The sequence below is a fragment of the Podarcis melisellensis genome (assembly GCF_964234715.1).
Source record: "Podarcis melisellensis genome assembly, chromosome: 1".
In the NCBI taxonomy this organism is placed as follows: domain Eukaryota; kingdom Metazoa; phylum Chordata; class Lepidosauria; order Squamata; family Lacertidae; genus Podarcis; species Podarcis melisellensis.
In genome coordinates, this window is record NC_138528.1 from 90,001,076 (window position 1) to 90,145,254 (window position 144,179).

Genomic DNA, 144,179 nt, shown 5'->3' on the forward strand with positions numbered 1-144,179 from the left:
GGATGTCCAAAATATAAGATAAAAAACAAATAAAATAAAACCTACACACAGTTAGAGCTTAATAATTATTTCACTATTAATATACTTCTTCTTAATTGTATTTCAGTTCAACAATTACTTTGATAAAATACATATTTTGTTATGTGCAAATGGCTTTAGATACCTATTAGGTCCATAAATTTACATATAGTATATATTCAACACAAAAAAGCGACAATTTGTGGTTGACAAAGGACAGCTGGACATACTGTATAAAGGGCCCCATTACCTTCAGTAGCTTAGGGCCTCATCAAACCTAAATCTGGCCCTGATTCTGACCAGCATACAAAAAGAAGAGGAAATTCCCATTGTTTGCTTATTCGTCCCATGTCCGGAACAGAAATCAATCCAGCAAATGGGTGTTTGCATTGAAATGAATGCAGAGGCTTGACAACCATATGTCAGGAGTGCTCTGATGGTGTTTCCTGCTTGGCAGGGGGTTGGACTCGATGGCCCTTGTGGTCTCTTCCAACTCTATGATTCTATGATTCTATGATTCTATGAATGGGGTAGAAAAACATAAAGACAATGTAATTAGGTAAATTATGTAATGTCAAAGCAGCAGACAGCAAGATGAGTAACGCAGTTTTGGTGGAAGATGAACTGCAGTAGAATAGAAACAGTGCTGTATGCGACAAATACAGGGGGAAATGGAAACAGTGCCTTCTTGCATCCCTTCTTATGACAAACATTCAGACCTGCTTCAGTCATGAGCCAGAGCTTCTTCCATTCCACTCCACAGGTTCTGGGGTGATCACCTTCAGCAAGCACACAGATTTACCCTAAAAATCAAGCTTAGTAAACATAGATGTTTGCAGCTTGTTGTTAGCCTGGCATCTTTTTTTTCTTATGTGTCAGCTGCCATATCTAAGCCTTGCACGTAGTAGTCATCTCTGGTTTTCTCCATTGTGCAAATGTTCCCACATGGCCAAAAATATTTCTTCAGGGACCAGCTTGCCAAGTCTCTGTAAATGAAATTTTCTTAAGCTAGTTAATAGTGTTCTGTAACGGAAGGTTGGCGTGAGCACCACTGTTCTCTATAAAATTTGATTGTGTGAACTCAGCGACAGACATAGATGGCTACATCACAAAGCCAATTTCTGTGATCACTGAGTGTGGAATGCTTTTTAGGAATACATTGGTTTGAGGTTCTCCTCGCAAAGCCTCACTGTGTGCAGCCTCTCTGAGAACAACAATTTCACTTCCGTGAACATTTGCACTGTTGTGTGAAAGAGTGGAAACTAGAGTCTATTTTGCCTGTGTGAACATTTTCACATTCCCTAAAATGGTTCCCCAGTGAATATCAAATCACACAAAAATGCAGTGCAGCACCAAGGGCAAGACATATATATTACGGTACAAAAACAATAGTGGATCATTTCAGCGCATTTTCTGGCTGCTTCCTAATATATTTGCAAAACAGACATGAGGAAATGAAGCACTCCTCAGAAAATACAGGACTAAGCTTTCTCCCCAATACTCCCTTGATCCTTGCCAGACGTCCTTGCCCAGCAGGCATCCTTCCTTCCTTTCGCTGTAAGGAATAGCATACAGTGGTACCTCGGGTTGAGAACTTAATGCATTCTGAAACTGTTCTTAACCTGAGGTACCACTTTAGCTAATGGGGCCTCCCTCTGCCACCGCCACACGATTTCTGTTCTCACCCTGAAACAAAGTTCTTAACCCGAGGTACTATTTCTGGGTTAGCGGAGTCTGTAACCTGAAGTGTCTGTAACCCGAGGTACCACTGTACAGTGGTACCTCGGGTTAATAACTTAATTCATTCTGGAGGTCCGTTCTTAACCCAAAAATGTTCTTAACCTGAGGTACTACTTTAGCTAATGGGGCCTCCCGCTGCTGCTGTGCAGCTGGAGCACGATTTCTGTTCTCATCCTGAAGCAAAGTTCTTAACCCGAGGTACTATTTCTGGAGTTTGTAACCTGAAGCGTCTGTAACCCAAGGTACCACTGTAGTTGTCTTCTTGCTGCTAGATCACAGATCTCAGCAGCCAGACTACCTCACCTGCCCTTTAAAACACACACACACACACACACACCTTCCAACTGCACAATTCTAAGAGACTATGGGCATTATTTGATTTTAGGGTGCCACTGTATCCCTGGAAGTATTTTATCAGTAGCTGAAAATTCAACAGGTGCAGTTTCCCCCACTGCTGCCTCTTCAATAAGCCACACTTGTTGAATTTCTGGCAGCCCTATTAGTTTCGCTTCCTAGATAGACTTCTTATTTCCTTCCCTTTCATCTTTCAAAGGAACTGCAGGACCCTTTTTTTATTCATTAAATGCATTCATGTTACAAAATGATGAATGATTAATTTGCCCCCAAACCCTTCCCATTTCCACCTCTTCCCATTATCTGTCTATTCTCATCCTATATAGCTCTGTACAGCCTTGGCTATCTAAGAGTTCCTCCTGCATCCAAATCGCCTTTTTCTTTTCCCCTGTCCCATTACTTCATACATTCTGCCATTTCATTAAATGCTGCTGATGTTTCTCTTTCATTTTAATGCCACATTTTTTATTTGCACTCTTGTCTATTGAGAACCACATTGCAGAGAGCTGTTTTCGAAAAACTAAAAGTCCTTCCTTAAAACCTAATACTCAATATTTTTTTCTGCCCATTTAATAATCTTTCTAATTCACTTTCCCTTGGTTTTATGGATCTCTAAAGCTGCTCTCTGGATGGTTTATATTTTTAATGCAATTCCTTTTATTGCTCATATTCCTCCTTACCTTTTGGCTTAAGCACCTCAGCTTTGAATGTTTTTAGGTCCCAGGCTGGTGAGTCTCATATAATGGAAGAATGTGCTCCAGGCAGCATACACGGCGGATGAACAAATGACAATTCTGAGGTGTACATTAGGGAATCTAACATACCAGCATCCAAGATTTTTTCCACTCCTCAAACCCAAGTCTCCTAGGAGCCTGAGAGAGAAGAGAGTATTGTCTCTCTTGAATTACTAGTACAATCCACAACCTGCACTACACAATTTATTCCTGTAAACAAAATCTATGACTATACAAAATGGCCCACTCTCTATGAGATGATTTTATATAGCCTGTCACTTGCTGGTGAACACTAAGGTTCTGATTAACGACATTTAATGGCTGGTAGTGGCTGTTTAAACCTACTGACATTTTTGACGCATCCATCTGCCTGGAGATTGAGGACCAAACTTACACATGAGATCTGTGGCCACTGGGTGAGATCTATCATTCATCATATCCAGAAGACACCCACAGAAACCAAGTCCCTAGATTTCAATAGCCTAAGTATGACAAATGTTGGATATGATGCTATAGCTCTCAAAATTTCTTTTTAGATCTAAAAGCTTTTTTAAAAGCAAAGAAACAAATGTCAAGAAATCTGATTATGTGTTTCCTGCACCACATGTCATTTGGCATATGAGCAATTTTTCGAACTTGAATGTGAGCAAGTATGGTGCTTGGTGAAAAAGGCTCCTAAGAGACTTCTGGCTGGAGAAAGCAGCTTCTTAGGTTTTGTGATGCTTGTTGAGTAGCATCTCTAGTGGATATGCTTGCTACCCATCTGCTCAACCTGTACTTTTCTCTGTAAAAAAAAAAAGATACTGAACAAGTGTTCGCTTCTCACAAGGAAACTGTTCCTGAAGCAAGCTTCCCTCTAGTTTGTACCAGTCAGGGAACTGGGTAGTATAAAATCGTATTAACAAATGGTGCCACTGCTTTCTAATACCATGTTTACAGTGGCGGAGAGAGCAAATGGCTGCTTGGCTGCTGCATGTCCTGGGGAACGTGTCCCGGGGGCATGGCGTGTTGCCTACAGGGGCATGGCGCTTGTCCCAGGGGCATGGCACACATCCTGGGGGTGTGGCGCCCAGCGTGGAAGGGCAGCCATGATGGCACCCCACTGGGATCACAGTGTCAGGGGCGGTGCGCTCCCTCCGCCCCCCTCTTCCTCCGCCAGTGCATGTTTACCTGTGGAAGGCAGGGAGGGAAGACCCAGCCAGAAGAAATTACTGTTCAACTGCCTGTGCTGATCTATATAAATTCCTGTGCTAATCTATATAAATTCTGCATAGTCACTTAAGTTAACACAGGGCTAATTGTTGTGCAATAACAGCCTAGTCCTATGGAAATGGAATACAGATGAATATGTGACACTGTCTTTTCCTTTGGCCTATGTAGGTCAGTATTGTCACACTCACAGCAGCACTCTCAAGATTTTTGGACCAGAGATCTTTCCCAGTGTTGCCTGGAGATGCTGGAGATTAAACCTGAGATCTTCTGCGCTGAAAGCATGTCCTCTACCACTGAGCCCCTGCCTCTCCTCCACTGCGGTATCCAGAGCCACTTTGGGGAGGAGCTCAGAAAAACGATGAATTATTATTTTTTTGTTCAAGGTGCACAGCTTCTACAACAGTGAGCCTGCATTCTCATCTTTACCTCCCCCCCCCCCACCATCCAGCATGTTCCTTGCCGTGCTGCATAATGCAATTAAATCTGGCACTAGCCGAGGGGGGTCGCTGCACAACCGGATCATCCAACACCCTTAAAGATGAAAACTCAGTACTCCATCTTGCTCGAGCTTATGAAGTAAAAGCAAACTTTAGAGCAGGATGTTTGAACTGTAATCCAATTTCATTTCTTGTAGCTTCATTAGTCCTGGTGATAAAAGTTACAAGTCGGTCTGATTAAATTTTCTCCTAAGACTACGGAGGTACTGAGATGGCTAAGGTAGGTATAATACAGATTTGAAAAATCTGAACTCCTGGGGAAATGTCCCTGCCTCTGTTTATTTATTTATATCTGGGCTCCACATAAATCCCCAGGGATGGCAAATAGGGATGCATCCGTAATCCATTTGCTTTGCAGTACTAGAAAGATACAGATGTCCTAGAAAGGGTTGTTTTGATTGGTGCATGGAAAACTACTGTGCTTTGTTGCTGTACTTTGAAAAGCCAAGAACCAAAGATGGCTTTGATGCTCTGTTACATCATGGAAAATGTTGCAGAAATATCACTCTCTGCTCTTTGGATTGGTACCTTCCATTTATTAACACTAAGGATTGGGTGTTTTATTAACACTAACAATTTAACACCACCTCTCTAATCATGTGGTCTATCATTGGCTGAGCTCAGCTTTGCCTGGGGAGGGCGGGATATAAATAAAAAAATATTATTATTATTACTACTACTATGTGGTTCATCTGGAAAACGTTGGCTCATCTAGGAAGCCCTGCCCCCACTCTCAGTTTTCTGATTTGACCTCACTGAGCCAAATCTGATTGGCTACTTGCTTCATGATGTCATCCTATCCATTATATAAGTCACCAGTATGACTGATCCAGGAAGGAGGGGCAAAGCAGCTGCTGAGCTGGGGATGGTACCTAAACAGCAGCAACTAGAAGAAACTATGGGTCTGATGTGGGTCAAAAGAGTGAATATTCATGCAAAGGTTGTGGGGGGATAAATATTTCTACCCTACCAAAATTGGTCTTTCCAACCTACTGGAGACTATTCAGCATAGCTCTGAAAAAGACACATAATATTCCACACAAGAGTCAGCTTCTGAAATACATTAGAACATCAATTTAAGACAATAGATAAGCTGAAGGGTATCCCCCCCATCAAAAATGCACTTGTACCACCCTTCATGTATTTTCTGACATGTATGAATGCTATCAACATGGGACAGCGACCAGAAATAAGACTGAATGCACATTGCCTTCCATGTCGGTTTTGCATTCGTGTCAGGAGTTCGTTCGTGTCAGGAGCGGATTCAACAGAAAGCTGATTTAAGCTTCAAAGCTCCTTTGGGCTGATAATGACAAAACCTTTATTGTTCTCCATCCTCTATATAGTACGCACACTGGAATAGCCTTTTAAGGCGCAGATTGCATGTAAAACCTGCACAGCAATCCACTTTACAAGCCACATTTTTACAAGTCATAGCTCATTATCCACACAACAGCCCTATGAGGAAGGTGATTATTTCTCCCGTGTTACCTACAGGGAATTCTAGAGTCCATTTTGAATTTGAATACGATGCTAAATCCAAGTCTCTTGTATTTAATTTCAGCAGGCTAGCTGTGGGATTTGAAGGGGGGGGAGAGGACCCTGACTACGCTAAATTTGAAAATAAATATATCTAGCTGAAGACTAGACAGACAACTATTATCCAAAAAGTATAATGCCATTAGAATCCATAGTGCCGAGCACTGCAGCTAAAGTGGCGAAGCTACATTAATAAATAATAACTCATAAACGCTGCGGTGTAATGTTCTCTCTATTTAATAAGGTTCTACATTGATCTACAGCTGCAAATTATACTTTTTTGATTGTTTAAGTAATACCGTGCTTTCACTCGGCTTCCATTTTATGAGGTAATTTAAACTTCCACAGTCTCGCTAATGCTGACTGAACAGAAGCGGCCCAAAGTTATAGCTATTTTACATATCAGATGGGAACAAGTTCTTCCTTCACTGTTCTCTCCCCGGTGTGCCTTCTCCCTTTTGTTTCACACCACACCATCAACCAGTGTGCAAACACAGATCTTGATTAACAAACCCAAAATTATTATTTTAAATTAACGCTCAGCTAACATGGATCCATTATTTGCTCAATCTGATGAGGACCAAAAAAAAAAATGGGGGGGGGGAGAGAAATTAGAGGAAAAGAAGGTACTTTCTAAAAGCTGATTACTCTAATTGCTCGTTGTTTTTGATCCACCGCCTAGAACCACTTTCCAAAAGTTTCATTAATGAATGTAAATGTATGGTTGACTTTTTGATTCACACAGATATGAACTCCAGACAACAGTGATAGGGTGGGAATCAAATAATGAGTCCCGCCAGTGGAAATCGGGACATCCCATTTTTTTCACGCAAGAGCACGATACCCAAAGCCACACATTCTTGGGTGCTGTGAAGGCACAACCCCCCAAAGATGCTTTTTTTCATGGCCATGATCTTGCATGCATCATGTGACTTGCACGAGAGTGTAGCCCCATAGGACGCACATCTTGGTTTTTACTTCGAAATGTTGGAGGGTATAGGTAATTAGGCTTAGGACTGCAGCTTTAGTTAGTGTCTTTCCCCATACAAGCCCACATATCCATTAAAGTCTGGGGGATGGGGCCTTTTCCATGGTGGCCCTGAAGCTTTGGAATTCCTGCCCATATTATAAGATACTATGCTTCAAGGTCTCCAAAAGGCCTTAAAGAAACATCTGATCCAACTGGCTTTCCAGAGCTGATGTCTTTATTGCCTGGACTGTGGTTATTACATAGTTTTGCTGTGGCGTTTTTTTCCCTGTTTGATGTGAATGAATATGTTTTATTGGTCTTGTTCTTTCAGAAGATTTGAAGGATTTTTGTATTATTGATCTTCTATGTTGTTGTTTTTTTATTGTTGTGAGCAAATAAATACTTGAGATTCTTTCTACTATGAGTACTAAATTAGTGGTACCTCGGGTTAAGAACTTAATTCATTCTGGAGGTCCGTCCTTAACCTGAAACTGTTCTTAACCTGAGGTACCACTTTAGCTAATGGGGCCTCCCGCTGCTGCTGTGCCACCGCCACACGATTTCTGTACTCATCCTGAAGCAAAGTTCTTAACCTGAGGTACTATTTCTGGGTTAGCAGAGTCTGTAACCTGAAGCATCTGTAACCTGAAGTGCCTGTAATCTGAGGTACCACTGTACTGGATCACCCTACTCAGAAAGGTTTACTTCAGTCTCCATGTTTTCCATGTTTTCTGAAAGAAAAGTAAAACTTCTGGTAGGTAGGTGTTTAACTTATGTTAATGGCTCTATTTATTGAATATAAGTTTTTCTTTTGGACAGTCTTTAGTGATATTTGTTTCAATACAGTGTCATTTTGTAGTTTGGGAACTGGTTTTAGCCACCTTGAGGAGATTGCCAGTTCTTGGGCAGCTGTGGTATAAATTAAATTAATAAGATTGTCATAGTTTTTAAAAAATCTGGTTTTCCAAAACATTTCTTTAAGGGTGCAAGATTCCAATCCTCATTTGCACAATATTTGTAATTAAACTACAATATCCTCTAGATGGCAGCACCTTTATATGAATTTTGAATTTTACAGAATAAAGGAAAACAAAGCTGCTTCATGAAGCTGTTCTGCGGAGATTTGATCATGTTTTGTTTTGAATGGAGGGGTGCCTGCCTTTGCTCTTTGATGATCCCTAGAGCAGGATAGGAAACGACTAAGGAAGAGAAGCAGTGCCAACTTTGAGGCAGATGTCCAGGGACCCCCAAAGCTCCTGTGAAGCAGTGGCAAGTTTCGGTGAGATCTCGTAAAGCATACAAGACCTCTTAAGATTTCAGCAAGATCTCATAAGATCTCACTGGAAGCTCCTCCCATTGCTTCTCCACCACTTGCAGGGGCAGCAGGCAAGGTGTCAGTGGGGGCCCACCTCTTAGGTTTCTGCCACCTGAGGCAGCTGCCTCAGTCCACCTCATGGGTAGGACAACCCTGCTTTGTCTTGGGTGCCATCTTAGGACCCTGTTTACTTATTTTTTGATATGTCTATTAATTAGGTATAGCCTGGGGGGGATGCAAGGGGATGCATATTCCTAAACATTTTGTGAACCTTTGTACTTTTGTCCATTTCCTGTATTTATTTTCCCCGATTTGAACTAGAAAATGGTGATTTTCTTGAGTCAAATCGAGAGTACCCCTAAACATTTTTATTTTATTTTTAGAAAAAAAGCACCAGGTATAGCGGCATACCTAATTAATATTTATATCTGTCCGTCTTCTTTATTTTTATCTGTCTTCTAATATAGGTATAGCATCACAATGCTATACTGCTATCACATTCTGCATATGTTTCCCCCAGGTGAGCTGCCTCTCAAAAGACTAGTAAAGAAAATGGTAATATGAACTGGCTCTTTTTCTCACTTCTCAGAAGGTACAGTCTGTAAACATCACTTTCTGTTGAACTTGATGTTGGAATATCCAGATGGATTTATACCCTCCTCCTCTCCAGCACTTTCCCCTCCCTATTGGGATGAAAATGGTTGTGATGAGACCTCCGGGTATAGGGCGGTATATAATTCTAATTCTAATAATAATAATAATAATAATAATCGTTTTAGAGCTGAACAGCCACGGCAATATTGTAACCTCCATGATCTGCACCAAATGAATTGGCATTCTACTTGCGTTTAAAAACCTTTTGTGCAGAACAGTCTAATTTTGTCTTATCAGCACTTTGTTTTTTTGTCACTTCAGTTAGTACTTAATTCAATAGGCCACTTGTAGTCTAATGCTTCAGGCTGCACAGAATGGATTTAAGGGCTTAAGAATGCATTTATCACATTTGTACACCAAGGATGTCAGAGGTTATCCCCATTCTGTCTTCAGATCAATGTGGTGTGGTAGGTTGGGCTGGTAGAGTGATGCTTTTTCAAAGAGTTTCATTGGCTAGGTGAGGATTTGAATTCAGGTCTCCCTGGTCCAAGACCAATGTCTTGTCCACTACTGGTATTGCTGAATCTGTGAGAAGGCTGGTGCTGCTCAGTGATCATATTTGGCCCTTCTTGCATGCACTAAATCCCTTCAGAAGGAAGAAAAGACAGAAACTTCTCTTCGTCTTATTGACTGTTTATTCACTTCTTCAAAAGCAATTAGGAATTTAATCACAGTTTCTATGGATTTCTGGGGAAAATCTGTAATTAAATCTGCACAGTGCCCTTGCATGATAGGTTTAACTTTTCCACAGCAGTGCGGGAATACTTTTAGTATTCTCGTATCTTTGCATTAAAATTGGCCAGGCATGCCACAAACCCAGGACCCCACATTGCTTTCCTACATAGCTAAAAACCCATTCTAATAAGCCAGAATTGGAGGTTAGCCCTCTTGATCTAATCAAAGTTGTTCTCATAATGGACAGAGATGTTCCTTTCCATCATTATTTTACAGCACAGAGAGGAAAGGAAGAAAGCTCTCCCTCTCCTTGTGTGGGAAATGAGGCTGGCTTCCCTCCCAATAAAGCTGGCTTAAATCTGCCGTTAATTGAAAGCTTATCTTCTCTCTGAAAAAGGGAATGATGTTCATATAAAAACGCAATGTAATAACTTAATAGCTCTGCTGGAGGTGACTTGTACGTGTGTGGGACAGATCGAGAAGGTTAAGAATTGTGGATGCTTAATTCCTGTTGGTTCACATGTACGTCTAGGAACGAGAAGCGAAGAAAGAACATGGTCTTGCTGTCTTATTCCTGCTTGCATGGATGAGAAGAACTGTCACAATTGATCCAATGTCACTGACCCTCTCTTGGCTGTTACTGTATCAGCAGTCAAATGATGCATGAGGCAGACATTCTCTGCTGGGCAGTGGAAGGAGGCTGGGTGCAAACGAGGCACATTGCAAAATGAGAACACGGCTTCTGTAAGATTGCCAAACACCCCTTTTCAAGACAAGTCCTCTTCAAAATGGCACCATTATTATGCCACAGACCACCTGCATTTTCTGTCCACAGGAGTTTTTCCTTGTGACACTTTCGCATGTGGCTAAGGGACAGGCAGAAGTATAGCTAAAACGACCCCAAAGAATTTAAGGAGCAACATTTTCCTTGCATAGAACTTACACTGAAGTAACTCCTGCCTTTTAAGCCCAGTCTCCTTGCACCCAAAGAAAAGAGATGCATTGTTCCTGCCTGATGAATTGGATTGATACTTCCTTATCATGCCATTGGACTGTAAAATGTAAAACCTGGATCCATTCCAAAGTTCTTTCTCTTTGCTTTAGCATTTTAGGGAGCCTGAAGACAGATGGACTTGTTCATCCTACTTCTAATTCAGCAATGAAGCTGAATTCTGCATGAGAAACAGTGCTTCTTCTGCAGGTAGGGATGGTGGTGGTGGTGGGGGAATTAAATTCAGTTTGCATTTAAAGGTGAACTGACTTAATTTCTGAAACAATGCATGAACTGGAACACAGCCATCCTTCGACATTCACACTTCTCCAAATTTTGCAATGCTGTTCTCCAGCCTAGTAATGCGTACAAAAATGCACGTATATTATAGTAATTGTATCAATGTAGCAATTCTAGATGAGACCCATGACAGGAAATGGGTCAGATAAGCACATTCTGGTCCATTTAGGATGCTGTGTCGTGCTGAGGATTGCAGCCCCATGACATCCAAGAATGAACCTCTCCAATCAAGACAGCACATGTTCTGTGGGTTGGGATGAGTAAAGCTGTCGATTTCAATTTCAATTTTAGTGTGCATTTCTCATTTTATACACACATTTGTATGCAATTTTCCACGATACACACATTTTTGCAAAGCAATTTTCCCCAATAGAATGCATTTTTGTATGTTACTTGCATATATATATATGAATTTTTTAATGTATGTTTTACTGCAGTATGTGCATTTTTGTACACAATATTTGACTGGAGAACTGAATTGCCGAATTTTGAAAAGTGGGGATTTCAATGGGGGCTGTGTGTTTTTTCAGAAAGTGCAAATCAGGGAGGTTTGCCTTTAAATGCCAGTTGAACAAAATTCTCTCCCATCCTTATTCATACCTAGCTTCTGTTGTAAGCGCACAAAGCCAGTTTCCCCTACGCTTGGTCTGGGAAAGGTTATACATCTGCACAAAAAGTGGGGGCTGTAAAATGAGCTCACCATTCAAATTAAGTACCTCTGTATACCTTATAGTGAGAAAGAGCCTTAAGACTGACATTTCTGAGGCAAACTCATTTCCACAACACAGCCGATTAGAATGGCAGTGAATCATGCTAGCTGATAGGGCAGCCTGACAGAGCTGTTATGATTTCAAATCCAGGACTGTGGATCTTTCTTTTTCCATTCTGCCCTTTACATTTTGTTTACACTCCTTCACTTTGCAAGATAATTCTGTTCCCTCCTTGGGTATTTATATCTCAGCACTGCGTGGGCTGCTATCTTCTCCCAATCTAATAATCTCCCTGATGAGCTCTACAGCAATATTTATCTCTCCTGATCTTCTCATCATAAATCAATTGCACTTGCCTTTTTAAATCTTTTTGGTGTATGGTGCTCCATTTGTTAGCTTCCACCAGCCTTTGATTGCGGAAGCACACCTATGAAATTGCAGATCCACAGATCTCACCAACACCCCTCCTTAGCTGTTTGGCACTTCCGCTGGCAGCTTGTTTACCTCACTGCTGCCTGGCCTTGTGATAAGGATGGGAACACAGGTGGTGCTGTGGTCTAAACGACTGAGCCTCTTGGGCTTGCTGATCAGAAGGTCAGCGGTTCGAATCCCCACAACAAGGTGAGCTCCTGTTGCTCTGTCCCAACTCCTGACAACCTAGCAGTTTGAAAGCATGCCAGTACAAGTAGATAAATAGGTACCACTGCAGCAGGAAGGTAAATGGTGTTTCCATGCACTCTGGCTTCCGTCACGGTGTCCCATTGTGCCAGAAGCAGTTTAGTCATGCTGACCACATGACCTGGAAAGCTGTCTGTGGACAAACGCCGGCTCCCTCGGCCTGAAGCGAGATGAACACTGCAACCCCATAGTTGTCTTTGACTGGACTTAGCCATTCAGGGGTCCTTTACCTTTTTTACCTAGTGATAAGGCTGTCAAGGCAGCAAGGATCAAGCTAGCTGGGCAAGTGCTGGGCTAGCTTTAAAAAAAGAGCAAGGAGGGTACCATGAAGGGGCAAGGGGTTGTTGAACCCCCCCCATTTCTCTTCCAGCTTCCTCCAGCTGTTGCCCCCTAGATGGGATGCACTGATGTGTGTTTGCAACAAGCAACAGGCTGCAGGGGAAAACTGCTGCTTGACCATTGTCTCTTGCAAGTTACTCTACCCCCCATGTTGCTTAGTAGTGAGCAGTTTCCAGGCCAGGCCTGCATCTGCCCCTGAATACCTGGATTTGCACATTAGAGATTAGGTTGAGAAGATGGGTCTACCTTTTGTTGCTCTTAGAACACTGCCTGCAAGGGATTGGTTTGAAGGAGTGTGGTTCCATTGCCTGTGTGTGACATCACTTCTCCTGTTCTTCTGGTGGAATTCTGACTTATCTTAGCAGAAGCTTTCGTTCCACGGACTGTTGGAGAACAATAACCTCCACTGCCTCCAACTTCTGTGCCCTCCTCTGACACCCAGCAAGCTAAAATACCTTTAAAAAACATTGGTTTGGTTTTGGAGAAAGAGATTCCCACCCCTGCCCCTCACATCTCTCAGCAGAACAATTTGGCTTAATAATTAATAGATTGATCACTCTTGGCAGCAAAGGTAACAACCATGGTCAAACTATATGGATAATGTAATAAAAACGTGTTGTTGTTTTTCAATGGTAATCGGCTTTAACAAGAAACTGAAAAGACTACGCTGTTGATGCTGAGGCAAATCCCTTAAACAGTGACGCAGCTAGTTAATGTTATAGCACATGATTGTCTTTACTTTCTGCAATCAGCGTTTTATTCACAATTTTACAATAGGTGTAAATTTTTATCACTCGTTAGGCAAGCAGAAGAATGAACTGAACCTCAAGAAAAATCACTTAAGAATTGGCTACAGTGATATAACAGAGCAATAACTGATCCAAGACCAACCATCTAGTGGGAGAAGAAAAAGTAAGTGACATATAAAATGCTAAAAGGTCAGATTTCTTCTTCTTCTTTTTTTAAAGAAAGAAAGGAATCCACAAACAGGAACATATTGTACCATGTCAACAGAATGGCTGTGAGCTGAGCTTTAGAAAAATGAAGGTTCATTATAAAAGCTTTAGAAGTGAAAAATAAAATGTTACATTCTGGATCTTCTTTGTAGGCTGTGAGGGGGGTGGGAAGAAGCCCATGACAGGAGCAACAGGAAATAAGAAGTCTAATTAAGCATCATTCTTGCTATGTGCATGATAGAAGCAGAGGGAATTAGGCCTGGAATTTTGCTATGATGGACAGATTATGTGACCAGGAAAATGAAATAGTAAACATATTGAATCAACTGGACAGATTATAATAAATTTAAGCATGCTTTACTTGAGAATTAGCACTATTAAGCTCAGCTGGAATTACATTCAACTAAACCTAATATGCAGGCGATAGTTGCAGATTAGCTGACATTTCTTTTCTTAATTAAACATGGTTGATTACCTGCAGGATATGACATTGTTTTAGTGGGGACTTGAGGCTGTAGCAGGAGTTTCATTGTGGTGTGAGAACCCCCACCCACAATGTTTCATATAAAATGTGATTACGTCTTAGGAGCACCTATATTTACAGCTCATATTCAATGCACTGAAAGACAGATGGACATATGCATTCAACGCAAAACACATCAACTTGGTTACTTTTTTTAAAAAGGGAGAGGGAGCTGCTCTCTGATTGGGGGCTGCATAATGACGCCATGTTGTGCAGTGGTGTGGAGTCGCAATTCATGAAGGATGGGGAAGCGCAACTGGGAGAGCTGGTGGAACTGGGAGTCATGGCATCAACACCAAATTGGAATGTGGGATCTTCTGCCCTGGAACACATTCTGCCTCTGCATACCTCAAGGCAACCCAAGGCTTCTGTACTCCCATTGTATTTTCAGAAAGAGAAATCACCCTCACATCTGGCTGCTCTTCTTCCTCAGCTTCCCAGCTGGCCTTTGCATTGGATGGATGGACACCATGGTGGATTACTACAAAATCCTGGATGTTCCCCAAAGTGCCTCTATGAGTGATATTAAAAGAGCGTAAGAGAAATCTTTCCTTGGAGTGCCCCTTTTCCTAGGTAAAGGTAAAGGGGACCCCTGACCATTAGGTCCAGTCGTGACCGACTCTGGGGTTGCGGCGCTCATCTTGCTTTACTGGCCGAGGGAGCCGGCGTACAGCTTCCAGGTCATGTGGCCAGCATGACTAAGCCGCTTCTGGCGAACCAGAGCAGCACACGGAAACACTGTTTACCTTCCCGCCAGAGCGGTACCTATTTATCTACTTGCACTTTGACGTGCTTTCGAACTGCTAGGTTGGCAGGAGCAGGGACCGAGCAACGGGAGCTCACCCCGTCGCGGGGATTCGAACCGCCGACCTTCTGATCGGCAAGTCCTAGGCTTTGTGGTTTAACCCACAGCGCCACCCTTGTCCCTCAACCCTTTTCCTACAACCCTGTAATCTTAATCGTTCCTCATGTTGCTTCTCTGTCAACATTTACCAGCAGGGCTTGATATTAGTAAGTGACTTAATATCAGGAAAGGTGCCATAGTTCAGAAGCAGAGCACCTGCCTTGCATTTAGAAGGCCCCATGTTTAATTCCTGGCATCTCCAGGTAGGGCTGGGCAAGAACCCTCAAGAGTTTCTGTAGATAAGTACTGAGCCAGATGATCTGACTCAGTATAAGGCAGGTTCCTATGTTGTTAACTTGGCTTCCTCCGTGGACAATTGAGGCAGAAATCCAGTTGCAAGCTATTGCCTCATCATCACCATGATAAGTCATGGTCTGAGAAACTGTCCAGAATAATGGGACTGGAAGGTGGTCACTAGCCTATTTGGGTGGTTCTCACCATTATCATGGAGGATAGCATAGGTGGATAGTTCTAGGATGGATAGCCACTAATGTTTGTTGCATCTTGTGAACTGTGCAGGTACAGGAGTAAAGTGCTCAGATGGCACCCAGATAAAAATCCAGATAACAGGGCAGAAGCTGAACAGAAGTTCAAGGAGGTTGTGGAAGCCTACAAAGTCCTTTCAGACAGTAAGGCACCCAGTTTCTCTTCAGTGCTCCTTTTCTTCCTCTCTCCAATAGAACATTCACAGTCACAACAGCTAATTTATTTTTGACTGATTAATCCCAAATAAAAACATAATGAACATGGATTAAACTTTGTCAACTGCTCTAGAATGCAAATAAATTAACAAATAAAAATATTAACACTCCATTCTTTAGGCAGCGACACAAGGTTGCATAAGTAATTCCAAACTTACTTCCTTCATCTTTTTGTTTGCACAGTCGGAATTGTTAACATATTTTCTCCCAATCCTTCAATGCACATACGAGACCATTCCCACATTTGACCTTTGTTTTCTTCCACTCCAGTTTAAGCTGCTTAATCTAATCTCCATTTACAATTATCTTTGGAAGGATGGAAGTTCAACCTTCTACCTTGCTGACAGAATGATATTTTTTTTTCTAAAAAAAGGCTTGAATATGGAGAAACTAACTATGATTGGAGCTAAACTTTACAAGAAATATGGATCTGCCACAACTCTGTTCTCCTTTATCTCCAATTCCTAGTAAGATATAGCATAATAATACAGTTTAGATTGTGGGTCAAATTAGACTCAGCAGGAGTCTCAATTTGGGCTGCAAGGCTGTTTTCCCCAAACAACACCCACCTGCTCTGCACCCGACATCATTTGGAACATCAGGTGTGGGGCACGTAAATATGTGGTTGTACACTCTTGATTGTTCCTTGGCAAGCGGAGCTCACTAACAGCAAGGCCTTTTGAAGCTGGTGTGGTTTGGAGTCAAACTGCACTTGTAACTGAACATTTTTATTTTGTAGACCAGCTTTGTAAAGAGCTGCAGAGAAACAATATCCTTTTGCAGGCATGGTTTGCATCCAAACCATGCCTGCAAAAGGCCAACGTGGGGCTCACCGTCAATATAAATCAGTTGATCAGCACTAATAGCAGGCCCCTCTGAAGTTGCCACCTGCCATCATAATAAGACAATTAACAATTGGGCGGCTCTGCCCACCTGTCAAAGTGGCCTGAAGGTGGCAGTGGAAGTCATGTTCTGGCCCAGCAGTTGGAAAAGATACCACACCCCATCATGCACTGTGCATCTCCCCACTGTCAAACTGATATTACATTCTTCACATACACTTCCCAGCCATGCTTCCCCCAGGGCGGCTCACCTGGCGCCTTCATCGTATCTTTTGGCAACAGGCAAAAACATTCCTCTTCTCCCAGGTCTTTGTTTAATTCGCCAGTTATGGCCTTTTAAACTGTTTTTGTTTCTTACTGTGTTATGTATTTTTGTGTTTTTATAATGGAAACTGCCCTGTGAGTCTCGGATGAAGGGTTGCATAGAAATGGAGAGAACTGAAGTCCAGAGACAGCGGCTTGTCTAATAGTCACTGAGCTGGATTTATGGATGTGGTGTGGTTTGAACCAGGGACTTCTTGGTCTCTTTAACATGATGCAGAACAGCAGCAATAAAACTGGAAAACTCAAAGCTAGAGATGAAGAGGCAGCTTGAAATTTCCTTCCACTTTTACTTCTATTTCAGGAAGCACGCGTAACCAGTATGATGGGAGCAGCACAGAGACGTTCAAAGAAACAAGTGAGTAGTCCAGAGAAGAGGCCAAAGGCCTCGTCCCAACCTCTGATTAAGCCTATTAACATCTCTAAGGCTTAGTGGGACTTACCAACCTGTCCACTTCAGTTCTTCTTGGATTCACATTTTTCCAGCCTTTCACCACATTTCCACATCAGTTTGCATTTTTTTCTTGAAGCCCACATATTTTTGCATTCATTTCCACTAAAGTGCATGATTTTTGCATGTGACATTGCATCCACTCTATCCAGTTTTTCAACCAGTTTCCTCTAGCCTGATGCATTTTGCAACATGATTTTCATGAATATATGTACACTTTTTTTGTACACTTATTTTGCTGGAAAATGGTGTTGCAAAATTCAGAGAGGTCTGACTTTTGAAAGATAGCTGTGTTTTGTTTTGTGTATTGGATATGCGAATTGGGTAGGTTTGCATTAAAATGCTAAGAAAACAAATTTCTCACTCCGTTCCTAACAGGACATTAATCGTTCTGTTTAGCACTGGGCTCAGGAAAGCAACTGAACACTCTTTGCAGCTGTTTCACCCACTTTTAAAAAAGATTGCTCCAGCAATCTTTAAAAGGGTGAGAGAAACTGCTGCAAAGAGCATTCAGCCCTATCCTGTGCTCAGAGAGGATTGTGGGGACCACAAAGGATTTCAATGGGTGTGTGGAGCAACCCACCTGTCAAACATGTGATGCCCATAGTGGTGTTGTGACTGCCAGATGGATCATCTCACTACCTGCAGAGCCCAAAATGTTCCCCACCCCTATTTTATACATACCTCAAGAGCTATGAATGGTTTTCAAAAATCTTATTCATCCATATGTGTTTAAAGAGATCCAGAATCTAATTCTGTTTCCTTACGCACAAAGAAGCATGCCACCGGTTGAAAATAGCTACTATAATACATGTAGGTTGACTGTATCTAGGGGTTCCATGACTGCTGAAGCCGGTAGATTGGAAAGCAACTTGGAGCAAATAGCTAGTTCTGCCTCCAAGGAAAGATTCTTTTGCCTTCTTTCCTTAATCCTCCCATACATCCTGGAAGGAGAAGATGCAACAACTTTGGTGATGTTGTAACAGCTTATTTTTATTTTTCAAAACCATGCTATTTACATATCCCTTTCAAACAGCACAGCATTTGGAATTGTTTCCCTTTCTCTCTCCTTAGAGAGATCTGAGGATGAGAAGCACCTGTCTGTGTTTGATCACGATGGCATCAAAATATTCTTCACAAAACAACGTTCTTCTTCAGGTAATCTTTACATCCTTTCTGGAAAACTGCTTTGCTGTGAAGCCTGTTGGTTGCCACAGCTGTTAGCTTAGGACCGCTAATTCAAGTACCCAGGGCTTTTTTCCAGCCGGAACTTGCCGGAACTTGCTGGAACTCAGTTCTGGCACGTCTCAGGTGGGCTCCATTACCATGATAAGAGAACAAGGGAGGGGATCATGGTGAGTTCTGGCACTTCTTTTTCTTGAGAAATAGCACTGCAGGTACCTATATTACATACCTGTGGTGAGGCTTCTGTTTGTGGCACAGTATTCTGATAGAAAGAGAGAGAAAGTAATAGCCAGGTTTTAAGGATTTAACCAAGCTGAGAATACATACAGGCCAGGCATAAAGCTATGCTGTAGAAAGAGAGCAGAAGAGCAATGCCTAAGGAAAAGATTATTTGGAAGGGTGTGTTGATCATCATCATCTCTCTCTCTTTCTCTCTGTCCCTCGGCCTATTTCTGGTTTCAATATTTCAGTCCCACTTCCAGTAGCACCTTAAAGACCAACTATGTTAGTTCTTGGTATGAGCTTTCGTGTGCATGCACACTTCTTCAGATACACATGTGAAGAAGTGTGCATGCACACGAAAGCTCATACCAAGAACTAACATAGTTGGTCTTTAAGATGCTACTGGAAGGAATTTTTTTTGTTTTGACTATGGCAGACCAACACGGCTACCTATCTGTAATCAGTCCCACTTGTCCTTCTGGTGCTTTGTGCCAAAGTGGTGACTAAACAGCAGCATAAGACTTCTGCTGTTGTTACCAGGAACCCTTCCTCCCATTGCCAGTGTTATCAGAAAAATCACTAAAGCTGATGTAAAAATCTGCTGGGGCGGAAGCTGCTGTGGAGGTGATTTGATCCTTAGGGAGCAAGTTCAATAGCTCCAGAGGTCCTTTTCAGTCTTATAACTAGTATCGCTGAGGTAATTGACAAGAGCAAGTGTAGCCAATATGATAACCTCCTGATGTTTTGGGAATCAAACCTGCATCACACCCAGGCAGCATTGCTATGATTAGAGCAACTTCTGGAGGGCACTGAGTTAGCTACCCCTGACCAGAGCATCTTATCTTACAAGAGAGGATGAAAGATGAATTACAGTGTGCTTGTTTTGTGTGTGTGTGTAATTTGTGGCCTGGATGCACTTCATAATGAGTATGTGGCAACCTGTGTGTTTCAGATTTTTCTGTATCCTTCTTCAGCGCTCCTAAAAGGTTCCATCACTTTTCCATCGTGACTGCCTTCATGAATGGCAAAAAAATCACAACCAAAAGGTAAGGGGGGGGGGACATCTTTGTAGAAATCTTCTCCTTAAGTCTTGATTCTCCTGGCTGCATAACTCTGTGTGTGTTTGCAATGTGCAAGCATGTCCAAAAGCAAAATGTCTCTGAAATACCAGTTGCTGGGAATTACAGGTGTGCACTCATGTCCAGCTTGCAGGCTTCCCATGTCACATGGACATTTGTTTGACCACTGTGAGAACAGGATGCTGGACAAGATGGGCCATTGGCTTGTTTTATGTTCCTAACTCCTGGGTCCAGGATAATGTAACGTATCTGTGTTTATACTTTGTATGTTGCTTGGAGTCCGGAGGGTAGCAAGCAAGTAATGTGTCTGACTCTCTCAGGTGTACAGGATGTGAGAGGGTATCTGTACGTCTTTAGAGGGAAGAGGTATGTGAGTGAGTTTAACAGTCATATGTCTGCCTTACAGAATTTGTGAGGAAACTTTTATTAGATGAATATTTGAGACAAAAGTGACTTGATGGGCAGATTCCTACACACATATACAGTGGTACCTCAGGTTACATACGCTTCAGGTTACAGACTCCGCTAGCCCAGAAATATTACCTCGGGTTAAGAATTTTGCTTCAGGATGAGAACAGAAATCGTGCAGCGGCGGCACAGTGGCAGCAGGAGGCCCCATTAGCTAAAGTGGTGCTTCAGGTTAAGAACAGTTTCAGGTTAAGAACAGACCTCCAGAATGAATTAAGTTCTTAACCCGAAGTACCGTTGTAGGAGCAAATAAAGTTCTCACATGCACATAGGGATCTATCCAAATGAGTGTTTGAACAAGGAGGCTATAATATGGAGGCTTCTCCTGTTCCTAAAGCATCTGTCCCTTGTTTGGTCAGGTAACTATGTGAAATTTTCCCTTTCAGACATCTCGAGAATGAAAGCAAGTACTTGGAAGTAGAAGAGGACGGGAAGACGGTATCTATCCATGTTAATGGTAAATTTGAGTGGGCTGTATTATGCCTTGTGACAGGTGTTAAATGCTTATCTCAGTGTGTATAGGGCACCTCTGAGGAGCCTGATTTTCAGAAAGCATGCTTTCTCTCTTGAAAATTGAGACACCCAGAAAATTCTGACTCAGAGGGTTTTTTGTTTCCTTTTGTTTGAAAACCACCTTATTCTCTCACAGCTCATTAGGCAAGCAAAAAACAAAACAACAGCCCAATAAGAAAACATGTTCTTTGCCCTGTGAATTGTAGGTAAGGATGATTAGCTTTGCAAGCAAACAAATGACTGAGCAAATGAATGAATGAATAAAGGTTCAGGATATATGCCAAATAAACTCACATCTGGAATAAAGAATGGAAAAGACAGAACGATTTCATTGATTAGCATATGTTGTATTGGTGTAATCTAGGGAATCTACAATAGTCACACTATATTAATGCCTGGAATGGCAGGCAGGGGGAAGAGGGTAACATCCAGCTATTGCCAACAAAGTTCTACGTAGAGTAGACCTATTGAAATTAATGAGCCTAAGTTATGCATTTTCAATAATTTCAATGTGGCTACTCTGAGTATGACTGACACTGAATAAAACCCATTAGGTCATGATGTTGATGACAGCAGCATTTATATGTTGCCCATCTGACCAAGTCCTCTGGGCACTTTACAAAGACAATAAAATACAAAAACAGAACAGAACAAAACAAAACACCTAAACCTAAAAACCAAAAAATAAAAGCCCAGCAATGCCATCCCCAAAGCAGCACAAGACACAGCTGATAAAAGAATTATAATCAGCACAACCAGCATAAACCAGGGGATGCTGGTTGCAAAAAATGAACCTTCTCTGGTTTATTCTAGTATTGTTCTCATTTACTTGGCAAAATTATGCACCTTAGTCAATCCAGGCACTGTTCTCCATTGCCTATCTTATATTTCCTTCAATGTCTGCTTCTCTCTCCCCTGTTGAATGTGTGTGGTGCATTATTATCCTAACTTCCATGGGACATGATAATGAGTGGCATGCAGTGCCTCTGTTCCATTCACATAACATGCTTCTGCTTGGCACAAAGGAGCTTCCTCCCCTGTATAGCTTTTACACACCCTTACAATTTGCCCCAGGGAATCTCTGGAAAGTCCTGTTGCATGAATGGAATTTTGCTTACACAGCATTGAATACAACCCAAGCTGTTTACTCTTTTTCTTGGGTATTTCCTTTGTGTGAGTATGATTAGCGTTCTTACTAAAGCCACCAAATGCAGACCACTGACCAAATTCTGGTGGGCCATCTGGTGGATGGTGGGATACTCAAGATCCCTTGCTGTTGCCTCAGACAACATAGGGACTTAGAGACCATATGGGGACCATAGGGACTGAGAGAGAACATGTGTGGCTGAATTCAGCATACCCTTAGTGCAAATAGGATATAAGGGTGACAAAAAGGATTGGATCTAGACTTAGTTATGCTTAGAGCAGACCCACAGAAATCTTGTTGATTGTGACTATCTTAAGTTGCATTGATTTCTGTGGGTCTACTCTAAGCATGACTAAGTCTGAATGCAACAGAATAGTTAACATTATTGTCAGCGAGTCATAAGAATTCTGGATGTTTACATGCTCTACAAATTTCATTCTATGGGAGAAACATAAACCATGCCCTGAAATTGTGTGATAATTTTTAATCATGCTAGACACGGAAAAGGTGTGTAAATGCAGATCCTAGGCTTATTTCTGTAGCTCCATCACTGGAACAGACCTCCAGTTGACCAATATATTCTGGCTCTTGCAGGCATACCTGTTTACGATAGAGAAATTAACGCAAACAACTGGGATTACAGGTTGGACAGGGGCTACTATTATCCAGAAAAGAATCGGTTTTGGACATGTGAAAGGCGTCGGTGGGCAGAAGACTGGCGGCGCTGGGCAAGCCAATGGCGAGACTGGGCAGAAGAGTGTCGAGACTGGGCTGAAGGAAAGCAACATGAGAAAGACAAGTGCTTTTCTGGGGCTAATGCTGGTCATCGCTGGGCAAAAGCAGCACATGGTCCAAAGGCTAGTGAGGAACATCTCAGGTCAGACAGTGGTTGTCCTAGGCCAGGGGAAGGGAAATGTGATCTGAAAGAAGGACATAAGACTAATAAGGGACTATCTCGCCCAGAAGTGGAACACTCCAAGTCAGATAAAGGGTATTTTGTGTTTCCCAAGCCAGGTGAGAATTCTGGACCAGACGAAGGGCATCTCAAGGCAAACAAGAGGCAACAGAGAGTGGACGAGGGGCATTCCCCATCAGATAAGAACAACCCTGGAGTTGTTAGGCTGGGGGAGGGACATACGGATCAGGACAAGGGGCATGTCACAAGGAAAAAAGAGCAGCCTAGGCAGGATGAGGGGCAGCCCAGGCCAGATAAGGGGTCCCTCAGTTACAAGAAACCAGACCCTGTGTGTAATGAATCCACTATGAAGCACAAGGTGGTTTCTGAACACAACCCTCAGGCTGGGAATAGGGAGCCTCATGCTGGGAAACAGAAGCAACAGGCAGAAAGATGCAACCCACGTGCTGTGAAAAGCGAAAAACTGCTCAGAAAAAATGAGCCGAAGGATGACAAGCCAGAGTCCAAAGGTGAGAAGAACAGGCTTACGTTAGAGTCTGAACCTGGGAAGGGAACAGAATTCAGTGGTATGAAGGGAAAGGCTTGCGCTGATACTAAAGTGGCTCCTCAAACACATCTGACTTCCTCTGGTGGCAAAGTGCTGCCACTGAAAAGGAAAGAGCCCCAGATTCGGGTAAGAAAGCTGTATGGCAAGAGGAGCAAGTCTCAAGCTGGAAGGAGGTCGTCGCACGGTGGTAGGAGCAAGTCCCGGGCAGGGAAGAATAGGGTGCCTGATGGGCAAAGTAAGGCAGAGCCTGGGGGGAGCAGCTCATCTAAAGGACTTGATGAAGAACAGCCTGAGGGGAATGACTTAGCTAAAGGAAAGCCTGAGAGGAATGACTCAGTTGAAGGATGCAGTTTAGGAGAGCCTGAGGGGAATGGCTCAGCTAATGGAAGCAGGGAGGCGCCACCTGAGGGGAAGCAGACACAGGCAGATTCTAAGGGTGCACTGCAAGGTCGGAAAAAGGGACCTCTGTCAGCCCTCCTGGGGGGTGACATTTCTCTCCCAACAAAACACAGACTGCTCAGAAGAACAGCACAATCTTGCCTCTTATCTGAAGTCCAGGGTGAAAAGCATCAGTACATATCTGAAACGAGCCAGGTCATCAGCATGAATGACCAACGGAGAAGGAGACTGACTAAACTCCCTCAGTCTGGTACACAGCTTCCAAGTATTGAAGGCCAGAAACTTGGAGCGAATCAGTTCCCAAATGTGACTCATTGACCAGGGGTATGTTCAAGCTAGCTGGCTCACATTTAAGCTCACCGTCTTGCTCACTGATTTGTGATCACCTCTGACTTCTGTGTTCACACCAGGCAGTGCAGGACCCCACATTTGCTGGGCTGCAATAGGAAGGAGAGTTTCCAGAAATTGTGGTCGGTAAGGGAGGTGTGTTTTTCAATAAAGGCAGTAATGTAACTCTCACAATTTCTTGGTATGTGCTTATTATTTGAGAAGAAACAGGATATATATTCAGGAGATGCTGAGCTAGCTCTAGATCTCTACATTCCACATGAACCTGATTTTCCCCATTATCAGGATAGATTTGGGTTTGCTGAGCATCTGCTCACTTTTAATTCACCAGAGTGTTTTCATCAATGCTTGTAGATTACAGGATAGGTACGTACACACAGATGGGCCTTGCAAGTTGCAATTTGGGACCGGATATTGCCTAGGCTTTCTTAACCATGGAGGAAATACGCAGCATTTCCAGCCCTAACCCATAAAGGGGGGGGTTTGAGGTCCAGCTCCCTCACTGCGAAGGCACAGGGCCTTCTCAGTAGTGGTGCCCGCCCTGTGGAACGCCCTCTCGCCAGATGTCAAAAAGATAAAAAACTATATGACTTTTGGAATACGTCTGAAGGCAGTCCTCTATAGGGAAGTTTTTTTAATGTTTGATGTTTTATTGTGTTTTTATATTTTGCTGGAAGCCGCCCAGAGTGGCTGGGGCAACCCAGTCAGATGGCCAGCATATAAGTACTACTACTAGTAGTGCTATTAATTATGTTGAGGGCCATGTTTTGGAGACCACATGCAGCCAGTGGACCATCGTCAAAGGGAGCCACTGTAACAATTTCTCTGCTACATTTGTATTAGGCAGAGCCCAAAGTGTGCATGTACGCTGCCTTGGTTGGGTTCCATGAAAGAAGAAGGGTGGTGGAGGAAGAAAAAGAAATAAAATGAAGAAAGTGGGCAAAGGAAGAACCAAATCTCTCTCTTTCTCTCTCTCCATTAACATAGGCCAGAACGGATTGCTTGTAAATGGTTCCTTCCCTTCCATTGCTTCATCCCTTTTGACTCTGTGGAATTTTCTTCTCCCTTAGCTGCCCTTCTTTGCTTTCTCTGGGCCCCACAATGCTCCATGGCTTTCAGCAACACATGAGACAGCAGTGCTAGCATTATAACCAGTAAAACTAACACAATAAACCCCACATCTCAGTACAGCCTTTACCTGATGCAATATTAGCATCTCGGGGGAAATATACAAAGGTAGCCATTGTAACAATTTCTCTGTGACATCTGTGTTAGGCAAATGTGAATGCGATTCCTCTGGTATTGTTGTTCCCATGTCATGTTATATTAAATTTGACATGGCGCAGATCCTTAAAACATTAATTCCCATCTTCCGGTGATAAGATACACTGTAGCAATCCTATCATGTTCTATAATTTATTTTGAGGCAGTTCACAAGCATCTTTTAATGATTTGTTTATCTCCTCTGAAATGATTAACACATCACTCTTCAAAGGTCCTTATTAGATAAGTAACATGCCACCGGGGGCTTAATAACTGAGCTATTGGGCATGAAATTAGGAGATGGACAAAACTCAGGTTCTGGATGAAGCTGAAAATGTATTTTTACGCTGTCAATTATGAAGTGATTCTGGGCTTCAGCATCTGCAGCATCACTTTGAGAAATAACTGGGCTATTGTTGTGGGGAATCTAAATATCATTCCTCAAAAGCACTTACACTGTGGATACATTTTTATTTCACAGAACCCAAATTACAATATTTTGTTTCTGCAAACATGGTAATTTCTCCTGTGGGTAGGACACTTACCACGATAGTTTGCATAGTCTGGACTAGTTGTACAAATGTCAAGACAAAGGATAGGCTTGACTTCATGACTATTATAGTACTGTGACAAACAGTATAACTTCCTTTCTATGTCCAGTGACTCCACCATTTTGTAACCTTAAAATGTGTGCATATGCATGCATGGATCAAACAACTGATCTAGTTTATTCAGATGGGAGCCTCATTTTGTCCAATAGGACTTTCTTCCCAGTGTGTTGTGGAGTGCAGTCTTTCAGTGCAATCCCATACAGTACATGTCTTTTACTTCAATAGGGCAGATCTGTGTGCATATGATTGCTGCCTTTGTTCATACTGTAACCTCTTAAAAATTGCAGTTCTCATTTTTTTCCATGGATGGTGAAATTCTTCATGAATAGTGTTATTGACCTTCCTTGGAAATGTAAATCATCATAGTGCAGTTGTTTATTGATTGTACCAAGGTGTGTTTTATTTTAAAATGCCTTGCGCTCCAAAATGGTTTAAAATGTGTGCAGTATTACTAAATCAAAGAGCAGATAAAAGGGAAAACAAATTGAGAAGATGGAAACATGTGCTGTTCTAATACGTGAACTTTCAAGAAATATTCAAAGGACAATAGTTTGAACACTCCAAATTGATTTTGTGTTTTAAGGTCAGAAGCAGGCCTGACTGTTTTGTAAATCACATGGCTTGTGGGGGAGTCTTTTTGAACTTACAGTTTTATTGATTTTTTTCCCCGGGGGTGGGGAGCATGTTTACCAATAGGAAAGGAATGTTATGACCATAATAATGATAATGGATTGTATCCAGCTAAGTCAGACTCAGTGGAAACGCACTGGCATGTCCTACTTAATTGCATTAATTTCAATGGGTCTGCTCTATAACTTAGCGGAATACAAACCCCAGTGCAGTTAAAGGTTTAGTATCTTCTGTCAGTGATTATTACAGACCCTTAGTTTAACATCTGAAACCCTAACCTTCATGCTTTATGCGGTGTTATTAGTTGATGCTGTCGAGATTTGTCTGTGTGGGCATGTGACAGGGAGCTACAGTGATGGTGCTTCAGTGTTGCTGGTTCTGGGCAGGGGAAAGTAGAGCATGAGTGAAAGGGCTAGCGATAATTTGGGCCAGAGGCCTAGATGTGTGGTCCCATCCCCTAACTGTAGAGGAACATGGTGGGCTCCCCCCCCCGCAAAAAAGGAGTGGTGGCAAAACTAGGCCTTCTGGAGTTGGGGCCCTGATGGAATTGTTATGGGAGAGTGGTTCCTGTGTGCAATAAATTGGTCACTTGCATGCCTTGGATGGAGATATACTCTCTGAAGGAGCAGATTCACAGTTTGGGCATGCTTTGGGATCCAGCTTTGTCACCAGAGGCTCAGATGGCCTCAGTGGCTAGGACCACCTTTTATCATTCTTGGCTTTTGTGCTAGCTGCAACTGTTCTGGGACCAGGATAGCTTGACTGCAATACTCCAGGTACTGACAACTTCAAAACTGGGTTACTTCAACGCACTCTATGTAGTTACTATGATGCACTGCTTGTGATTGGTCTGGAAAATACAGTGCAGAGCAATGCAGCATGAATGTTCACAGGAGTGAGACTCTGTCCATACATATATCATAACCCTGCTCAAGAGATCTGCACATGCTGCCAATTTGTTACCAGGCCAGATTCAAGATATTTGTATGTAAGGCTCTCAATACCTTAAGGACCACTCTGCTGCTAGACTATTGAACAGAATAGTAACCACAAAAAGTGGCCTTTTCCTGACAGAAATGATTGTGTGTATTCACCCAAATAGTGGAAGACCCATTACAGAATTAGAGTGACTGACCTTGCCAATTATTAAAGAAGTTGTAAGAAGCTGGTATTTTCCCTGTAGATGCATTAAATTAAAATTAGATCTCAATGGCTTGTGAGCAAATAATCTTTTTCCAAAACATCTGGTTTAAAGGTAGTAATCACCCTTTAACCCTGTGAATTATGGGAAGTTTTAGCCACTTGCCACATCAGCAAGACAGGTTCTCTACCTCCTGTCCTTGCCTGGAGATTTCCTGGCAGTTACTGTAGTATAGATAGCACTGGGTTCGATGGACCAAGAGTCTTCCTCAGCATAAGAAAGCATCATAGAGGTATTGATTCAGATTTCATTTCCCTCACCCCAAACCTCAAAAAAGGGCCTTAGACCAACTGCAGTCTCTCAGCCATCCGGCATATGGGCTCAAAACACTCCGCTTATATTATGAAACATGTTTTCTACTTGGTATGGACAAAGGTCCTGAAATATGAATAGTCTACAACGATTATGAACAATGGCAAGCCTATCTAGGGTGCAGAAACAGGAATAAAAGCCAGCCTGTTTAGACTGAAAGAAGCTTGTTTCCTCTTCTGAAGTTAAGAACTGTCACATGGAGCCATTAAATGTTTTGAATCTAAGCTGGTGTAAAATGGCATAACCCTGTCCAAGCCAAGGAGACTGTGTCAATTTATGCCAGGCAGTGAGTTGGGCCTAATGCATCTGGAGCGAGCATCCTGTTTCCACAATAACATACATACACAAAAAACCCCTTTAAAAACCACCACTGCTGTAACAAATGGCGATTTCTGAAGTGCAACCCTCAAAGGTATGTCAAGCCTCTTTTTAAATCAATGGGCTACATTTACACACAAATGCGGACTGTCTATGCAAGCTTTTTAATTTGGCCAGACTGGGAATAAGTAACTTTAAGTTAACAAGTTAATCTTGTTGACCAAAAGAAAAGTTTAGCTGCGGGGAGGAAGTTTGCTTGCATTTTAGAGGTGGCTAAGGGAGCTAAGACAGTAAAGTGAAATATTAACAAGACTTGGCACAGAGTCGCTCAGGACGTCTTAGAGAAAGTCTTCCTCTGCCAGTGCACAGCTGGATTTGCAGAGTGCAGAGGAAAAGGCAGAAATGGCTGAGGAGGAAAGCGGCGCAAAAGGAGGAAAAAAGAAGCAAAGAGGTCAGTGGCTATTTGATGCTTCCCCACCCCTAGTCTTTCTAAAGTAAAGTGACTCTGCCCATCATTCAGAGCTTCTTGTACACTTTGGGGGGTACAGATGGTGCTTCAGTGCAAAGAAGCTTGCTCACAGACTCTGAAAGACTGAGCAGTTACACAGCTGCTGAAATGTCCTTTTCTGCACTGCTACTAAAGGCACGGGAGCCCTGTCCTCTTTCGCTACCCTAGCAGAGTTGCCCTCTTCTACTCTAAGCCATCTCTAGGAGAGTTGCCCTTTTCCACTAGAACATCTCTGTCTGCAAAGGATCAGAGCTCCTACAGGTACAATAAAGTACATATGTGGAGAATCTTGGTAGAATGAGTCACTTCACTGGGATTTCCTATATTGCATATTGGTCATTTACTACGTAGCCTGCTGGCCAGGGATGGTGTCTAGTGCTCAGTGTTCCTCAGGTCTTTTCTTGACTCTGCCGCTTGTTTGATAATTGTCCTTTGGCAGGGCCCTTATCAAAGGTTTGGTGGTGGAGGATCCTAAGGGATGAGGAAGAGCAAAGCTGAAAGAAGCCTAAATTTATTTTAAGTTAGTAGATGCATGGAGTGATGTTAATAAATTTCTGTTCTATTCATTGAAAATATTTTCATTATGTTGCTGTTCAGTAAAACCCTCCAGGGCAGCTCACAGCAGAGTAATGAAACGAAACAGAAAGATGAAAAAAATAAATTGAAGGAACTCAATTGAATAGATAGAACAGTAAAAAAATTGAATTAATATAATATGCAAAACATATGGCACTCCCAGTCTCCTTTCCGAGTTCTCCAACACTTACTATCAACAGCCAGTGATGTGGGGCAAGGAACGCATCCCATGATAACGCCATGACATGGGTAAGTTAGTCTAAAAATTTATCAGCAGAGCTTGACCACAATAATTCAGGCATTCGTAACATCAGAATTGTCTTCCCTTGTCCTTGACCTGGAAACAGTAATTACTGCAGGATGCTAAAACACAATTGCTAACAGGAGTGAGACCCTGTCAGCATATAACACCTGAGCTCAGAGGTTAGCAGTGGCTGCCTGCTTGCTATAGGACCAAGTTCAAGGTGTTACTGCAGTGGTACCTTGGTTGTTGAACAGTTTGGCTCCTGAACAAAACGGCTCCTGATTGCTGCAAACCTGGAAGTGAGTGTTCCGGTTTGCAAACATTTTTCAAAAGCTGAACATCTGATGTGGCTTCCGATTGAGTACAGGAAGCTCCTGCAGCCAATTGGAAGCCGTGCCTTGGTTTTCAAACCTTTTCAGGAGTTGAACGGACTCCCAGAACAGATGAAATTCAAGAACCAAGGTACCACTGTATTGATATATAAAGCCCTTCACAGTTTGGGATTACCATATCCAGTACAATTGTACCTTGGATCCCGAATGCCTTGTGAGTCAAGCGTTTTGGCTCCCAAACACCGCAAATCCGAAAGTGAGTGTTCCAGTTTGCGAACGTTCTTTTGAATGTCCACCATGGCTTCCGTGACTTCCAATTAAGCCATGCCTTGGTTTCTGAACATTTTGGAAGTCGAATGGACTTCTGGAACAGATTCCGTTCGACTTCCAAGGTACCACTGTATATTCTCACTCCAGTGCTTCAATCTGTGGCAGTGGCACAGTTATGGGTGCCATACAATGCCCATTTTGAACTTGTTTTTAAATGTTTTAAATCAACAATTTAAATTTTTTATTTCATTTTGTGATGCACTAGTTAGAGGGGTTTTAGTTTTTTGTTTTTTTTACAGTCAAGGGGCATATAAACATTGCTAATGAAATAAATAAATGAACGTTACAGGAGACACCAAGGAGAACTCGAAAAGAGCATGTGTCTTTGTTGCAGAATCGTGTCGAGCATAAGTATAGTTCCAACCTGTGAAAGGTTCAGCTGGTCCTTTTCCGTTTTAAACTAATTGTGAATTGCATTTTCAAAACTTTGAAGACTGCTGCTTTCATTGTAAAATATCAATCAGCCGGTGGAGATATTGTAGAAGGGCCTTTCCCCTCAGGCAACTGATGGAGCCCTTTCACATCCCTCTCCTCTGACACTCATCAAGGTGCACTGCAAAGCATCCTTGCCATTACGGAGAATTCGAGGCCATTTTAGAAGTTACAATGCTTTGGGATGTTCCAGCACCCCAAAGTCCACTCCAGAACTATACCCCCCCCAATTCATGTGTCTGTAAATTTTCATGGTGAATCACTGCGTGTTTTATGGCACAGCAAAAAAATGGATTATTATTCATCATATGATGCCATAGCGTGCATTATTATGCTGACATTACTGCTCCCACATGACATCTCTGACCATTAACTACTATGGCAACAAATTACCTATACTTGGCCTGCTCTTTACTTTTGCAAAGGCTCATTCTCCCAACAAACAGGAATGTGCCAGGCTATCTGTTTAGCAAAAGAAACTGGATGCTGGATATGAAGTCCTTATGTAACGAAATAAAATCAATATGGGGGGGAAAACAGCTGTGCAGGAAAAAAGGGGGGGGATAGAAAATCCTCCTTTTTCATGTGGGACCAGACAAAAGAGAACAGTCTGAACCACATGTGGAATAGGAATCAGGGATTTGCCAAGTATAATGCAGTAATGAAGGATAAGAATAAAAACATCAGTGTGGAAAGGGTGGGCAATCAAAAAGAAAAATATATACATTGTATGTTAAATAAATTTATTATTTTTTTAAAAAGAAACCTAATAAAAATTAATAATGAAATAAAGGAAGCATCCCTAATGCAGTGGCCCTTCCTTTTCTGGGCTCCAGGTGAGCAAATAATATATCTTGCATACTGCAGTGTGGTGTAGTGGTTAAGAGTGGTAGTCTCGTAATCTGGGGAACCGGGTTCGCTTCCCCGCTCCTCCACATGCAGCTGCTGGGTGACCTTGGGCTAGTCACACTTCTCTGAAGTCTCTCAGCCCCACTCACCTCACAGAGTGTTTGTTGTGGGGGAGGAAGGGAAAGGAGATTGTTAGCCGCTTTGAGACACCTTTGGGTAGTGATAAAGCGGGATATCAAATCCAAACTCCTCCTCCTCCTCCTCCTCCTCCTCCTCCTCCTCCTCTTCTTCTTCTTCTTCTTCGGCCTAGCAAGGAACAGGCCACTATATATTAAGGAGATGTGTGCATAGCCCTCACGTTCTTAGTAATGATGGAGTACCTTACAATGCACGCAGCAGTAGTTGCAAGTGGCTGGAGGCTGGTGGGAGAGACAGAAAGGACTCAGTATTCCTTGCGGTGAAGCACTTCCACAAGTGCAGATTTATGAGTGTGGAGCAATGCATGAGGAAGCAATAGATCTTGCCCATTATTCAAACATTATAACGTGCAATCCTACACATAATCTGCACAGAAGTAAGCCCCAGTGAGTTCAGTGGGAATTTCTCCTAGGTAAATATGTACAGGATTGCAGCAGACTTAATTTCTTAAAGAATTTCAATAAAATGTAATGTGAATAAGATACAAACAGAATTAAATACATTCCTAACCATGTCTACACAGAAGCACCTCCTACTGAATTCAGCGGGGTTATTCCCAGGTAATGGGGTTAGTATTGCAGCGTTAACATATTAAGCACTCTTCCTAGGGTTTTATTACCCCCCCAGTGCAAAACAAATGGGTTTTTACCATTTTGTACATTCTGTCCCTCTGGTTCTTGCTAAGCAATAAACATTAAGATCACTTCTCAGGGACTCTGTAAAAACAACACAAAAATCAGCACAGTAGGTTTAATCTGACAGACAGCCTTGGATAGAGTTTCAGAAAAAGATTAAATTGGCGAGGCTTTTGCGGTGTAGAAAGATGACAGCCTAAAGGTAAAGCAGGGTGGGACATCCGATTGGTGCTGCTGAGGTCATTTGTTAATTAATGGTGCCTCGCTTCAGATCTTACTCATAGCTAGCTAATGAGAGAAGCGAACACCAATGCATATACTTAAGCAATAATCCACAAAACCCCATCCTTGCACTTCCTCTAAATGGGAGCAACACTATATGTTATGCTTAACACACAGGGCTGCCTCCAAAAAGTGTTGAGTTGTTCCACCTCAGAGCCATGCTCATTTAGGCACGTCTTCTCCTGTTGTGTGGTATCATCACAGGGGTGCCAACGTGAATAAAATATTGGGAGGGGCCCAGGTAAGCCCCACACTGCTTAACTGATCACAAGATGAGGCATGCAGACACCATTTGAATAGCAATGCCCATCATCTTTGGTGGGAGGCCGAAGGAGTAGGCTCCTATATAGGATAACATTTGGCGTTTCCCCACTGCTGCCAGCAGGAGCCAAATATGGAGTGATGGCAGAAAAGTTCACATCCCAATCACCTTGCAATGCATGTTGCAAGTGCAGAGGTACCTTGGGTTACAGACGTTTCAGGTTACAGACGTTTCAGGTTACAGACTCCGCTAACCCAGAAATAGTGCTTCAGGTTAAGAACTTTGCTCCAGGATGAGAACAGAAATTGTGCTCCGGCGGCGCAGCAGCAGCAGGAGGCCCCATTAGCTAAAGTGGTGCTTCAGGTTAAGAACAGTTTCAGGTTAAGAACGGACCTCCGGAACTAGACAAGCAGCTGCCATTTTTAGCAGCAGCCTTGCGTCAGATATGAACAGAAGAAGCTGCCTTATACTGATTCAGACCACTGGTCCACCAAGCCCAGTATTGCCCTCACAGACTAGTAGCAGCTCTCTAGCGTTTCAGACTGGGGACATCCCCAGCTCTGCCTGCAGATGATGAGGATTGAATCTCTGTTCTTCTGCATGCAGAGCAGATGCTCTGCCACTGAGCTATAGCTGTCCCCCCAATGCATTGTTCTGTCCAGAGACAGGGGCAGTGTGAATTGCCTTTTTAGTACGAATGATGTTGCTTTTTGTTGTTGGACGTGAAGCAGCTGGTAAAGAACTTGCAGGAGGGCCAGGGATAAGGCCTTTGCCCTCCCAGGTCATCTTGTGGCTATAGACATGCCCTTTAGCAAGTCGCTGAGCACTTGTATGACAGACAGCAGCAGCAGCAACAAAAATGACAGAGATTTTTGCCAAGACTTGAACAGCAGAAAAAATAATAGGGGTGTGTGTTCCTATAAAGTTGTTCACCTTAAAATGCGAAGCAATGAACAGCAGCAAGGAAAGAAGGGTCCTACATTACAATAACAAAACAAGGAGCAGATAAAACATAGGAGCCCTGGCCGTGGGTGTCCCTGAAGGGAGCGATGTAGTGGAAATAATGTTTGCTGTTTCGGTATTGATTGCAGAGGTAGCATGCAATTTGATCTTGGGGCTGATAAGAAATGAGAGACTGTGAACTTCAGGTTGTAATTTGGTTCTGGTATGGTTTGTGCTTGTAATACATTTGTCTAGAACAGGGGAGGGGGAACTTTTGCCCCTCCAGATGCTGCTGGACTACAACTCCTATCATTCCTGACCAGTGGTTCTGCTGGTTTGGGTTGATGGAAGTGGGAGTCCAGCAGCTAGGGGCATCTGGGGGCCCTCCAAAATTTCAAGGTGTGGGGGCCTGGCCCCCTCAAAATCCCATGGTGGCCATGCGTGTACACTGTGAGGTATGTTGACATCATTCACACAAGCCGTGCAGCGTGCATATGACACATCAGCACACTATCCAGCATGCACGAGTGACATCAGCATGTTGCACGGCCAAGGCCCTCTCAGTCATGGGGCCAAGCGGGCACACTTGCCAGCGACATCTGGAGAATCACAACTTAGCCTAAGTAGGACAACTGGAAAGATAGATTTATATCCCAGTCCTCCTTTGCCCAGGCAGTAGAATCTCCTGTACACATGCAGCTGCAGAAACTTTGATCACAGTCAGGATAGACCCCCGTGTGCAGCCTAGAAAGAAGTGATCCTGCTTCAGGCAGCACCATGAGCAGAGGCGGTTTTAGGGTAGCACAACTGGTGCAGCTGCCACAACAGTGCTGTAGCACGAAGTCCAAGGGATGGTGCGGGGCCAAATGTTGCCGTTGCACAGGGCACTGCTGAAACTTGAGAGCCTGAAGTCTGCCACTGCCATGAGAGAGAGATAAAAAGAGGAACTGCTGCCTGAATGGTACAGCAAGATTTTTAAAAGTCCTAGGGGTAGGGAACCTTATTCAGCCCAAGAGCCACATTTCCTCATGGATGATCTTTCAAGGGTCACCTACCAGTGGTAGGCAGAGCCCAAGGCGAAAGTGAGTGGAGCAATGGCTGTGACTCTTATCCTTTTGTCCTGTATCTTCTCACAGTGGGAGATGAGGAGATATAAATTGATGGGTCCTGTATGTTCTCACAGTGGGAGATGAGGAGATATAAATATGAGGCAAAAAAAAAAGATATAAATATGAGCAAAAACCGAGCAGAGGTTGCCAATATGACAGAGTCTTGACAGACTCTAGGGTTGTGTGCTCATCTCACTCTAGAGGCCGGGAGCCAGTGCTGTCCGCAGACACTTCCGAGTCACATGGCCAGTGTGACAAGCTACATCTGGCAAGCCAGCGCAGCACACGGAACGCTGTTTACTTTCCCGCTAGTAAGCGGTCCCTATTTATCTACTTGCACCCGAGGGTGCTTTCAAACTGCTAGGTTGGCAGGCGCTGGGACCGAGCGACGGGAGCTCAGCCCGCCGCGGGGATTCGAACCGCTGACCTTTCGATCGGCAAGTCCTAGGCGCTGAGGCTTTAACCCACAGTGCCACCCGCGTCCCCTAGGCATCTTACACACTGTGTGTAATTAAAAACTGGGCATCTTACACACTTTTAATTACACACAGTAGTTCTAAGCTTCCTTTTCTCCCCCACCTCTTTGTTCAAAAATGGTAAGTCCTTTGTGAGGTACTAGGGTTGCTAGCTAATCTCCTCCTGTGGAGCAGGGTAAGCTATAAACAACCCTGCGGGAAGCATCCCACAAAACACAAAAACAGTTACATACAAGCCCTGCCCTTATCTCTGCAGAGGGGTGCATGAGGAATCCATTTATTACCCATACTAGTAGCCTACGGTGGCTGCACAGATAAGAGACTATTAAAAAGAGGGTGAATCAAAAGAAATGTGAGGAGCTCTTCGCAGTTATTTATTTTATGTATGCATTTATTTATTGCTCTTATATCTTGCTCTTCCTGTGGCAAGCTTATTGGGGAGCGTTTTATTAGTGAGATATCAGAGTCTTTTAAAGCCAAGCAGTGCCTAAATAGCAAATGAGCAGCAGAAATCTAAGTGTAAGCCACACAGTGCTCATATGCTCTGAGCTCTCAATGCATCATTTTGCTTCAGCCAGCTAGTTTCAAATAGGCGGGGATGCCTGTGGTTCCTGCAGAATAAGCCTGCTATTATAGCAGAGATGGCCCAAAGCCACAAACCTTGCCACTAATTATGAGTTTCAACATTTGGAATAGGGATTATCATTCAGTATGCATTTCGCTTGACTCAACACAAGGGTTACTCAGAGTACCTGAAGTGCGCTCAGAGCAAACGGCACATAGCCCTGCCTGCAGGTGCTGAGGACAGCCCTGTGACCGTTGTGATTTAGTGACAGTTTCACCAGCCCAGTTTAGCTTTGCTCTTCTCCTTCCTCATGAAGCTGTCCTCTTGCCTCAGCCTGGCAGAGAGAAAAATGTGCACAATCAGGGTTAACTTAAATCTGAACTAAACTCCACTCATTTGGAAGTCTTCCCAACCAACTCACCACGACAGCAGAGAGTTGTGTGAGGCAAACTGGGGAGGGGAAAAAGGAAAAGCATAGGATGGACCTCTCAGGGAGAAAAGAATCTAAGGAGACTCTGTTCACTTTTATTTCTGCAGGAGATAATCCTTCAGAAGGAGTTTGCCCTCCTGAGAGAAAGTCCCCGGTAAGTATTTGATCTGACTTGGTTGGGGTGTGGTGGAAGGGTTGTGGTGGAGGGTTGTTTTTATTTGGGGGCGAGTTTATTTTGCTGTTTCTTTCAACTTCCCTGGAACAACTCTCGAGAGCTTGCTGCTCTTGCCTTCCCCTGTTGTGCTTTGGCCTCAGACAGACAAGCACCATTTCTTGCCTGGGGTTGGTACAGTATTAGCATTAGAGATTCGAAACGAAATTCTTTCTTGCTAACCTGATTAATGTACTAGAAAGGCAGCTCAGACAACAGAGGAACAAACCCGAGCCAATGGCTTCTTTGGGAATTACCACTTCTTGGAATGCATTTCCCAGGCAAAAACAACACTCTTTTGAAGGAAGCAAGAATGATATACATAGAGGGGGAGGTGAGCCTGCAGCTTTGCTTGCTGGATTTCAAAAGTGGAGGCAGCTTCCAATTCAGCAGCAATATTTTGATATGGGTTAGTTCTATTGTCAGAATTTCCCCTAGATTTTTTCTCCTTCTTTCCCCTCTCTGAGGATAAGTGCTCCTGAGCCTTTCTAGCTTATTCAAAAGCACACATTTTATTCTCCAGACTCTATTTGTAGAGAGCTAGTTTAAAGATTGCTGCGAAAGGAATAGATATGCAATGGTGAATTAAGGAAGAAATTAAGGTAGATGTGCAGTCAAGCACTGGAGTAGGAAGTACATAACCTTCAAAGAACAAGATTGTGCTATGTATATTTGTAAAAGTCAAAAGGCTAATGAAGAGGAACATACATGATGATACAGGTGGAGAGGGGAAACCTTGCTGGTTTTTAGTAAAACAAGGGGTGGCTTGGTGAGTGCTTGTGCTGGAATGTCCTCTCAATCCATTAAATAAATTAATAGTGTTAATAAAAACAAGGAGTCATGGGGAGAGGGTCTAAATGGGTCACTCAGCAGCATGACTAGTGATAATCTGGAAAAGTGTTCTGATTGAGGTTTTGATCAGATGAATTTCTTCCACTGTATACAGTTTTGTCATTTGTGCAAATTCAAGGATGGATACAGGAACACATTAGCATTGACACCTGTGCAAATTCATATGTTAATGCTGTAATTACCTTAAGGAATGAGCCAACATAATTTTGTGTTGTTCCCCTTAATGTCAATATCCACTGGAAGAAACTATGGGCTAAAAACAAGTCAAAGTGCAAGTAGATAAATAGGTACCACTCTGGTGGGAAGGTAAACGGCATTTCTGTGTACTGCTCTGGTTTGCCAGAAGTGGCTTAGTCATGTCTGCGGACAAACACCGGCTCCCGCGGCCTATAGAGCGAGATGAGTGCACAACCCCAGAGTCGTCCATGACTGGACCTTCTGGTCAGGGGTACCTTTACCTTTACCTTTAATGGTTTAAATCTTTTTATTAAACCCTTCTCTCTCACACACAAGCACAAAACTGGTGTTTGGACCTAGATTATGTGATCATACTCCACCCCCCTTTAAGTATTATAGGGAAGCAAGCTCACAACATTCCACCATGCCCATCAGGCATACCTGTTCCAGTGAATATAGTGTCTGAAAAGGTCACATCTGTTCAAAATGCAATGTGTGTAGGCCTGAAAAATGTTCAAGTTCCCTTATACATTCTGGGAATTGACCAAATTGCTTGTTCTCACACATATAGGTTGGTTTATGTTTATTTGTGTTTACTCTATTCAAACATTATGTCACATTCGGATGCCTGACAAGACAGGTTTCCCAAATAGACAAGGTGGGAAGGAGTGATATGCAGGATTGAAAGCAGTGGTGGAAGAAGTTTAGCAAGGCCACATAAATCTCCTCAGAACTTGGGAGGTAATTGGTGCAGATTAATAAACAGAGAAAATCAAAGGTTCCAGAATAAAGTGTTCTGGGTTAATAAAAGTTATTTTCAAATATTAGAACCAGGGCTTCTAGACCTCTATTTCGTCTACTAACACAAATAAACCTGGGCTGCTAGTGGAAGGAAACTTCAAGGGGGAAAGTGATGGGCAAGGGAAGGTTTAAGCACCCTCTTCCTGCCTATCACTTCTCTGCTGCAAGTTGCACCCGCCCAGAACTTCTTTGCAAGAAGCAATCGTGTCTAGATTGGAGGCACTGGAGGTGGAATAGGTAGATCTGCCCTCAGCTGAAATGTAAACACACACTTGGTTAGGAGCAACTTACTTAGATTTTCAGTTCTATTCTCATTAATGAGATGTAGGTATGGGAGAGAAATTTGATTCAGTTCACATTTAAAGGTGAGCTTGCCTAATCCGTACTTTCTGAAACCATGCACAGTACCAAAATACAGCCATCTTGCAAAATTCGTCTTTCTCTGAATTCTGCAATGCAGTTATCCCAGTAAGGACTGTTATTTATTTATTTAAATAACCAACTGATATGGAAAGCTGAATTTAAGATGGGAAAACTGGGAAACTGAAATGGACAGATTCACCCATCCCTAACGAGATGTGTCTCAATCCTCTTTAAATTCCACAGTGATCCTGATTTATGTGCTTTCTGGTTCACATCATACATTAACTTAGAAGGAGAAGGGTTTCCCTCTTCTTCTGGCATTGATGTGTGTTGCTCTGCTAAGATGCATGAAATTATGCTAGGTAGATGCTATTTTTACTTTGAACGAAAATAATTGCTCATTGGATAATGACAGATGTTTGAATGAATCCAAACAGAGTACAAAATAGGGGTTAGTGCTCAGGAGCATCCTTGGCATGCCTAATGTACTAATCCTCATTTTGAATTCATCCAGGTTTTTGACAGCATGATGACACTCACCTGATTAGTGAACACTCCTGATAGGAGAGCAAAAATTCCCCTTAACAGACGTTCCAGTGAACATGTGCTGGATGGAGCAGGATTGCTGCTGCAGACTCAGCATTTTTTGAGCATGTATAGAGAATCCCTCCATGTAGAACTGTACGTGTGGAGGGCTTTTTCTGTGTGTTCAGCAGCTTCTGATTTCCAAGGAGTTCATGCAGGAGCTCACTGCACATATTCATATGAATGCTTGTTGGTTGGGATAGAGCCTGCTGAGGAAGTGCAAGTTTAATTCTTTTGTTCATATCTGCGGTGCCTAAATATAAATTTCAAATTTCTAGATTTGGGCCTTCAAATTCACCTAACCAGCTAGTTGCTGTCAGAACCATGTCACCAGCACTGGATAGGCTGTTTATTTTCCCCACTATCAGATGGGTTTATGTTTCTCCATAGGCTATGCTGTCTCTTTTATGTCCTGAGATAACACCACAAAATGATGCAACAGCACTCTGGGGAAAATGCCAGCTAACATTGTTTCCTTGTTTTACAGCGAAGCCTCACAAAGTTGAGGACAAAGTGAGGGCTTGGCTCTGAATGCAATATGAGTGTCACGTTGCTTCCAGTCACATAGTAATCCTTTCGCGTGTGATGTCTGGAGACCTGTGTCTTACTGACACTGGCATTATCATTTTCTTCCCCTTTTTTGTTTATTTTTCTGTTGATGACATAAACTACTGGATAGATCTCATTACAAACTACTGGATAGGTGGAACCCAAGCATGCTGGGATTTGCTTCGTGGTTAGAATTAATCACTAAATGGAACAAATGGAAGTTTCTAGAAAAGCAGTTGACATCTGCCCTGATCACTTCTGATCCACAAAAATTCTTCCTCCTCTTTTCTTTCTTTCTTTACTTTTTTTTGCCAACAGCTGTTTTCCCTCACATAAGCTGTCCCTTGGACCAGGTGGTCATGTAATTATTCGTTTCGTTTCATTTATGGATCACTTCCCTTAAAACATCCCAAAGCAATTTAACAGTGAAAAATATCAAAAATATAAAAACAGCAATAAGAACAATTTCAAGTCCAAGGCAGATACGGACAGGGATTTTTTTTAAAAAAATCCACACTTAAAGGGCTTGTTGGTGAAGGAAGGTCTTCCAGGTGTGCTGAAAAGGTAATGGATAAGATATGTCTGATATGTGATTGGCGTTCCAAGGGTAGGTGCTGCCTCGTGAAAGGCCTGGTTTTCCATCATATGGAAGAGGACTCCTGATGAGAGGGTGTCTGCAGGAGGCCCTTTCCTGTAGAGTGCGGTGACTGGGAATACAAGGGATGAGTTTGAAGAAAATCATGAACACACATTTGTGGTTCCTGTTTATCTAACTTGTAAAGCCACAATTATGCCTGCTATAGCTGGAAATTTTATACAGAGGAAGAAATATATATTTCAAACGTATTCACCTCCATTTGACATTTGTTCACTGTGCTGATTGTCAGCCTTGGGGCAAGGCTTTATTCTCCGTCATTGCGAGAAGTGAGGCTACAGGGGGCCTTCTCGGTAGTGGCGCCCGCCCTGTGGAACGCCCTCCCATCAGATGTCAAAGAGATAAAGAATTACCTGACATTCAGAAAACATCTTAAGGCAGCCCTGTTCAGGGAAGTTTTTAATATGTAATGCTGTACTGTTTTTAACACTGATTGGGAGCCGCCCAGAGTGGCTGGGGAAACTCAGCCAGATGGGCGGGGTATAAATAATAAATTATTATTATTATTATTATTATTATTATTATTATTATTAGCTCTGTATTTCCTTCGAATCCCTTCTCTGGGGACATCTGCCAATTCAGCATTGAATTATAGGTTTGTACATTTGATTCTGGGATTCTGTGTGCTGTGCGTCATTATGTCAACTGTACATATGACCGAAGGACAAGTTTTGTATGACACTACCTTTTTTCTGGTTTGCTTCTTTAGAAAGTATGTGGTACCAATTACCCTCTCAGCATCGCCTTCATTGTGGTGAATGAGTTTTGCGAGCGCTTCTCCTACTATGGCATGAAAGGTGTGTGTTATATCTTTCATCATTTCTTCCACAGCTTCTCAGAGAATAGTTTGGCTCTCTTTGCAATTTATTTTGCCTTTAGGATGATAAAAGGGGGCCTGTGGGTGGGAGCAGAGAATTAATAGTAGGAATTATCTGAAAAGATTCCTTGCCTTCAGATCTTAAATTGCCTGAGATACCTCAGCTGTCTCTGATACGTGTACACACTAACAGGATAGACTGAAAGGTTATAAACATGGTGCCAGAGGCTGCTTCCAGGTGGGTGGCTCCTAGTACTGCCGAATAATTGCACTTCTGCTGTAAGCTACAAGTGAAGTTGCACTTGACTTTCCACATTATTGGGAGTTCTGAACTTTTTCTGGGTCTGCATGCTGCTGTGTTCTGTACACAAGTGCTCATCACATAACTGCTGTGGGTGGGGCCAACTGAAGCTCAGCACACATCCACTAAAACCCTTGCAGCAGCCATTTTGTATGGCCCTGTTTTTAAAACTTTGTCTTTTAATAAGCTCTAAAATTCTTTCTTGCCTTTGTTAATGAATGAAAGGTATGGTGCTATAACACTATAATGCTGTTTTGTTTGTTTGTTTTTTAAAAAACTATTTCAGGAATGCATGCATACAAAAAAAATCACCTCTCTTGACTATGTAAAATGGGAGCCGTGTAAATTTTGCTAAAATTTATTCGGTCAGAAAGAGCATTATATAACAAATTTGGTGTTATAGTGCTGTAACTCTCATTCATTTTTTTAAAGTGCCATAATACTACATTTTAAACAAAAGATTTTAAAAATAACCTTTCTGATCACTGGTATTTTAGCAACATGGCATAGGTTACTAGTAGGAGTTTCAATGCTTTTAAATAACATTAATACACACAGAGAGAGAGAGGAGAGAGAGAGAATCAAATCCCCATACTTTTAAAAAGATAGAATATTAATGCTAATCTACACCTGTGGAGATTGCATCACTCTTCTATTCTTCTGAAAAATGTCAGACTTCCTGCCTTCTAAGAAAAGGTGGGAAGAGCCACAGGAGCAATAAATAATGAAAGCATTGTGTGGATGTCTCATGAAAAGTGTGCAAATGAAGCATCAATTCCACACTAATCACCCACTGTGACAGCCCACTTGCGCGACTGCTCATCCACTAGTAGAAGCCATATTCTTAAGCCATAGTGCAATAGCCAAATTCAATGAGTGTTTTGTGCTTGAGAAAAAAGTTTCATAACCCCCAACTGAATGTTATTATTATACTTGGTGACAGTTAAGCTTATGCATTACTATTTGTGCTACTGCTCGGACATCAACTCTCAAACTGCTTTCACTAAAGTTATGTTGGATCTCACCCCCTGCTGTGGAAGCTCTCTCCTGTCTCTTCCCTTTGGGGACAGTAATATGGAAGCAGAACTGGAAGCTGGTCAGCAAGGGCTACAATCTCTGGAGAATGACCAGGAGCATATAGGGGAGAGAAAGGAAGAGTGACAGGAAAGGTCTATTGGTTTGACACCCAGGATTGCTTGCTTTTCCTCTGTTGGAGGCTGTATGCTTGTATCAGTGGGATGATAGCTAGAGACTGAGAAAGGGCAATTTGCTCATCACTGTGTTTTCATGGTAGTGAAAGCTGAGCCTCCTTGGGTTTCTTTTGGTCATTGTTGGCATCGGCCTGCCTCAGGAGACAATGGAAAAGTTGTGCCTTCAGGGGTAAAGTCAAACTGTTGGAGAGTTACAGAGCCTGCTATGGCTGTAGAGTTTTCATGGTAGTGAAAGCTGACCCTCATTGGATTTCTTTCTGTCACACCACTGGTAAAAGCACAGAGCCTCTTTCAGGAAAAGAAAATGGCAATTATTGTCACACTCTGGGGCTCACACATTGTTTATAAAACTCATTGCTTTTGTCTTTGTTTTTATCCCTCAGCCGTTCTGACTTTGTATTTCCTCTACTTCCTTCACTGGGATGAGAATACATCCACCTCCGTCTACCATGCCTTCTCAAGTCTCTGTTACTTTACACCTGTCATTGGTGCCCTCATGGCTGACTCTTGGCTGGGAAAATACAAGTAAGGATAAAATATATTACATCTTCAAGTGGAAGATGGGAGAGGAATTTTCCAGCTTACATTTTAATGCAACCTTGTTTAATGCAAATTTGTGAAATTTGTGGTTCTCTGAATTTTGCAATGCTGTTCACCAACCAAATGATGTGTACAAAAATGGGTATGTTAAGGAAATGTGTGCATAACAATGTGCATATTAGTGAAAATAACATACAAAAATGTTTCATATATTAGCAGAAATATGCTTGCCAAAATATGTATATTAGGCAAAATTGCATACAAATGGGTGGATATTAGGAGAACTCTGATGACTTTTCAACAGGAATGAAATTTATAACAAAAGCAAAAATAGATTCAGAAATGTGGAGAACTGAATTTACGTTTGGAGAAGTAAGAAACCTGATAGAAACCAAAATTCACAAATTTGTCCATCTGTACTTCAGGTACATAAATAACGCCCGCTGCCCCCCCCCCCCGGTTAATTCATGGAGTAAATGGGGCATTTTCTAGCTGATTAATAGTATTATTTTAAGAAACTTTTGATATACGTTATCACAGATTGCCCTCTTTGTTTGCCATTGAATTTTAGCGTGCCTTATTAACTTGCCTATGCAGTGAGATTTTTGTTTGCACTTTGATTGGTCCAGCTCATATCTAGCACTGGAGGTAGACTGGGAGAAAAGTGCTTAAAGCAGTGGAATGCAACTGAGGTTTGGGTGGGTGGGGTGTTTTCTTCCATCCCTTATATAGTCTTTCATCTTTCTCATGTACAGAGTAGACCGTTGTAAATAGAAGACTCACTTTATACAGGAAAGTATGCAAACAGGTATCCAAACAACGGCCTTGTCATTTCTAGCTGGGCTCCACTGACTTCAATAAGGGTTAATGCTGGCTCTGTTTACTCGCACATCTAAGCATCCTAGCTTCCAGTGGCTAAATTTCTCTGGATTGCATTGAAAGACAATCATTTAGGGTGTAGGATCTGTGTTCAGTGTGTTTGGTGTGGCACCTCCATATTATTGCTAGGAATGGTTGAGGGCCAGCTCCATCATTAGGCAGAATGAAGCAGTTGCCTCAGACAGCTGGCCATGGGGGTGATGAAAAGCTAGCAAATCAATCCGTTGTTTAATTTATTACTCCAGGGGAGAGTTGTTTGTAGGGTTTTAGAGCTTTCGCACCATTACATCCTGTTATTGTCCCCCCCCCCTCAAACTTTGGTTTTATTTTGCTGCTGTTTTTAGTCTGTTTTTGTTTATATGGTGGTAATTTATTTGTGTACTTTACCATATTAATTTTTACTCTGGGCTGCTCAGATGACTTTTTTTTTGTTATGGATGGAATATAAATAATTTGTAAATGAAGAGAATAAAATTGGTCTGCTTGGGTTCTGTGGGCTTGGGAAGTAGCATTTGGGGACACCAGTTGCTGTTCTGTCCCTCAGACAGAGAGTGTCTTGGGCTGGCCCTGCCACCACAAGTGGTGGGAAACAGAGCAGCTGTGCCTGTCAGTGCAGTTGTCTCAACTTTCTGTTCAGTTGCAGCTTTTTCTCAATGCTTTGAAGCATGATGGAGAAAGAGGAGTTTCAGTTCTGTGCCTTCCCTATCAGGAAATACAGACACACGTTCTGTTTTCAGATTATAAATCATGCCACTGCCTTGGGCTGATAGCATTTCCTTACTTTTTTCCCTCTTTCTCTCCACAGAACAATCATTTATCTCTCCATTGTTTACGTTATTGGGCATGTGATCAAGTCTGTTGGGGCAATACCGAGTGTGGGAAACCAAATTGTTCATGTGTAAGTAATGAAAAGACGGGTCTGCTATGTTTTGATAACATTATTATTAATTGGCTTGTATTAAGGTATAGATCATTCACGTGCACCTTGCAATAAGTGGTTGTGTGGTTATTTCAGGCCTTTTGTTAACGCTGGCACCGTGTCCTCCATCCCAAATCGTGTCTGGACATCGTAGCCTTGAAAGCTGCTAGCACCTTGTGCTAGGCAATCCACCAGTCTTGCGTCTCAGGGGGCAATGCATCAAGTCTTGTACTATACTGGCATAGCCTCCATACATTTCCATGGCGAGGGTGAGCACTACTTCAAGCAATGAGCCCTTAGAAAGTGCTTTACGCATGAGCTGCAGGCAAACCTCTGTCCCGAGCCACATGCTTCAGAAGCTCATTAACTTCAGCTGTTACTTATTTTTTAGCACTCTAAGGTTTTTCATTTTGTTTAGATCTAAAGCCCAAACCTGGAGGCGGTGCGGAGCAAACCACTGTTTTAAAAAGTGTATGTTTGGTTTACTCAGAAGTGAACAGTATAGGCAGGCAAGGACAGAGTCCACCTTAGAATCCTTCAGAAGTCTTGTAAACTGACCATCACAGCTGGTTGTATGGAATGACCTAGGGAAACCAGGTAGGGCATTTTCATGCCCACTCCGGCTGCATTTGCCACAGAGGGAAGGAAAGCCGTTGGGGGTGGCAGCAGCTCCCTTTCAAACTGGGAGTTAAATAAACGACAGTCCTGGGACTTGCAGGGGAGGGAACATTTAACCAGCTGAGGAAGGGTTACCCAGCATGGAAAATAGAGTGTGCCTCTGATCCTGCCTTGAAATTGCGCCAGTTCAGAATGCAGGTGTGGAATCACAAATTCAGATGCTCCCCTCATGTCAAAAGCTCTCTACACATGTCAAGCAAATTCTTCTTACACTGGCTGGCAGCAGTTCTCCAGGCTTTGGGACAGGGAGTTTCCCCAAGCCCTACTTGGAGATGCTGCAAGTTGAACCTGGGAACTTTTGCATGCAAGGAAGACCCTTATCCACTGAGCTACAGCCCCTTCTCAGTTACGACACCAGAAACAAGCATACAGAACACCATGTACAGTTCTTTGCATTCCAGGCTTTTGCTGTTGTTGTTTTTAAAACTGCACTCTTTTGGCCCACATTGTTCAAGGAGGCTTATAAAGCCACCATGAAACATCCTTATCACATGAAAAAGTATTACGTATTAACAGCAGAGTCAAAAACACACCCGCAACAGCACAAATCCAAATGCCATCCAACAGATAACCCCAGTTAATCACTTGGAATGGCTTAACTTTTCAACAGCTTGCCTAAATAAATAAGTTTCTCAAAGCTCCCAAAACCACACTAAAGGAGCGCATTAGCAGACTTCCTTTGGCAGCTCATTCCAGAACTGTATGATGTAATTTTTCTGAATGTTTGAATCAGGCCTTAGGCATCATTCCCACTTCAAGCTAGTGGTGTGCTAGCAACTTTCTTGCCAAATCCCAGGCAAGTGCAGCATGCATATAAATAAAGCAGGGTTTCCCCTGCTTTGTATGGCTATGACATAGATAATATTTTTTTTCCTGGACTGAAACTGTTTCCCTGCCATGGCTGAAAATGGGAGGCACATGGGTACTATAATATTCCAATGTTGTTGTTTTTTTATATAAAAAATACAGTGTTACCAGAATACAGTAGTACCTCGGGTTACATATGCTTCAGGTTACATACACTTCAAGTTACAGACTCCGCTAACCCAGAAATAGTACCTCAGGTTAAGAACTTTGCTTCAGGATGAGAACAGAAATTGTGCTCTGGCGGCGTGGCGGCAGCAGGAGGCCGCATTAGCTAAAGTGGTGCTTCAGGTTAAGAACAGTTTCAGGTTAAGAACGGACCTCCAGAATGAATTAAGTACTTAACCCAAGGTACCACTCTACTTGGGATCAGCTCATAGGAGCAGGACCTGTCTTGTTCAGACCATTGGTTCGTCTATCTCTGTATTACCTATCTAGGCTGACTGGGCAGCGGCCGTCAAGGGTTTCCAATAGGGAACCTTTCACAGTCCTGCCTGGAAATTCCAGCGAGTGAAAACAGAACCTTCTACATGGAAAGCTTGTGCTCTTCCACTGAGTTACAGCCCTTCCCAGAAGCAGACAGCAGTGTGTTTGCCTGCCATGTGACAGGCCCAGCATCAGCATGGAACCCACTGGGGCTGATGCCTGGTTTGCTCTTCTAGCACATTCTGTCACTACCCAATACCTACTACCTGAAAGTGGTGGTCAGGGACAAAGTGACAGGTTGGTTCCCAGTGTCTGGTGCCAAGTAAATCCACTCGCTATACAAGGGTGGAACTGGCTGTCTCATCCGCTTCACCTCACACTCATGAGTGGGCTTAGCTCACTCACAGAGTGAGTGCAAAGGGAATAATAATAATAATAATTATCCCCAGCCACTCTGGGCGGCTTCCAACAGAATATTAAAATTAAAAGCTTCCCTAAACAGGGCTGCCTTCAGATGTCTTCTAAAAGTCTGGTAGTTGTTTTTCTCTTTGACATCTGGTCGGAGGGTGTTCCACAGGGCAGGTGCCACTACCAAGAAGGCCCTCTGCCTGGTTCCCTGTAACATGGCTTCTTGCAGCAAGGGAACTGTCAAAAGGCCCTTGGCACTGGACCTCAGTGTCCGGGTAGAACGATGGGGGTGGAGACGCTCCTTCAGATATACTGGACCGAAGCTGTTTAGGGCATTAATGATCAACACCAACATTTTGAATTGTGTTCGGAAATGTACTGGGAAGGTGAGGCTGGCAGCTGCAGTAGTGCTGATTCTCAGAGGAGATGGCTCGGGGGGGGGGGTGTCAGTCAGCACTAAGGGGTAGTCTGCTGAGGGAAGAGCCCTGTAAAATCTGAAACCAGGCTTGAATGGTGATGCTTCTGTGATTTTCCTGCACTAATCAGCCATAGTAAGCACTGCTTCAGAGACTTCCAGTGCATTCCTCAGGACAGTTATCGCTGCCTGGGAAGTGATAGAGAAAGTGAGAGGGTGGTTTCTGCCAAATCCAACATGATGGTTTGATTGCTTCTTCCCTTGTGGCATACCAATCTCTCTGGTAGCACACTTTTGGGGATTCTGAATAAAGATCCCACCTGGTTACTACTCTCTTTCCTAGTTGGGAAGCAGTTTGACTCATGCAACTGGTATGACTCACCCCCCCACCCCCGTATTCAGCCCCTTCTTGCAGAAAAGTAGCTGTCACACACCAAGTGTGAATGGGCCTTCAGTAATGTGCTTCAAAGTATTCTGGTCCTCCACTCAGGGTTAATCAGGGGTTTGCATGCAGATGAAGGTGATGGATGGTTGGGGAAGGACCCTGTGTGAGAAGCAGGGAAGGAAAGATCTCTGAGACTGGGAGGCTGGGAGGGTTCACCTCTTTCTGTGTGGGACAAGTTAAGATCTACCTGTAAGAGAGGACTTTGCATTCTCCTTTTTCTCTTTTTTCTGTTTAGATTAGTTTATTTTTTGTTGTAACACATCATGAAAGGTCTTAATAAAAATTTTTTGGGGAGAAAAGGATTCTGGTATGCAATGCAGTTGGGAGCTGCTGCTGGTCTCCCTACAAACAAACAAACACACACACACACACACACACACACACACAAAGACACACCCTTCTGTGGTGCTGAAATGTCTCCATTCCTGTTTGAAGGGTTCTGTCGATGACTGGCCTGACTCTGATTGCTCTTGGAACAGGAGGTATCAAGCCCTGTGTGGCGGCGTTTGGTGGAGACCAGTTTGAAGAGGAGCATGTAAGTGTTTTGTTTCTTTTATCCATGTGGTTTCTTAATGCTTTTTTTAAACATAGCACTTAGCAGGGATGGTTAATCCCTGACCTGTGAGCTGTATCTGGACTCCTGAAGCAATTCATGGTGGTCCCTAATTACCACTCCAACAATTTGCCTTCTTTCTTAAAAAACAAAACAAAAACCCTTATAAAAAACATTGTCCAGCAGTTGACATCATTAAGTCCCACCATTTCTCCATTGATCTGGTACACAGCGGGGAGGGGGGAGGTGCTGTTGCTTCTTTTCACCTTCCAAAGGGTCCCTTCTACATCTGACCTGGCATCATTCTTTGAATGTTGGTGATATTGTTAGATAGTCTCAGAGAGGTTTGGGAAACAGGAAGGAATACTCTTTCCTGTTTCCTTTCTAAGACTTCCTGTCAGTGTTGCCTTACCAGAGGGAGAAGGAGCTCCTTTGCAAAAGATAAAAAAGAAGCTGTGTTTCTGCTCCCCATGGCAACAATGGAGCAGGAGCAGGCCCTCTCATGCCAGCTTGTCTCCCTTCATCTGCTGAATATATGCATGTATATGTACGCTACCTGTTTATCACCTTCTGCTGAGTGTGTGAGTGTGTGTACTGCAATGCAGTCCTTGGAATGGTGGTCAAACTCTCAATGTGACTATCAAGCCTCAAAGGGTTACTCACCTCTGGCTCACCATTTTTAATAAACAGTCAAATGCAATGTAATGAACATTCATTCTTGACTCATCCATGCAAAGGAGACGATAGCAAGGTTGCCTATATAAAGGGTAGCTTTGGGTATTACTCAGAAGCTCTGTCCATGAGAAGTGTGCAACTTGCTCATCCTCTGTCCACATCTAGGGAGCCTAGTAAGTTGCCTTATGCCATGTCATAGGCCTTGTCTAATGTAACCAAGCATAGTTAAACTCTGTCTGGCAGCAGTGCTCCAAGGTCTCAAACAGAGCAAGGTATTTGTCACCACCTGCTACTTGATTCATTTTGCTGGAAATGCCAGTGGCTGAACATGGTGCCTTTTGCCTGCAAAGCATGAGCTCTGCCTCTGAGCTAAACCTTTCCTCCCACACTTCTCTGAAGGCTCTGAGGACCAAACGGGAAAATATGCAGGATTTGGTCACTGTTGCCAACTATGGCTTGAGGTCTCGTAAAACATCTGTGGAAACAAAATGGGATGTCATTGGACAAGCGCCACCTGAAGTTGCTTACTTCCATTTAGTCCCTCCCTCCATATCTCAGAAAGCATTATCGATGGCACAGGTGACTGTGAGCTGCGGTGGTTGGAACTGAAGCAGCAGCAAATGGAGTTCCTGCATTCCTTTGCCAAAACTTTGTGCATACGAGGCAGAATCTGTTTCCTTGGAACCTGTTTTTCCACTTCTTTGCCACCACTTACCCTAAGGATACTCTCTCATGCCATCACGGAAGCTGAGCTGAAAACAACTCTCTGAGCTCTTGGACATTCCCACCGTGGCTTCATGGAGATGTCAAATAGGCCTAAATGGACCTCTGTCCAAAACAAGAAGGAAACTGTGGCATTAACAGTTAAGGAAACAAGTTGAACCTAAGCAACAAAATGGTGCAATATGTCTCCTCTTAAGAGTTCAGGCCAGTTCATTTGCCCTCCTTCCCCATTTTCCTTTTCCAACCAATAATATTTGTGTGTGTGTTTGTGTGTGTGTGTGTGTGTGTGTGTGTGTGTGTCTGTGTGTGTATTTATGCTGAACCTGCTGTTCCCCCAAGCATGCTGATACCTCCCTCTTTTCTCTCAGTTGCCCCATTTTGAGTCCATTGCTGTTGGCACTTGTCACAAAGTTCACTATTAAAGTCAGTGTTGGGAACATTAATGGTCTCTGTGTTTCCAATAAAAATCATGTGCAAAGCTGGTCAGTGCAAATACACCTTGTATTTCATGCTGGTTTAAAGAACAACTCTCCCTTACTTTCCACTAACCTTGCATACCTATGCGTCCAAATCTTCCTTTACTCTCTCTCTCTCTCTGTTTGTAGTTTCATACCCCCAAGCCCAGAGCATGGGGAGTTTTTTCTACTGTGCATGGCTTACCAGCACAAGGTGAATGTGTGTGTATTTAAAATAAGCTTTCACCAAGGAATTCTACCTATTACGTTACTAGCAGTTTACTGAAACACCTTGTATTTTTTTCTGTAGTGTTTCCCATCCTAGCACAAACTGCATTCACTTTCTCACATAGCTCATGAAACCTAAACAATAGGATACCTTCAGGATATTGAAAATTCCTAGCATCCCCCAAAAGCCTGTTTGTTAATCAGGCAGGCAATAGTTTTGATCAAACATGAGATTGCATATTTTCACAGCCCTGCATATCATCTCTGTAGCTGCGGATGGATGTACTGAGTTATTTTATTGCATTTTGGTTGTTTATGTTTGCCTGTTGTTGTTGGGGGGGATTATGTAGTTAGCATCTGGGCCTATGTCAGAAAATAATATTAGAACACAGATAATCATAGATTTAAGGTATGGGGAGGTATCATTGTTAGGCAGAGAGCTGACAACATAAGAATCACACATATCATGTAATTTGGCTGGGGAAGGGAAAGACACATAAAAGATTTGTTTGAGTTTAGAAAAAGTAATTGTAATTGACATTAGGAATCTTCCTCTGCTTATCTCAAAGTAGCAGCTCCTGAGGGTTATATCATTCCCAGAAGTGCAACATCTATGACTAATAATAATTAGTAATATTTTGCAATCAACTTCTAATTAACAACTAATTAGTATGTGATTATGACAAGAACACACAGCACTTGTTTTCAAAATGCTTTACAGATTCCCTCCAAATTAATCACTGTGCTCTTGTCTGAGAGGTTAAGTATTACCTTCCTGGGTTAAGTTGATCTTTAGAAGTTGTTAAAAGCTAATCGTTAATGGAGACTAGGAGACCTTTGAATGTTTCACTCCAAAATCCCAAACTCTGAATGGAGAAACAGCTGATTTCTTTTGGAAGATCATTATCATGTACACTCTGCTTCAGCCGTGTATTCCTTAAGGAGGATGTACTAAGGTTCACTTCATATGTAGGAATGTAAGCAGGCATTGATTTGTGTTCTGTGTTCATCGTACGCAGTATTGTTTCTGCTCTGCTGCATATCAGCATCCAACAAAAACTACCTTATTCGTCTTGCTGTCCACTGTGGTGGAATTTTACATAATTAATTACATTCTTGTTGCATTATTCGACAACATTCCTTCCAGTGCAAAGGCCATTTATTGCAGTGCAAAGGAAGCACAGTGCAAATGGAAGGGAACCACAGCAACAATTATGCAATCGTTTGCAGGCTGAAAACAACCACAATGAATACCAATCCTACTCGCTGGATTGATTTCCATTATGGACATGCACTAAATAAGCAAATGTCATTAATTTCCCTTCCTGTTTCCATTCCCATTAGAATTCTCCAACATCCCTGCGAAAAGCAGGCATGTGAGCAGATTCATGTTTCTGCTTTCCGCGGGCTATTTGGCCTGCAAAAAAGAGCAAGCGCATGCATTTACCCTGCAGGTTGCTGTGCTTCAATTTAATGTGCATAGGTTCCAGATGCACACTGAGAAGGGGAATAACACTTGTCACACTTGACTTCTGCAAAGAAGGCAGGGTAGAGTATCTTTCGCAGGGTTTGGGACCTTGGTGTTCAGCCTACAGAGCAAGGGTGACCTGGCAGCTTTTATACAGGCAGCACCACATGGTCTATTCTAGCCTACTGCTGTGAAGAGAATTACTTGCTGTCTGATGTGGCTCTTTTCCTTGTAGTTCTCCTCAGGCTGGAGCTTGTTAGAACTCACGGGATGCCTACCTGCTGCAGGCCACAGATTTAAGGCTTACTATGGGCTTAAGTCAATGCGTTTTTATCTGGCAGGCAAAATCCTTGACTTCCCTTCTTTTTGTCACTCAGCTTTATGCCAATTTCTTGACATACTGTTTAAAATGAGCCACCCCAAACTATTCAGTGTATTGCAATGTAACTTCCTGCCCCTGTGTCTTAGGACCACTTCTCCCATTATGCTTTAAAGTAACGGGTGCATTATGGCAAGCTGGAGTATATACTCTGTGGCAAGGCAGGTAGGATTATGTGCAAAAAAAAATGTGATTGAGAAGGTTGTGTACATACACAAGGCATTGCATTGCTGTTCTTTGCATCAAACATTGTATCAAATGCCTGTATGGACCTCTTTAGGTGCTCATGGGCTGCAGCCAGCAACCTTGGCTAATTAAGGGTTCCAAAATTTATGTATACTGTTGTTTAAAACAGGTACTTCAGATATTTAGGATTAAAACTCCCATCTGCCATCAGTCAGCTGCTGTGGGAGTTGTAGTCTGAAACATCTGGCAAAGACTGCACCATCATAGCACCTATGAATCCCTCCAAAATCATAAGGTGCAGAACTGCCCTTACTCTGCAAAATAACATGTACAAATAAGAATTTCACTACCACTGTAAGATGACATGTCATTTCCTCACCCCCACTACTGCCACTTAACAATATAATTCATTTACACACGGTGGGGAGTTGTGCTTAAAATATTTGCAGACTGTTGTCAACTGCTACCTAGCCTACGAAATTCACTTCAAGATAGATGTAAATTGTGGAAATTGTGTTGAATTGTTGTAGTGCTGGTCATTCTGAATCCTGCTCCAGAAATTATGACAAGCACATTGAAATCAATTTGAATGCATTTCAGAAATCTACCACATGTTCACGATGGATCCCTTACCTCTTCCCCACATTATTCTGTTTTCACATGATACCTGTGTTTTTGGGATATTTTAACACTTTCATGACAAACCATCTTTCCTGCAGTTCTGCAATATCAACTTTCATGTCAAGCCTTTTTGCAGCTTTGAACTATTTGCAACGCCATTATGGATGAAAGAGGCAATAGACTCCCCCAAATGTTGTGAGTCCTGTGAGCTCTCTTGCTCCGTGAAAATGATGAACTGTCTGCAACCCACTGTCTTTGGGATATGAGAGTGGCTTTATCACACTCCTGCATGCCCAAGAGTGACTACGCATGCAGCTTTACAAGAATGACTACAGCTTTTAAAATGCAGTGTGATAGAGAGTGAAAATGCATGTGCACAAATATCCAGTTTTGAATTAAAGCAAATAATTGAGAAGGCAGAATGGAAGTACATCAGTAACTGAAGGGATTTCAAAGCAACCAACAGAAATCCACCAAAATCCAATTATACCGGAATCCAATTCTAGGAACCAAGAAAATGGCATTGACAATGGAATCTCTTCTATAGGCTTCACACTTGGATTGACTGACTCAAGATTCGCTTTCTTTCCCCTCCGTGGCATCAAGATTATTCAAGAGATTTCAAAGCAACCAACAGAAATCCACCAAAATCCAATTATACCGGAATCCAATTCTAGGAACCAAAAAAATGGCATTGACAATGGAATCTCTTCTATAGGCTTCACACTTGGATTGACTGACTCAAGATTCGCTTTCTTTCCCCTCCGTGGCATCAAGATTATTCAAGAGATGTACCAGATGTGATTGCTCATAATGAGACATACATTTACATCTTAATTGTGGACTCCCAAGTTGGGGAGGCATTTAGCTGCCGAAAATGCATGAAGAACTAAGCCAGAATCAAAACAAATATATCAAGGGGCTCAGGCTCATGCACTGCCTTTTTGGAAATTGACACCTCACGTTATGGATGCTGCTGCTGGGAAGTAACAAAGTGGGGAATGATCTTTGAAGTTTTCTTCTGCAGCTGCTAAGTGTTGACAGATGCAGTTGCCCAGTAGGTGCCTGTGCATGGTCTGTGGGAGGTGGAAACCAGCGAAGTCATCAAAACTGGTTAATTCAGGCATAAGATGCTTTAGGTATTTTGAGCCTGGTGATCCTTTCACCTTCCCTCGAATCCTAATGAGATCTCTAAAAAAGTCACCAGCCCATGATATCCACAGTACAGCTTTGAAAGTCCATGCGAATGCTGAAATCACGCTTTCAAAAGCTTGAGAATGATTGCTGACAGAGCTTTAAGGCTATAAGGTCCTTCATGCAGCATGGACCTCAAGCAAAATAAATAACTTCAAACAAGCTACATGCCAAGAATCCCAAGTGCCTTCATAATTTCAGAGTCCGTCTTGAATACCAGAAAGCACCAATATGCTAAAGCAAGTGGAGGCAGTGCATCATTTACATCAGTCTGTATAGGCACAGGCTAGAGATAGGGGAGAAACTGGATTCAGTTTGCATTTAAAGCCAAATTTATCAAATTTGCACTTTCTGAAACAGTATGAGATCTGAAACAGCCATCCTTTAGAATTCACATTTTTCTAAATTTTGTGATGCAGTTCTGTAACCAGCTAATGTATACCCAAAAAAGGCATATATTAGGTAACAGTATGCATAAGCATGAATATATTAGTTGAAATAACGTTCAATAATTCATTATATTAGGAGAAATTGCTTGCAAAATGTGTTTATGTGGAGAAAGTCACACATGCAGAAGAATTTCATGAGGATTTAAAAGAAAACAGAAAATCTACAAATTGCTGCTGAAATGTAGAGAATTGATTTTAAGAAGGGATCAAAACAGACAGACCCTACTATCCCTAGTCACAGTCACCAGAAAAAGCACCAAAAATTGTCTTACATGGGGACAGCCAAGGTGATGTCCTCCAGATGTTTGGGACTATAATTCTCATCATTCTCAGTCAATGTGGTAAAGGGCTAGGGATGACAGAAGGTGTAGTCCACATCTGTCGGGACTCATCTTGGATAACCCCTGTCTAACAGCAGTTAGCAAACTTTGCTCAGTCTTGGGTTTGATGGATAGGCTGTAAGGAACCAGTGTTGCCTTCACATAGCAGGGCTATGGTCCAATAGTTGGTAGTGGGGATTATTTAGCTCAAGGGGCTAATAGGTAAATGGATGAAACTGTAGCACAATTTGTCCCTTAAAGAGTTACAGTGAAAAGTCGTTTGCAAAATCTTAATATTTATTTTCATTACTTGTATTTCTGTATATATAATTAGTAATCTGGAAACCAAATTCAACTGCAGAAAATTACATTTGCTATACTTAGTGTGAGCAAAATGGTTTCTGTGCATACTAATTATGGTCAACAGCTCTTGATTTTTATAATTAAGCTATAGGCTAAGCATGGACTTTTTTCTTTTCTGTTTATAGAAAATGTGGCTAAGCCATACTTCCCTTTCAATATTACTGTATTCACTCAAAATGAAATTCAGCTGTTTCCAGATGACCCCAATTCATCCTGATTTGTTTACAGGGAGGCTAGATAATGTGAGCTATTCACTGAACATTGAATGTGGTGAGGTTAAACAATGCTGCATTTTCCCTGTGACTTTCTTAGTCATAAAAAGTCCATGGGGTGGGGTTTGTTGTGCAAGACCTTCCAAGCACCTGTAATTAGACAATCATAATTTGCCAGCATGTGATTTAATCCCACCCCTACATAGTGACCTCCTGCCAACCTAGCAGTTTGAAAGCACATCAAAGTGCAAGTAGATAAATAGGCACCATTCTGGCGGGAAGGTAAACGGCGTTTCCGTGGGCTGCTCTGGTTCGCCAGAAGTGGCTTAGTCATGCTGGCCACATGACCCGGAAGCTGTACGCCAGCTCCCTCGGCCAATAAACCGAGATGAACGCCGCAACCCCAGAGTCGGTCATGACTGGACCTAATGGTCAGGGGTCCCTTTACCTTTACCTTACATAGTGACAGTCTGGAACCAATCATAGATTCACACTTACCAGAATTTTGTGATACAGTTCTCCAAGCACAAAACAGTTACAAAAATGCATATATTAGGGGAAAGTGTGCATAAGAATAAAGCTGTTTGTGGAAGTAACATACAAAAGTGCATTGTATTTGGGGAAGATGCTTGCAAACATCTGTACGTTAGTCAGAACTGCATATTAAAATACGTTCTTTAGGAGGAATTGGCACTAAAATGCTGACACATTTAAAAAAGAATTCTTAAATAGCTGCAAAATTTGGAGAACTGATTTTAAAATTGGAAAAATGAGAAACTGAGAGAACCTAGATAGATAGAGCCTTTCATCTGCAGTACCAGGTTCTGTCTGAATGTTGTTGTTCATGAATAAATGCAACTATTGAAGTTCTCCTGACTCCGGCTGTTTCCTGGACAGATCCATTGCAAGATTTCCTCACACAATGAGTACCCTTCCCAAACCCACAGAATACTTCACTGTCAGCATAAAAAGGTCTTTGGATACAATTGAAAGTTCAAAGTGAGGGCGCTCGCCAGATCTCCGCCATAAGAGTCTGCCACAGCATGGGACCAGTATGCTGTGGACCCCAACTTGTTGTTGAAGCCAGCTGGTCCTCTGTAACATGAGGGACAACAAACAGCATTTCTCTGTGTGAGCTCAGTGAGCAAGCTGAGATATGAAAAACTAAAATCAACAAAGGCACTTTCAATTTCATTATAAAAATAATCAGAGAGAAAGCCTAATAGATGAGCAGGGGGAGGATGTTCTAGACAAAGAACCATGATTGAGTCCCATCTCTTCTTGCTGTTTACCTCCGCTCAGAAGATGGAGGCACTCTGATCAGGTCCTCCAAAGAAGATATTAAAGGTTGTGCTGGCTCATGAAGGAGCTTTGCCTAAATATGAAAGCATTTTGGGATAGTAGGAAGGGTGGTGTACAAACTGGTGAAAAATAAATAAAGGTTTGCTGTTGCACCTCTTAAATATTATTAAGAAAATAATATTTGGATCCCACCCATTCATTATCATAGTCTGCCTGTGAAACTCCACAACCTTGAGCACTGGAAAGTAGCTCTGCACATAAAAAATCTATATGGGGCTATTTCTCATTACTGTATAACGATTTTGAACCTTTTTATAAATTAAATAACTGCAGGAGTTCATGTAAAAAGAGGAGCAGACATTTACATATATTGCTCTCCCTCCTGCCATTTTCTCACGTCGGAATCAGCCTGTGCCAGTACAAAGAGAACTGAGTCTGCCTATTATTTTTGCCAACCTCAGAGTCAATAATAGTGAGAGGTGCCATTAGAGCAGCACTTTGGGGCAAACAGAGAGGGGCCCCACTCAGCAGGAGGAGCTACAAACACAGCAGGGCTGGCTTCCCACACTTTAAAGTACGTGAAGTAATGCACATTACCATCTTAAAGAGTCCCTTCTCTAAGTCCAAAATCAAAATCATCTAACTGTGCTACTCACATTAGAGTATAGCTGAATAGCTGTAAATTGGCCAAGGCTTCTGAGCACATATTGAGTCTGAGGTTTTTTTATTTCGCTGGCGGCTCTTTGCTCTGCTCTGTCATCCACAATTAAATAAGTGATTGTGAAACCTGAATCTTTGGCCTATTACCTGGAAACTTGTTGCTCTTGCCTGGTTCTAACTTCCTGAGCTGGGCAACTGGAACACTTTTGATTTCTATGGCTTATTTTTAGTTGTGTTCTGATTAATGAAAAGGAGCAGCCATAAGATTCTGCATGGCTTTGCTAATGCATATTAGTAATATCAGTTCTTCTTCTGTGCTCCTGGTTAGCATAAGCAAAAGTTAATAGCCCCTTGAATTTGTCTAGCAAGGATATTTTTAGCCTACAGAAGTAGGTTCCGTTGAAATAAATGAGCTAATACTACGAAGCAAATGTACTTAAGGCTGAAATGTATTTTATATAATCCCAATTATTTCTTGCCTAACTGTGGCTTCACTTTGCCAACTTCTTCCACCCTTTTCCTTATCTGAGCTGTTGTTGTATGCTTTTTATAATGAATATGTTTCTTTTCCTATTTATGTTTTTGGGGAGAATATTGCCTAGACATGATGAGCTGTCAAGCACTGCCAAGTTGGATTGAATGAGGCTATATTGGGACTCAATTAAAATGCTCCTTCTGAATAAGTAACTGCTACTCTCTCTGTAAATTCCCCCTCCCTCCACCATGCAAAGAGAGGGGAATCTTTCCTTCTACTTGTGTGTTTATATAGAAGTGTGAAGAAAGAGAGAGAATCTATATCTTGCCTTGATTTTAACCTTGCATTTTATTTTAGGTCAATACAAATGTATAATTCATAGTGGAGTGGAATTGATGGAGCCCCGTTGACAAATCCATTTCTATGTTTCTAAGCAGTGTTTTAAAAAATCTCTGATGTTGATTTGATCTTCTCTCATTTCAGGGCCAGGAAAGAAGCAAGTTCTTCTCTGTCTTCTACCTGTCCATTAATGCAGGAAGTCTGATCTCTACTTTCCTTACCCCTGTGCTGAGAGGTCAGTGTTGATTAACAACATGGATGGATGATATTCCCACAGATATTGTTGGGCTACAACGCCCATCATTCTTGACCATTAGCCATGCATGGTGCGGCAATAGGAGGTGGAGTCCAAGAACACCTGAAAGGCCACCAGTTTCCCAGCATTGATTTAGAATGAAGGTGGGAATTAGATGCAGCATGACTATCCCACTCCCTTAGCTAATTGGGCTTTCCTGATTTCCACGTGACTAAAATCACATATCTGTTTAGAGTGACTAGACCACTGTGATTCTGCTGAAAGAATAGAGAGAAGTTGTTTTTAAAATGGGATACAATTTGTATGTACAGCACTGGAACTTGGAGGGCTCCACAAAGAACACAACAGAACCCCATTTCCCCTTAGGAGGTGGAAACATGTGGATGACTCTTTAGAAACAGTGCCAGGGCAGTCTGGGGAATGGGAGGCATGGAAGCAGGAGGTCCACCTAACCAGCCTTCTCTACTTGGGGAAGGATTGCAAACATGGAGTTCATGTTTCTTGAGTGAGTGGATCAGAGATTAGAGGACAAGGTGGAGATCTCAGGGTTGCACATGGACCTCCTGTTCACCAGAGCAGCATGGCAAGCTGAATGCCTCTGCCTATGCCTATGCACTATAGTGAGGTTTGGGGATAGAAAAGGAGGAAACAATGCTCTTTTATCTGGTAGGGGGATTCCTTCATGTGCAGGTGCTGTACCCATGTTGCAAAGGATTGCGTCGTGTTTGTTTGTTTGTTTTAAGTACCATAAGACTTTTTGTGATATAAACATTGAAGAGAAGATGTGATTGAGTAAGCTCAGTTATGGATCCAACTTGCAATACAATACAAATCTTTATTATGGCCATAGACCAGCATTTAAAATCTGAAAAAGCGCTTTAGGAAGCTAAAAGGGATTAAAGCACAAGATGAATATAAAAGTCTATAAGAATTTTAAAGAAACTAAAAGAATCCAAAAGAAGGGTCAGGAACATTGGACGGGTGTGGAAGAACACAAAAGGTTGATATATAAAGGCTTTAACTATTATTTAAAGAGCACTCTGATATGTTCACTATAACTGATTTATGGCACAGGTCATCCTCCTATGACTCTGGAACACTGCTATGCAGAACCTAGCAACACTATACATTGCAGCAGGATCCAACTTGCATTTCCCCAGCTTCTGCTCGAGATCTTCATTCCATTCCCAAACAGAAGGGCTGCTACCCTCAGACCAGCACAGAGTTCAGTACTCTAAATCCCATTGAGTTAAAAGCACAGATAATTGTATATTGGGCTATGACCAACAGATCTGGGACAAACAAAATGGTAGTCATCACAAGATAATGCCAGCCTGCCAGAGATGCCATGCTCTTTTGCTTGTCCTATATTGTATCACTGAAGGGAACAATGTAGGAAGGAGGAAATATCTTACAGGTAGTCAGATAAAGGAGTTTTCCCTCCTGGTCTCATCTTCTCCTATAGAGAAGACATGACAAATACCGTAGATTCCGGCATATAAGACGACTTTTTAACCCCAGAAATGAGGTTAAAAAGTCGGGGGTCGTCTTATATGTCGGGTATGGCTGCAGTGGGCGGCAGGCTCCACTCCACGCTGGGAGGAAGCTGCCCAGTGAAGCTGCCTAGCGATGCTAACCTGGCTTCGCTGGGCGGCTTCCTCCCAGCATGGAGCCCGACGCCCACTGCTATTTCAGAAGCTGCCAAAGCTGCTGCCGCCGCCGTAGTGGGCAGCGGGAGCCACTCTGCGCCAGGAGGAAGCTGCCGGTGAAGCTGCCCAGAATTATACATTCTGGGGTGTGCCCAGAGAAATAATTTAGGATAATAACATAATACCAATTTCTCTTCTACATCACAGCAACTTTCAGGAGCATTATAGATTTGCAAAGGTTAGTTAATCTGCCAAACTGAGTAAAGTTCTCTCCTGACCACCAAGTTGCAAAAGCCCATTTCAATGAAAACATCACTACCACCCTGATATTTAACATGTCCAAGTTAGGCTAAATGCTTCCCATTTCTTGCTTCGTGTTTTGACAGCTCTATTTGGTAGCAGGAGTATGATAGCAACGTGTTGAGATGTTGTTAGGGCCAGGCCACGATCATTCTGGGATCTTCAGAACAGCAGTAGAGGCAGAATTATGCAGCTTGCTCTGCATTAAAGAATATAGAAATCTGCCATACAGCATGTCAGACCGTGTAGATCAGAACTGTCTACACTGGCCGCCAACAGGTCTCCAGGATTTGAGACTGGGATATTCCTTCCCCTACCTGGAAATGCCAGGGATTGAAACTGGGACCTTCTTTCTGAAAAACAGATGCTCTACAACTTCATTATGATCCTTCCCCATACTGTATATGTTCTTTCTTGAGAGCTGGTGGAACGCAGCATGACATCACCTGGTGAGCATAATCACAAGTTTGCAGACCTTTGTAAATCACATTGCCATTGACTTTGCATGGCCACCTATCCACAATCATCCAGTGAGACCTATGCCAGAAAACACTGCCCTAAAGTTCCCCGGCCAGTCTCCCACCCATACACTGACCAGATAGACCTGTTGAGCTTCAGCAAAATTGTTGTATTCTGTGTTTTCAGCCCATGTCCTGAGATGCAAGGAGTGAAAGCAGACAGAACAAGAGGTTACCTTTAACATTGCACAGAGCAGCTCTCAGGAGAAAAACAATCACATCCACAGGAGCAAAGAGAGGACCGTTTGTGTGTCTTGTGTGTTGTTTTTGAAACCTATTTAGTGTCTAGGGTTGGATTGGGAACTTGCTTGCCTTCTATATTTAATCTAAAGTACAAGGCAGAAAGCAAAGCTATTTACCTGTGTCAACATGGTAAGTAGGTGCTGCTCAGAACATTTTGTAGCTGATTGAAAAGGAAGCTTCTTTTAGGCTCTGCATCTTATATCAACATAGGTCAATGCCAGGACAAATAAATATTGTGGCATGGTGCAGAGTGGAATGTTTGGTTCTTAAGAGTCTTCCTTGAAGAGAAAAAAGAAGCACATTCCCTTTAAAATTTGGCTGTTTTGTGTGGTCTCTGTGGCTACTATATTAAGCAAGCTATATTAAGTCCCAAACAGCTAAAAACGTCCTCTGGTGAAAATCAGAAATAACACGGGCAGTTCTGGACTATCAAATTTCAGCTTATGCCTCTGAAAGCAAAATACTGTAAATAACCCAACTTAGGCACAAACACAAAGGCAGCATTATAAACTTTAGATAAATATGTCACACATTAATAATAGCCAGTATTTTTTTTTTAATCCTGTTGGTGTTCAGCTGTGAAATTGTTTTGTTTTCATTTGTTCCGGTGCAGAACAAACAGCATCTCTGCAACCACTTCTCCTGGAATATTTGCAGCTGGGTGTATGTAACCCTTGATTCAGAAGTTGGGCCACATTCATGAGTCTAGAGGTTTCTCTCTGACTTTCACTGTGTTCTGGCTTGAGTACCCAGCCAGGTGAGCCTGGGACTCCAGTCTGGATGCCTGGGTAACTGCTCCCTCCCCATCACTTTCACACCTCCTACATATATCCAGGCACACACTGTTGGGAAGTGTTCTTATCAACAAAGTAATGTTGTGGCTTTTGGAGTCAGTGCAATGTTAATGTTTTGTGTGTGGAAGATTAATTAAGGCAGGAGTTGTCATCAACCATTTTGGGGCAAGTTTGCAGTTTGGATAAATGGGCACACATTTAAAGTACATCCAATGCACATTTGAAGCACACAGTTCCACCCCCCAAACCAAGAAACTTGGCCCTTCCCAGATACAGCAATTCCCAGCACCCATTACAAACCAACTTTCCCAGGATTATTGCAGGGAGAGTTTTGTGTTTTAAATGTGCATGAGATGCACTTTTTAAAGTCATTTGCACCACACACACACCACAACCTAGCACATAGCATAACCTAGCCTATAGGCTACAATAAAATGCTTCTTTTGAGTTTAATTTCAATGAATGTAGGGGACCCTGCAGGCACCAGGGAAAGGTTCTGTGGGCACATGTGAGCCTACAGGTGCCCTTGACTTTAAGCACCAGTTCATACAATTTTTAAAATATTATTCATTACCCACCCTTCACCAGCTGGCTCTGGGGCAGGTTACGACAATTTTAAAATTCAACATTAAAAATAGTTAGAACAAATTATAGACACAGGAATTGCCCTCAGAATGCCACATCCTGAGAAGCCTTAGAAAGTGAGCAGAGCCCTAGGCACGCTATTTCCTGATCTGCATACATTCTGAGCCACTCACAAAACTGATTCAGTGCATGCAGGTATACTAAGGAAAACTTGTCCTGTGTTGACTTCAAGCAAAGAAAAAGGTGGTAATGGGCATCTCTTTTTATTATGGCATTGGAAGGAAGGGTGGGAATCTGAATTGAAACATGATGAAAGGGAGTTCTGTTTCTGCTTCTCTTAGGTGATGTGGAGTGCTTTGGTGGAGACTGCTATGCCTTGGCTTTTGGTGTTCCTGCTGCTCTCATGGTCATCGCTCTCAGTAAGTAGGTGGTGCTGTAACAGAGCAGCAGCAGTGCTAACATCTTATCTACCCCTTTGCAATACTGTATTGCTTGAAGCAGAGCAACTGGATGTACAGTCGCTCACAGCAGAGAATCAGTGTCCACCCAGAGGCCCGGAGAAATGCTGCCTTTTGCTTTGGAGAGAACAATCTGTGAAACGAAAAAGGCAGTGTTTCCTACCACCACCCACCACCACCCCCAGCTTCTATTTGTCTAGCTGCTTTAATGCCCTCTGGAATAGAAGTCTTCCCAGCAAAGACTAGGAGATGCCACTAGACAGCAGCTGATGTTGCAGGAATGGTCCCCCTTCACACACACCAAACAAAGCCCAACAACATGCCAGCAGAATCCTAGAAGCCTCCTGTTTACCACATGGTTCCTTTGTATTCGTGTACTGTGCTTGTTGTATATCATCTGATATTACTGTTTAAAAAGTACATCACAGAAGCAGTCAAGGGAAAACATGCCAGCAAATGCTGCAGTTCTTTTCTTTCACTTTTTTTTAAAAAAAAGTCTACCCAAAATGGATTTGTTGCTGTTCCTGCTATTTGTTGATATGGCAGCAGATCCTTCAGTGCTATGAGGTGGGCACAACTAAGTTTCTTTTTTTTGTTTAATTCTTTTTATTGCTTCATTCCATGAAAGAAATAAACACAGTTAAACAAAAAAAAGAGTATTACACAAACAGATAACAATAGAAAAAGAAAAGAAAGATAAAAAGAAGATACACAAAATTATGCTTTTCACATCAACAATATTACATAATCTTCCCTTTCGAGGCTTCCTTTAGCTTGTCCGAAAATCATTCGAAGTAATGATTTAGGTTACACATTTCTTAGCATATATTGTCATTGTACCTTTCTCTATCTCCTATTTTCTTTACACAATAACTCTTAGTCTATCACAGTGCGTCTCTGAATCCCTTTAGCGTTGTTTTTCCCTCACTAATAGATTCCAGATAGTCTACGTATTTTCCCCAATCCTTGATGAACTTTTGGTCTCTTATATACCTGACTTTTCCTGTTGGGCACAACTAAGTTTCAGAACATATATTGGAATGGACCAAAGCTAAGATTTTAGTTAGTTCCCTTCCCCCTCCAAATTGGGTTATTAATAATTATGGCTCAAGGTATGCATGCACACATGTGCGCGCGCACACACACAGAAGCCCAGATTAAATGCCAATTCAAAGCATGCTTCTATTTTACTTGTGTGTTTCTTTACATGCATAATGTGTGCATGCCAACACATTCCTGTGATAGCAACAAAATTAAATGCCAGAACAAATCAGATGACTGGACCATTATTCCAGTATTTCATTTGTTACAGTGACAAATGAAAATAATAATAATCAGATTTTGAGTATTTTTTTATGCATGATGGTTTTCAAATCTGCTCTTGCTTGTGTTGGGTTAGGCAAAACTTAAAAACTACTTTGTCCAGAATGCTCAATCGCACCACAGATGCCTCCCTCCATCCCACATCGTTCTCTTCTCCATGAGCAATTAAGCACAACGTAGATAGTGGGGACATCCAACAAAGCTAAGTGTTGGAAGTTTCAGGGCAGACAAAAGAAAATGCTTCTTCACACAGCACATAGTGAAACTATGGAATTTGCTCCCGCTAGATGTATTAACGGCCACCAACTTGGATGCATTTGAAAGAGCAGCAGATGAATTCATGGAGGATAAAGCTGTCAATGGCAACTTGCCATAATGGATACATTCTCCCTCATCTGTCAGAGGCAGCATGCACCTGAATACCAATTGCTGGGAATCTTGCTGTTGTGCTCAGATTCTTCTCAAGGGCTTCTGCTGGGCTTCCAATTTAGCCACTCCCAAAACAGGATGCTGGACTAGATGGGCCTTTGGCCTGGCCCCGCAGGGCTTTTTGTAAGTTCTTGTGTTGAATTATGGAGTGGATGTGCAGCTGTATGCGCCAGCACCTCCTCCACACTTTATCCCTCCCCCCCCCATGCATTATTTGAACACCTAAATAAAGTTTAGGGCAATCAATGTTTGGGGACACTTAGATTTTTTTAAAAAAATGCATTCTTTGTCTCAATGGACACACTCTTCGTAAGATTTCTAAAGCAGTGGAAAGTGCTTCTGCTTGGTCAAGGCGAGGCACCTGATTTTTGACTGTGCATCCTGCCTACTGAATCCCTCTGTGCCACTTTCCGTCCTATTCTGAAAGGTCCCTGTACACCCAGGACCAACTATGAAAGTTTCTTCATGCAGATGCCTAGCTACATTGGATGTACAGTAACTCCTTTTGCCTACATTCATACCACACTTCTTTTATAGTTGTGTTTATTGCTGGAAATGGAATGTACAAAAAGACTCCACCAGAAGGAAATATCTTACTCGAAATTTGCAAGTGTATTGGGGTAAGTGTGTTTCTTAGATATCCTTTTCATGCATGACTCTGAGATTGTAAAATCATATTTTCCACATGTCTGACCCTGATGTTAATTGATTAGCCATATGAGTTTTACAGTGCAATCCTATATAGATTTGCTTAGAAATAAATTCCACTGCAGTGGAATAATGCCCACTGCTGCTGCTTCTGGCCTCTATGTTGCACACAAACAGGCCCTGGGCAGAATACCTGATCAACACAATGAAGCAGAGGAGGGGCGGGCAGCCAACATTATCCTGCTCCCTGCTGGATATACTGATTATCTCCACTCTTTCAGTCATCTGCGTAGGGCTTTTATGTCAATGATTCCAAGAGCCAGCTTCAGATTGGAGAAGGGACTTTAGCCAAGTAGCCATTCAGACTCAAAGGTAATACATGGGAATATTTTGTCCAACTTCTCTCAAAGCATAACTGCATGTTGGATCTAAACCAGAGGGCTTGGGGCCAAAAACGTTCATTGGCTCCGCTGCTCAACATCCAGAATGGCTCCCTACCATCCATCATCCTGATTAGTATTACTTTACTCCAGCACTGAGGTCACTGTGACAATTTGCACAACAAGGCATTTGAGGCTTAAAAAAAAAGATTAGGAAAAATATAACTCAGGGGTGTGATGCAATGGATATGTGAAGAATTGTGAATGGTATGAAGGGTTATATTACATCACTTTCTCATTCTGCCCTTCCTAGCATATTAGAATTCAGGGTCAACCAGTGAAATTGATTGGCACTGTATTAACTGCAGTCAAAATAAGTTGTTTCTCATACAGTCATTAGTACATAATTATCATATGAAATTCATCACCAGAAGGTGTGCTGATGGCCACTAGCCTTAAGGTGGTTTCTTAAAATGGATTAAATAGCTCGATAGGGAATGGGTTGCTCAGTGGCTATTAGCCATTACAGATAAATGCAAATTCTCTGTCCAAAGGAAGTACAAATGATGATGAAGTGCTGGGTATGGCTGCTTCAATAATCATCACACCCTCCTCATTAACATAGGGTTGCCACTGCAGTGAGTAGGGCTCTATGGGCCCCTGTAAGGGATCTACTGTTGACCTTCTGGGCCTCCTGACACTTCTGTACCTTATCTCTGCTGTCATTGTGCATCTGCCTCCTCTGGACATGCAAGGAGTGAGCAGAGGGAGGAGGAAAAAACAGCATCCTTCATTTGCCTTGAATTCTCCTTCTGGGTCCTGAAGGAGAGGGAAAAGAATGGCCAATGACAACAGCAGCAAGGAGGAGGTGGACTCTCTCAGGGATGGGGCCCACTTGGAGTTGGCAGTGGGCCACTGACAGAATGTTGGGGTGAATGAAACTTGGTCTTACTTTTCAAGGACAGGAAACTTTTCTCTATCATCTAGATTTTCCAGATCAACATTTCCAAAATAAAGGACACTGCAGATATGTGTTCAACTACAGAGTTGCATATATGGAGTTTACCAGCAGCTGTTAAATGTTACCACTTTTTTCTGGTGAAAAGAAAAAGACCAAGAATTGCAGAAACAATATCAAGCATGCCACGCATGCCATCATTTGCTTTGCTGGACTAAGGGGTATGGAACCCAAGGCCTTATTCATACAACAAATGCCATTACCCAGAAAATAATATCCTTTGTGTCTTGTGGAAGTCATCCAGTGAATCAATGAAAGGGATGAAACCTGATTTAAGACAGGGATGAGGAACCCGTGGCCTTCCAGATTCCCATTGTCCCTGACCACAGAATATGCTTGCTGGGGTTGATGGGAATTAGTGTCCAATGGTATCTGAAGGGCCACAGGTTCTCCACTCATGATATATGGCATGAGAGTAGGGTCAATAAAACAATATAAGATTGTGTAAGAAATGATGTAATTAATTGTAATGGGCTTTACGCAGTGGACTAAGTTAAACAAATGTAGGAGCAACTCCATAACCTACACATCTCTCAATTGCTTTTATTCCCCTCTAGTTTGCTGTTACAAACCGCATCAAAAATCGATCCCGGCACATTCCTAAAAGGGAGCACTGGCTGGACTGGGCCTCAGAAAAATACTCAGTAAGTCAATATTTGGATCTGAAGTATTTGAATATATATTCCTCCAATAAGATGTGAGCTATCAGAGTATAACAGCTAGAATGTAGAAATGGATCAACTCTCCTCATCTTTATTCAAAATCACTGCAAGTGTCTCCTGAAGACCACTGTAAGTGTCTTCAGAGAATGTACAAAAAATACATTTCCCCCCCTAAATTGACTTCAGTTTTTTTGTGCATTTGTGCTTCCTTTATGGAATGAATACACATTTTTGCAACACTGCCTGGGAATTGTAGTGTGAATACAGGGAAACTGAAGCTCCCAACATCAGCCATACTGGAAATTTGTTTGTAAACTGTCCCTCTCCCAAAACATAGCATCCAAGAACAGAGGAGTTTAGATCTGAACCAACCCAAGTTTGCCACCATGAGCACACTGTTCAGGAAGGTGCATCCAATTCCAGCTCTGTGGTTAGTGCGCCTCTATTATAGGCATGTGTTTGTCACAATCACACCTTACGATTTTAGTGTATACACCTGAAAAAGTAGTGTGTTCCCTGATACTGAGATACATTGATTTGGTGCAGTGCATGTCTGCCTACCCGTTTTCTTTGCTCCTCCCTTGTGCTTGCTATATTAGCTCACATTGTTTACAGTACATTTGCTCAAATATCCATAGCCAGATCTGCCATGTGCGATTATTCTGCAGTAACTGGGTCACCCCAAATATGCATAGGCATAGCTCTCTTTGCATCAGCCTCCAAAGTCATTGCATCTAAAATGTTCCACAATGGAGCTGAACAGATTGAGAAGCACCTGAACACATCAACTGCAGAACTGGTGTACTTAAAGCATAAAAGTTGATATTAGGGAAAACACACATATTTTCGTACACAGAGTTCACCTCCATGCAGCAAAATTATATTGTCTGAGACTGTTGCTTGTAGACCTTTCTTCCCTACTAACCATTATTGCCTTTTGCTTTGTGTTTCCCTTCACAGAACCAACTGATAACTGAAGTTAAAATGGTGACACGGGTCCTGTTTCTCTTCATACCACTTCCAATGTTCTGGGCTCTCTTTGATCAACAGGTAATGTGCAGTACTATCTAGTGTGGCTTCTCTGTACCCCTCAGCCCCAGTATCAAGATAATGCAGCTGCAGGACTTTTTTCCAGAACAGGAGCAATGACATCATTGGGTAAAGCACCAGGGTAATTGGCAGACACACTTTGTTCTGGCAAGTGATTGAGCTAGTAATAAGGCTTTCAGGTCCTTTCCTTTAATGGGGTTTCTGCATTACAGTAGGTTAGGTTAGCAATTTAAATGGCAGTAGTACATCTCTGCAAGCTTGTTTTCATTTCTAATAAAAAGCTTAAGGCTACATTTCAGCTGGGCTGAAGATCTTTTCTTAAATTTCAGTGTGCTTTGCAAGTTTAAACCTATGCAGCCAGAAGTAAACACCACTGTGATCAATGGAACTTACTCTCAAATAACTAGGTATAGGGATACAGACAGGGTGCAAAAAAACCTTAGACTTTATGGTGCCACAGGACTCCTTGATTAGCTCCTGCACTTCAGAATTTACCACTACACCACTGTGTGTGAAAGTAAAAGGTGACCTTCACCAGTGACTTTCACAGTCTTATGTTTGGTTCTCTAGTTTTCTAAACTGTTTTTTAAAAAAGCTGTCATGAAAATTCATCAGCAAATTGCTCCAAACATGCACAATTTTGTATGCAGTTTTACCTCCTAACACATATCAGTGCAATGCAATTTCCCGTAATCTAATGCATTTTTAACTTCGCCAAACCTTTATTAGGCATTACAAGTATAGGCCATGATAAAACATCCATATATAAAATTTTTAAATATATACAAATAAACAGCCATGTAAAATATGTAATAACGAGGATTTTCATTGGAATTTCTTCTCACTAAATAGTGCCAGTAGTATCTAAGAGATACTGTTGACAAAAACTCAGCCACCCTTGCAGTTACTTCCAGGTTAATGTCAGACAGATAGAAACTAATATTTTCACTGTGCCGTGATATTAGACTACCCAAAAAGGGGGATAGCACACGTTTGTGTAGCTGGTTGTACAATGGACAGTAGAAAAGTTTCCTGTAATGCACACATTTATGCAATTAAACCGAACACAAAACCCTCTGGTATTATTAGAGACCATATTAAATTGTATTTAAAGATTGTATTTAAAGGTGAACCTACCTAACCTGTGCTTTTCACAACACTATGCAAACCAAAACACAACCACTGTTGGAAATTTTCACTTCTCCAAATTTTGCAATGCAGTTCTACAGCAAAGTAAAGTATTTAAAAATGCATATGCTAGGGTAAAATATGCAATAAAATGCCTGTAGTGAGAACAATGTACAAAAATGCATTGATCCATCAGCTTTCGTCAAGAGCAGATTATCAAACATCCCCAGAAATGATAGACATTGCGGATGTTCTTTGAATGTGCCAGACACTGTAGAAAATATCATTCTGTTTAAATTTTCTATGGCAATCCCTACACATGTGGATATTTAAGTCCAATGATGTAGTGGGCATATATTTGCCCCACCTCCATTCCTCTTACGAGGTCCTGGGGCACATATACACTACAAGCTATATCAAATTTATTTATACCAATTGTCACAATCAAGATAGGTGATGAGATCCTACACACACTTACATGAGAATAAGTTCCATTGAACTCAATGGGACTTGCTTCTCAATAGACATGTGGTGGATTGCACAGATAATCCCTTGAAGATGAATCCATCCCTAACTACTTATTTTCCTTTTCATTGAGAAACATCGTTTCCGGTTTTTTTTACAGCATTTGACTAACAGAAAAGGTATGAATAAGATACTTGCTTGTGTGGGAAATATACATGTCAAGAACTGGGTATTGCTTAGAAAATCTTACATTTGATTCCATTTTTAAGAACAGCCTTCCTACCTTGGTTGTGTGCATAATTCTACCTGTTGCTTTAGCCTTTTCTTGGTTTGCTAAATATGATTCTGTGGATTTTCTCCCTATTCAGAGGGTAGGCATTTAGGAAAAGTATTGGCAAGGTTCTGTTTCTGATAACAGATAAGGAGAAAATGCACATGCTTTCATTTAACTGCAATCATTATATATGTTAAGAATGTATGATGAATGCACTTTCATGTTCTGAACCTTAACAATATTTTTGGTAATTTGCTATTGCTTTTCTTTCCAATGTTGGCCATGCATGCAGTACTCCATGGTATTCATTTTGATCTGTTTTCTCCTTAGGGTTCTAGGTGGACACTGCAAGCCACTAAAATGAATGCTGACTTTGTAAGTAGATAGGGTTCATTCACGATAATTATATTTCTTCATTAAACAAATTCAAGTCAGTAGTTTAAATTATGGGCTGGCAGTGTAATAAAGGGTCACACTTCTATTGATTTTAAAATAAGTGCATCTCTAACGGAACAATAATTATAGACTTAATGACTGGTGGGGGGCAGGACGGGAGAACAATTTAATATGGAATAGAAGAGATATGGAGAGTATCCTCCAGCAATTAATATATTTTGGCTCAGTGAGTTTCTGAGAGTCCCTAAGCGAATTCCCATTTGCTCTTTAGCCTACTGTGTCATATTATTTATTTAACAAAAATTGTGTACTGCTTGATAATAAAAAGACCCTCTAAGCGATTTACAGATATATAAAATACATCATCAAACTTTTCAGTAAAACCAGGTATTTAAAAGCTTTCAAAATATTATTAGATTAAACGGTAGCTAAAAATAGATAAAACACATTACGATCATCTTCATGGTCTTCCACTTACTTTATCATAGTACAGTGGTACCTCGGGTTACATACGCTTCAGGTTACATACGCTTCAGGTTACAGACTCCACTAACCCAGAAATAGTGCTTCAGGTTAAGAACTTTGCTTCAGGTTGAGAACAGAAATCGTGCTCCGGTGGCACAGCGGCAGCAGGAGGCCCCATTAGGTAAAGTGGTGCTTCAGGTTAAGAACAGTTTCAGGTTAAGAACAGACCTCTGGAACGAATTAAATACTTAACCCGAGGTACCACTGTATTGTCATGATTTTCAGCCTACTTTGTATTATTACCATCAGCAACAACAGTAATGTTCAGTCAAGGTAGGCAAAGCCAGCTCAAAAGTGTTTTCATGCAGTAGGTGGACAAAATAGGATCTTGGACTTCTGGCTGAAACTCTCTTTGACTAAGGTTATTATAGGAAGATGATGTCTCAGCAGAGAGCTAAAGTCTACTGAAGCCTTATGGATGCAACCATGGCCTATAGTGTGGTTGGTTCTGCCTCTTGGGAAAGGTGGTTGAATTATGGAAGAGCCCTTGCCTGATTTTGCAGTCTTTGACTTCTGAGAGGATGGAGGTCCTGCAAGGGTCTCATCATCTGAGTCCAAGAATGGTGGCAGGGCTGTGTCATTGCACTGGGAGGGCCCCAAATAAGATACTGACAGTTATCTCCATGAGGAAGTGGTCTGAATCTTGTCACCATTGGTGTCCACTGCTGTGCACTACAAGGTCTCAGAGGTCAGGGATCATGACACATGACCAGGCGATTGAGCAGGGCAGGGCTGAGAACATAGTTCCAGTAGAGCATGACTGAGGAATCAGACAAATGCTCATGATACATTATGAAATTCATAAATAGATACAGTCCTGTTCTTAAACAAACAGTGTGTCCCTGTGGCTAGTCCCACGTCTGTTTAGAGATGTTGTCTAAATACAGTTTGGTCTGAAATGCAATGAAGTTTTCTGCTATGGGATCTCTGTTATGTTCGGCAGATGACTTGCTTCTAAAGCATTGTTCCTTTCATCCTCCCGCATGTGTTAGCTGTCTGCTTCACTGATGTCAGTTCTGCCACAGTTCCCTTATTTTGTTTGCTAACCAGTTTCAATCCTTTAATTTCAGGGAGGATTTGTCCTTCAACCTGACCAGATGCAGGTAAGGCAATGGTTGTCAGCTAGGGCACGTTGCTACTGTGTCAGAACTCGTATTGATGGCACTGGCATAGCACCAGCGATTCGTTGTTTAACCACTTCATCTATATAACTACAGACTGTATCCTGGCATTCCGTCAGCACCAGTTGTGAATTATTCCCTATGGTGTATTTAGGACTGCAGCCTAAGTTACCATAAATGGCTAATATAATGCATCATTTGGTTTTTCAGTTCTTAAATCCTCTCTTGATCCTTGTCTTCATCCCAGTTTTTGACTTCGGGCTGTACCCCTTGGTGAACCTGTGCAAATTTAATTTCACGTAAGTACCTGAACTTTCCCCCCTTTTGTTTACAAAATGCAGTACAGATTCATGGATGCACACACTCTTGTAGGTTGAAAATGTCTAAGATTATTAGTCAAGGATGGATAGTTTTATGAAGGAGAGGTAACAGAAGGGAGAATCTCCTTCAATCTCTATAGCCTATGAGGTCTAGGAAAATGTGGCCTACTAGTTAAAAAAAAGATGGATTTTTTTGCAGCTTTTAGATATCCCCTCAAAGCAAAGGGACTGCATGCAAACACCAGCATCTTCTAGTTTTAGTGGTTTGTGGTGGGAGGCACCAGTGTTTTTACAACCTTCCAATATTTTTCTGTCAAAGTAGAGCATCTTTACGTATTGAAACACTCTCCTAACTTGTGCTTCACTTCATTTAGGCCCAAGGGATATCCACACAAGCACAGATATCACATTTTAAAAATGTTGGTCATGATAGGTGCTCTGGGAGATGAGCAATTTATTTCTTACATGCCTTCAGCACTTGTAGTTCAATAACCCAAGGCAATTTTTCTGTCTGCTGCCCTAGAAGGGAGTTGGAGATAGATCATCAGTGGTGCTTTCCTCCACTTCACACATTAACTAAATGCCAAACAACGTTCCTTCCTAGAAGAGCTAAGGGGAAGATAATATGAAACTTGCTAGCACAGAGCATTTTTTAAATAGCTTATCAATTTGAATGGGCCTTGGTTATAGCCTCATAATAATATAATATGGAGGTTTTATGTTAAAAGAACAGCCTCTGTCTGTTCATATGCAATGATCTCGGACTCAGAGGAATTGCATGATTCATCTTAAATTACACATTTTTAGTAATTAAGTTGTGTTTATTTACTATCAGACCCATTAAAAAGATGGCAACTGGCATGATCCTTGCGGGCCTGGCATTTGCAATTGCAGCTGTTGTAGAACTCAAGATAGAGGTAAGCGCTGAGCAGCTGTATGAAGCAAAGAGGTAAAGATACATGCTTCCTACCTCTATGTACCAATGCACTACCCATCTTCCCTCCTTGACTTGTTTTATGGTATTGGCTCCTGAATACACAATTTTAAAATATTCTTAGGTTTCGGATCCCTATTTTGGAACAGAGATTGAGTGTCATGAATCTGTAGATCAGAAAGTGATCTGGATCTAATCTGGATCATTAATAACCAGAGTTCAGGGAATCATTGTGATTATATTGTGGCATACTCTTTTAATTAGGAAAGGCTATGTTGGAGCCAATTCCAAAAGAATATTGCCTTCAGAGCACATATTTGACAGACATAATCCTAGCAATAGCACACTGGAACTCATAACAAGTGGATGTTGCCTGAGACTCAGTGCCCAGGCCCAGTTCATGTCCTCTGTGGTGCAGCTGCTGGTTCTTCATGCTTGGGTCCCATGCCAATCTGCTAATACCTGGAACAGGAAGACCACGTGAGATGGGCAGATGTTTCTGGTTCATCTCAGATGAGTAGGATGTCTTCCTGGACACACACACACTTCCTGTTCCAAACATGAATGGTGCAATGTGACACATGGCCACAAAGATGTGATGATCACATCACAAAAGGTAACATCAGCCCTAAAGTTAGAAAGAAACCCAGCTGTATGTATATTCTTGTATATATTATCAAGTAGAGGAAAAGTCTGTGCGTGTGTGGAACACACTTCTTTTACAGCAACGTTTTCAATAGTCTTTTATGCCTCTTTTATAATAACTACCAACCATCAAGATATCTATAACCAAGAGCTATGTTCTGTTGCTATTGTACAGCTTCGGTCAAGGAGGGAATAGGGTTTTGACTAACCAAGTGCTTAATATTACAGCTACCTACTGTAGTATTATAACTATGCACTTTATTTCCATTAGGAAAATGCTATGCCAAAGCCAGTTTCAAAAGAAAGCTACATTCAGGTCCTGAATTTGGCAGACAGTGATATTGAAGTGGCAATCCAAGATTATGACCTGTTTCGACAGCCGATCAAACCATTTCAGGTGAGCTTATTGGTTATCTCCTTGGCAAGATCATTCCTTTTCAAAGTTAATACTTAACTTTCCAAGATACCACAGACAGACACCACAGAAAGATGCTGTGAACTGCCTTGAGATCTATGGATGAAGGGCAGTATTCAATGTTGTTGTTGTTATCACACCCCGTGATAATTATTGGTTCTGTGTTTTACATTCCATATGTATTTATTATTGTATGGATCCTTTCTCAGTCATTATGATAACAGCTTCTGTATGACAAAGAAAGCTTCCATTTCCTCATATATTCAGAAGAACAAGAAGATTTGACCTTCCTTCCCCTGTGTCTGTCCTACCATATGGAGCGGTGACACGTTTCTACAGAGCACTGTGCCTTTGACAGCAATCCCCATCCTCCCCAGCGTATTTCAACAAAAAAGGCACAGATGGCTGACTATATTTACTTATAATTAGGGAAAAAAGGTTAAATCTTCTGGGATGAATATGTTCCCCAAAAAGCCTCTTTATATGATCTGTGTTTCCCATAGGTCACAGTCAGTTTAGATCTGAAAGGAACATGCTAGAACAGGAAAAATAAAAAGAAGTGCACAGAAAGAATATAAAGAATGGGGTGGTTAAGCAAAAGCGCTGAAAGTGTGGTTCTCTCCCCTTTTTCATAATTCTAGGGTTATCAGAAGTAAGTTCAAGCATGCAGTGTATCCAGCTGGCAGGCTTTCTGCATGATTTGCCACTGAAACTCAGTTAAGGAGGGAGTGTTATCATTTATGCTCCTCTTCCTTTGATTTGTTCATGCAGAAGCTTGGGATTCATTGAAGAAGTCTGGGCTGGAGCTTGGTCTTGTCCACCTTTTATATTTTTTTGGCTTCCCTTTTGAAGTTGAACTTCCTGCCCACCTCATTCATCTAGATGTGAGAACTAGTGGAGTGGAGCGGCTTGAAACTTAGGTTTCTTCTACACTAACAGTTCAGTCTGAAATTGCCATCCTTAGTTAACTCACCTTTTCAGAGAAAACAGATGGCATCATTGGCAGAGTATTGTATTCCATTTTCTGTATTGTCCTCCCATTTTTGTTAAACCTGAATTGTTGTGGTGTGATGTGTGTGCGCTGTAAATTGCAGGGGGTAATCTGTCCAGCATGAACAAGTTGCTCTTGTTCCCATGGGATGGTTTTAGGTCCTAATTTTTCCATTATTTTTTTTCGTTTTACATAGTGAAATTACATTATTTTGCTATATAAAAATGAAAAAGAGAGAGACCATTAGTAACTAACATCCCTGTTCCACTGCTGGAGCAGGAACTGACAACAAGGAAGAAGTTAAAGAAACCATTCAAGGGGCAATCAAGGGGCAATTCGTCACTATTCTTCCAGCAGAAATTAAAGGAAAGCCACAAAAGGGCAAAAACTTAAATTAAAAGCACAGGATCACTTAAAAGATTCAACAGCCTATTTACTAATCTCCCACCTGTATAGTAAAACAGGCATAACCTGCAGATAGGTTCATACCTGCAGTATGGGGACAATGGGTTGTATCCAAGGCAGCACCAAGGGTTGAGTCCTCCAACCCTTTCGAGCTAGTTTTGAGGGTGCTGGGGGGAGGCTGCAGGGGGGAGGGGAGCCAAGTTCTGTTCTGCTAGCCATATCCATTGCTCTAGCAGAATGGGAGTGTTGGCTACTGCCCAAAAATATTGGCCTGTTCAATGGGAATGTTGGGTCATTGACAAAATGCTTTGTACAGTCTAGTATTACATAAATGCTAATAATCATTCTTTCAGGCTACCTACCCCTTGAACCACCTCATGAGTCTTTTTCTGTCAAATTGCATAAAATCTTTGGGATGTGCACAGCTGCGAAGGTGCAAATTCACAGCTTATTAAGAAATTTTAGATAAAAATAAACTGAAATATTTTTTCCCCATGCACAATGAATATATTGTTTTCTTTCTTTCATTTTGCTCAGGATCCTGCTGAGTACACCAAATTGATTCTGAGAGATGGCCAACAAAACCTTCATTTGAAGATACAGTATCAAGGATCATCTTTCATGTTTAATTCTACCGCCCACGAAAAGTCAGTGTACAGCTTAATTGTCTACAAGGTGGAAAGAAGCCTAACAACCCATTTAGTAAGTGAGGAAATCGAGTAGGGCAATGTCAGATACTTGAGAAAATCCAACAACCTACATAATCCTGTAAGGAAGATTCCAGTTTGCAGACAACAAGCAGAGAACATTAATGTGCTCGACCTGATATCATCCCATTTTCTATTTTTTTGCATTTTAAGTTTTGTACCTCCAGACTAGAGATGCATGCAAATGGCCTCTCAAAATTCTTCCCTGTACCCATGAGAAATAGCTTGAGAAACCATTTCACCAAATTTCTCCAGGGTGAAAAGTTCTCCAAAAAATTATTGGGACTGGTGATCTGCTTTAAAGGTAGCACTAGCACAGCTTCTAGCTTCCCCCCACCCCAAGAGGATTTCTTTTAGCCTAGCTACCATTTCCATTGTCTCAAACTATGCCCTGGTCTGTGTGTCATTCTGAAGCATTGGTGGGGTGGGCCATAAAAATGGTGAATAATATTTGGAGAAAAATATGTCAAAGTGGCTTTTCCCCCTAGGTGGGTGATGATAAGGGAAAAAATTCTCAGAAAAAATGTCTTTTGAAAATAAATTGGCTTAGTTCTACTCCCGGACTAAGGGCTATCTTCCAAAAAGTTTATCCATGTTCCTTGGAATCCAAAGCTATGATTTGATTTTGGTAGGCATGGTAGCAGATTGCCTCACAGATTCTAAATAGGAAGCAATTCTCATCCTAGAATGAAAAGTATAGCATCTATTGAGTGGATATCACAATGCAATTAGTAAGAGATAACTAGTTCATTATCTCATCTACTTATTCATGAGGGACTTATGATTAATTTAGATGTTTTAACAAGTGGCACTGCCTCTGCTATCACATCTGCTAGGTGGTTTATAGCTTTTGAGCTGCTAGACCCAATTTATGCTGCCAAACACTGCAATGGGAGATCAGAATAAGACCTAGTGGATGGCAAAGCCCTATAAAAAGAGTAGAGGACAATAAGAAACTTTTTTCCAAAAGTCTTTCACATAAAATAAAGTTTGCAATGAGGCTGTAGAATGGCAAATTGGATAAATCAATTAGGTGATGAGATATGTTTAATCACTGCTCTAACACGACACCATAGTAATTTGGAATAGAAGCCACCAAAATGACCGTACCAAAAGCCATCAGAATCATTAGAATTACATTGGACATTTGGAAGTACTAAAGCACTTACAATAAATCACTTTTACATTTTTTATTTTAAAAAATATAAGTTTTTGAATTGACAATGAACCCTGTGTTTGTGATTTAAATTTCTCCTTGTTTTCACGACAGACACAAATTCTCTAGACTCTAGGCTCTTTGCAAATGAACAGAACAGCCATTAAGCTGACAGAATAGGCCACATGATTAAGCAAACTTCTCTTTTTCTGCAGAAATCTACATAGAAGCAGCAAAACCAGAGCCAAAGACTTAATGATGAGGCAGCTTTTGCTATTCTCTGCTTCTTGCACAATATAATTTGCATGATGATAGGCTAATGTTTTCTATAAAGAGATGATGGGCAAGGGAATCGGGCCAAAATAAAGGGATTGAACTATATGATGTTGATGTTTGACGTAAACATTCTATAATAGTAATACTCTTTAAAGATGTAAGTGCCATACTGTGGGCGAGTTTCAGTGAATGAGACCTATTAGCAGGATCCCTGCACAAACACTTTCACTTTGCAGTGGGGCTCCCTGCTCCCAGCTACTCCCCCTGTGTTGCCCCCAAAATTGGCTCAGGGGTGGGGGTTGTGCTGTGGGGAGAGAGAGGATCATTCTGCCTGGCAAGCTGAAATATTTGCCCTTTCAGAACTATCACCTTAGCACAATGTTGAAATCCTTCCCGTGGAAAACTTGCCTTTGTTTATTAGCAACACAAAAATAAATCCCCTTGACGGGGTGAACTTTCAAAAGCACATCAAAGTGCAAGTAGATAAATAGGCATGACTCCGGCAGGAAGGTAAAAGGCGTTTCAGTGCGCTGCTCTGGTTCGCCAGAAGTAGCTTAGTCATGCTGGCCACATGACACAGAAGCTGTCTGTGGACAAACGCCGGATTCCTCGGCCAATAAAGCGAGATGAGCACCACAACCCTAGAGTCGTCCACGACTGGACCTAATGGTCAGGGGTCCCTTTACCTTTACCTTGCATGCAGTCTTAAAGATGGTTACAAGTATCCGGGCTGGTGCAGGACATTTTGATTCATGAGGCAAGGAACAACCAGATGCCATTCCCTCTTTCTTTGTAGTACAGAAGCTGACTGGGCTGGCAGTCATTTATTTCAACAAGCGGCTCAGGTAGTATCCTCTGTGGCTGAGTCTAATGATAGAGCTAGTCCTGACAGGAGTTTAAGGTCAGAGGTCTTATTTCTGCAATAGAATTTATTTCCTCTCCCTATGACTCCCAACTTTCTCTCACTGTCTGCAGCTGCCCCTGGACCTATGCCTCTCTTTTCATTTTATTTCCCGTGTTCTTATGAAACAGACATTTGCCCCTCAGTGCTTCTATTCTCAGGCTCTTGCAAAAGCTGCCACTAGACATCAGGATGTGCACATAATTTTTTTCTGCCTTTGCCTTTGCATCCCCTGTTCATTAGCAAGATTAGCACTTACCTGGGAATAAGGTCCATTGAACTCAGTGGATCTGTTTCTTAGGAGATATGCATGGGGCTTGTTTTCAGTTTAAGCCCTGTTGCTTTTGCAAGACTGGATATTTGTTTTGTTTGTTTGGTGGGATTCAGGAAGAGAATGATTGCTGCAGCATCTCCATATATTTGATGGCATCACAGTCACTGGCTGAAAAATTAATCATTGTTGGTTAGCACCAATAACTGGCTGGATCCGCTAGTGAGATGCTAATCAGCTTGAATTCATTATCAAGGGAAATGCTGCTGTGGACTGTTTGCAAACTAGTTGTTCATTATTAATCATGTTTATCTACTATTCCTTTTACAATTTATTGTCTATTTACCAAATATAAGCCATGCAGCACTCAAAGGCCTTTTATAGACATGGAAGTGAAAAGGTTGGGAAGAAACCCTCTTCCAAAAGTCATTACAGTGTACATTAAGTGTAAAGGACTGCCCAGCTGTTGGAATTGTTACTGACAAAAGGGGTCCTCTCACTAGTCCTGTTTGTGTTCCCTGAGAAAGTTCTGTGTAGCACACTCAGTTTATGGAGTGATATTATAGAGATTACAACCATTATCTAGAAACTTGCAGGTTAAAAAAATTGTTCAGATTTTAAAAATGCTATTTTGGATGAATATGTGAAAATTCAGCAATGCATATCTCTTCTCAGCCCTGTTAATGAGAAGTAACTGTGGTTTGTATCCAGTTGTATCCCTCTGCTGATGGAAAACTTCCAATAGTGGAAGGATGTAATTGGATAGTATCTTCCATTCTTCAGATTTGTGTGAGATTTCACACCATTCCCCTCCTGCAGCTTTCATCCCCTAACCTTCAGTTAAAAAACTTTATGCATTCAATTTCTTAAGCAACATGATCTGCTATGCTGCAGTGATAAAGCTTAGGCCTTAACCATTCTGTAGGAAAGAAAGGTCACAGACAGTCCATTAAATATTCATCTGCTATTTAGAATTGAGAAATGTATATAAGGTGCTACGTACTTGTCTAGACCTCTGGTTTTCAACTGATAGGTCGGGACACCCACTTCAGGGTCACAGCCTGATCTAAGGTGGGTCACAATGGCAGCACTTCACCAAAAAAATGCATGCTTAAAAATTAAGAACTGGGTCTCTGAGTGCATGTTTGGGTTAAAGGTGGATGGAAAGGTTGAAGAGTCCTGCTCCAGAGGCCCTCCAGACATGTGGTATCACATGGACTCACTGCAATGCTTCAGTGTGTACTTCTCCACCACTTCTTTCTCTACTCAGTGCTGACCCAGACCCTGGTGTTCTTCTCCACTCCTCCATGATTTGTGGAAACTAAGGGCTTGTTCACACTTACCTTTTGCCCTGCACTTTAAAGCTCTGTGTCCAACTGTTTGGTTTCACTTTTTCATTTTTTGCCCCCTGCCCCAGGAAAATCCACCGTTTAATGCTAAATCATAACAAACAGTAATTTGGGTTTTCTGCTGATTGCTGTTTGCTCCAATTCAGTGGTAAAGAGTCGGATTTTTGGGGGGAAGCGCTGGGCACAAAAGAACATCTGGATGAGCCCTAAGTGCAGCTGGTGAAGCACCTCCTTTCGTCACAAAGCAGATCAATGCATGCCTGGGCAAAACAGGGTCCCATTTTAGCCTTTAGCTTTAGCGAGATGAGAAAGTTGCCTTGCCTGTCATTTGCACCAGTGCAAGCCTGGTAGGTTATGAATTGGATAGGAACCTTCCTACCAGAAATCAAGCCGTGTAGGATCTGATAAAAAGAGCATTTCAAACATCTCCTTCCATTTAATAAGTTCACATTCAGAACCCATGGTTTTTTTTAATTTTTATTTACAAATTCTTTGCTCGTTGGAAAGCCTGCATGTATGCAGAAATCATGTACTGATTTTGTTTTCCTTTGGTTTCAGATTAAAGATATGGGGGGAAAGCCATCAGAAGGCATGTCTGCTGTGAGGTGTGAACTGGATTTGGGTGACCTGTTTCTTTGCTGCTCTAATTCCATGCTTTGACAGAAGCCATTAACACAGGCTCAGCCAGAGCTTGGGCCTCATCAGTGTGTTTCAAATGAAAGCTGTACTATATGGCAATTATGCTTGCTATGGCTGCACCCAGTGAGAGTGTAAAGGTAGGAAGTAGTAGGAAGAGTCTATTACCACTAAGCAGTGACCAAAGAAGAGGAGAACTTTAGCAGTAGGAAATGCAAGGTGATGGTGGAGGCAGGGAAGTCAAATGGTGCAGATATGCATCTGCTGAACCACTGCAGCAGTTCCCACTGAGCACTCTGAAGCAGCCACATCACACACATCTATACAACGCTGAATTCAGTTGGCTCCTTGCAGCTGCTTCTCTCCACCCAGGGAAAGGATGCTGTGTTTTCTCCATGTTTTGCAAAGCATTTGGACAAGATGCCTTCAGTGGGTCACCTTCCCAAGTGGGTCAGTCAATCGCCATTTCCCTCTGGTCCCGATCCATTGTGCCGTCCAGAAGGAGAGGGAGTCTGCAGCTCTTGACAATCTGTGTGTAAACTTGGAAGAGTACATGTGAACAGGCGGAGACATCAACAGGGGAGTGGAGCAGGACCAGAGGACTGGCAGTGGGCTCCTTGCTGAGGTGTAAACCTTGGCAAGTGCCCCCAGTCATGACAACCCCAGAATATGTCCCTGCATGGGTGTATGTCTTGGTTGTTGCTCGGGGGTAGAAGCCTTTCCCTAGCCCTTCCTGCCTATTGCAGTATGTCATTGGCCATAATTGGCTACACAAGCGTTCCGCATAGCAGATATGTAAAGGGAGAATGCATGCATTTCTAAATATTCAGGGATGGAGATCAGCCACCAATCAGGTACATCCCTAAGTGTTTAGCAAGTGTTTAGTGTTTAGCAATTCATGTTTCCCATGCCAGATTCCCCCTGTTTCATGTGGCACACACAGTTTTGATGTTGCTGCAGCAAACATGATTGCCATGCAAACTGTGAAGAGGCTCAGAGAGACAGCTGCACTAGTCAGGTATTCTGGTTCAGTCTTGTAAGCTACCCAGAGTGGCTGGGGAAACCCAGCCAGATGGGCAGGGTATCAGTAGTAGTAGTAGTAGTAGTAGTAGTAGTAGTAGTAGTAGTATAGCAGTAATACAGTTCATGAATCCACCATGCAAGCCTGAATGGCATTAGAAATGCTTCCTTCAGAGTGGCCCAAGATTGAAATGTGGGTGAAGGGGAGTGACCTTATGTGAAGGATGGGAAACCATTTCGGTATCAGTGAACTGCAACTCCCATAATCCTTGACTTTTGGCTATGTTGGCTGAGGCTCATGAGAGTTGACAGGGGAGGGGAACCTGTGTCTCTCCACACAGAAGTTACTGGGTTTTAACTCCAATCATCCCTGACAACTTGGTTGGGGCTAGTGGGAGTTGGAGTCTCCAACAACATCCGAAAGCCAGCCCCCACCCCCACCTTACCCCACCAAAATAATGTTCTAAAGAAGGAAATGCAAGCTTGCCATATTGCTTATACCTGTTCCTTATTTTATTCTTAGTCCTGCAATGTGTCTTGCTTTTAAACTGATTAACTGAAGATAATTCTGAGAGTATTAATAAAGGAAAGAGCACCCCTTCCATCTGAATAACAATTCACATAATTCATTGGGAAAGTCATCTGTAAAACCTTACTTGAGTGGAGACTTCTACACAGTTTGCTTATTACAAATGTTGTTTCTGTTGAACACTCTTTGGAAGGGAAAATATGTCTTTTAAATTACAACCTCTGTTAAAGCCTGTGATTAATGAATTAATCAATTGCAATAATTAATTCCATTTTTTCTCTTATCCTAATTATTGTTGTGTTGCAGTCCACTGCCCACCTCTAGGGATCAGAGCCTCCATCATTCTGCAGAAAGCGGTGGGTGGGGTGGGTGGAATCCCGGATAGTTCAGATCTGTAGCCATTAGACCATAATGTTTTTTTCTTTCTTTGCATTGTGCAAGGAATAGAAACAGTCTACACTGTGATTACCTAAAAGGAGCAGGGAACAACTCACCTGGTTTACATGGTTGCTGATGCTCATTCGGTTCTAGTCCTTAGCTGCAAGGAAAATGGAAAATATATGGAAAGAAGCTTACCATTTTGCATGAGACTGGACAGATCTATTCAGCTTATTTAGGACTTGGAACACTGTAAAGTTTATGGGAAAACTAAATCTTCATTGTTGAGTTTAACCCCACTTTGGAGATCTGGCACTGTACCCAGTGCTGGTGTTCCAGCCACATAGCAGACTTTGACTTGCACATCAAAACTTTCCCCTCCTCTCACCTGTGCAACCTCAGAATCTGCTTTAGAGGGCTGGGGAACCTTATGGAGTAGATTTTGGGGGTGCAGAAGGAGGGGAGGAAAAGGGGCTGTGCAGTTGGATTTGACTGGACTGGATTGGATACAACCAATGGATTCCAGGTCAGGAGGATGTAAGGAATTGCAATATGCCATTCAGGCGTTCTGTTAAAGTTTGGGTGAATAATATGAGGAGGGTCCCACAATGTCCCTGTTGGCTTCACCCTCAACATTTCCATGTTTAGAGGAAATCCTCCCCACAATTGGGAACCCTACACAGTCCTTTAATTGACAAAGCGAGACCAAACCTGGGAACTTTAGCATACAAGTATGCGCTGTGCCATGGAACCAGCAAATGTTCATAAACTGTGCTGAGCTGGGATTTATCCAAAATGTTCCTACAGTTTCTTTACCCTCCCAGATGAAATATTTAAGATATAATGGGATCCATTTCACCCCAGCCCAAGACATATTCACCCTGTCTTGTTCATAGAGCATTCTATTTAAATTGCTAGCAAAATTAAGCCAGCACAAAAAGGAATAGATAGAATTTCAGGAGGGAGGACACTGGAAATCATAATGCAGGTTTGTGTTTCCTACCAATGTTAGAAATTCCATTCTGGTTTGTTGAAGGAAGGTCTCTTTCAAATCAGCAGATGTCAGGCTTGCACAGTTAGTAACTCAAGCCAAATGCAGCCATGTATGGTGGCTCACTAGGGTCACAGCAAACCTCCTGTTCTGCTGCCTGCCTATATAAGAAAAGATTAAGGGAAGATATGGTAGCAGTCTCTTCAGAAATGTGAAGGGATGTCAGGCAGAAGATATTCTCATTGCCCCACTAGAACCAGTGGGTGGCATTGTGCAGGGAAACAACACTCTTGGCTGTTAGGAAAGCCCTGCTAATTGTATGAGTTGTGCAAACCATGCAAAAGGCTGCCCTTCACTGGATGTATTTAAGCAGGAGGTAGCCCATTGCCACAGATGCTCTGAAGGTTCTGTATTGAGCAGGAGTTGCACCAGGTGACCTTCAAGGTCCCTTTCACCTCTGTTGACTGCAAAACAGAGTAGATTTGTCAAGGACCTGGTGGGCTATGCTCAGCTTGGTCAGTCATGAGTTGTGCAGGTCTGATATAGTTGGATAACAGTTGCATAACAATTGTTGTTCAGCATCCAGTTTTGGACAGATGTTTGGGCAGATGCCTTGCTGAGAATCACAAGCATCAGAGCTTACTAGCCACCCACCCCCTGCTGTACATCCTCTGCATGGAGCCATAGTGATGCCCCTGAACTCTGAGATTTTGTGTGTTTTTTTCATTCTGAAATAAGTAATCATACAACTCTGGAACTTACCCAGTGCCTTCTCAAAAACATAGTGTTTGCCTAATATAGCCAATAGGAAATTGTTCTTTCTGGAGTAGTATCATGAAGGAGAGTAATGTTTAGCACCCTTGGTTAAGGTTTCCATCCCTGCCCCCCTCAGCCATCCCACCCCACTGAGTTTCTTAGATAGAATTACCCACACAAATCATTTTATTTCTCCTAGAAAGGAAAAGGGCACCATTGCATTGTCTCAAGGGGTTAAATGTATAGGGATACTGTAATCTGTGATTAATTGGTAGTATTTCTGGTGGCAAGACTATCATAAAAATTAAGAGATAGATGAAGCCCCCTTTAAAAAGAGATTGCATGCCTCCAGTGAAATATCTGGTGCTTTCTTTTGCTTTATTCACTTTCTGTCATGATGAAATCAAGTTTCCTTTCAGATTCATTAATTCTTTGGACCTGGATGTCAACATCACTCTTGGCAATGAGGATTTTGTCAGTATTAACAAAAGTTACGGTGTTTCAAGCTACAGGACCCTGGCAAGGGGAAGGTGAGATGCTGTCAACATTTCCATGCTCTGAGCTAGCACCCATTTCTCTTTGGGGGCTCTCTGTGATATCTCTGGGTCAGTTCACTAGAAATTTGGCTCTTTCTTGTTATTATAAGGTATGGTTCTGGTCTAGTTTCCCCAGGTATATCTTCCAAATACCTTCCCATCCAGTTAATCAGATGAAGAGAAGTACACAGTGCGGATGATCTGGGCTAGGCAACTCAGTGGATAGCCTACACTCCAAGAAGCAAACAACAACAACAACAACAACAAAGCTCCACTGAGTTTAAGAATGAAGCTCACATAGAGCTTTCCCAGCCTGAAATGACTGCATGGAATATCCATAAGTGATCATGTAGATGTATGATGGGATTAAGCACTACCAGTCCAAGGCAGGCATCACAGTTTCCCACATAGTCCATAACAAGGAAATTCAGCATTGTTAGAACTGACAGCTCTGATCCTTTCTTGACAACAAGGAAGGACCATGTGGTACAGCGCATGCTCTGTAGGCAGAAAGTCCAAGGTTCAACTCCTGGCATTTGCAGTTTAGAGGTTCAGGTAACAGGTAATGTGAAGGACCTCTGCCTGAAACCATAGAAAGCCATTGCCAGTCAGAGTGAACAATATTGGGCCTGATAAACAAATGATGTGTATTAATCCTTCTAGTGTGGCTAGCAGGAGCTCTCACGCAGGTCTTTAACAGCTTTGCTCTCAGAGATCTTTTAACAGGAGGTTCCCAGGATTGAACCTGTGACCTTTTGCCTACAAGACAGATGCTCTTCCACTAAGCAGTGGTCTCTTTTCAAGAAAGGCATGTTCATTGTGCATCTCATCTTGCTCCTGAGTAAATTAGTATGTGTGAAAAAGATGAGTACAAAAAGTTATTCTTCTTCCAGTCCTTATGGTTGGTAAGCCTTGCGGAAATTAGTAAAACCAAACCAGGCATCTGGCAAATCTGTATTGCTTCTCTGCAATTTTGCCTACCTGCACATGCAGAACAGGGTCTAAGATGTATCTTCTTCTTCTTCTTCTTCTTCTTCTTCTTCTTCTTCTTCTTCTTCTTCTTCTTCTTCTTCTTCTTCCTCTTCCCTGTCTTTAAAGAAAACCAGAGCTGGAAAATAAAGAAATAAAAGTTTCAACAATTCTGGCAATTTACTATACAATGCAAAATAAATGCACAATTGTTTTTGATCAGTGCCCTTCTTCAGCTGTCCCTAAAACAACAGAATATTAAAATGCTAATAACACACTGTACTTAACACAGAACCAGAAACATGGGTTATACAATGCCCTCAATCAGCTTGAAGGATCTTATTAATGGGTACACCCTGTGCTTTTCAGTCATGAGTGGCTAACCAGGAACTATTGTGTTCCCTCTTTGTCATATCAAGATACAACAATGTCAAATGCAGAGTGGGAGCTGAAGAATTCATCCTGCACCTGGGCCTTCTTGATTTTGGAGCAGCATATACAGTTGTTATAACAAACGTAAGTTGCCCGTTGACTCTTGCATGCCATTTCCAGCCAATGTTCAGCCACTGAAGTCAAGGCCATGTACTTGTCTCCCACATTGACCTCAGTGGGTGTCTGGCTGAAATCCTATGTGGATTTATTAGGGACGCGGGTGGCGCTGTGGTCTAAACCACAGAGCCTAGGGCTTGCCGATCGGAAGGTCGGTGGTTCAAATCCCCACGATGGAGTGAGCTCCCATTGTTCAGTCCCAGCTCCTGCCAACCTAGCAGTTCAAAAGCACATCAAAGTGTGAATAGATAAATAGGTACTGTGTGCTGTTCTGGTTTTGCCAGCCATGCTAGCCACATGACCCGGAAGCTGTCTGCTGACAAACGCTGGCTCCCTCAGCCAGTAAAGCGAGATGAGTGCCGCAACCCCAGAGTCCGACTGGACTTAACTGTCAGGGGTCCTTTACCTTTACCTTTTTAATCCCTACTGAACAGAGTGAGATTTACTTCTGAGTAGACATGCATGGATTGCAGGTCTGGCAGGTCTGGCAAATTGCAGGTCTGGCAAATGCTGCCCACAGATGCCAATGACAAAACTTTTTTTAAAAGGCCCTGTGCACATCAGGCAGCTGCAGCCTCTACTTAATTTCCTCAGACACCTCTGGATCATGACATAGGACCCAGAGGCATTCTGGGAAAATTAAGATGGTGGCAGCTGCCTCAGTGTAGAAGAATTATCCTTTGTCTACCCAGAAACAAGCCCCATTGAACACTTTGTTACTTCCTTCTGAATAAATATGCATAGAATTTGTGATAAACACACTGATGAACTGATGGATGAATGAACAGACATATGAATGGATAGACACAGCCCAGCAGAAATTAAATTTTTGCTTTTAATTCTTGAGGGTCTGACATAGATTGTCCAGTTTTTTGTTTTTGTTTTGTTACTGAATATTTAATACTTCACAATTTGTTATCCATAGCTCTGTCAACTGTTTCTTGGGACACAATATGAGACTGGCCAATCAGGAGCAGGAATTTCCAATACAGTACTCATTTATTCATCCCATGTCCACAATGGAAATCAATCCAGCAAAATACAATTTGTATCCACTATTGTTCTTGCTTTCATTTCAAAAATGATTTATTGATTAACACCGCGCGCACGCGCGCGCACACACACACACACACACACACATGCATTTGCATTGGATTTTATTCGCATTGAAAAGAATGGGGTGGAATAAGATAGTGACAACATAACTTATACAACTTAATTATGTAAATTACGTTGGTTATGTAATTTTACTGCAGCAGAGAGTGAGACAAATGACAGTTTTTGACAGAAGTTGAACTGCAGCAGAATGGAAACAGTGCTGCATGCCGTGAATACAGGGAGGAACAGAAAGCAATGCTTTCTTTCATCTCTACTGTGAACAAAAATAGACAAGTAAAATTTATCACACATTCCAAGCAATGAAGTATACACATATGTATTCATCATTTCTATTGTGTGAATTAGTCTTTATCTGCAAGTAGTTATGTTCTGGATTGGTAGAGTTGGTAGATGTGAAAGACCTGAAGTAAATGTAATTGTATTATACTGAGGAGTATGTATTGTGCATTTATGTATTGCAGTCAGAATAATGTGGGATCTAGATTTATAACAGTATGAACAATCAAGAGTTTAGCAGTATGCATCAGGATGGTAAAGAACTGCCACTGATAGCACTCAAGTCAATCTGGCCTGTTTTCTGCTGGCTGTATGTCTTCTCATTATATACCTATTCTTCTTATTATTGACCAAGTGACTGATCTTCTACAATCTGGCTGTTGCAATTAACAGTATGCTTTGTTCAGCTTCCAGATCTATTATGCTTTGTGGCATATGCATAAAGAAGCTAAATTATGCATATGGTGCTGCAATATGGCTGAACTGCAGTATGTAAATAGCTAGGATCATTATCTTCTATGCCCAATCTTTTGTCAACATCAAACTTCTTTTGAAGGTGTTTGTGACATTTCTCCATAGTCCAATGAGTAATGCACACAATTACTGCTCACCCCTTTTAGCCTTCTAAAACAGGCCTTCTTGTTGTCTTTCCCTTTATGGTGATTAAATGCATCTCATAAACAATTCCAGCACCTTCCCGGTAAAAGCAGAGTTTGCTGATGCTTTTAATGTGACTTTATTTCAGTCCACTGGCAGAGTTCACAGTTGTTTAGTGGGCCCAGGAGGAGAATGCTGCTTCAGTCTTCAAAAGAAAACCTTTCCTCTCCCCACACACGCCAACATAGATTCTGCATTAACATCACCTAATCATCGTGACTTTTTCCCCCTCCTAACTTAGACTTCTACAAAGTCCCTCCAAGCATGGAAGACAGAAGACATCTCAGCCAATAATGTCCATATTTCATGGCAGATCCCACAGTACCTGTTAATATCAGCTGGAGAAGTGATGTTTTCCATTACAGGCATTGCCTTCTCTTACTCCCAGGTAATGTATGTAGAGCACAAAGAAGAAAATAAGAAATCTCATGTGCTTAATGAGGAGAAGGGCAGGATAGAAAGCTGTACTTTGCCAGGTCTTCCAAAGTCTGAGAGAACAGAGAACAAGTTGCAAGTTTGGTGTAGACCAGGGGCGCCGACTTATAAAAAATATTGGGGGGGCCCATACCGACTTATAAAAAATATTGGGGGGCCCCAAGACCTCCAAACCGCTGCTGCTGGGGGAACGAAAGGGGCAAGCCCCGGGCTGCCCTGACCTTAAGTGAACCCGTGAGGGCCCGCCCTTTGCGGCAGCCGATTGGCTGCCGCCGTGGGCGGTGAATATTAATGAGCTAGGGGGAATCCCCGCTGGGCTGACGCCAGCCCCGCGAGATTGTTGATGGGTCGAGAGCCCGCAACCCCACCCCCTCTCTAGATCGGGAGTGGCTTTGTTTTAACTCATTACTGAATGTATTTTAAAAGGTAACTATCGTCAAACAAGGAAAATAAAAAATACCAACATAATTTTGTGATTTTACAAAGCATAATATAACCAATAATTTTCTTAAATTATTGGGGGGGCAGAGCCCCCCCAAACGAATTTTTGAGGGGGCTCGGGCCCCTTCAGGCCCCATGGAGTCGGCGCCTATGGTGTAGACTTGCACCAAAATCCTGACCAAATTTACTGTGAATTTACTTGCAAGTAAAGTGTGCCTTGGACTGCAGTCCTGATCTATTAATATGTACATCTCTCTGCTCTCCATCTCCTTGTGTGGACATGATGATTGAATGCAGTGACCAGAAGATCTGGCACAATAAGAACATAAGATGTGCCCTGCTGGATTAGACCAAAGGTGCATCGAGTTCAGCATCCTGTTCTCACAGTGGTCTGTGGGAAGCCCACGAGCATGACATGAGCATAATAGCCCTTTACAGATCATTATCCTCATCCACTGGTATACAGCGGCACACTGCCTCAAAGACTGAAGGTAGTATATAGCCATTTTGACTATAGCCATATGAACTTGTCCCATATAACAGCCATCCAAGTGGGTTGCCATCACTACATCCCGTCATAACAAATTTCATAATTCTATTATAAACTAGGTCAAGTGGGTAGAAACTACAGCCCACACAAATTCTATGGAAGCAATTACCCTCCTGTATTAAAGGTTCCAGGAGTAAATGGAAACATTCGCTTTGGCTATCACAATACACTATTGGTGTTTTAAAATTTATTAGGTGATGGGGGGGGGGAACTAGTATATAAAAAGTAATCCTGAGTAATCCTTTTAAAACTTAAGGTCTAGAAACATATTAGGTTTATAGCAATATGGGACAGAATATAATTGGGAGCAGTGTTAGCTTGAGTCATGTGCTCTCTCTCTCTCTCTCTCGCTCTCTCTCTCTCTCTCTCTCTCTCTCTCGTTTCTTTTGTATTGTGCTGACAGATTAGTTCTTATTTGTGTGCAATGAGGAGGGGCCATTGTTCAGTAGCAGAGCACATGCCTTGCATGCAGAAGGGCTCCTGGTCTATCCAATATATTTTTTTAAAGGATCAGATTGCTGGTGATAAGGGAAAATCCCTGCCTGACACCCTGGAGAGATTCTATCAGTCAGAGCAAAAACTCTAAGATAAGCAAACCTGGTATAAGGCAGCTTCCTATGCTGCTTCCCTCAAACATCCAAGAAAACCACAGGGCATTTCAACAGCCACATTGATTTCAAAAGCTATGTGGTATTTCTCCACTCTCCTATATTCCTGAAGTCTCTTCTTGGGGCCCCTGGGAGAATACAGAGATAACCCACACATGACACAGGCAGGTAGGATGACGCTTACATGAGAGCTGCTGGAGGGCAGAGGAAGTATGTGCTGGTTCTCAAAATCCCCTTGATATACCTCAGTGCCATTTTCTGCCATGCCTCAGGGTTGATTGATTTATACACACATAAATGCTCATCGCTCGATGGCCGCAGCATCAGATTGTGATGGTCAGATGTGAATGAGCCATTACATATCAGACACCTCAGCAAAGACTTCCAGATCACTTCACATTACCTCAGAATGATATAGTGTTATTCAGCTGAGTCAGTTCACACATCTGTCTGCAAGTCACTGGGCCACTCAAAAGCATTTTGGTACCTGAGGTAAATGGTGTTCTACCATCCCCACCCTCTACCATTACATGTACAGATGCTGATTGGAGTGGCATATCACCACCACCACCACCACCACTATTTATTATTAAGGGAATTTAACTTTAACTTTAAATGTCCTTTACTTCACATGAGGGCAGCAAACTAACTTAAGGGCTGAAGGTCAGGCCACATGGTGGACACAGCCCTGTCCTCCAATGCCTCACCACCATTCCCTTTCTGCATCTTCTGCCAGAAGCGGCCACCTCATTCTGCCTGATGATAGAGGCCGGTCCTGGTGAATCATCAGGTGTTGAACCAAGTAACTAAGGAATACATACTGATCTGTAACTGGCCCACAAAGCCATGAGGTGATTTGCTTACTCCATCGCAAAACAGGAAAGTGGTTGAGTGCAGTCTGCAGCTTAGTACTCAGTGAGGATGCTGAGGAAATTTCTCAGTGTTTGGGAATGGACTAATCTTCCTGGTTTTCTTCCTTTCTTTTCAGGCTCCTGCCAGCATGAAGTCAGTGCTGCAGGCTGGCTGGCTGTTAACCGTGGCCTTTGGAAATGCGATTGTGCTTGTTGTTGCCCAGGCTGCACCAATGGAACAGGTATGGGATAGAATAAATTAACCATGGCACTAGGCTGGAGTTGTGAGTAACACTCCACAGGACATTCTGATCTGCTTTCAGTACATTTGGCAGCCATTCTTGCAGAACAAGGGTGGAGAAACTAGTGGCTTTTCATATGTTGTTGGGACTCCAAATCCAATGAGCCTCAGTCAACATGGTGAATTGGCAGGGATGATTGGAGTTCTCAGGTATGTTTTCTATGCTCAGGAGCAATCCCTGTCCTGTCCAGTAAAAAGGATTAGGTAGGGGGTGATGGGAAAGGCATTTTCTTTGCATTAGACCCTTGGGAGTTAAAGAAGAGAGTACAGGGTAAGATGGAAATGGCAGTCACTCACCTATTTATTTCCTAGACTTGGTTTTACTGGTGATTAACCTGGCAATCCCCAATATAGTGAGAAGAAATCTGCTTAATCACAGTTGCACCTGATTGTCCAGTTCACACATTACATTTGTTTACACCAGGGATAGGGATCTGTGTCCCTCCAAATGTCATTGGAATCCAGTTCCCATTTGGCCTAGCAACCACGGTGAACAATCAGGTATTATGGGAGTTGTATTCCAGCAGCATCTGGAGGGCCACAGGTTCTCCATCCGTGAAACATGAATGCATACCCAAAGACGCAGGACTTTCTTCATGCAAAGAAAGACATCCTTCCATTGAGGCAAGAATGCATGTTGTGTCGAAGAGGAATGTTCTAAAATGGACCATCCTTCCTAACTATCACTTCAACTTCTGTAAAGGACACAGCATCTTAGTATGACGGACAACATTTTCTCTGTGAGTGTGGCACATATGTCAGTGAACAGGAGAAGGTGTGGATTCAGGCATATCCAAAAGAATAGGCACAGCTAGTGCTCTTTTTTGTGATGGCACTCCCTGGTATGGAGTACCTTAATGGATGATATTCACCAGTACAGAGTACTATCTTTTTTTCTTTTTTGGCTGCCATGATAGTCATTTTGTGCTGCAACCATGATGATCAAGATATGACTACCAGCAATACTGTTTTTAAAAAAACCAAAGAAAGCACTGGGTACAACCAGTGGAAACCAAATCCTCCTTCCAAGTGCTAATTTAAAATGCTCAGAGAGACTTATAACCTAGATTGTTGCCGACAGTTTAATGTGTATGATTAGGACACTTGCCTACCTATGGCCCCAGTATATAGCCCAGAAGTAATGAATGCGGAAATAAGTAACTTGTACAAAGGGGAAGAGATACATCACAAAAAATAACTGATTAACCTACATAATGGAGAGAAAGGCCACTGAGCAAATGAGCAATTAACTAATAAAGCAATAGAGCTGACACAACAAGGAGAATAGAATGCAATTAGTGTGCCATCCAATTTAGTGTCCTCCCTCACAAATTAATAACATACACACACCAAAAAAAATTAATGCCAGGGCATTTAGCTGAGCACATGTGTTGTTCCAATCTGTACCAGTAACAATAGATGTATATTGCTGGGAAATGTTCACAGGAAGGACATTGGGGGGAAATAAGAAAACTAATTAAACTAGATTCATTTGACTCTACCTGCCAGCTCACATGATGCATGACCTTGCTTCTATATGACAATATCAAGTTCATGCACACTAAGGCTACAAACCATTCATTTAAAGCACTTGCCCCACCCCAAAAGTCCTGTGAATTGTAGTTCACTCCTCACAGAGCTATAATTCCCAGCACCCTTAAGAAACCACAGTTCCAAGGATCCTTTAGTGGTGTGTGTATGCTTTAAATGTGTGTATTTAGTCTCATTTTCCAGCATATGACTGTCTTTTATTGCACAGAAGAACTCCTGTGTGCAATTAAGTGTTTTTAAACTTTGGACATAATGGTGGGTTGGGGGTGGGGCTACTTAGTTGGTAATGTGTATTACTGCACTTAGTGCAAAATACGCTGAGCCAGCTCTACTGCATTTTGTGGCCATACAGCTCATTCTGCTGAGTGGGAACCTGGACTTCTGCCCCTTATGGTACATCTGCAACTACAGCTGCTCATGTTATCTCAGTCCTCTCCCAAACACACATACACACAGCGACATTTTGCTGTGGTCATGAGAACCGGTGAACTTATCGTAATTCCAGTAACTCCCCTCAGAGGCCAAAATGCCAAAATTCTGCCCTTCAGGATAGCATATCCCTGTTTTTAGCCTCCCTAAATATTCCCCAAATAAAACACAATGTGGATTTTGAAAAATTGGGTTATCACACAGGTTCCCCCCCCCCCCATGCCACACATGCACTGAAAAGAGCAGCAGTTTAGCTATATGGTCTTCCGAAGGATTTCCATGCTCACATTCCTGAGCCATTTTGGAAACCGGAGCAAACTGGAGCTTTCCTCCAATGTAAGTATTCAATGCAGGACCCCTAATCCAGATCAGTACTGCAATGGGGCCGCATGCAAAGGGATGACGCCATCCCTATCCCCCATGTCACAGTCCCATTGAGGCTTGGTGTTTGGGGGAAGGAGGCACACCAGCTATTGGTTAAAGCAAAAAGACCAAATTGTGTCCTATAAATTGCATCTAGTTTGGCCCTGTGAGAGTGATTTGCAAAGTTCTGCTCCTCTATCACTTCCAGGTGCCATATGCAGCTGGTAACTAGAAGTGAAATAGTTTGACTAAGCTTCTGTACAGCTGGAAGAAGATCAATATGTAAGTGTTGTTGGCAAATAAATATTAATTTTTTGTTTTTTTCAAAACACTCTTCTTTCTCCAGTGGCTCGAGTTTGTCCTCTTTGCTGCACTGCTCTTTATCGTGTTTATTATTTTCTCCATCATGGGATATTTTTACACCAGCATGGACCCAGAAGAACTCCTTGCCAGAGAGGACCAACAAGGGACATCAAACAGTAAAAATATGATTGGGCTTGTTACCAAGAAAGCAGAGCTATAAAGGCGGCTGTGGACACTGGCATGGGATTTTGTGGCCTTTCTCTTTTAACAAGATGTGGAGGAAATGGATTTATTTTTCATGATGGCATCTCACAAAATATATTATGTTCAGGGGAAAGGGCAAAATAGGCTCTTTTAAAGTCGGCTGAATAAATGTGAACAAACTCCTTGGACACGAAGCATTAAGAATAGATGCAAAGCGGTTTCAAATCTGCCCATTCCTTCCAGCCCCACCAAGCAGTTGGAGTAGTTATTCTCAAATGTACACAATGTGGTGAGTGACCATCATCTCAAACAATAGGTCGTGTTTATTTGCAAAGTTCTGAAGAAATGAATGAGTGAAACAACCTGGAGAGCATAAAAGTAATGCATAAAAAAATATTCAAGATATGCATCAATGGATAAAATCTAAGGGGTGTGTGTGATCAAGTATGTTATAATTCACCCTTCCGGCTCAGTTCCATTTCTGTGCCAACATGCTATTACAGGCAGACAAAAGCAATAGGTCACAATCCAGAGTGGTTTATGAAGCTTGCTTACCTATGTATCCCTGACCGAACCCCACTCTACCCCCAAGAGCCCCTCTTTCAGCAGCTCTCCTCATGGAATCTTCAACCTGATCTTTAAAACAAAACAAAGTTCTAACACTAATGTGGGAGGTGTTGGCACTGCTGTTTCTGTTGGGACCTGGAATGGTTTTCAACTAAGTTTTACTCAGTGTGTAGTCCCACTGAAATTAATGTGCATGACTAAGTTAGGTTCATTATTTTCAGTAGGTCTACTCTGAGTACAACATAGTAGAACACCACCCCAAAATGTGGCAACTGGCATTAAGGGGAAGTTGTTTTTCTCCACCTAATACTAACTACCAGGCACGATGCTAAACTGAGTCTCACCACTCTGAGTGCTGTAGTTCCAATGAAAATCAGCACATACACCTCAGCTGTCCTTTTTTTTTTTAAAGAAAAAAAAGGTGCCATTAGTCACAACGAAGTTGTTACAGTATGTGCCACACTTTTAACATCTGGAGGAAAATGGTGCTGGTACATCATACCCTGGAGCAGCCACAGAAAAAAGCGCTACACCTCAGTGTTGGTGTTAGTGCTGTTAAAACAAATCTGGTTCCTTATCACAATATTAAAGTAATGTTTGGTTTGTTTCATAATCCAACATTTTGCAAAGCTGTGTTTCTTCGAATTATCCACTCATGGAGCATATGCCTGTAAGACTTTCCAGATAGTCTAAGACTGTGGATTGAGATACAGTATTTGTATGCTCTGCTCACTAAGCTCTAGTGACTTGGCCAGAAGAGTGCTTTGATTTTGTATGTTTTACTGTACGTGGATCAACTGATCATAGACTGTTGCTTAAGAATATCGCTATTCAAGTAATAAGCTCTTTAAAATGTGACAATTTTTCTGAGCAGAAAACATTTCCACATAGAGACTGGCATGCAAGCCGTGTGTAACTTTTTATCCATCTGTTTCTCTTATTACAGCAAATTGTCACTCACACAGTGACTCTTGGACTAGAGAGACCTGAATTCAGATCCCAAGTGAGTCAGTGAAGTATATTGGCTAGATTTGGGTTAGACACAAACTCTCAGTCTATCCTACCGCACAGGGTTGCTGTGATAAGCCCCAAGTAAGCTGTCTTATGAGACACGGCAGGAAACAAACAACAAATAATGCTATGAAGATCCATCAACACAAATATATGGATCGTAGTGGTTATGTGGAAGTTGAGTAATAGTAATTGCTGTCAGTAGAAACACTTGCATAGCCTCTCCAGAATTCCACTTCTGCTCTGATGTATACACAAAGCTTTTGCATTTGCAAGCTTCCCCATTCACTTCACTGAAGGAACATGATCAGCGTGCACAACAGATCTAAATTGAGAAGTTATTGAGGATGAAAGTATCTGGAGGATGCATCTCTAACAAGCTTCAAAACCCATAAACAATTGCTGGATCAGGATATGTTAAAAGTTGGGGCACAAGAGCACCAGGGTTTACATGTTTGTGCAAAAAAAAATATGTATCTTCTTATCTCTTACTGTTCTTCAGGCTCAGAGGAAGGCAGATAAGAGCATAAATGATGCTTTTGGCTCTTGTAAGAGAATTAATCAGAGATGCATCTATTTCTTTGCAATGTCGAGAAGTGCAACTTCCAGGAGGCTTGTAATATAATTGTCCAATTTCTCAGCTTGTACAAGCATGAGATATTTTGGTGCTTGAAAGTTATAGCCTCATAATTATTGGCCCAGCTCTTATGCCTACCCTAGATGGATAGGAATTGCTCTCTCCCTGCTACCTTTCGAAAAAGACTGGTGGCAGGTAGGGCTCTGCCGGCTTCTCTTTACTTGCTAACCCCATCACTACTCCCCCCACATTAACCACCCAGTGCTTCCTCTTCCTACCCCATGCAACTACTAAGCACCCTTTCACCTTCCCAATATATTTTAAGCTACTTTTCTATTCTACAGCACCACCATTTACACCTTCACCCTTGTATCCGTGCCTACCCTTCTCCCTCCTTTTGTGCAATACCCACTTACAGAGAGACCACCCCCATGGAAACCCCCTGCATCTTCCTCTTCCCATGCATTGCAACTACTCAGCACCCTTTTCATCTCCTACTCAACTATGAAACCACCATTCCCTCCTATTCAGCACTCCCTTTTGCACCCTTGCTTTCATCTTCACCCTTATTTCCATGCTTCCTACTCCCTCTTTTTTGCAATTCTAATTTTCACTATCAGCCCTTTTCCCTGCCTCCTCCTTCCTTTTTTCAACTCTCCCTTGCATCCAGACCAGCCCTATCTCCATGCCACTGCCTCAATTCTATTCTTCAGCCCCCTGAAGAATGATGATGTATGTGACTGTATCTTTGAGATGAATAGAATCTTAAGAGAAGGAGTCAGTTTGTTCAGCTAGAGGTTAAGTTCAGCTGATGGAAGTTCTTAGCTCTATTTTTCTAGAAATAGAGGTGCTGGAACTCACCGTGAACACCTCTCTTTTTCCCTTATAAAGGCAATGGCGCCCACCAGAGAGTTGCCGGAACTCAGTTCTGATGAGTTTCGGCTGAAACAAACAAACAAACAAACAAACAAACAAACAAACAAACAACCATTCTCTTTAAGGTCAATCCGGAGCTGCTGCTTCTTTAAATGGCAATCCACTTAAAGCCTGAGTTGATGTTTGTTCCAACTGTGCGACAAAGAGTGGGTTTTCATGGGGGAAACTCTGAGGGGGGGCCCCCAAATGCTCAAAGGGCTTTTAAATGTGGGCCTATGCTGGTTTCCTGTTTGCAGAATGTTCTTCTCAGGCAGACTCACCTGGTGCCTTCATGACATATCCTTAGGCACCAGGCGAAAACATTTCTCTAGGACTAGACCTTTGTTGGTCTGTTTCTGTTTTATTATGTATTTTGGGTTCTCATTTTATGTTTTTGTGTTGTGAACTGCCCTGTGATCTTCAGATGAAGGATGGTATGCAAATTTTAACAACAACAACAACAACAGAATGGGCTTCCCCAGGGAATGTGGTGGGGCAAACAGAAAACCATGCCTAGAAAGCAACAACAAGCCTCTGCTTTCTAGGCACAGGACAAATGGAAGTGTGGACAAGTCCTCCCTTACTTCATGTGTACAAAACAGAGACATTCAACAAAGCATTAAGAGGAAAACTCCCTCACAACTATATAGCCAATAAACATACATGCTATCTCACTGAAGGATCATGCCACTCCACCTGCTTGCTTGCACCCCCCTCTTGGCAAGTTGACTTTTAACACCAACGGAATTAGCCCATAAATTGCACACTGAAAACTACACATGCTGAGATTTCCTTTTCAACATGACTATTAAATGTTCAGGAGCCCTGTGCTCTTGTTTGCTACTGGCTACCCACAAGTGAAGTTTCACTTGTTTTCCATTTTCTCTGTTTATGCCCATTATGTTTGGGGATTACTGGAGCACATTCTTTGCTCTTCAAGAAATTTGTTTGCTTTTCCTAATTCTGTTTTATGACACATTGCAAATTAGCTCTGCAACAGCTGAACTGCACGAGTGTGATGCTTCCATGAGCTGCTTCCAAATTGAAGCACACATAGAAAATAGGCCTCTTACCCACTCATCCCAAATCCCATGCCTGAAGGAACAGATGAATTCCAGCACTGGTTAGCACTAGCAGACATGATTTTAAATTACTGGAGCATTTAATTTTTTATAAGCCTTCAATTTGGGTACTTGGCTTTTGGAACACACATGGCACCTGATGAATGAAAATTATTGGGAACTTTTATTTTGTTGTAAAATAAAAGGTTTATCTGCAGAAGGCAATGCCACTGCCCAATGAGATACTCTTTAAAACCACATAATTTCCAAAAGCTCTTCCTTTGCTAAAAGCAACAACAACAATCAAATTACAAGGGGAGGGGGCAGAGGGAGCCAGAATCAGTCAGGGAGCACAGATTGTCGCACACGCAGAGCTTTAATTAAAGGAATCCAGTTCCAATATCATAAAAGAGCCATTTTACATGCAACATGACTCTTTATTTTCCATTCATATTGCCAAATATACCCCCTGTCTCAGATTTTGCCAATAGATATCTGCAAAAAGTGGTAGAAGAGACAATAAGAGGTTGAAAAACAACAACTCAACATCTTATCCTGCTCACTGATGAGATTCAAAACCCTTAAAAAGCCCAGTTTCACAATGCAGCATGATCACTGCCACAAATCTCTGTATGTTCCCTGTTTCAGAGTCATCAGGGTTAGCTATACAGAAGTGAGGAACCCGTGGCCTTCTAAATGTTCCTGGACTCCAATTCCCATCAGCTCCAACCAGCATGGTCAGTCAGTGGTCAGGGATGATGGGAGTCTAGCAATGCCTGTAAGGTCAGAAGTTGTCCGCCACCCTGCCTTCAAAAATGTCAAAGATCTGGATTAGAGATCCTGCAAGACCTGTTAGCATTAGAGCATTAGTGGAATTCAGTGTCGTTCAGTGGCGAGCGTCCCATCAACACAAGCATTGCAATTTGCCAACCAGAACAACAATCCCACCTTTTCTCCCTCCATTCACCGTTCTGGGGGTTCTCCTGACCCCCCTCCCCCAGAGCCAATTTCAGGGCGCCAGGAGGCACGGAGAGAGGAAAGGGACAGTTCCATTTTGCAAGCAGAAGCCCTCATATGCAGGGCTCACACTGACCAGACTCCTTAGGCAAATCCCACCCCTGGTCTCCCCCAAGGGCCTTCAAATCAGAATTGCTGTGGCTTCTACTCTTCCCTTTCCATCCAGAAAATATAAGCAGACTCTGCTTGCAAATAAACACCTGCAGCTTACAGATCCTTTCCCCACATTCCCTCATTGATTAAAGCCTCAGTAGGAGTGGGGAAGAAATCTGATTCAGTTTACATTTATTCAACACAATATTTATTTATTTTTCAATACTTCCAACCCACCTTTCATCAAAGAATTATCCCAGGGAGGGGTATAGCAAAATGAAATGCTTGAACTTCAAACCATTAATACATCAAATTCCAAACCATTGTATATATCAGCAGGGATTTAATAAACCCACAGTAAATAACTTCAAAAGAATAGACAGGCTTCATTCTGAAAATAAATAAAAAGATTTCATTGATTTTCATTTTTCACATCGCACATAAAACAACCTAACTCAAAACACATCAGCCACATTGCTTAAAAATATAAAATCAAATTATTACAGTTTGCTCCAAAAAAAATCTTTCCACATATTTCCATGAGATCTCGGGGGTTATAAACAAAATCTTTTGGACACACATAGTCCCAAAATGGTTGCCACACATTATGGAAAAGAGTGGGGTGGGGTGGGGGTTAGAATTCCCTTTGGTCACATGAATCTGGCACATCAGCTTTACAGCCAGGGCTATTGTCCATGCTTTGAGTACCAAGCTTCAGTGTTCACGCCCAAGGCAGTGTGCCATCACACAACTATTTCCGTACATGCCACCCCAAGGAAGAATATTAAAAGTTCTTTATGCACAATTGTTATTCCAAGTAAAGCAAGTTGAAAGGAAGGTTGTAGGTCTGTTTGAAAGGTTTCATTCTTCAAAATAAATGTGCCGCTAACATTCCATGAATACCTGAGTAAACAGGTGAGTTTTAATCTGACAGTAAAAATTAAAAAGTCAGCACCAACCATACTTCAGAGAAGTGACACATTCCATAATAGGGACACTGCCACAGAGAAGGTCCTTTTTTACACATCACCACCATATAATAAACATAGTACTTCCATCTTTGTTTCTAGTCAGTCTGCCTTTTAAAAGCATCTTTGCTAGTGTTCAGGTGTGCAGAAATGAAAAGTTTTTCATTGAATGCTGCTCTTTAAAGGTGCAGAAATAAGTTGGAAGTGTTGGGGGGTGTTTTTTTTTAGCATTTCTATGCTGTCCGGAAAGAGTACAGTTAAATTTACAATGGTATCGTTTAGATCACAAAAAACAAAAGAAATAAGCTGAACACCCCCAAACTGAACACTTCCATTTTTGGAAGAGCAGCTTGACCTGGAAAATAGAGGTATACCAACTGTTAGCAGGTCAAATTCACTGTGGCGCATTAAACTGAGAGAAAATGAGACTGTAAAGCTGAGAATATAATTAAATACTGGAAGACTTTAGATATTACCAACACACACACATAACCCTCTCTCTGCCATTCATGAAAATTCTAAGCAATTTGGCAAGAAAGATTTCTAAGCAGCAGCAAGCAATGGATTTGCACTGACCTCTTTGTAAAACAGGTGCTGCAGGAGCCAGCTTGTTGTCCGTCCATCACTCCCTACATTCCACTCCCTACATTCACATCAGAAGTCATCATGATGTCAGCTGAGCAGATACCAGAGGAGTTTTCAGGGTTCCTGCCTTGTTTGCAGATTCTATTTACATGCACACTTACCCTCTTGGTTTAGCATAATTCATTGGTAGAAAATGCGCCCATTTCCCCTTAAAATATGCATTTTTGTAAACATGGGTTGGTTGGTTGGAGAATTACATCATGAAATTTGGGAGAGGATGAATTTTGAAGGATGGCTGTGTTTCAGTACTCATGCTGTTTCAGAAAGTGCAGATCTGATAAATTTGGCTTGAAATGCAAACTGATTTGAATTTTTCCCTGTTCTTCGTTTTTATTGCCCTATTTCTGGGTCAGTTTCAGGGTACAGGGTTGCACTGCTAGGGTGGCTCATGAAGTCCCTGTGACTAGATACACATAAAAATGTACCACCTTAAGAAATATTTGCCAGGGCTCACAACTATCAGTTTGGAACCATGCGCTAGTACAGCTGTTTGCATCATGCCTATCCTTATGTTCAGTTCATCAAATCCTTCTTCATTCCCCCTTTGCAATATAAAGAACACACAGCATCCTGTCAGTCTCTCTGGTACAGTCGCATTAGGTGTACTGTGTTGCATTCCTCTAATACAACTGGTGGAATGCGACCACCACATTGAAGCACTTAGAATCACTCTTTTGCTGGTTGAATATTCATGTTACACAAAAGTTTGTATTGTAGATTTGCTAGTCTCACCTGTCTGTTACCAATGGTGACATTGGCCCTCATGCTTATTTCATTTCTCCACTCTCCTCGGTTGTTCCGGGCTCCTCCTGCAGCTTCTCCCAGATAAAGCTGTCAACGGGCTGACACCTCCATCTTCTCCGTCATGGTTTTCCATTATGGCTCCCTCGAGTTCTGTCGAACTACATTCATGGTGCTTTAAACAGGATAAGCTGAGTAAATCATTAAAAGCCTTGCTGCTCCGCAAAGACACCCTTTTCATCAAATAGCAAGATTAAATTAGGTTCCCCTGATAAATTGATTTGATGAGCCAATTTGGCTGGTACATAAGGTATTTATACAATTCCAAAGAGATTGGGATTAAAAAAAGGAAAACCACCACTGAGTTGAACTTCTGCAATCCATGCACTGGCTTTTATTAACCCCCCCTTTCCCCTAACCATACAAGTAAGATTTTGCTTAGGGTCAAATTTAAAATGACATTAAATGGATGACTATGCATAATGTGCATTGTCCTGTTCTCCTCATCCACCCCCTCACATACACACACCAATAACAGCTGCAGAGAGAAAGGGGGATCAAGACTGAGATTACAAACAAAGAAGAGAGTTTGGGAATACAGAACAGATCTGCTGCCCCTGTGGGTCCTGCTGCCTGAGTCACCTCACCTTGCCTCATGGGTGGGCTGGTGCTGGATGAAGCACACTTGTTAATCCCCTGCATCAGCATCTGCCACCTGGCTTCTTTGTCTCTCTGCCTAAAGAGGAACCAAGAGTCCAAAGAGCACACGAATAAGAAGTGATGGCGATGCTGTTGGGCTGCACAGCCAGCCTTGCAAGAACATCCTCATTATGACAAGGCTATATGTCTGCCGTTGCTTTTGAGGAACATCTGCCCTTCATTTTAATTACAGCACTTAGAATCCAGCATAGTGGCTTGAGTACAAATTGATCTTGCTTTTCAGCCAGGAAGTTTGTTTTTCCGCTCTTTATGATAATAAATGTGCCACTGGTAATGGCAAGGGGGCCATATAGTGGCTCATTGTGTTGTGTGCGCACTGAGCCTACTACTTCGGGGCAGGCTTTTCTTATTATGCGTTATTGATGTGACAGTTTGCAAACATTGTACAAAATGAATTAACGGGCTCGCCTTTTCTTCTCCCTGAGTTTGGGATTTTAATCTTATTGACGGCTACAGCTGCAATTAGCAATGATCTCACTTAAAATGTCATTTTGTCATAGGCAGTCAAGTCCTGCGTGTCTAGTTGCAAAGTGACACTCTGTGGACAGGCGATGGAAATAAAATGTGACATTCTGTGGACACCCAACACCTCCCCGGGACATAGCCAAGATATCACGTCCATTTTGAAAAAAAATCTCCAATTCCCTTTCTGAGCTGCTATTTCTTTGGAAAAGCTGGCTTCTTTGAGAGCTATAGAGTCGAGAGGGGTAAATGCAGAACTCTACTCAGTCATGCAGTTCACTCTTTGGCCTTGTGCCTTGGGCAAAGTATTATCTCTTAACCTTTTTCACAGAGCTATTGCAAGGCTAAACAAAGAAGATTAAAAAAAATATTCAGTGAAGAGTGCAACACAAATGATAAATAATTTTAAAAAGGCATAGTTTAGGTAGTGGAGACTCAGAGCCTCAGGGAACATTTACTAGGTAATGCCTAGCCCAAATATACAAACATGCTCAAGTTAAGGAAGAAATCTTGGTTTTGGAACATGGCAATCTTTCCTTATACCAGGTCTAAATTATTTGTGCATCGAGTGCAGTAGTGTCTAATGATTAGCAGTGATTTTCTAAAGCCCCAGGCAGTGATCTTTCCCATTAAGGGCAGATTGAACCTTTTAACCAGAGCTGCCATGGATTTAACATTGCATCTTCTGCACAGAAAACATGCACTACGTGTGCACTGAGCTATGGTTTTGCAGACAGCAGAGTCATGAAATTCCAGAGGATCTCCAAAACCAAAAAGTAATCCTTTCTATTAAAAATGCCAGCCACTATTATTTCCCCCTTCTGCTGAAAATAATGTTCAATCCACTGATATGACTGTTACTTAACAGGAGGGGGCAGCTGTGAAGGTGGATGGAGGAAGAATAGGTATGGAGCACCACTGAAAAACTTTATGACATTCACTCACATTCACCAGTTCAGACATTTTGATTCAGAGCACCAACAGCATGATTCAAACACTATATTGTGGGGCAGCAGCAATCTTGCAGACAGGTGAGTGTGTGATTTGCCCAATCTGCATGTTTCTTCTGCATCTGTCTACTGCTCCCACTGCATCATGTGTGAGATTTGAAGATGTCATCTGCAAAAATCTAGGCTTCCATGCTCGTAAGCTATAACCTTTGCCTTGGAAGTGTAAACTTATTGTTACAAGCCTAAATGTGTGGGGCCTTAGAGGTCCAGTATAAATGTTTTATATGCCTGTTGTCTTTGTCCATGGAGTTTTCTTGGCAGGGATACTGGAGTGGCTTGCTGGTTCCTGTTCCAGGTGGATCACATTTGGTCAAAACTTTCCACTATGACCTGTCCGTCTTGGGTGGCCCTGCACGGCATAGCTCATAACTTCTCTGAGTTATTCAAGCCCCTTTGCCATGACAAGGCAGTGATCCATGAAGGATTGACGGAAGAAATATCAACAACCTCAGATATGCAGATGACACAACCTTGATGGCAGAAGGTGAGGAGGAATTAAAGAACCTTTTAATGAGGGTGAAAGAGCAGAGCGCAAAATATGGTCTGAAGCTCAACATCAAAAAAATTAAGATCATGGCCACTGGTCCCATCACCTCCTGGCAAATAGAAAGGGAAGAAATAGAGGCAGTGATAAATTTTACTTTCTTGGGCTCCATGATCACTGCAGATGGTGACAGCAGTCACAAAATTAAAAGATGCCTGCTTCTTGGGAGAAAAGCTAGACAGCATCTTAAAAAGCAGAGACATCACCTTGCCGACAAAGGTCCATATAGTTAAAGCTATGGTTTTCCCAGTAGTGATGTATGTAAGTGAGAGCTGGACCATAAAGAAGGCTGATCACCGAAGAATTGATGCTTTTGAATTATGGTGCTGGAGGATACTCTTGAGAGTCCCATGGACTGCAAGAAGATCAAACCTATCCATTCTGAAGGAAATCAGCCCTGAATGCTCACTGGAAGGACAGATCCTGAAGCTGAGACTCCAATACTTTGGCCACCTCATGAGAAGAGAAGACTCCCTGGAAAAGACCCTGATGTTGGAAAAGATTGAGGGCACAAGGAGAAGGGGACGACAGAGGACGAGATGGCTGGACAGTGTTCTCAAAGCTACGAACATGAGTTTGACCAAACTGCGGGAGGCAGTGGAAGACAGGAGTGGCTGGCATGCTCTGGTCCATGGGGTCACGAAGAGTTGGACACGACTAAACAACAAAACAATAAATGTTTGGGACTTTCTGGCACAAAACACATACTGTATTCTACCCTAATGGGACCTCCATTTTCTTTCAATGTCTTTGACCCATGAACATTGCTGCATATGCATTTCATATCCTTACTGCAGGGATAGGGATCCTGAGGTCCTCCAGATATTGCTGGACTACAGTTTCTATCATCCCTGACCACTGACCATGCTGGATAGAGCTGACAGGAGTTGTAGTCCAGCAAGATCTAGAGGGCCAGAGATTCCCTATCCCTGCCTTACTGGGAAAATGGGCACAAAAAGTTCAAAACAATATTAGAGGATTGAAATTGCAGTCCCCAGCTAGATGCCCCAAGGGTAGTAGTAAGACAACCCAATTTACCTTTTGCAATTCACCAGCAGCAACCATTGTAAATTAGGAATCAAGCCAACCACAAGGAAGAAAACTATTAAAGCTGCTCTCTTATAATCATTAATTATGAAGATATCATCATTCATGTTTATAATCTATGAAATGTCCCAGAGTAATTGATTTTTGTAGTTCGATGAATTTTAATGGCAGAACTGCAAACAATGCTTGCAAAATAACTCACTTAGGGGGACAACTAGCAATGGCTCCAATCAGCCCAGGCTACTTTCAGCCTGAGAAACAGGACAGCTGCCTCCTCCTAGGTCTGCAGAGGTCAGTCTTCAGTCATATATCAATTGACAATATGCTCCAGTTGCTACAAAGAGTGAGCATAAGGGCAGGCAGGCCACAGCTACTGACCAAGCGACTGTGGTGTGCTTCATGGTCACAGATAAACATTGTAAAAAGGCTAGTTTTACTGAAAATAGTATAGCAGAAATGCAGATTTATGCCTACCAGAAAACTCTCACGGCTGCCAGTCAGGTCAAGCCGGTCAGGAGACTTTCTGTGCGACAGCAAAACTCAGGTTGAAATATTTCTTGTAGTTTCAAGACTAATGCAAAATATAGAATCAGGATTACTGGAGCAGACTTCTAAGCACTAGACTAAGTGTGTGGAACCTCTGGCCCTTCAGGTGTTGCTGAACTATAACTCCCATCAGCCCAGACCATTGGATACTTGCTGGGGCTGATGGGAATTGTAGTTGAGCAGTATCTGGAGGCCCAAAGGTTTCCCACAGCTGTGCTGGACTGCTATGATGTTGGGCCTAAGGTTGCAAATATCATAGATGTGCATCTACCACCTTAATTATACAGCTTCTGGTTACGGAAGACACACATATTTACCCTGACTTCTGACACTTGAGGTGTATATTTTCAGGAGCCAGCTTATTACTGTTTTCAGCATTATGTTTTAAGGTTGTAACCTGCCCTGGGATCTTAGGGTGAAGGGGAGGTAATTAATGACAATAACAACAACCTGGGAGGAAGATTCCATTTGGCTAAGGGTTTTTGTCTAATTGCTTGCTTGCTTATGAGACAGTTGCTAGAAAGCAAGAGCAAAATTCTGTCCCTACTTCCCTTCCCTCAGCAATCTCCCCTGACTTAGGAGTATAAACAGCCACTGAATTTGGCACTTTGCACACAGACTCGCCGCCTAAACCACTGATCTTCACTCCCTGCTTGTAATCAATGGATTGGCCCAACTCATTTACCATGAGCGGAAGCTGCAGTTTAGGACTGGCTAGACAGCTCTGTGCCTTCCCGAGTCTCTATGTCAGGGCTCCCCCCCCCCCAAGAACTTGGGGGAACTCAGTTCCGGCACCTCTCAGGTGGGCACCATTGCCATTCTAAGAGAACAGGGGAGGCATTCATGGTGAGTTCTGGCTCCTCTTTTCCTAGAAAAATAGCACTGCTCTATGTTCAAACTTTCTAAAAAAATCAGGCCTCCCCCATTTGTGTCCTACGAAGCTAAATGTAACCCACTAGCCATGCCTTTGTGGCCTACCACAGTGCCTAGCCACCCCCTCACCCACTCCTTGTAACTTCTCACCGCTTTATGCGCATTTTGGTACCTCAACAAAACCAATTTAGGACCTTTAAACGAGGCACATGCATAGATTCCATAAACAACTTCTGCTAGTTTCACGTGAGTGTGCAATTCACACACGTGAAAAGGGAGGAAAGGCATCTTTCCTTCTCCATCCACCCCTCTCACAACTGGCAACTAGGCTTCTGGGCAATTTCCTACCAGCCCAGTTGGCCTACATATATACCACTGTAGCTACATATATACCCACTGTACTGGGGCACAGGGCTCTTGATCTCAGCCCTGCATGTCATGTCATGGCCCCCTGCTTCACATTCGGAGTGTTTTTGCCTGGCTGGAATGTGTCCTCCGGTAATGCCTCTGGATAAATGGTGCAGAGAGGTGTGTGGGTGTGTGTAGAAACTAGCCTCTTGTACCACTGGTACAATGTGGGTGACAGTAACAGAGCAGTGTGGAGATGTGGCAATTGGCAACTGCGGGCCTTGGCTCTCACCCATACTTCCCCCTGTGGCCCTGTCTCCTGACCTGTACCAGATTTTCCCTCACTCCATCAAATCACAAAATTGCAATCCCATTTGTGTGAGATCCCATTTCGGCTCTTCTTGTTGTCTCTGTTTTCCTCCCTGATGGATGTGGTGTCAGAAGGATGCTCTTTGTATCTAACCATGGAAAGAATCATCAGGGAAAACTGTAAGAAGCCATGTCTGTGTGAGAGAAATATTGATGAACAGGACGTTGTGGGGTGGAGTGCTAATTAAATAGAAGTTATGTCATCTGCTAGCTGTCAGGATCTAATTGAATTAGAATTGAGGAGGTGAGATTAAAAGGCAGATAATACGAAAGCAGGATGGCTTGGCTAGGTAAAGAGAGAGAGAGAGAGCTTACAAAATCCTATTTCTAAGTTCTTCTTTGGAATGGGAGAGTGAATGGCCTCTCACTTGACAGATTCAGTCTAAAAGCCCTGTAAGATGTGCATCAAGGGAAAAGGCTTGTGGAGGAAAACCAGGCCCCGTAATAATTTGGCATGCAGATGCAAACTGACGTAGGGATGGAGGAGAAATTCAGTTTGCATTTCAAGGTGAACCTAGCTAATCTGCACTTTCAGAAACAAAACATGGCCATCATTCCAGATTTGGAACACAGTTACCCAGCCAAGTAATGTGTGCAAAACTACATAACTTGATGTAAAGGGTGCATAAAAATGCATATATTTGTAAAAATGTTTGGTTTTGGTAAAAGGGAAATAGTAGTGGTATAATAAAAGGGGAAAAAATCCCTGGATGCCTAGATCCAGGTTTGGGGCAAGTATTCTTTGGTGAGAGAGCCTCGGTAGAGATTTAAAATCACAAAGCAAGCAGCAATATAAAGCATGGAAATATAGGCTGTTAGACCTTTAAAACATCCCCTTCTAAGTTGCTTTCAAAAATTCCCACTTCCCTTAGCATAGAACCATAAATGGTTTACTTACAAATTATTCAAAGGTCAGATTAATATGCTTTTCCATACAGCAGCAAAAAAAGACAAGCAGTTTAACTTAGTTTCAAAATGGTACATGTTTCTAAATTAGATGGCTTGCTAAAGCCACACAGTCTAAGCTTGGAGCATCCAACTTAGACATCCTTACTGGTTCACATGGTGGAAAAACTTAGAACAAAGAGTTTGGTACCATTTCTCCCAAGGTGAGAGGGTATGACCTAGAAGGGCTTCTTACTATATGGTCTTAACCTCTTCATGCATGAATTAGAGTTAAGCATGTCGGCTATATGAGACTGAATATATCCCACAAAAATAACATTTAAAAAAATTCATCAGATTAGGGAAGACTGCTTTTCAAAAATGTGTAGATTAGGCAAAATTGCATATAAGCATGGGTATATTAGGAAAAAAATCATGCTAAAGTGCTGGTGAATTTCCATAAGGACTTTAAAACAAGCAAACAAACAGTCTCAAAGTGGAGAATTGAACTTAAGAATGAAAAAACGAGGAAACTGAGAGAAACTGGCAAGTACATTGTCAGAACCAGCCCAAGGTGTTTTTACTATCTGAGGCAAATCAGCATACGACACATACACCAGTCGTGGTTGGTCAAGTTATTTTGAGACCTGAGGCAGAAAAGCACAAAACAGTCTCTTCCTCTCCTGGCAATAATAAAAATAATTGGGGGGGGGGACCCACCTAACTAAATAGCTAACAACTTGCTACTGTTCCATGACAACCCAAAACCAGCTGCCTGCGGCACCTTCCTCATTCTACCTAACAGCAGGCTATCTACTTGAGTGTGCTCAGGAATGCTCACTCAGAGCGTATGAGATGAGGCACCATCCTCCTGGCTGCAGCAGCATTTCTGCTCACAGGGATGAGGTGGGGCAGAATGGAAGGAAAGGAGGGGGGAAGCACAAGGAGGGATGGGGGGACACTCATCTTCACTCACTTCTGCCACCAACCCAGTGCTCCCCCATCCTTACCACCACTCTGCCCTGTCCTATCCTGGCCCCTCCAAGTAGCAGTGCCTCTGCAGCTGGGCTGACAGCACAGCAGTGGTTCCCATTTCACATGCTGCCCTTGGGAATGCCAGACCTGCTGCTTTAGGAGGAAGGAATTTTGTCCAAGGGGACACTAGATCAGAGATGGGGGATCTGTACCCCTCCTGTTCTTGTTGTTGAACTTCAGCTCCCATCAGCCCCAACAAGCATGGTCCATGTTCAGGGACAATGGGAACTGTAGTCCAGCAACAACTGGAGGGCCACAGGTTCCCCATCGCTTCACTAGAGGAAGCATGTTTACAACAGGCATGTATGACACTAGTCATACTTAAAGCACATCAAGCACCAAATTTAAGAAGCACACTTCCGCCACAAGGTCCCATGCAAACCCCGTTGAAATGAGCACAGGTTGCTGTGCAAAAACACCATTGTGGTCCTAGCACAACACCCATTCATTTCTGTGGGGCACGCAAAGCAGAACGTCTAGGTGGACTTTTGCTTGTCATAAGCTGGTGGTCATAATCTGCACAAGTCCAGGTGACTGCCAACGCAAGAATAGTCTTTGCTGTGTGTTTATAGCATCACACACACAACATGAATCCAGCTTTTCAATGGCACCATGTTCAGCAGATACGGGCACTTGGCCCTCATTCTGTCCATGTGGAAGTGTGCCTAGTTTTCTTTTGGAACATCTTCATAAAGGTTTATTTTGCTTTATAATTAACTTATGAGCTGATGAATGGGTTCTAATATGCAACATGTTTAATTTCGGTTTGACCTGATTTATAGCATGATACCAAACCACAGGTGAAGATTTTAATTAAGTAGGTGGCAACTCTGATTCAGCACATGAAGTGAAACTGAAGCGGTGATAAATTTGATTTGGAAGGCGATGCATCATTTTGAGTACAAAATGTATTAAATTTATTGTGCAATGTATTTGTTGGATTGCATGATGTATAGCTTATACAAATGCGCTACATTTTTTATTTTTGTCACTCCTGTAGGGTTTTTTAAGGTTTACTAAGTCACTATCCCATGAAATAAAGTTTTGTGCTACTGCCTTTTAAACTTTGCAAAATTAAAAAGAGATCTAAAGCAGTCCTGGTCAGTAATAATGTTTAGCATTTATACAGCTCGATTGTTCAAAGCACTTCAGATATATAGTATCATAAAGTGTCCATATCAAAAGAAGTAATAGTACCACTCTATTCTACCCCACCTGGAGTACTTTGTCCAGTTCTTGGCATCACAGTTTAAGATTTGTCCAGTTAAGGCATCACGGGATATTGAGAAGCTGGAATGTGTGCAGAGGAAGGCAACCAAGATGATAGATGTGAAAATTAAAGTCTTATGAGGAACAGTTGAGGGAGTTGAATATGTTTACCCTGGAGAAGAGAAGACTGAAAGATCATATGATAGCCATCTTCAAATATCTGAACGGCTGTCACAAAGAAGTTGGAGCAAACTTGTTTCCTGCTGCTCCAGAGGGTACAACCAGGACCAATGGATTCAAATTCAAGGAAGAGAATTCCGACTAAACATTAGGAATAACCTTCTGATGGTAAAAGCTGTTTGACAGTGGAATGGGCTACCTTGGAAAGTGGCAGACTCTCCTTCATTGGAAGTTTTTAAACAGGGTTTGGATGGCCATCTATCAAATATTCTTCAGCTGTGATTCCTGAATCATAGGGGGTTGGACTAGATGGCTCTTGGGATCTCTTCCGACTCAACAATTCTATGATCTCAGATTGGGCTAACCTGTGCCTCCCCAAACTGAACCAGCCCACTAATCCCCAGGAAGTGGCCCACCTGCCCCAAAGCTTTAGCCTAACACTTCTTTATTAGCTTTAGTTAGCCACCCAAAAAATAAAGCATCCTGCCTGCTCTTTAGTGAGAGATCTAAAGAACTGGCAGAGCACTATCTCTCCCAATCAGATAGATCCTCTCTAAGTAGAAGGCATCATAGCACATAAGCATCTTATACTGGTGATAAAGCCATTTGCTTGCTCTTTAAGAGTAGAAGGCAGCATTCCCAGCCCCCACATCACTCCAGTGCTGGAATTTTGTGCTAAAATAGGAGAGCAAACCCTCCCCACCCCAGGTGCTCTTTACAGATTACGCTAAGCACCAGAGTGCTAATATTGGAAATAAGGGTCCAAGACTATAGAATTCACTGCCCCAAGACGAACCAGCCACTTTGATCATCATCACACCCTGCTATGACATTTCAAAGAATTTTGTACCTTGAATTCTTTTAAAAGGGATCACTGTAAATAATTGTTGAAAACCAAAGACAACAAGAAAGAGCAACCAGGCCTGATGCAAGTAAAAGAGAAAATTGCTACCAACGCAAGCTTTTACAATAGCAGAATGTTCAGATTTGACAGAACAGGCAAACCTGTTCTATATTTAGAAAAATTCCTTCTTTCTCAATTTCTCAACCATGTTATCTTTAAAATGAAAGGAAGGAAAATAACAATGAACCCAATCCTTAGCAAAGCAAAATGTCTGTTCCAGTACTTATTTTTTAAGGAAACAACAGCAGCAAGGATTTGGTCTCCAAAGGAAAATTGAAATCTGAAACATATGGCCCTAAATTAATGAGTAGCAATTCCTTCACCTCAGGATCAATGAAGCAGAATAATTTCTGGCCACTAATAACAGCTTAATAAAATGAATGGCTTCAGCCTTGTCATGAATTACTTTAAAGCAGGGGATTGAGGAATGGCAATATAAACAACCATTGATTCCCTCCCCTGCTTTAGAACATACAGTATCACAAATAAAATATGACTCCAATCCGTCTGTAATTGATACCAGGCACAGCTGCGCATCACTGAGAGGACTGGTGTGATGGGAAAGCATAATGGAACCTTTGCGATTCTTGAGGAGATTCAAGGAATGAAAGAGGCACAGTGCAGAAATGATGAAGACTCATATAGCTGATGCTTGGGATCGTCCAAATCTAACATGATCTCATTAATAACCCATTAGCCCAGGCCAGCTAGTTCAGCTCCATTAATTGAAATAATGTGATTAATGGCATTAAAGGAGACTGGGCAGACTCAGGGATATAAATGGCATCTGTACTGCCACTAGGGATGAAATTCTTAGCAGATGTTTAACTGTGCATGCAAACTGATCCAATAGGCAAAATAACAGAAATAAGTTAAGAAATAACAGAAATAAGCTTTGCATAGGCTGCAATCCTGTGTGTGTTTACTTGGGAGTAAGCCCCATTTGACACAAAGGGACTCCTAGGGTTGTGGTTATTTGTTGTTTAGAAATGAATCCAGTCAAATTTGGTAGTGAGTAGCAGTGGCTTAGTCATGCTGGCCACATGACCTGGAAGCTGTACACTCCCTCGGCCAATAAAGCAAGATGAGCGCCGCAACCCCAGAGTCGGCCACGACTGGACCTAATGGTCAGGGGTCCCTTTACCTTTACCTTTAGGGTAGAATAGCCACTTGTTTGCTCATATTTGGGGACATATGTCCAAAAACAGAAAGCATTTCATGGACACGCTTGTTCATTGTTTCGTTCCCTTTGTAGGGAGATGGCAAAAAAGGCCATGTGGATTTTGCCAGGTGATGAAGCCAACAGAGCACTACATTGCTGCGCTCTCAGAAGTGGCCCACATGCCACTCAAATGCAGTTCCAATATTTGCAGGGGTGGGCGCCTTTGCCTCTATCCGCTGCTTGGGACACACTAATCCATTATTGTCTTGCACATTAGGGCTCAACAGTTTTATACAGTGGCAAGTGGCCAGCATCTTAAAACTGGCTGCAATGATGTTAAGGGTGCAATCCTAAGCACACTTGCTAGTGAGTAGCCCCAGTGGGTCTTATGAGAAAACAACTATAGGAACTTAGGAAGCTGCCTTATGCCAAGTCAGACCATTAGTCCACCTAGCTTGGTATTGTCTACACTGGCTGGCAGCAGCTGTTACTGGTTCTCAGACAGGATTCTCTTCCAGTCCTACCTGGAGATGGCAGGGATTGAATCTGGGACCATCTAGTGGCTAAGAAGATGCTCTTCTACTGAGCTATGACCCTTCCCCAGGATTGCACTGCAAGTCAATCTTCCCAGCTGTTCTCTGAAGCAGAAGGAGCCTGTCATGAACTGGCAGGACAATGGGGAGGAGGAAGAGGATCCGGGCAAGGCTTGTAGCCTGGACTGGGTCACACTAGGACAAGCTGGGGATGGGGAAGGAGAGGTTGGTGTAGGAAGTACTCATGGGCTGATGGAAAATGATGAGGGGATGGGGGTCAGTGCACAGGAACCAGAGCAGCAGGACCCATCAACAGAGCCAGAGGGGCCCCTGTCTCCACAAACATGGCAGGTTCTGAGGTGTAGGGAGCAGTGGGAGTGGCACTCTAGCAAGCTGAGGCAGGCAAGAGCCCATAACCCAGCTCCCTAGCTGGCCAGGTAGGGCTCGCTAGCTCTGGGAGGAGGTGGAGTAGGATTGGAACAGGTGAGGCTCACATGCCTCATCAAGTCCAGATGCTGCAATCAGCATCAGAGCTGAGGTGCTGTGTCTGCTCAACTGCCCGTGTTGATGGACTGCAGCTTAGATGCTCCAGGATCTCTGAGGAGCTTTGGACGCTCAACATGTGGATTTAGCCATGGCTGGAGACTTGGCGTACCGACTTGCTGCAAAGTAGGTCAGGGGTTCAGGACATAGCTTTGGGTCTAAGTAAAAGTAACCATTGTATAGAGGCAATTTGTCTTCAGTTGGGAACTATTGCACACTTTTTCTCTTTCTCTGTGCGCATGTGTTGTCTGTGCAGTAGTATAGGTGTATTATCCCCATTTCCCCAGTTTGTCTGAACTTAACCAAGGCCACCCACCTTTGGAGGTATGTCACAGGAAAACGGTGCTTTATTACTTAAAATAAACATACAGTGGTATCTCGGGTTACATATGCTTCAGGTCACATACGCTTCAGGTTACACACTCCGTTAACCCAAAAATCGTGCTTCAGGATAATAACAGAAATCGGGCTCCGACGGCATGGCCCCATTAGCTAAAGTGGTGCTTCAGGCTAAGAACAGTTTCAGGTTAAGAACTGACCTCCGAAACGAATTAAGTACTTAACCCAAGGTACCACTGTAATAGCTGCTATTCATTGTGCAATTAGACACACTTAATTTATGGTGATGCTTTTTAGGGGTCTTGAGCACGTGCAATTCTTATTTCCAAGGTCTAAAGCTTCTGAATTCTGGGGTTTAAAATAATGTCACATTTTGCATTCATTCCATTTCTTCTCTCCTCTGACTGGCGCAGAAAAATACGCTGATGTGTCTTATTATTAGTTCAAATAAACGTGTTACGTTTGCTTTCTACCTTTCTTTTCTCTCCACCTTATCCAGTTGGACTAGGGACCCTTTGTTTGTCTAGAACAGTTCCCAAATCCCACCAATCTGTTCTCCTATTTGCAATCAATACAAAGAACTTGTGGAGGTGGGGTGTGTGTGTGCTAATGAAGGCACATCTGTTTTCCCATAGTGACTGAAACAAATTACAGGCTGCATGCAACATGGGAGGTCAGCTTTTATGGACTGTTTACTTTCCATCTTCTTGGCTTGCTCTCAATCCATGCTCCTAATCAGAACGCAAACACTGGCGTCTCCTTGTTAGCAAAGCGCAGATTTCCACAGTAGGCCAACAGGCAAACACTCCTTGTTTGTTTCTATTTTCCCCTTCATTTGGAAGTTAATTGCTTCTTCTATAAATATTTTTCATCTTTTGCATTGATGTTTGCAAAAGCGAATTTGGTGGCAACATTATTTCTGCCATCCCCTTTCCTTATTTTCACTTTGTTTTAATATGGTGCTCTTGACTCCTGCAAGATTGCTTAGTATGTACGGGCAGCCACTTTTACCAGATGTATTTTGGGGTCAGCGGTTGAAACAAATGGTCGTGCCCTTTGGTAATTTGTTGGAATTAATATTACATTTGGCCTCTTGCAGTATTTTATTTTTTAATGTGGGGTTTTAGATTCCTATAAAACTACTGACTCTTGGCTGCAGCGAAGACTGCCTTAGCCTTTTGAGGATGGTCCATTGGGGGAAGTGTGGCACTGTCCCACCAGCTCCAGCCTGCCCTCAGCCAGGCCCCACTTGCCTGTCCTCTTACTTACAATCAGTTTGTGGGGTGGAACTGCCTATCAGCTTCTTCCTCCTTGGCCTCAGTGGGCTCATCTATACTTCCACTAGTCCTATAGTTTCTTCTGTTTGTCCCACCATTTCTGGGCACAGGTCTGAGAGGGTTTTCTTTCATCCCAACAGTTTCCTCGGGAAAACCTACTGTTTATTGCTGAAATAAATCGGCAAAGTAACCAAACTGATGTTTGTTGCTATTCAACGGTTTTTCCCAGGGAAAATGTCTGGACAAATGGAATGTGGATGAGACCAGTGTTGCTCATGTAGAACTCAACAGAGAGAAGGATGGGGATAAAACTGGAATTAGTTGGCTCTGCCTGTCATTGGCTGTAGCTCCACCTGCTGTGGGTCTCCCTAAATTCTGCCCTACCAGTCCCAATGGGCACCACCCACCATTGTTTCTTAGCTATACACTGGAATGCTGTTTCCATTCTGTCTGTTAAGGAATAGCTGAATAAGGCATTGGAGATGGCCGAGATTGACAGACTGATTGACAGCATATACAGAGAAATAATGGAGTTACAACATCAATTTCTGTGTTGCAAAAATGGTTTCCTTTTATAATAAAGTTGCAATGCAGGCTCATTAGATAGACTTTTGTTTCTGTAACATTTTGGCCAGTTTAATAAAAGCTTAAAAGAAAGAATGCCAGTGCTTAGGTCTTAATCCCTGTGTTGTTGTTTAGTCGTTTAGTCGTGTCCAACTCTTCGTGACCCCATGGACCAGAGCACGCCAGGCACTCCTGTCTTCCACTGCCTCCCGCAGTTTGGTCAAACTCATGCTGGTAGCTTCGAGAACACTGTCCAAACATCTCGTCCTCTGTCATCCCCTTCTCCTTGTGCCCTCCATCTTTCCCAACATCAGGGTCTTTTCCAGGGAGTCTTCTCTTCTCATGAGGTGGCCAAAGTAGGTGGCCAAAGTATTGGAGCCTCAGCTTCACGATCCCTGTAGTCAGTGCTATTAATCCCTGCAGTCAGTGCTATTTTCCTAAAAAAAGAGCTGCCAGAACTTGCCATGAACACCTCTCTCATTCTCTTAGAATAGCAATGGCATCCACTTGAGAGGTGCCAGAACTGAGTTCCCTCAAGTACCTGCTGAAAAAAAAGACCTGTAGTAAACTGACTGTATTTCATATTTAGATCTAGATTGTTTGGCGTCCTGCTCTAAAGGTTATATTGGCATCCGCATCCCTTCACATGCAGATCTGTAATATTATATCAGAAGGTTCTCACACTCCCTGATCTTGAATCATTCAAGAATGCACTATTATTAAGAACCCTTCAGGCACTCAGGTAGGAAAGGCCAGGGATGGGAAACCTGTGGCTCTCCAGGTATTGTTGCCATTGTTTCCACCACGTTGGCTTGGGCTGATGGGAGTTGGGTCCAACATAAGGTTACCAGATGTCCCCGTTTCCCAGGGACAGTCCCCAGATTTACACATCAGTCCCCATACAAAATCTATTGAAGTTGAAAAGTGTCCCCGGATTCATTGAAAAAAATCTGGTAACCTCAGTCCAACAGCATCTAGAGGATCATAGGTTTCTGACTCCTGCTATAGGCCTTAAAATAGAGTCCTTAGTTTAGCTGCTAACAACAGTTAAAAGGATAAAGTAGCAGTTTATAAAAACACCTCTGCCTAAGGCTTTGGAAAGCTGCTGGAGTATGCAATCCAGATAAAGAGAAAAGACACACCATTCTAATCCAGCTGCCTTGAATTCTGGATGGAGTTGCCCCATCTGACAGCTTCCATGGCACTCCAAGCACCACAGAAAACCCTTCAGTGTTCGTCATGAACAAAGTCATAATGATTTTCTTTTATCACCCTCAACAACAAAAAGAGGGGAAAAAGAAGGGGCTTAGCCAATGTTTTATTGAATAGCTAGGGGGATTGCAAACCGCTGCCCTTGCCTTCTCAATCATTTTCATGCATTTCAATATTCCTGCTTGAAAAACGAGTCGTCTTCCTCAGCCAGTTTCCCTCTGACCCTTCTGCTCTTTTTGCAGTTCCATCCCACTGTCTCTGATTTGCTTGGCGCAGTTACTCAAGCTAACGTTACCTCCACCAGGATTTGCAGAAATACACAGCCATTTGTTTCCTGGACCGCAGTCAAAACTATGACTTTGATGGTCTTTCAAGACTGAACCTCTTTTCCTAATGAAATCAAATAGGGTCATGAAACTGACATTTGAAACTTTTGCACAGGCTCTTCTGTTGTTATCAAATATGGGGTGGGAGAAGCCCAAGGGCTATGTTTCCTTCTGGATATTCTTCCAGGGGCCAAATGCTAGTGATGGGCAGAACCAGAGGCAAAAGTGGACAGAGCAACAAATGTGAAATTCACCTTTGGTACTGTAGGTTGCCTTCTATGTGCATGTGCAAACCTCCATCCATTTATCCTCCATCTGGGCAAACGAGTTCATCGGCACAGTCAAGCCAAGTGAAAACACTCAACTGGCTGGCAGGGTACAAAGTAGGGCTGGTAATATGTGTGACCTGGGGGGACAGGCTGTGGCTGGGGACGTGTGTAGGGGAAAGTCCCAAGGGCCAGATAGAGAGACCTGGAGAGCCATATTTGGCCCCCATCCCTCAGGTTCTCTATCTCTGTCTGACAGCAACATTTCAGAGGTATGTTGTCTCTGAGATACCAAAGGGGGTGGATGCTGATGCTGGCCGCAGCATTGATGCTGTTGGCTGCTGGCGGAGATGGAGGGAAGGGGCCCAGTGTGCATACCTTGGTAGCAGTGAAGACGGTAGGTGTGTGTTGTGCTTGAACAGGTGCCATATCTAGAGAATGCCTGCCACACAAACCAATGGCACCGTATACTGTATTCACCAGGTACAGCAGCTACACTGGGCTGCCCCAGTTCACTCCTTGCCTCCACTCAATAATGCCTTCTGGTTAATGTGCCTTGCAGCTTGCCTCAAACAGCTCCTGCCAGAGAGACCAAGCGAGAAAGCACCATTGCCTCGTAGAGGCATCCAGATGTGTGAGAGTGGAGCACATTTCCCATGGATTTACTCAGCATTACTCGAGGCCCAGTTTTCAGAAAACCACTGTGAGAGGGAAATCTTCATAAAGGCATCGGGGCTTTGAGATAGCTTCATATGGTTTCCGAGTAGCAGCCCTCCATGGAATGCAGTTCTAAATGGGCACTTTGCAGGGAGAGGGGAGAAATTGAGTTCCCTTTTCATATCAAAGGCAGTAATGGTTTGCGTTATCATTTAATTACTGAAACTGTAAATGTAAATGGACTCCAATTTTTAGTTCTAGTCAATTTAAATTGCCTACTTACACTGCTTAATCCTCTGCTTTGAGAAGATATTGTATCGGTCTAAAGCATATTTAGGGGCTATAATATTAGTTAGCTTTTGATCATATTTTAAATGGCATAATCAACTGATAGCCATGTTGCACTGCATAGCATTGGGAAATCAATTAGGCAGAAGAGTGCAATGTATTATTGACCCCTTTTCTCTATTCAGGAATACCTGCACCATGTTACTAAAACGTGTGAGCTCACACTAGTACAATTTCTTTCTTTCTTTCTTTCTTTCTTTCTTTCTTTCTTTCTTTCTTTCTTCTCTCTCTCTCTCTCTCTCTCTCTCTCTCTCTCTCTCTCTCTCTCTCTCTCTCTCTCTCTCTCTCTCTCCATCTTAAAATTACTCCGGACTAGTTATATTGGTTCAGACCAATAACCTAACTAACTCAGTCATTTCTCTCCATGTTCAAAGGCATAGGTTTAGGCCCTCCCCAAGCATGTCTCCCTACTCTTCTTCCAATGACTTTGCCTAAGGACTAGTGGATCACATTGGCTTCCATGAACCATGAATTTGCTCCGTGGATATAATCAGCAGTACCCTCTGCTCCACGTGTGGTATGGTTGCAGGGGTGGCCTAATGATTAGGCAGTGTGTGTCAGCTTCCTCAGGCAGTGGATGCTGGGAGGTGGGGGGGGGGGAGCACTGCTTCCAGGCTGCCATGTAGGCTGCCCTTTGTTCTTCAAGGGAACTTGCTGCACTCAGGTAGGGGTGGGCAAACCTCTCTATTAGGGTTTCTCTCAGATTCTCTTTTTCTTCATTCTTAAGTTCAGTTCTCCATATCAGTTACCAATTTTAAAAACCTAATTAAAATTTGCCAGCATTTTCGTGCCAGTTTCTTCTTATGCATATGTTTGCATGAAATATTGCCCTATATACACTTTTTTGGCAAAGCGATTTTCTGCCAATGCATTAGTTAATTCCCCACCCCCCTCTCTCTTTACACACACACACACACACACACTTTATCCTAGTATATACATATTACATGGCTAGAGAACTACACTGAAAAAGTCAAGGACATGAGAATTTCAAAGGATGGTTGTGTTTCAGTTTGCAAGTAGTTTCAGAAGGTGCAATTTAGGTAGGTTTGCCTTTAAAGGTGAACTGAGTCAAATTCCTTTCCTCCCTCTCCTGCTCAGGTGTGATGGAAGAAGCTGCTCCCTGGCCAGAGTTGAAGTCAGGTTTTCAGCTGCCAGTCTCTTCATGCAATGGAAGTGAGGTGCCATCTTGTCCTTAACCTCAGGCAGCAAAATGTCTTGAGCGGACCCTGCTAAGATCAGGAGGTTTTGCTCCGTTCCTCAGTACACTGTACCAAAAATGAACCTCAGTGTGGATTGTCTGTTCACCCTTTGAAACATATGTTGTGCCCAACGGCAGCAATTGCATGCAATTGGAAGAGTCTTCGCCATCCACTCCGATGTCTTGCTGTGGGCCATAAATACACTAGGAACTGCTAAAAGCAGACTTGATCAATGACTGCCGAGTCCCTCTGGTTGCCGAGCTCTTCCGACAAATCACAGAGGATCTTTGTGGACAATTCTTCTTTTCTGGCAAATGGCAGGTTCCTAAAGTGGTTTTCTCATCACTGTCTTTTTACTCAGCCTCTTGTCTCCCCTAAAGCAAATAGCCACAGAGTGCCAGCGTCTAGAAACTTGCCCAAGTAATAAGTCAGGAGGACATGAATTATGGGCTTTCAGAGCAAAGAGACCAGCAGATAAATGGCTCCAGTGACACACCTGTCTGCCCTCTTGATTAATTTGTTCTTAATATTACTAATTTTCTTCAAGCTTAAGCAGGCTTCCTGACTGTTAATATCGCCAGTGGTACCAATAGGTATAATTCTCCGCTCTGACTGGAAACTGTCATAGCCGTCACAAAGGAAAGGGAAGTACAATGTGCCAGAAGGGAATGCTGGAATAGGATATGCCAGCTTTCCTACTGCCCACCTCACCTTGGTGGAAGTTTTCCTTCCAGGGCTGGATTAAGACATTTAAAGGCCCTATGCACTGAAAAGATTATGGTGTCTTGTCTCTTCGTGAAGACCCGGGTCATTGAGCCTGAGCTTCCACAGCTGCCAGCCGCCATGAACTGGAGAGGAAATGCCTCCCTGTCTCTTACTGTGGCATTAACATATAACCAGAGCACATGAAGGTGGTAACTGTCTGCTGAGTTTCCTTCTTCCTTACCCTCCAGCCCAGAAGCTACAGTGTGTGGTCAAGTAGCAAATGTTCACTCTGTACAGTATTCTCGTTTTGCTTGTGATCACCAGTTTGTTTGTTTTTAAACTTTTATTGATAAATGCAATACAGTGGTACCTCGAGTTACATACGCTTCAGGTTACAGATTCCACTAACCCAGAAATAGTGCTTCAGGTTAAGAACTTTGCTTCAGGATGAGAACAGAAATTGTGCTCTGGCGGTGAGGCAGCAGCAGAAGGCCCCATTAGCTAAAGTGGTGCTTCAGGTTAAGAACAGACCTCCAGAACGAATTAAGTACTTAACCTGAGGTACCACTGTACTTACAAACACAAACCAGAACACTAAACAAACTTATTATACATAGATACATACGCCTCTCAACTTAGATTACAAAAAAGAAAACAAACATATAAACTAAACATAAATTTTGACTTCCCTCCACCTATATTTGGCTTCCTTTGTTTCTTTTCTTCTTTTCACTGTGTTATCAGTATCATTTTTGACTCTCTCATCTTATACCCATTTCTTATTTTTTTACAATAAGTTTCATTCATTGCATACTAGAACAGTGTTTTTTGATGTATTCCTTCACGCAAGTCCACTCCTCTATCAGTTTTGGGTCTGATTGGCCTCTTACCACTGCTGTAAGTCTTGCTGATTCTATATATTCACAAAATCTTATTTGCCATTCTCTTATTGAGGGAGTTTTTTCTCCCTTCCAATTTTTTGCTATAATCAGTCTGGCCGCAGTGGCTGCATATAAGAAAACTTTTTTCCTAGCGGCAGGAATGTCAGTCGATATAATTCCCAAGAGGTATGCCTCTAGTTTTTGTGTGTTTTTTTACATGATATTTTAAGCATTTTAAAAAAGTTCCCCTTGAATGTGTGATCACCAGTTTCGACATACGTCTGAAGGAAATGAATAAGTGATGTGACTGCAAGGAAGTCCAGGATAAATTCACAACAGCTTTAGCATCAGAAAAACCTGGTGTTTAGTGCAGTCTACAAAGGAGAGCTGGGAGGAGCGTTTTGGAACTAGAGTGCTTTGTGCAGAAAGGAGTTCAGGCTTCAAGTCCACATCTGTACATTATCTTTCCTACCGTCCCAATTTGTCCTAACATTTCCCCTTGAGCAAATGATAGGCAATAAGCCGACACCCTCCTATTTAATCATGAGTGCTTACATCCTGCGGGTATCTTTATGGCCACTGTCTTAATCTAAAATGGGTTTTAGGTGGTGAGTTGGCAAAGCATACCATACAGAGAACAAAAGCTGAGCAGTAACGGAAAGATTTTATCTGCAGAAGTACCTTTGTCATAAAGCTCCATAAAATAAATTTTATTTTCAATGGATCCCTGGGGGCTTACAGAATAAATATCCAGGGATTCACATAGCGGTGAAAGTCGATAAAATGTTTGAGGCCAATGAACTATGGAGAAGTTATGGATGGCAATGCATGGATGGAGACTTCTACAAATCTCTCTGTGGAGGGATGCTGACAAAATGAAGATGCAGCACATGTAGTAGTAGGGGTATTTTTGTCCCTGTGATGGCTGCGTTGCCTGTTTTTCAAAGTGATATTTTGCCATACTCTGTGGGAGGGGGAATCACCTCAAGGGTGTTCTATAGAAAAGACTAAGTAAATTCCTCAATGCTGCTCATACTATCAGATGATAGACCCATCACAATTATCTCTTGAATCAGTGTTAAAAGCAGTATGAATGTGAGAGGTGACAGTGGGGGCTCCTCCAGACCTTTTTATTGGTTGGCTTGCACAAGTCTTTTGAGGAGTTTAGACTATGTCTGATCTTGAGGATTCATCGTGATTTATTTGCAGGAGGAGATTATACAACAATGAGCAATCAACCAGATTTGGTTGTGGGGGTTTTTTATACATCCCATCATTTGTTTGTTTGTTCTACACTCTTCAATGCATTTCCCCTTTACTTTCCTTACTGCTAAAAGACTGTGTGTGCATGTGTTGTGTTGTGCCAGGGAAACAGCGCACTTGTAATTCTATATTTCCACTATGTGTTTCAACGTTAAGAAACCTGTAGCAATAAATTGCCACTTTAACCATAGCAAAACCATGCCACGCAGAGGTGGGTGGAGCACATGTGAGTGTGGCCAAAAGATGTACAACTTGTGAGTGCTCAATTGTGCAAAGAATTCCACTATAGGTAATTCCAGCTTCCAGGGGATTTTGAGTTTGAAGACATTATTCTTAAATTGGGTAGTCACTAGTCCACAATTATATTCACTGCCTTGATCTTATGCATGCTTAGGAGCAAGTCCCATTGCGCCCAGTGGGGTCAGTGTTCATAGGTTTACAGCCTGAGTTGTTTTGTGGTCTGAACGAAAGCATTGTCCTTGCCTTTCCTTATTGCTTTATCCCCGGCAGCTGGAATTCAATGCCCTGTTGAACCCAGAGGTTGTGTTCATATTTTACAGGCCCTTCCTCTTGTCCCAGGGTAGGGGAAAGAGAATATATTCTTGCTCTCTTGTTAACTTCCTGTTGGCAACTTTCTCCTATGGTAGTGGGGAGAGGGGAGAGCTGGTTTTGAAAATGCAACCACAACAACAGGGGAATAATGCATAATGTGCTAAAAAGTCCTGCATGACCAGGAAAAAGATGAAACCAAGAACTTGCTTTCATTTACACGGCTTTGTTCCTCACAAAGGCCATTCAGACACAGAATGTGATTTTGATCTGGCTTCAAGATATTTGATACAACCTCCATGTTGTTGATTTGCTGAATGAGCAGGCCTTGCATTAGCATTCTCCTGCACAGCTACACAAGGTCAGCAGTGATGATCTGCCAGCAATCCAATTTTCACCACGGCCCAATGCAATTAAAATCTATTACTATATATTGTATATTATAACTCCATGCATATAGATTCACAAGTCAATGGTGCTGGATAAAGTAATGCATAGAAGCACTAATTCAGGACCTTTCTGCTTGGATTTTAAAGTGAAATTAATTTGTCATCTCTAGATGACTTGTCCAATATGTCACCAAAATGCCAAATTTGAGTGTTACAGTTGTAAATTGAATGCTTTTAATGGACTAGTCTTCACTTACAGAGCTGTGGAAAATAAGAAAGTCTAGACAAGGCAGGCTCCTGGGAGACATAGGTTAGTAAAATAATTGTCACGCAAGGTGGCCTGTTTCCTGGAGTGCGGTAATAGTAAAAAAATGAAAGGAAAGATTCTGCCAGGTTAAGAATTGAATTCCTTTGAGATTTTGATTCAATCTCAACTTTAGGAACATCCAAACTGGTGAGTTGAAGATGTGGATTGAGTCAATCAGTGCAGACATTGGCACAGGCTGACATCATAACAGTGCATTTGTTATGTTAAGCGGCAAGGGCACAAGGTATGTAGGACAAGCCAGAAGAGCTTTAGCAACTTTTACTGGTGTACATAAGAGTAAAATTCATACCGATGCTTTGGAACATCCACAGACTTCACATTTTGCAGAATGTAAACCTACTGCTGAGGTGCTTGTTTATGGAGGGAATGCCTACGGGTGGCATGCCTACGGATTTTCCTCCTCTAAAAACTATGTGCGTGTTATGGTTGGCTGCGTGTTATAGAGCGAAAAATACGGTACTTATCTATGGAACAGACACACATGCCTTTGTATAAAGGGCAAGATCCAAGTCGAACATTAGAGATATATTAGACATTTTGGATCTTCACACTGAGTCTTAATGGACTCAACAGCAAACTTGGATTATCTATGTTGCTTTAACATCTGTTTATGATAATTAAGGATTAGTCACATGAGAAAGCATACTCACAGCTATAATAGATTATGTTTCATGAAAGTGGTATTTATTCTCTTTCTCTCTGGGAGGCATTCTTAGAGTTTGCCTGTTTTCATATTTTGGGTCTTTTTATTATGTATTTTTATCTGAAGCTAGAGCCACATCACCTCATTGCCACCAATCCACACCAAGTCAGCCCTCTCCACTGCTGCCTCGCCTTTTCCAGCTTGCCTTGTTTATTATTAATTTAATAATTACATTTAGCTCACACCTTCCCTCCAAGGAGCCCAAGGTGGCACACAAATAATGGTTCTCCCCTGTGATGTTGATTAGGCTGAGAGACAGTGATTAGTTGGATGTTACCCAGTGGGGATTTGAACGCTGGTCTCCAGTCTGGTACTCTTAACAAGCACACCACATTATTGAAGGGGACTGCTGTCAAGGAAGTCTCTCAGCAACCCTAGGCATTCCTGCATGCCATCACAAGCAAGCATAGCCATAGCCAGTTGGCACTGGGAAGCAGTATCAGTGGATACTGCTGCTCACGCTTGAGGAAACCTTTGGAGCTCCATTCCTCATAGTCTTTAAGCCTGAAAGTTAGGCTCCTTGCAAAGCTTCTTCCCTCAATAAGGTTTGAATTTGGAAAGATGCAGGCAGAACTAGTGGCTGGGAAGAGTGGTAGCAGAGAATTGAGCACCTATGAGCCAAACTTCTGAGGGATCTAGGACTGATTCAGAGGGGGCTCAGACTGGTGAAATTCCCTTTCCAAGCCTTCCCCTCATTTCTAGATTTGACACTATGATTAAATGAATGGTTGTGTGGCAAACATGGTTTACAATCAGCTACATGCAGATTCTGTTGGGATCCTCTTACTATGTGAGTTCTCTGCTATATCTTCCAGCGTCACTATCACTCTTTTGAGTCTCTCTGAATCCTGAGGAACACAAAGGAGCAGCTGCTGTTCTACAGGAATGGTCAGTCTTTCAGCAATATAGCTCCTATATCTTAGGTCACAAGGGCCGAGCTTCATGTGGGACAACAAAAAGGGGGAAGGGGGAGAAGAAGGGGTAGGAAAGAGAGGGGAATGGCAAAAAGAGTGAAATAGAGGTGACCCCACCCATCCACCTCTGGTCCCCCTTGCTTTTGGTTCCATTGCCACCCATCACTGGTATAAAGGTAAAGGCAAAGGGACCCCTGACCATTAGGTCCAGTCATGACCAACTCTGGGGTTGCGACGCTCATCTCGCTTTATTGGCCGAGGGAGCCGGCGTACAGCTTCTGAGTCATGTGGCCAGCATGAGTAAGCCGCTTCTGGTGAACCAGAGCAGTGCACGGAAACGCCGTTTACCATCCCGCTGGAGCGGTACCTATTTATCTGCTTGCACTTCATGCTTTCGAACTGCTAGGTTGGCAGGAGCAGGGACCGAGCAACGGGAGCTCACCCCGTCACGGGGATTCGCTGACCCTAGGGTCTGTGGTTTAACCCACAGTGCCACCCGCGTCCCCTATCACTGGTATACAGCCCCCTAATTATATTTGAGGGAATGTAGCTCTCAACAGAAAAAGCTTGCCCTCCTCTGCTTTAGGTTTTAATAATTAGGCAGAAGATGCCATTTTAGTAGTTTCTGAAGATTTGTACCTGCCGACCTTCAGTCAACACTTAAACACAACTGAGGCTAGACATTGCTATTATACTATAAAAATGATTTGACAACCACTACCATCGTTTCTCATAAAGCAAAAACAAACAGCTTGAACAATGGCATCCTTTTTTGAATGCTACAGTTTGATAACTGCACACATGCTCCCATACACTAAAGAGTTTGCCTTTGAATTTAATGGATAAAAGAAATTGGTCTGTGTTAGAAATCGGCTTCATCTGAATGCTTGGCTGTATAATTGTTTATTCTGAAAAAGAAATTATACAATTCACTAGCACGGCTGCCAAATTTCATTGTGGCATAAAGAATATTTTTATGAGCGGGTAATAAACCTTTGGAAAGTGAGATTTGCAAGTGGATTGCTGACATCGGAGGAACAACTAGCAAAAACATGATATATACACCTATCACAAAATAACACAGCATTTCAGAAACGACTATAAATCAGTAGCTCCCCTTGCTGGGTCAGGGGTGGACTAGGAGTGATTTGATGATTGGTTTTAATGGCTATATCCTTTAGCTCGCTTGGTTATGGGTGGACTTATTTCAGTGACCTTTTACCAGCACTTAAAATCAGAGCTGTGACAGCATGCTCAATGGAGGAGACTTCCATAGCAAAGAAACACAGTGAAGTGGGAGGTGGGTGGGTGGGGGAAGAGCATGGGTAAGGCCACATCTGCACTATACATTTAAAGTAGTATCATACCACTTTCCCCAAAGAATCCTGGGGACTGTAATTTGCTAAAGGTGCTGAGAGTTGTTAAAAGGTAAAGGTACAGGTACCCCTTACCATTAGGTCCAGTCGTGGCTGACTCTGGGGTTGCGGCGCTCATCTCGCTTTATTGGCTGAGGGAGCCGGCGTGCAGCTTCCGGGTCATGTGGCCAGCATGACTAAGCCGCTTCTGGCGAACCAGAGCAGCGCACGGAAACACCGTTTACCTTCCTGCCAGAGCGGTACCTATTTTTCCACTTGCACTTTGACGTGCTTTCGAACTGCTAGGTTGGCAGGAGCTGAGATTGAGCAATGGGAGCTCACTCCGTCACGGGGATTCGAACCGCCGACCTTCTGATCAGCAAGCCCTAGGCTCTGTGGTTTGGACCACAGTGTCACCCGCTTCCCTAGTGCCACCTACATCCCATTGTTAGGAGATTCTTATTCCCCTCACAGAGCTACTTTTCCAGAGTTCCCAGACACTGTCTAGCAAGGCAAAAACACTCAAGGTGTGAAGCATGTGGTGGGGAGGTAGGTGTGTGGTATTTGGAGAGCCCCAAGGGCAAGGTAGGCAGGCCTGGAAGCCTCATTCCATCCCTAGGCCTGAGATTCCCCATCCTTGGAATGAATGCTTTATTGCAGAGAGGGCATTAACAACCAGCTTATCTTATAAGATCTATGCAATCCAATTCAGGAGTAAATATGGCGATTTGTAGTGGGATCAATCCAACCTGGATGGTCTGGGCAGAGTGCAAAATTTATTTAGAGCCTTGTACAGTCATGACATATGCCTCTCCCTTTCTCACTCCCAATCATATGTTTAATCAGGGTTTAAAACCCTTATTCTTCTCCTCTGACCACGTGTTTAATCAGGATTTAACCCCCTCTGACAGCCCTGGGTTGACCCAATCCAACCTGTAGTGATCCAAGGCTGCCTCAACCCAATCTAACCAAATTCGCCCAATTCAGTTCAGGTTCTGAGATTTGGCTAGATCTGGTGTACAGCCCTAGTAGTAATATACAGTCTATGTACGGTATTTATTTATTCAGATTTTTATCCATATCTGTATTATTTATTCATCTACCACTTAATGTTATTCTAAGTGGTTTGCAAATCATAAAACCAATTGAACTGCATTGTTAAAATACAGATTAAAGTATCCTATAAAACAATCCATTAAAACATTAATATTGCAAAGGCACATTGTACCATTCCCAAATGCTGTAACAAAATAACCTCTAGAATGCAACAATAACTAACAATTAAAGCCTCACTGTTGGTGAAATTCTACACCTCTTTTTATCCCAGGACCACCCACCCTAGATCAGAATGAGACTTAGCTAGTGCAGAATATAAGAAGGGCCTGCTGGATCAAGCCAATGACCCATTTAGTCCATCATTCTGTTCTCACAGTGGCCATTCAGATGCCTGTGGGAAGCCCATAAAGAAGATCCAATCTGAGCCAGGATGATCCACAGTTGAAGCAACCAGGACCCAGGAGACCATTCCGCTGTCAAATAGTTCTTCCTGTCATAAAGTTATTTCTGATGTTTAGTTGAAATCTTTTCTTCTAATTTGAAGCCATCTTCCATGTGACAGCCCTTTAGATATTTGAAGATGGCTATCACATCTCCTCTGTCTCCTCTTTTTCCAGGCTAAACATACACACGGCTCCTTCAAGCACAGTGTTGGCTCTGCTACAACATCAGGTAATCCTCAAAATCACTTTGCAGCTCAGGGAAAACCAACCTGTTGCAGCGAGCCACTCCTGGGGAGTCACACAATCAAATGTACTTAGTGCTTTGCTTTCCCAGTAAATTCCATGTAATTCCATAAAGAAAGGTGAATTGCCCTTTCAGTCCACTTGAATTGCTACCATTCTCTGACAGGTGACAACCTAACTAGGCTCCAAGGAGAAGAATCCAAAACTATTAGCCTGCCCATTGCAACACCTTCTAATTAATTTGGACACAGATAGTTGGGTTTTTACGAAAAGGAATGTGCTCTTGCCCGGGAATCATTGCTCCAACCTTTGCTATCGACTTTAGTTCCTCCTTCCATGGAAATGCTAACAGATATACTAAGTCTGATGACTTGAAAGAAGTTGTGAGGTTTTTGGCTGAACCAGCATTTCCACAAATATCTAAATGCTGATAAATATATATGCAAGTGGCCTGCCCCCAAAGTTGATGAATTTCTGGACATCCTTTAGACATTTTTGCATTTAGAAAAGAAGCTAATATTTACACATTGCACTCAATTCTTACAAGCTACTTCTTTATGCATTGATGCAGGCTGTTCATCCTCTCTCTCTTAGAGGTCTGCGGCATAATTTATTTATAGCATAAACCTGGACGGATGGGAATTAGATGTGGTTTGATACCTTTATGTTTCCTTAGCTCCATCCAGATGCCAAATTTACATCTGCATGAATATAGAGGGTGTAAAGTTAAACAACATAAAAGAAGCAGCACGCAGCTAAGACATAATATTTAAATGAGTTGTTACTTAGATTATACAGAGACATTTAATGGTCCCTGTATCTCTTCTCCCCCAAACCAAAGTCTTTAGAGATTCCTTCTTTTCATTCCTGTACCATAATAACCATTATTTACCTATTAAAATGCTACTTAACACAACAGGGTTTCTGCCAGAAGAACTTTTCCTCCTCTGCACAAAAATATTCTGTAAAGGAAATGGTTCTAGGAACCTCCACAGCCCTAGTTAATGCTTGTCAGTGTTGAATCTGTTCTTGCGTGCCAAGGCCCCATGACCCGCAGTTCCCCAGTGGATAAATAAAACACACAAAAAAGTGAATTTTGGTTTCTGGGTTCAAATACTTTATTGGTTACAGATGCAAGCAGTTTGGCTTAGGTATCTGGTAAAGCCAGACTATCTCTCAAAGTTGTCAAAACAAAAAAAAATTCCTTCCAGTAGCACCTTAAAGACCAACTAAGTTAGTTCTTGGTATGAGCTTTCTGAAGAAGTGTGCATGCACAGGAAAGCTCATACCAAGAACTAACTTTTTTGTTTTGACTATGGCAGACCAACACGGCTACCTATCTGTATCTCAAAGTTGTGGCATTGTTACAAGGTAGGCGAAAACCAAATGGCTGGAGCCAATTGCCAAGTGGAATAATTTCCGCCCCATCCCAAAATATGGTGACCAACATTTGTTCATAGGAAGGTTGTATTGCAGCAAAGCAGAAAAAGAGGGCTGGTGGGTGGGAGATCCAGCAAACGGCCTGAGAGGACTGTCTCCCTGCTGCGCCGTGGTTTAAATTCCCTGTGGTCACACCCCCTGTCAGCGTTGATTGGTCAGTGGGGCCCTGCCCAGTGCCACTGGCATGGGCAAGTGGTAGTGAGGAGGGCGCAAGTCTCCATCCCCTGGCCAGACCACCATGGGGCCCAGGGCCCAGCCACAATGCCACCCACCAAATAAGGTAAGTGGACTTGTAGCAAAGGGATGGGAAATCTGTGTTGCTTCAGATGTTGCTGGACTACAGTTCCCATCATGTCTAACCAATGGCCATGTTGGCTGGGGCTGATGGCATTTAGAGTCCAAATGTAGAGGAGGGACACAGGTTCTGCACCCCTGGTGTGGCAGAATCTGTCTGTTACTGTCAAAAAGTATGAAAATCTAAACTCTGGAAGGGTTATGGACCGTTAACTCATGGGAATAATGTCTATATTTTCCACTCTCTGCTGCTCCTTTCCACAGTCCTGTGTTTCTGCTTCCATGTTCCAACTAACTTAATCCCTGCCCCATTTCTGATTCCTCTTCAGCCGCCAAATTGTCAAATAAACCACCATATTTCTCAATTAAAATATTCTTAAAAACTAAGCATACATCTACATTTTCTGCAACTTGTTCTTATTTTGGCCCACAGGTAAGTTTTTGCATTTAGAGGCTACATAAGCCATGCACTCTGCAATGGTTCCATTCAAACGAATAAAGCAATTCCAGCGTAGTTACATCATATGTACAGCTCTTTAAAGAATGCAATAGACTTCTGAATCAACATGTCCGCCTCTAGTACCTAGTATAGGGCCGAGGGAAGAAAACGAAGAATTGGCAGCGGTGAAAGAAATTAAAACTCAGAATTGTAAAGTGGGGAGTGTTGATAAATAGGCATCTGCCAGGGGTTTGCCTAGCCCACAGGCACTTTTAATGAAGACAGATTTCAACAGCTGCTCAAACAAATGTTTAATATATTGAAATCATTTATGTTCATTTGTAGCAAATAATTACATTACAAAGTAGCTATTCATTTGAATTACTTTAATAATTGTAGATGTAATTGTTTTAAGTGTTGTATTCAGGAATGCAACCCACAACAAGGCATATTTCATTGCTTGATGAGAACCAGGCAAGAGACAAAGGAGGCAAGGGACACTTAGGTCCATTTGAACTGGAATCTTTTAGCCAAGACCACACAACACAGGGACAAAACAGAGTTGCTGGACATGGGCCTAGCCAGGATTTTTGTTGGGTGGAGACAGAACCTCAGTTAGTTTTTTAGGTGGAGGGCAGCTGCCCCTCCCTGCCCCCCTTGACTATGCCCATGCTGCTGGATCAAACAAAGGGACAATCAAGTCCAACATCCTGTGGGATCAGATGCCCTCTGGGAAGTACACAAGTAGGGCATGGGCACAATAACACTCTCTTACTTGTGGTCCCCAGCAACTGGTATTCCTAGCAATACTGACTCTGTGCCTCAAGTGGCTCTTGACAGACTTATCCTGGTTGCTCAATACAGTGGTACCTCGGGTTAAGTACTTAATTCGTTCCGGAGGTCTGTTCTTAACCTGAAACTGTTCTTAACCTGAAGCACCACTTTAGCTAATGGGGCCTCCTGCTGCTGCCGCGCCGCTGGAGCACAATTTCTGTTCTGCAAAGCTCTTAACCTGAAGCACTATTTCTGGGTTAGTGGAGTCTGTAACCTGAAGCGTATGTAACCTGAAGCGTATGTAATCCGAGGTACCACTGTAATAGTTCCTCTAAAGTAAATGGGACGGATCCAAAATTATACACTTTCTCTCTTAGATACAAGTTGGGATTTTAAGGTCTGATATATTTGATATGTGGCAACTCAAGAAATGTTATTGATACATGCACCCTGTTTGTGGACAAATCTCTCTCTACAGTTGGCGGCAAGTCTTACAAGTGTAGGGTGCTGTGCAAACAGCTACTTACTCACTCAGGCTTCCGGTTGAATCTGTGTTGTTGCACTTTGTAAATAGTTGTTTGGTTGTGTATGTACCGACATCAGTTTTCCATAGTTTATATGTTGGCCGACTATGATTTCATTGAGTTTTATTGGTACTGTACCCTGTTTAGGAATTATTTTATCATGGAAAGTGAAAATCGATTTTTATTTTAAAAGCAAATGAATCAGTAAGTGACCATCTAGGTCAGAATGGATAGCTATATTGTAGTTCCTGAAAGTTATTTAGATTTTGTTGTTGTTTATTCTGTGGCAGCTACAATGGCTCCATGGCAGCAGGTGATCTGAGGGCAGTGATGGGGAATCTCTGAAAAGTGGACCTAAATTGAAACTAAAATTAAGAATTGCAATAATCTCCCCAGTAAAGAGCTGAAAGTGTCTTTTCTGATGGCTTGAAATATTTCCTAACTGTGACAATAATACAAATATATGTGTGTGTGTGTGTCCGCACCAATTTTTGTAATTATACCACTTGCAATATAGACAAAAAACACAGTATGGAAAGGCTATCCCAAAGCTTGTTCAGTGATTGCCCTTCAGTCTTCCTTGATAAATGGGGGATTAGCAAGGCTATTTTTCTTCTATTCATGCTAAAATAGAGACAAGACTACTTTTGCTGTTTTACAACAGGAAGCAAAAGAGCTGCTGTGCTTTCCCAGTGACTGAATATTATTCTCTATTTCCTCTAAACAGCACAAAGGCTAACGGATCGTACAGTAAGCAAAGAAGTGAAAAGAGAGACCAAAAAATTATCCATCCCCATTATCTATAATAAGGGATGGCAGAGAAATTCATTTCAGTTTGCATTTAAAGGCAAAACCTACTGAGTCCACATTTTCCAAAATAATATGTGAACCAAAATACAGCCACTCTTTGATATTCACACTTCCCTTAATTTCACAGTGCAGGGAGAATTCCCTGATTTGAGCTGAAAGAGATCCACAGTGAACCTTTTGCGTGGCTATTCCCTCCCCCCACAGGTGAAAAGAATAACGACACAGGACACAAGAATTTAGGTTAATGGGCGAAAATGGCCACAACTTTATTGATTACAGGAAAGAGAGGTATTGGCTTTAGGCATTGGCCCCTAACCGACTATCCGGTCTAACCGGGAAGGGTTAAACACCAGCAGGGGGAGCCACCCGAGATGCGTATCCCTAGGCGCTCCCTGAGGGGTTTACCGCTCGGGGGCGCGCTTTAGGCCCTAGCCTCCGTAGGTTTCGGACGAGGCGTCGCCCCTCGGAGTCCTTTAACGAACTACCCATCCATCATTGGGGGAGGTGATGGCGCTCCTCCCCCCCACCTCATTTGCATGACAATACCCCGGCCAATGCCTACCGCCGAAACCGGGAAAGTTGTGACGAATTGCTACGAGGTAGGCGAAAAACCATGTGGCACACGGACAGCCAATTAGCCAAATGGGAAAAATTCCTACCTGGCCCCAAGCGGCGACCAGCCGAAGCCCATAGCAAGGTCGATGGCAGAACCTAAAGGGTGGGTGGGTGGGAAATCACGCTCGCTGCCAGGGGGAAAAGGGGCGAGCCGAGGGCTGCCCCGACCTTAAGTGGCCTCTGGGAGGCCCGCCCCCGCCGCCAGCCGATTGGCTGGGGCGTGGGGGCGTGTCTGGGGAATCCTTGATTCCCGCGAGGCTGACCTCAGCCTCGCGGGAGCATGGGCGGGGAAACTAGGGGAATCCCTGTAATTTCCCGCGAGGCTGATCTCAGCCCCGCGAGAGTGCGGGCGGGTCGGGAGCCCGCAACTCCACCTCCTCCCGAAGGCTCGGTAGTGGCATTGCGTGGCTATTCCCTCCCCCCACAGGTGAAAAGAATAACGACACAGGACACAAGAATTTAGGTTAATGGGCGAAAATGGCCACAACTTTATTGATTACAGGAAAGAGAGGTATTGGCTTTAGGCATTGGCCCCTAACCGACTATCCGGTCTAACCGGGAAGGGTTAAACACCAGCAGGGGGAGCCACCCGAGATGCGTATCCCTAGGCGCTCCCCGAGGGGTTTACCGCTCGGGGCGCGCTTTAGGCCCTAGCCTCCGTAGGTTTCGGACGAGGCGTCGCCCCTCGGAGTCCTTTAACGAACTACCCATCCATCATTGGGGGAGGTGATGGCGCTCCTCCCCCCCACCTCATTTGCATGACAATACCCCGGCCAATGCCTACCGCCACCCGAGCCGCATGGAACCGGCTCGCCGCCAATACCCTCAGACCTGTAACCAATCCCTAATTCCCCTGAAAATGTCTGCAAGCCAGATATCATTGCCAGCATCCGATAAGTGCACACCGTCCCAGCGATACAGCGCCTCATTGCCATATTGAATCTCGGGGTGGTTGATAACTCGTCCGCCCATCGCGGCCACCCTGCGCCCAACATTCCGCTCCACAATTCGCCTGGCTTTATCCACCGCCGCGGGTTTTGCCGCATCCCGCCAATGGCGCCTTTCCAGTAAGGATGACCAAATTATAGTAGTGTTAGCGTGAGAAGCCTGCAACCGCTCCAAGTCATTTATAATGTTCCACATTAAGTTCACCCCTTTTCTATACGCCAGGTCATTCTCGCCCAGTTGAATGACCAAGGCGTCAGGGGCGCCTTCCTCCGCAATTTTCTTGGATATGGCTGGGAAGAATTCTTCCCAGCGCATACCACGCCTCGAAATCCATGACACCATCACATAATCAGGTAGCTTGAGGTCAGCGTCCCAACGCCTATGCTCCGCTCGGCGTTTTGCCCAATGAACGATACTGTGGCCGATAATCCACAGTTGCACCAAGACAGCATCTGGAGGAATAAAATAAGAGAGCGGGGTAAGGGGGAGAGTAAAGACTGGCGGGAGGTTTAAGAGGACTTTCGGATGTAGCTCTTGTATGCGTTGGACTTCCAGCGCCCCATATCCATAATTCTTTCGGCCGGCAAACCCATGTGGACGGCGGTGGTCGCCGCCCCAATGCGAAAGGAGTGCGCGGCGTATTCGTCTTGCGGAAGACCAATGGATGCCACTGCTTTGCGCATGACTCTCGTGAACTGCTGTTTTGAGAGAAAGGAACCATCAGCATGAATGAAGAAGGGGCCATTAGAATTCGGTCTCAAGCGAAGATATTTCCTCGCATCTTTTACTGGGCAAGGGCCGGACCTCTGGGTTGCTTGGAGGCGTATCAAGGCCCCCCTGCCGAGTTGATCGGTTTTTGAACTGCGGATTTTTAGCAGCACGTGTGAGCTGGCAACCGTCACATCCCCCAACAGCAGGCCTCTATTGGCTGTATGGCGCTCGCACACCACCTCACCAATGCGCAACGCCCCAAAAAATGCGAAGGAAAATGCTGCGGAGAACAATCTGGCCTCATACCTAGACCAACAAAGGACCCTAAGCTTACTGCGTATTTGGGTAAGTATGTCAAGTGTTATGGGCCTCCTACGATCATGGCCCTGTAGCCTGGCCCTGCGCCAGCCCTCCAGCATTTTGCGGACAACGAAATTTGCGCAGGGGTCAACTGAGAATAAAGCCTTAGAAAAAAAGGATATCGCCGCAGAATGGATATTAAGAGTTTTGGGGGCCCTACCCAGATCGCGAAGCTTAACCATATACTCTATGACTTCTGCCCTAGAAGGCGGCCTGCCAGGCCTAAACCGCTCCTTCTTCCTACGGAAAGACGTAAAGTCCAGCCAAGCCTTATTGTAAGATCTAAGTGTGGAAGGCGCCAAAGCGGACAATACTCCCTTTAATGCTTCTTGTTGCCAATACTCCAGAGGTGCTCCGGAAACGGTTGCGGCTGCTGCTGCGCATCCGGCTCTAATGAGCGAAAGCGCTCCATCTGGAAACGAGATAGAGCATCCGCAATGTTATTGTCTATACCCGAAACGAATTTGGCGGAAGCGTGGAGGTTCAACCAGAGACATGAAAGAACGAAATAACGCAAGAGCGACGCAACTCTAGGGGAATGCGCGGATTGCCTATTCAGGACCGAGACAACCGCCTGGTTGTCCGTCCAGAAACAGACTCTATGGTTTTTAAACTGCTCCTCCCAAATGTGGATTGCGACTACTATTGGGAAGAATTCCAAGAATGTCATGTCGCGCAAAATTGGTTTACCCTGCCATGCGGGAGGCCAACGCTGGGCGCACCATTGCCCCCTGAAATAAACGCCAAAACCTAAGGACCCGGCTGCATCCGAATGTACCTGAAAGTCCGACTGTAGCACCATGGAATCCTGCCACAAGGAAATGCCATTGAAACCATCTAGAAACTGTAGCCAGACTTGCAGGTCAGACTTCACAGCCTTAGAAAGGCGAACCCTATGATGTGGAGACCGTAAACCCGCGGACAGCTTAGCTAGACGCCCACAAAAGGAGCGGCCAGGGGAAACAACCCGGCAGGCGAAGTTAAGGTGCCCCAACAGGGATTGAATTTGCCTCAAGGTAACCTTCTTCAAAGGCAGCGTTTGGCAAATAAGTTCCTTTAAGGCAACCAACTTTTCAGACGGCAAGCGCGAAGTTTGGGCCAATGTATCCAGTTCTATCCCTAGATAAGTCATGGTTGTGACTGGCCCTTCAGTTTTTTCACTTGCCAGGGGCACACCCAGCTCCATGGCTAGGGATTCAAAGGCTTGGAGCAATGCCCTGCACTCCTCGGCCCCCCTAGCTACCAAAATAAAATCATCGAGGTAGTGCCCCACCCCTTCGGAGCTAGTTCTAAACTTTAAAGCCCATTCCAGAAATGTGCTAAAGGTCTCAAACGCAGCACAGGCAATAGAACAGCCCATGGGCATGGCTTTGTCAATGAAGAAGTCACCTTGGAACTTGAAACCCAACCAGCGATGATCCTCTGGATGGACTGGGAGAAGGCGGAATGCAGACTCAATGTCGCATTTAGCCATAAAGGCGCCTGTACCAAAACTCCTTACCATCCGCACCGCTTGATCGAAAGAAGCGTACTTCACTGTGCACATTTCTTGAGGGATGGCGTCATTGACTGAGGCGCCCTTTGGGTAGGACAAGTTATGTATCATACGAAATTCCCCGGGCGCCTTCTTAGGGACAATACCGAGAGGGGAAATATGCAGACCTTGAATGGGAGGGGAAGAAAAGGGGCCGGCCACCCTCCCAGCCGCAATCTCCTTCTGGATCTTTTTTGCGGCAATGTCGGGTCGCTGTAGCACGGACTTCTGGTTGGGAGGACAACTTGCATTAGGGGTGAAGGTGACTGGGATTCTAAACCCCCTAGAGAACCCTTCATCTAATAAGCGGGCGGCTTGCCTATCCGGGTAAAGTTTTAACAGTGCTCTCAGGGGCTGAAGTTTTATCGGGGAGTACGCCAGGCTGAGCGAAACGTTAGTAACGGGACCCAGACGGCCCTTGGGCGGGACCGGCAGGTCCTGCGGGGGCACCCCGATTACCCCGTGTGAGGTGCCCCCTGCCTCCACGAAAGGGCTGCTGCCTCCCTTTGTAGCAGTGGATTGCCGGGTAGCTGCCCAAGCACTTATCACATTCGTGCATGTACTTACAGGTGGCGCGCTGACAGGTACCCTTGTTGAAGTCCCAACACTGTCTACGGCGTTGAGTCTCCACCTTACCGGACTTCAACTGCTCAGAGGATTTCTTTTCGATGTTCGGCCCCACATGCTCCAACCAGCAGTTGTTGTCCTTTTGGTCCCAGCGCGTAGAGGAGAGCGTCGAGGCGTTCCTGTCTCCTCCTCGGAGTCAGAAGTGTCTCCCCCCTTATTCTTCTTTGACCGATGCTTCTTCTTCGACTTCCGCTTACGGCTCCGTGAAGAACCATCGCCCGGGGCCGGATCATCGATGACCTGGGCCGCTCGCTGTGGGAGTATCTCTTCATCCGATGTAAACCCCTCAGAGGAGCTCTGCTGCCCAGGGTTGTCCTGAAAAACACTAGGCACGTCTATTACCTCCCGACGTGGGACCGAGGTGGTGGCCGCCGGGGGTCTATTCTTTTGTGTATTAGGCCTAGGCTTTTTGGCAGGGGCCTTACCCTTCTGCGGACCAGACTTAGACTTTTGAGCTCGTGCAGCTTGCTGACGTGTCCGCGGCCTGCTAGGGGCCTGAGGGACCGCAGCGGCTGGGCTGGTAGAGGGGGCCTGAGGGACCGCAGCGGCTGCGCTGGTAGAGGGCCCATCCTGGACCTGCTGACTGGGGGGAGTATCCGGGATAATATCCTGAGTCACCTCCACAATGTTCGGAGAAGGAGTGATGGGTGCCCTGCACTGATTGTAAAAGGACTGCAGAGCAGAAAGAAGCTGAGCCATTGCCTGTGGATTGCAAGGACCTGTTGGCACCAGGAAATTAGCAGTCTGGGACGCCTGGGGGTTACCGTTGCCATCCATAATGAAGCAGGAAGCTGAAAGCAGAAGAAACTGTGCGGGGCACCGGTTTAGGTTGCAGAACAAACAATGACCGAGCAATATGTAGGAAAGCACTTGGAGCTGCTTGATGCAGGCTCAAGATGTGTCGGGACGTGCCTTTTTTATCTGGCCTATCCTACTGCAATATAAGACAAAACAATTTTTTATTTTATTTTATTTTTTATTTTATTTAACAAATTTATTATTATTATTATTATTATTATTATTATTTATTTATTTATTTTATTATTATGTATTTCTATTTACCTATTTATTATTATTATTTTTACTATTAATATTATTATTATTATTATTATTTATGCTGCAGCCAAAATTCCCGCCACCAGAGGGCAGTATTCGCCCTGAGGACTCTAAGATTCCCCCACCGGAAACTATAGGGCGGTCCAATCACCCAGCTTAAATTAACAAACTAAAGCTAAATACCCAAAATTAAAATCCAACCGCTCAATAACAACTCAAAGTACTAAACCAATGCTAAATAAACTGGGGCTGCAAAATAACTAAACCGATGCTAAATAAACAGAGGCTGCCTGGACAGAAGGGAGGAAGTCAGCGGCAATTAGAGCGGCAGAACGCCCGTTCAGCAAAACGCAAAAATAACTGTAATTGGCAAAGGCGCCCGAGACCCAGTACTTGTTAAGGCAATCGTAAAATTAGGCCGCTTGGTGAGTTCGAGCGAACCACGCCACGCTCAGAATGGCGACCGGGAATGACACGGACCTCCACAAAATGGCGCCCGTCTCCCCCAGGCCCGCTTGCCAGTAATAAACGTGGCCGATGGCAGACCGAGAGTCGCGGCGTGCCCTGACCTAAGATGGTGACCGTCGAAGGTCCCGTGACCCCACCTAGAATGGCCGCCCCCTCCTGTTGCCTGGTAACCGCCTAACAGGAAGAAGCCAAACTGGAGGAAACGATTGAAAAATTCCAAATTAGATCGAGAAGAAAAACCGCTACAAAAAAAAAAATGGAACGTCGCCACCCCGTTAAGCGCCCAGCTAAGCGCCCGTTAAGCGACTGACAAAGACAAGCTAAGAAACCACAAGAAATAAGCCTGCCCTTCCCCACCGACGTAGAACTCAAACCTCCTGTGCCCACTGCGGCAGGCAGCACGAACGGGACCTACGAGCCAAGCAGACCTGGACGATGGTGGCGCACGTACAGCTGATCCCGTCCTCTCCAAGCAGGTTCCAGATTACAGATTATCCACAATAGAGGGGAGCAGCTGCGCGGACGAAGTATGCGAAAGCAGGGGAAGAAAGGTATCCTCGCACCGTCGCCACCCTCGGGACCGCGTTCCCGTCGGCGCTCCTGCAACCGCTGCAGCGGGGGGGGGGGTAGATGTCGACAGAAGAAATCCGCGCAGCAACCACGAGGACGGGAACAATAGAAACGAACAAGACGGGAACAATAGAAACGAACAAGGCGGCAATCACGCTCGCTGCCAGGGGGAAAAGGGGCGAGCCGAGGGCTGCCCCGACCTTAAGTGGCCTCTGGGAGGCCCGCCCCCGCCGCCAGCCGATTGGCTGGGGCGTGGGGGCGTGTCTGGGGAATCCTTGATTCCCGCGAGGCTGACCTCAGCCTCGCGGGAGCATGGGCGGGGAAACTAGGGGAATCCCTGTAATTTCCCGCGAGGCTGATCTCAGCCCCGCGAGAGTGCGGGCGGGTCGGGAGCCCGCAACTCCACCTCCTCCCGAAGGCTCGGTAGTGGCATTCCCAAGCCTTTTCTCCTATCTGAACTCCCCAATTGTGTTCCCACTAGGACCAATGATTTTGGCCTGAGATAAAAGTAGCATTTAACAAAAGTTTATACAACAATGATACTTTTAACTGTGTTCATGTGAGGTTTTACTAGTTTATGGGTATATTATTATTATTATTATTATTATTATTATTATTATTATTATTACTGCTTTTATGGCTTTTTAATTGTTATTTTTATCCATGGCTTGTATTTAACTGTTGTAATCTGCCTTGAGGCTTTGCAGTATGCCAGGAGATAGATCAAAATTAGTTTTTGTTGTTTATTGCCCCGCACGCCTTTGACTTCTTTGACGAAGGATAGGATAAAATTATAAACGGGGGAATCCCCACTTATGTGGGGGTTCCATTCCAGGATGTGTGCAAGTGGGGACTCCCCTGTTCCACCCCCACTCTGCCCCATTCTACACCCATTCTGGCCCTGCCCTGCCCCCTTTTGGCACTGTTTTCGTGTCATTGGGAGCATGTGCCCTGATCATATGCAAGTGGGGATACGCCTGTATATTCAAAAGTCATCCACCTGTTGTTGCAGACATTTTGTAAGTTTTTATCTTATTGCCCAGGCTTTTCCAGGTCTGTAAGTCGAGACCCTGTTATTCCTGAATTCCTCTTTTTCAAATCGGTTTTTACAATACCATTTTATTGTTTTTACATTGAATTTTTGTTGACCACTCAGATTACAATATGTTAAACAGTTTTGAAATGCTTTTCAGTTCAATTGAAATTGGTGTATGTGTGTGTAGACACACTGTTGTTTTAATTCCACTTCCAGCTGATCCTGGAAAAGCAGCCCCTCAGCCATGATAAAGGGCCTTGTTGTGGAAGCAACTTTTGGGAAAAAACAAGGAGGCAAAATGAGAGAGCAAGAGAAATGAGAGCCCCGAGGGGGAAAAGCTTCAAGAGTGTTGATACCACTTTTGAAAGGTCTCCTGCCTCTTCAGTATAAATTATGAGCTTCCTGATGCAGAAAATAAAACTTCTGGATTCACTGGAGGTCTTCCAGAGCAAGACCCTCTTCCTCTGCCCACATATCGACTGCCTTATTTTAG

The 144,179-nt window shown here is 42.9% G+C and overlaps 2 protein-coding genes and 3 long non-coding RNA genes across 7 annotated transcripts; 3 read left to right on the forward strand and 2 right to left on the reverse strand.

Annotated features, from left to right (window-relative positions):
* Positions 1-9,650: 9,650 nt before the first annotated feature.
* LOC309377812 lies at positions 9,651-13,044 on the reverse strand. The gene is made up of 2 exons (XR_014171673.1): positions 12,973-13,044; positions 9,651-10,408 (listed from the first exon to the last, which is right to left on the reverse strand). It is a non-coding gene; the product is annotated as an uncharacterized lncRNA (long non-coding RNA).
* A 43-nt stretch (positions 13,045-13,087) lies between these two features.
* Positions 13,088-24,422, forward strand: LOC309377597 (uncharacterized protein). 2 transcript variants are annotated; one of them, XM_081925111.1, is made up of 9 exons: positions 13,088-13,297; positions 13,528-13,638; positions 14,597-14,740; positions 15,629-15,738; positions 17,278-17,331; positions 18,499-18,582; positions 19,784-19,877; positions 20,765-20,835; positions 22,633-24,422. In XM_081925111.1, the coding sequence occupies exons 3-9, from the start codon at positions 14,667-14,669 to the stop codon at positions 24,216-24,218; spliced, it is 2,073 nt and encodes a 690-aa protein (XP_081781237.1). In that variant the 5' UTR covers positions 13,088-13,297; positions 13,528-13,638; positions 14,597-14,666; the 3' UTR covers positions 24,219-24,422. The 2 variants fall into 2 exon arrangements, with proteins under 2 accessions (XP_081781237.1, XP_081781236.1); XM_081925110.1 differs by having other exon boundaries at positions 14,639-14,740.
* A 4,276-nt stretch (positions 24,423-28,698) lies between these two features.
* Positions 28,699-97,468, forward strand: SLC15A2 (solute carrier family 15 member 2). Of its 2 annotated transcripts, XM_081925094.1 has the most exons (23): positions 28,699-29,034; positions 36,861-36,907; positions 41,656-41,743; positions 43,659-43,800; positions 45,500-45,592; positions 49,285-49,384; positions 59,596-59,686; positions 64,138-64,215; positions 66,544-66,626; positions 68,610-68,696; positions 69,675-69,764; positions 71,962-72,006; positions 73,623-73,655; positions 73,884-73,972; positions 74,829-74,910; positions 75,844-75,969; positions 77,921-78,085; positions 82,602-82,648; positions 86,773-86,883; positions 88,278-88,374; positions 90,701-90,847; positions 93,482-93,586; positions 96,335-97,468. In XM_081925094.1, exons 1-23 carry the CDS (start codon positions 28,986-28,988, stop codon positions 96,509-96,511), a joined length of 2,172 nt encoding a protein of 723 aa, XP_081781220.1. In that variant the 5' UTR covers positions 28,699-28,985; the 3' UTR covers positions 96,512-97,468. The 2 variants fall into 2 exon arrangements, with proteins under 2 accessions (XP_081781220.1, XP_081781219.1); XM_081925093.1 differs by lacking the exon at positions 28,699-29,034 and having other exon boundaries at positions 36,425-36,907.
* Positions 82,657-105,384, reverse strand: LOC309377758. The gene is made up of 4 exons (XR_014171633.1): positions 104,738-105,384; positions 104,082-104,265; positions 87,871-87,997; positions 82,657-85,758 (listed from the first exon to the last, which is right to left on the reverse strand). It is a non-coding gene; the product is annotated as an uncharacterized lncRNA (long non-coding RNA).
* Positions 105,385-127,038: 21,654 nt separating this feature from the next.
* LOC309377902 lies at positions 127,039-131,304 on the forward strand. Its single transcript, XR_014171774.1, has 3 exons — positions 127,039-127,113; positions 128,285-128,357; positions 131,171-131,304. It is a non-coding gene; the product is annotated as an uncharacterized lncRNA (long non-coding RNA).
* The last annotated feature ends 12,875 nt before the right edge of the window (positions 131,305-144,179 follow it).

What these genes read in the sequence shown, in the direction of transcription:
- LOC309377597 (XM_081925111.1), top strand. Translation starts at nt 14,667, where the DNA reads ATGGACACCATGGTGGATTACTACAAAATCCTGGATGTTCCCCAAAGT. An exon ending in AAAACAACGTTCTTCTTCAG is followed by an intron (nt 18,583 to 19,783) that starts GTAATCTTTACA and finishes TGTGTGTTTCAG; the next exon opens with ATTTTTCTGTATCCTTCTTC. An exon ending in AAAAAAATCACAACCAAAAG is followed by an intron (nt 19,878 to 20,764) that starts GTAAGGGGGGGG and finishes TTTCCCTTTCAG; the next exon opens with ACATCTCGAGAATGAAAGCA.
- SLC15A2 (XM_081925093.1), top strand. Translation starts at nt 36,803, where the DNA reads ATGGACCTCTCAGGGAGAAAAGAATCTAAGGAGACTCTGTTCACTTTT. An exon ending in GGGCTCTCTTTGATCAACAG is followed by an intron (nt 69,765 to 71,961) that starts GTAATGTGCAGT and finishes TTTTCTCCTTAG; the next exon opens with GGTTCTAGGTGGACACTGCA. An exon ending in TTGCCTTCTCTTACTCCCAG is followed by an intron (nt 90,848 to 93,481) that starts GTAATGTATGTA and finishes CTTTCTTTTCAG; the next exon opens with GCTCCTGCCAGCATGAAGTC.